This window comes from Dryobates pubescens, chromosome 30 (assembly GCF_014839835.1).
Source record: "Dryobates pubescens isolate bDryPub1 chromosome 30, bDryPub1.pri, whole genome shotgun sequence".
Classification (NCBI taxonomy): Eukaryota; Metazoa; Chordata; class Aves; order Piciformes; family Picidae; genus Dryobates; species Dryobates pubescens.
This window is the reverse complement of record NC_071641.1, coordinates 7,680,840-7,801,162: the sequence shown is the minus strand read 5'-3', so window position 1 is coordinate 7,801,162 and position 120,323 is coordinate 7,680,840. Positions and strand designations below refer to the sequence as shown.

At 48.6% G+C, this 120,323-nt stretch overlaps 3 protein-coding genes across 3 annotated transcripts; 1 reads left to right on the top strand and 2 right to left on the bottom strand.

Moving 5' to 3' along the window:
* Positions 1–5,475: 5,475 nt before the first annotated feature.
* On the bottom strand, positions 5,476–32,896 carry TSPAN15 (tetraspanin 15). The gene is made up of 8 exons (XM_009898778.2): positions 32,757–32,896; positions 25,430–25,615; positions 22,623–22,697; positions 19,652–19,747; positions 16,176–16,292; positions 9,646–9,693; positions 8,022–8,138; positions 5,476–6,097 (listed from the first exon to the last, which is right to left on the bottom strand). The coding sequence occupies exons 1-8, from the start codon at positions 32,850–32,852 to the stop codon at positions 5,945–5,947; spliced, it is 888 nt and encodes a 295-aa protein (XP_009897080.1). The 5' UTR covers positions 32,853–32,896; the 3' UTR covers positions 5,476–5,944.
* Positions 32,897–38,841: 5,945 nt separating this feature from the next.
* TACR2 (tachykinin receptor 2) lies at positions 38,842–48,137 on the top strand. Its single transcript, XM_009898797.2, has 4 exons — positions 38,842–39,245; positions 43,315–43,509; positions 47,313–47,469; positions 47,937–48,137. The coding sequence occupies exons 1-4, from the start codon at positions 38,842–38,844 to the stop codon at positions 48,135–48,137; spliced, it is 957 nt and encodes a 318-aa protein (XP_009897099.2).
* A 7,884-nt stretch (positions 48,138–56,021) lies between these two features.
* HK1 (hexokinase 1) lies at positions 56,022–101,632 on the bottom strand. The gene is made up of 18 exons (XM_054174773.1): positions 101,494–101,632; positions 94,161–94,323; positions 87,840–87,988; positions 82,202–82,321; positions 79,253–79,348; positions 76,590–76,689; positions 76,309–76,492; positions 75,658–75,813; positions 72,601–72,834; positions 69,891–70,195; positions 68,893–69,041; positions 68,681–68,800; positions 65,938–66,033; positions 64,892–64,991; positions 61,693–61,876; positions 58,496–58,651; positions 57,621–57,854; positions 56,022–56,446 (listed from the first exon to the last, which is right to left on the bottom strand). The coding sequence occupies exons 1-18, from the start codon at positions 101,554–101,556 to the stop codon at positions 56,302–56,304; spliced, it is 2,754 nt and encodes a 917-aa protein (XP_054030748.1). The 5' UTR covers positions 101,557–101,632; the 3' UTR covers positions 56,022–56,301.
* Positions 101,633–120,323: the final 18,691 nt, after the last annotated feature.

Sequence of the window (120,323 nt, the reverse complement as noted above, 5' to 3'; positions counted from 1 at the left end):
ACCCCCAAAGATGAAGATGTTGCCCTCTCTCCCCCTCCCTAGAAGAGCTGTAGACATCAAATAAGGATGCAAATCCAAAGCAGCTTCACATGCCACCAATGGGCTTGGCAGCAAGGCGATCTCTGTGGTCCAGTGGAGCCCAGAGGGTCCCAGGCAGCAGGAGCACAGAATGGTAGTTGTTGGAATGGCCCCTTGGAGAACATCTAATCCACCTAGCACCTGCACTCTGCAGTTGAACCCCCACCAGCTTACTTCTCACCAAAAGGCAATTCCTGAACCCACCTTTCAACAAGCAGCTTGTACAGAGAAGTCAGGAGCATAGGCAAATCCTGGTGAAGGAAAGGGTCTCAGGAACACTGCAGATGAGGACAGCAAAGCTGGGGAAGGGCCTGGAGAATAAACCTTATGAAGAACAACTGAAGGAGCTGGGGCCAATTAGTTTGAAGAAGAGGAGGCTGAGGGGAGACTTCATTGCTCTCTACAACTACCTGAAAGGATGTTGCAGAGGGGTTGGTGCTGGTCTCTCCTCACAGGTAATTAGTGATAGAACAAGAGGGAACAGCCTCAAGCTGCAGCTGGCCATTAGGAACATTTTTTTGTCATGGCAAGAGTGGTCAGGCACTGGAATGTGCTGCCCAGGAAGGTGGTGGAGTCACCAGCCCTGGATGTGGTTAAAGGTAGTTTGGATGTGGTGCTTGGGGATACGGTTCAGGGGTGAGCCTTGTAGAGTAGGGTTATTGGTTGGACTTGGTGATCCTGAGGGTCTTTTCCAGCCTGAATGTTTCTCTGTGAATACAAAGCTCTTAAGCATTTAAATGGTTTTGAGATCTTAAGCCCCAGTCAGGAGGAAATCAGCTCATTCCACCTCCACAGCTAGTTCTCCAGCAGCCATAGCTTGAGTGCCCCCTGCTAATAGGGGATTTCCATCTTTAGTTGGAGGTCAAAGCCCACGGGAGCTGTGCCTGCATGAGAGGGCTTCTTGGGGCAGGGCAGGGGACAGGCCATCAGGGAAACCAAGAGCTCTGGGGAGTTAGAGTCTGGAGAAGACTCAGTATCTGAGGGCTGGGAGTCAAGAGGGAGGGGACAGCCTCTGCTCACTTGCACCTTGTAATAAGACAAGGGGGTAATGGATAGAAACTGCAGCACAGGAGGTTCCACCTCAACATGAGGAGGAATTTCTTCACTGTGAGGGTCACAGAGCACTGGAACAGGCTGCCCAAAGAGGTTGTGGAGTCTCCTTCTCTGGAGACTTTCAAGACCCATCTAGATGCATTCCTGTGTGACCTGTGCTAGATTCTAGGGTTCTGCTCTGGCAGGGGGGGTGGACTCGATGATCTCCGGAGGTCCCTTCCAACCCCTAACATCCTGTGCAAGCTTGGCTGCTGTGCAGACACAGGGAGCAGAGATTTAGTGCCTTGTGACATGGCGAGCCCTCACCACCAGAGGGAGCGCTGCTCGGAGTTGCGCTAATTTTTACTGCGCCAGGTCTGGGCCCCTCAGTTGAGGATGTTGAGATGCTGGAACGTATCCATAGAAGGGCAACAAGGCTGGGGAGAGGTCTGGAGCACAGCCCTGTGAGGAGAGGCTGAGGGAGCTGGGGTTGCTTAGCCTGGAGAAGAGGAGGCTGAGGGGAGACCTTATTGCTGTCTACAACTCCCTGAAGGGAGGTTGCAGCCAGGTGGGGGTTGGTCTTTTCTCCTAGGCAACCAGCACCAGAACAAGAGGACACAGACTCAAGCTGTGCCAGGGGAGGTTTAGGCTGGATGTTAGGAAGAAATTCTTCACAGAAAGAGAGATTGGCCATTGGAATGTGCTGCCCAGGGAGGTGGTGGAGTCACCATCACTGGAGGTGTTTAAAAAGACTGAATGAGGCACTTGGTGCCATGGTTTAGTTGATTAGATGGTGTTGGGTGTGATAAGTTGGACTTGATGATCTTGAAGGTCTTCTCCAACCTGTTTGCATCTGTGATTCTGTAATTAAAGCTTTTTATCACGTCATAGAATCATTTTGGTTGGAAAAGACCCTTTAACATCCCCAAGCCCAACCATTATCTAACTCTAGCCTGATGCATTCTTAAGTAGTGATTTTTGTAGGTTTAAAGGCACAATTTAGTGAACACCAAATACCAGCAGGAGACACATGGATTTTTAACTGCTATCAACACATTTCCTAGCCAGAATTATCTGTGCTAACACTAAGTCATGCAGTATCTACCACTGTGCACGATGCTCCACCAGCTCACCAGTGTGTACCACCCCAAGTGCTGTGCCAAGACTCTGCCTGGATGGCCTGTAATGATTCAAAATACTGAGGGGGAAGGTTTTATTGCCAGCTGAATGGTGCATAACTCCCAGTGCAAAAGCCCCCTGTGTTGTGAGCAGCACAGTGACCCTGCTCCCTGAACCCAAGGGGACAGAGAGGGGTTAAATTGGATGTCACTGCCCAGTAGCTCAGCAGGCAGCACTGAGGAGTTGTAGCCCTTTAGTTTCCTTGCTGCTGAACAGGCAGCTGCTCCGTGCTGCCACCCCACACAACAGGCAGGATAGCTTTGGGATGCAGGCAGGAAGAAGGCAGAAAGGACCAGGAGGGTGACTTCTGCAGGCAGGGTGCAGAACAGCTGCCCAGCATCTGCAGAAGGCAGGGTGATCTGGGGCATGGGGAAAGAAGGAGCATAGAGAGAATGAGCCATGGGAAGCTCACAGCTGTCAAAGCACTTTAAATTACAGACAAAAAACCACCCCTGTAACAGTTCTGGGACTTTGCAGAGTTGCTTCAATCTTTCAAACACAGGGAAGGAGCATTTGTGAAAGCAGGTTTAAAGCTGCATCTGCAAGGAGTGGCCCAGTTGTGGCTGCTCCTGCCAAGGTGGCAAGGATTGAGTTAGGTGAGTGCTGTGCATCTGCTATTAAAATTTCCCATCAGCTGTCTGGAAAAGCCCAGATGAGCTCCACTAGCATGGCTACAGTGGTTTTCCCTTACAGCCAACCACAAAAACCAGCCCAGGACAACATTTTGAGTGTAAGCCTTTGCATGCTTCCAGCTGATTTGCTCGTGGACACAGGGCTGTGCATGTTTCAAAAGAAAATGCTGGCTGCAGGGTCAGTGGTGTGTGTGGAGCACCAGCCACAGCAGAGCCACAGGTCCACTAACACCACACCATATCCCCTCCAGACCTCGCTCCTGCAGGTACACTGCGCAGGATGGAGCCCATTCCTGCAGGGTCAATGGCTCAGGATGGAAACAGCTGCTTGTAAGCACACATACATCTTGTGCACACTACAAACCTGTTCAAAAATCAATCTGCTAAGAGGGCATGGCATGGCACACTGAGAAGAGCCAAGCTTCATGCTTAAATTTACCCTGCCACCGCGGTTTCCCCACCATCCCTCAGAGCTCAGGTGCTGCATCCCTCTCCTCCACCTACCTTCTGATTGCCATCATCTTTCCCTCCAGCCACCACAGGCCTGTGAAGCCAAGAGTTACATTTCCTCAGATCTGAGGGAATGGGAAGGGTGAACAGTATCTGAATCAATCCTTTATTAAACAAAGTCACACATGTAGTTCATGACTCTCCTCACCCCCCACAGGCCCTGCATGTGACAGAGAGCAGTGAGGGTGGCTGATAATTCAGTACAGACCATGAATTTCCTTGCTAAAGGAGAACTGCTCCCTAGTGTCTCCAAACACTCTCCCTGTTCCATTTTAAACCACCCAGATTTTAACCACACTTCCACTGTCATTTGTTTCTCCAGGTATCTTGCATTTCAAACTACAACATTTACAAGGCACTGCTATTGAAGGGGGAAAAAAAATTACCTTTGTCACCACAGAAAAATTAGCTTTGCCATTCCCACCTTCACAATGCCTCAGAGCCCTCCTGCCATCTCAAATCTATGCATTAGTTCCCTGTTGCTAAAGGCCAGGGCATGGCTCTGCCTCTGGTGATATTTCAGCATCTCGTGCTCTCAGCTCTCACCTTCCCAACCTTCTCTCCACAGGAAATCAGTTTCAGCTTCAACCTTCCTACCCTTCACCAGCAGTCAGCTTGGTCCTCCAAAGCTGCCTCCTGCCTTTTCCACTTCCTCTCTTCGTACACAAACTTACCCTTAAAAGGCACCTTAAGCTTTTTACCTTGCCAAAATACATTGTTCAGGCCAGAAACCAGGAAAGTGCAGGTGACAAGGATGTGGAGGGATTAAATATGCAACCATAAGCAGGACCCAACACTAGAGTGTGCTGTGTAGGAAATAACCTCACACTGCAGACCATGGGCTGTGGGATCTCTCCTTCTAGACACCATCAGAAACACTGAAGAACTGGATGGGTCTCTCTTTTTTTGGCTCCTGAGAACATATGAAGCCTCCTCAGAAATCCTGAGTGAAGGCAGAGAGCTAAGGAAGAAGTTTTAAAGAAAGTTTTGAAGTTTTGAGTTTTGAAGAAAGCAAAAAACACATCCAGGACAAAGAAATTAAAAGCAAAAGCAGGAGAAAAGCAGCAAGGAGAGAATAACATCAGGTACTCCTCTGGGTGGCTTAGTGGAGTGTCAAAGAAGAGAGTCACAAAGACAGGCTATATACCAAACCTGCTTTATTCTCATCCTGGATTCATCTTGAGCACCACAATAATCAGGTTTTGCATTTTGCCTGCAGGCCTGGGCTGGGGGCTGGAAAGGCTGCAGCAGAGAAATGCTGAGGACAAAGCCATGACGACAAAACCCCAGAGCTCTTGGTGACTTCCCAAGCACTGTCTCCAGCTCACTAAGAGATCCAAGCAAGGCACTCTGTCCAAGCATGTGGTCCTGACCAAAAGCCCAGGCAAATCAGCACCCCAGTCAGAACCACAGCTCGAGGCATTTCTACTTGTTGATTCAGCATTTGAGGGGCTAGGCTTAACTCAGCCAAGAAAACAGAAAGCCTCTTGAACATCTCTGTGGGGCTTGAAAACCAAACAAAACCGAACGACCGCAAACATAAACCACGAAAACCCAAACCCAACAACCCAAACAAAACCACAACCAAACCCAACCCAACCAGCCACAACCAAAACCCTTCTTGGTTTTACTTTGACAAGAATAAATTACCAAACCAACCAACCAAAACCCTTCTTGGTTTTATTTTGGTAAGAATACATTTTAGAAACATCTCAATGTAGAGAACTCAAAAAAAACCCAACCCTAAACCAAACCAAACCAAACCAAACCAAACCATCAATCTCTTAGTTAATTTACTAAAGAGGAGAAATACAGTACACACAAGACTCAGACATCCCCTAAGTCTATACAAAAGCCAGGCAGTAATAAATTGCATTAAGATAACAACCCCCCAAAAAAATCCATCAAGCATCACACCTGACTGATTGGACACTGGCACCTGCCCCATTGTTAGAAGGCACAAAAGACTGAGCACTGAAAGCATTCAGCATCACATCCATTACTGTCAGTAAATTCATCAAGATTAGCATTTAAACACCCCCCCCCCCCCCCCCAATTTACTATTAAACACATGTTTAATATTCACCAGTAAGAAATCTGGTTTGGAAGGAGTAAGAAAATCAAAGCTGGGAAGGACAATCACTGAAATAGGACATCCCAAGACAGAAAGGCTCCTTTGGAGAAATCTACCTTCCCATCTTCCCAGGGGAGTTTTCTGGGCTGTGCATCGCTCAGCAATCCCTCCCAGAAGATTCCATGCCCCACAAGCCCACCTTCCAGCAGCACCACGATACCACAGCAGCATCGGTGGCAGCGCAGAGGGAGCTCTCCTGCTGTGTCTTTGGCTGCAGACACACGGAGAGCAAGGAGACCACAGAGGTGTGGGCGTGCTGCTGACCCACCACCGGTCTGCTGGCCGATTCCTTACACCCCCAGTCTGTCACAGCCAGCACAAACCAGAACAGCTGGATTTGCCCCTTTTGTTTTTTCAGCCCTCTTTGAGGGTTCTGAAGTCACCCTGGGTAACACATGCAGCAGCCAGCTCCAGCAAAGTCAGGGGCAGATCTCTGCTCTGTCTCTTCAAAGAGTCTTTCGCTCAGCTTGTGCTCGGTGATGATATCTTCCACCCGGGTGATGTAAAGTAAGGACAGCAGCACTCCCAGGAACTGTGAAAGGAAGGGGCATCTCTGGTCAGAGGTCAGACACTGCTCATCTCAGTCAAGGTTCACAAATTCTCTGCACACACATTGGGTATGCAGCAGGAGTAGGGCAGTGACTGTGCCCCTGGACTCAGCACTGGTTAGGCCACACCTTGAGTCCTGTGTCCAGTTCTGGGCCCCTCAGTTTAGGAAAGATGTTGAGATGCTGGAAGGTGTCCAGAGAAGGGCAACAAAGCTGGGGAGGGGTTTGGAACACAGCCCTGTGAGGAGAGGCTGAGGGAGCTGGGGTTGCTTAGCCTGGAGAAGAGGAGGCTCTCTACAACTACCTGAAGAGAGGTGGTAGCCAGGTGGGGGTTGTTCTTCTCTCCCAGGCAACCAGCACCAGAACAAGAAGACACAGTCTCAGGCTGTGCCAGGGGAGGTTTAGGCTGGATGTTAGGAAGAAGTTCTTCCCAGAAAGAGAGATTGGCCATTGGAATGTGCTGCCCAGGGAGGTGGTGGAGTCACCATCACTGGAGGTGTTTAGGAAGAGACTGGATGGGGTGCTTGGTGCCATGGTCTAGTTGCTTAGATGGTGCTGGGTGATAGGTTGGACTCGATGATCTCAAAGGTCTTTTCCAACCTGGTTAATTCTATTCTATTTCTATTCTATTTTGTTCTACTCTACTCTATTCTACTCTATTCTATATTTTTGTATATGTTTATTACCTTTTATACTTAAGTTTGCATTTGTAAATAATAATTTCATTTTCCTTCCAAGTTGCTGTGTAGTGTGGTGTTTTACTCCTCAGGGTAAATTCCATGTTCTCTGTGTGTGGCAGTTTTAGGCTGTGCCTAGAAAGTTTTCCACAGACCTTGAGCAGAAATGTGATAAGACTGTAAATAAATTACCATTGGATGTAAAAGGGGATAGGATAGGATAGGATAGGATAGGATAGGATAGGATAGGATAGGATAGGATAGGATAGGATAGGATAGGATAGGAATAGGATAGGAATAGGATAGGATAGAAATAGGATAGGATAGAAATAGGAATAGGATAAGATAGGATAGGAATAGGGTAAGATAGGATAGGAATAGGATAGGATAGAAATAGAACAGAAATAGGATAGGATAGGATAGAAATAGGATAGGATAGGATAGGAATAGGAATAGGATAGGATAGGAATAGGATAGGATAGGATAGAAATAGGATAGGATAGAAATAGGATAGGATAGAAATAGGATAGGATAGGATAGAAATAGGAATAGGATAAGATAGGATAGGAATAGGATAAGATAGGATAGGAATAGGATAAGATAGGATAGGAATAGGATAGGAATAGGATAAGATAGGATAGGAATAGGATAGGATAGAAATAGAACAGAAATAGGATAGGATAGGATAGGACAGGACAGGACAGAACTAAGCAGGTTGGAAAAGACCTTCTAGATGATAAGGTCTAAATAATCCCATTGATCACCTATCTAACATAAAAGTCAGTTTGTATTAACTAACTTTCTCTCTTTTTGGCTTCCTTTGCTCTGGCAGATACTAAGTGGTGCTTCTGCTAGCTTGTTGACCTGGACTGCCTTCTTTGTTGTGGGCAAGTACTGCTAAGCTCTCTCTCTGCTTTCCTCCTGTTTTCCCTTGTCCCGTGTACAGGGCGGAAGTGCCGGGGAAGAGGAGGAAACTATTAGTAGCCCCCTGGTTTTGTCCAGGGGGGTTCTTGGTGCTGTTTATAGATTGTAAATCTATACACTACCGTGTATTTTGTACATACCCATTGCATTTCACGTTTCTAGACTGTAGTTTTGCTTGTAAAGACAGCTTCATTTGCTCCCATCTGAGCTGGTCTGGCGATTTTGACGTTGGGGGTAATGTCTGTAAACAGCTTGCAACCCACCACAGCGTGGTGTCAAACCACCACACACACTGGCCCCTTCTTACCTGGGGCAGCAATATGCCCAGCAGCACGCCAGCCATGATGCTGTAGTTGTCCAGAAACCAAATCAGCACAGCGTTGGTGCACCCGCGGACATAGATGACGTGCTGAACGCTCAGGCGCTGCAAAACAGCAGAGCAAAGGTTCCAGCAGGCAGCTGCTCTGCAGCAGGGGCACAGGGTAGCTCAAAATTCAAGGCATGCAAATTTACTCCTCCCTCCCACCTCTTTAGAATAGAATAGAATAAACCAGGTTGGAAGAGACCTTCAAGATCGTCGTGTCCAACCTATCATCCACTGAATGCAGCAGAGACCTCGTCACTGATTTTCCCCATCTGGTTTTTGTTTACAGTGTTCCACACCTGAACTTCTTCTTTAATTTTCTTCTAAACTCTTTGTTTGTTTGGGTTTTTTTGGGTTGTTTTTTTTGGCACTTGCTTTTCTCAAAGGAATTAAGCCAAGCCTCATGTTAGACCCCCCCCCCCTGGAAAATGCAGAAGCCTCTCTTCAGGTTTCACCTCTGCTTCCAAGTTGAAAGTAGAGCAGTGGAAAAACATAAATTGTGGGCCAAGTGCTTTGCCACAACCTGTAAAAAGGGCAGGAACAAGAGGATTTCAGCCTCAGCCCTGCAAGCTGTGCTGCACCCTGACCCCAGCCCATAATATAGAAAGCACTTGAGGCTGCAGAGAGTCGTGAGCAGATGAATGGGCTGAAGTTAAGCATATGCTGAAGTGCTCAGGGAGTTAGAGCCAGGCTGGAGCCTTTACCTGATTAAGCCAGAAATCAATGAACTCTGAATGAGGACAACTCATATGCAAAGACAACCGGTTGGTAATCCCCAAAACCAACAACTGAAGCTGCCATTGTGCACCAAGTGCCTCAAAGGAGCCTGGGGAGAGAGGCTTTTGCAGACCCAGCACCAGCACTCCAAGCTCTGTAGTGAAGAACTCACTGCAGATCCAATTACTGATTTCCCTTCTTAATGGCTGTGCAATTAGTGCCTTGAGCCACCAGCCTCTGCTTTGGAGTCATTGGGACTATTCCCAAGCCTGAAGAGGGAGGAGGGCCCATCCTGCTCCCAGAGGGATGAGAGGGCTGCCAACACAACCTGGGAAGTCCCACTCCTCTTCCAGGAATAACCATTACAGGCTTAAAACCAAAACAGCAGGGGTCCTTGCCCAGGGCAGGGGGGTTAGAACTAGATAATCCTTGAGGTCCCTTCCAACCCTAACAATTCTATGATTCTATAAAATACTCAGGAACAGCTACATTGGCCTTACCAAAACTGATTTTACTCAGTGAGAAACTTCAGCTTTTTAGTACTAAAAGCTTTCCCCAACTCAAGCCACTACTTAGAAAAGCCCAAAAGAAACTTTCTTTGCATTAATGATGAGCTTTGGGAAGATGTCCTTCATGCACATCAAAGGAGGAATGGTGGAAGGCCCAGAGAAGGGAAGATGCCACAATCAAACAAGATTTGTTCTTTAAATACACAAAAGGTATTCCAGATAAAATTGTTTCAATTGCTGATTTAATTGCCTGGCAGATTGAAGCATGCAGAAAACTGACCAGAACAATGCAGAGAAGCAGCACTCTTTGCCATGGCAAAGTGGCCACTGGTTTACTTTACCTCTTTGTCAATGGTTTTGTATCCACACATAGTGTTGATAATGCCTGTCTGGAAGGGAAACAACAAATATCAACTGAAGCAAAAGTAACAACCAAAATTATTTTGAGTCTCCCCAGGGATGGGGCCCCAGCCACCTCCCTGGCCAACCTGTTCCAGTGTTCCACCACTCTCATAATAAAGAACCTGTTCCTAACATCCAGTCTAAATGTGCTCTTCTCCAGCTTGAAGCCATTGCCCCTTGTCCCATCACTGCAGGCCCCTGCAAACAGTCTCTTCCCCATCCTTCCTGTAGGCCCCCCTCAGGTACTGGAAGGCTGCTATCAGGTTTCCCCAGAGCCTCCTCCTCTCCAGGCTGAACAACCCCAGCTCCCTCAGCCTGTCCTTGCAGCAGAGGTGCTCCAACCCCCTGATCATTTTCATGGCCCTCCTCTGGACCTGTTCCATCAGGTCCATGTCCTTCCTATATTGAGGGCTCCAGACCTGGATGCAGTAGAACCATAGAATCATAGAATCAATAAGGTTGGAAGAGTACTCCAAGTGAGGTCTGGCCAGAGCAGCTTATTCCAGTGGCCCCAAGATCAGCATTAGCTAGAGCTCTGCATGATCCCAGAGAAATCAGCACTGCCAATGTGTCATGACAGAAGATATTGGAACTGTTACCTGCCCAGCCACAGCGGTGTGGCATCAGAAACCAAAGCCAGCTATGACAGAGCTGTACAACCACAGCTGTTTCCACAGCTGGTTTTCATTGTAATGCATTTAGAACTGAACACAGCTTACTAAGGCAATCAGAAACCAGGCCATCACAATGGCAAATTAAAGCTTAGCAATACCTAAACCCCAAAGAACAGCCAATCCTAAGAACATTAATATTTTCTAAGGCAAAACTGGCTATATTTTTATATACCATTATATATATATGAATATAAAATTCATACATCAAAAAAAAGACTGGGTCCTTGCATTCATCCCAGATTACTCATGCATTTTCTCTAGGCATTTAATATGCCATGTGGGTCCCAAAGCTCTGCTTGACCTGGCAAATGGTTTAGGTTGGAAGGGACTTTAAAGATCATCTAGTTCCAACCACCCTGCCATGGGCAGGAACACCTTCTACCCAGACCAGGTTGCTTAAGAGCTCATGCAACCTGGCCTTGAACACCTTCAGGGAGGGGGCATCCACAACCTCTCTGGGCAACTTGTCCCACTGTCTCACCACTCTCACTGTAAAGAATTTGCTTGCTAATATCCAGCCTATATCTGCCCTCCTCAGGCTTAAAGCCATAAGCCCCTGCTCTAACACCACAAGCCCTTGTAAAAAGTGCCTTCCCAGTTTTCTGTAGGTCCCCTTCAGGTACTGGTAGGCCACAATAAGTTGTCTCTGAAGCCTTCTTTTCTCCAGACTGAACAGCCCCAATTCTGTCAGCCTGTCCCCACAGTGGAGGTCCTCCAGCCCTCTGATCAATCTTCGTGGCCAATGTAAAGCCCACCAGCATCCAAGAAAGCAACAAACAATGCCAGTGACATGGAAAAAAGTCAAAATACACAAATGAGGAAAATAAGGCAGAACAAACTCTACTGTTTTCATATATCCTCCCCTCAAAGTGAATAGATGATGTTGAAATGAGATTTCTAAACTCTGGTGGCCTCTGAGCAGCAGGCCTGGGGCTCCTCGGTCACCTCTCCAAGAAGGAAGAGGGATGTTTGCACCTGCTGCACACAAAGAGTGGCTGTCAATGGGTCCATGTCCTCAGGGATCAGTACTGGGACCAGTCTTGTTTAACATCTTTGTTGGTGACAAGGACAGTAGCACTGAGGCACCCTCAGCAAGCTCGCCGATCACACCAAGCTGTGTGGCGCAGCAGACACTCTGGAGGGAAGGGATCCATCCAGAGGGACCCTGACGGGCTAGAGAGTTGGCCCCATGACAACCAAGTGACCCTGCACTTGGACAACCCCAGGCACTGATACAGGCTGGGCAGTGACTGGCTTGTGAGCAGCCCTGAAGAAAAGGGCTTGGGGGTGCTGGTGGATGAGCAGCTCAACAGGAGCCAGCAGGGAGCACTTGCAGCCCAGAGAGCCAACCAGAGCCTGGGCTGCAGCAAGAGAAGTGTGGCCAGCAGGTTGAGAGAGGTGATTCTGCTCATCTACACTGCTCTCATGAGACCCCACCTGGAGTATTGCACCCAGTTCTGGAGCCCCTGGCACAGGAAGGATCTGGAGGTGCTGGAACATCTCCAGAGAAGGACCATGAGGATGATCAGAGGGCTGGAGCTCCTCTCCTGTGAGGACAAGGCTGTTCAGTTTGGAGAAGGCTCTGAGGAGACCTTACTGTGGCCTTCCCATATCTGAGGGGGACCTACAAGAAAGCTGGGGAGGGACTTTTTTGGGTGTCAGGTAGTGATAGAACTGGAATGGATCCGAGCTAGAGGATGGGGAGAATGGGGGAAATGGACCCAAGCTAGAGGAGGGGAGACTTAGATTAGATGTTAGGAAGAAGTTCTTCACCATGAGGGTGGAGAGGTAATGAAACAGGTTACCCAGGGATGTGGTGGAAGCCTCATCCCTGGATGTTTTTAATGCCAGGCTGGATGTGGCTCATGATCTAGTGGAAAGTGTCCCTGCCCATGGCAGGAGGGTTGGAACTAGATGATCCTTGAGGTCCCCTTCCCACCCTGACAACTCTGTGATTCTGTGAAAAGATGGAAGAAAGATGGATGTTAGAAAATGGCAGAAATAGCAGGGCTAGCTTTTTAAGCCCCCCAAAAGTTGGACTCTCACAAGGAACAAGGTTCAGCCTGTTCCTAAATAGAAGGCTGACTATGTTACAGGCCTGTTGGGAACATGTGAGGAGTATCCAACTGTCAACCACAGGTGACAAATACTCTTGGAAGTCCAAGTTTGCAGTACGAGGCTGAAGCAGCCTGATCTTGTGTCTGCTGCGAGTAACTTCAGGTTTACAAAACACTTCAGTGGCACAAGAAAATGCAGGCAACAGAGGTAAAGGCATTAGAAACTGAGGTTTCCAGGCATCTGGGGACTCATTTTTTATCTGCTGCACTAGTCCATGTCTACTTTGACTTGAAAACAGTCCCTTCAGAGTGCAGCCAGGATGAGCCTGGCTCGTGTTAGCACAAGGCTTCTTCAGAGGATCAGAATCCAACGTCCGGCATGAGCAGGAGTTTTCCATGACTACAAAGCAAGTGAGTAATCACCAACCCTATCTGCAGCCTTCTGGGACAGCACTCAGCCTGTATTTGGAAGCACTTGTCAAACACACCAGATTTATGCATCTGCTGGGTGGATTTTTTTTTTCCCTCTGAGGCAGGCAGCCACAGTGTTAGAGTCATCCTGCTGAGGCCATGTCTGTGACACCTGGATGTCACCAGGCACACAGATGGCATCCCAGGCTGGCAAAGCCACAAGGCCTACTGCACTGCAGCATCGTGCTGAACAGCCTGCCTACCTCAAGAAGAAGTTTGCCTGTTGTATTGGGGCATCTCCCCATCTTTCCATTAACTTCCCTGAGCTGAATACCTCCCAGGCTCCCGTTGGGATGCAAGGAGTCTCACCCTCACCACTCTAAGGTTGCCAGTGGAGTATAGATTCATAGAATGGTTTGGGGTGGAAGTGATTCCCAAAGGTCAGCTAGTCCAACCCCCCTGCAGTCAGCAGGGACATCATCCACTAGATCAAGTTGCTCAGAGCCCTTTTGAGCCTGACTTTGAGTATCTCCAAGGATGGGGCCTCAGCTACCTCCCTGGGCAAGCTGCTGCAGCATTCCACCGCTCTCACTGTAAAGAACTTGTTTTTAACAGCCATTCTAAATCTCTTCTCTAATTTCAAACCATTACCCCTTGTCCTGTCACTGCAGGCCTTTGTAAACAGTCCCTCTGCAGCCTTCTTGTAGGCCCACTTTGAGGTACTGGAAGGCTGCCATTACATCTCCCTGGAGCCTTCTCCTCTCCAGGCTGAACACCCCCAAGCTCCCTCAGCCTGTCCTCAGAGCAGAGGTGCTCCAGACCCCTGAATCATCCCCTGGACCCACTCCATCAGGTTCATGTCCCTCCTGTATTGAGGACTCCAGAGCTGGACCCAAAGCTCCAGGTGAGATCTCACCTACAGAGTGGCAGAATCACCTCCCTCAACCTGCTGGCCATGCTTCTTTTGATGCAGCCCAGGATGCCATTGGCCTTCTGGGCTGCAAGTGTACACTATTGGCTCATGTCCAGCTTCTCATCCAGCAGCACCCTCAAACCCTTTTGTGCAGGGCTGCTCTCAATTTCCTCATCCCCCAGCCTGTATTGATATGGAAGACTGCCTCAACCTAGGTGCAGAACCTTACACTTTGCCTTATTGATCCTCATGAGCACACAGAGGATATATTACTTGTTTTCCTCAGAGAAGTTTTTGTGTTAGTGCTTTCCTGCCCAACAGGCTGCATTTGAAATCCTCCACATGTCTGATTATTTGTGCCAGTAACCTGGAGTTAGTGGTCACTGACTGCTGCAGTACTTGCCTTCACACTACTGCTGTGTTTCATAGAACAGAAGAGAACAGAATCCTAGAATGGTTTGGGTTGCAAAGGATCTTAAACATCATCTAGTGCCAACCCTCCTGGCCATGGGCAGGGACATCTTCCACTAGACCAGGCTGCTCAAAGCCTCATCCAGCCTGGCCTTGATCACTTGCAGGGATGGAGCATTTCCATGCACATCACCTAACCTTTGAAAATTAAACCTCAACAGAGGAGTGAGAGCTACAGAAAACCAGGAGGTGTTTTGAATGACCACTAAAAAGCCATCTCTATCTTCTTTTACCATGAACTGAGGGCAAAACCCTGAGCAACTCTGCTCAGCACAGCTGTGAAGCAGCAGATGCTGCTATCACATACACAACTCTCTTACTCTCAAACACCTAAGGCTTAAAGCATAACTGTTTAGCTTTGGTTCCTGAGAACAACTCACCAGGACAGTGCCAGTTTCAACAGACTGTTTCTCATACACAGAACACATGCAAGGGCACATAACAGACACCTTCTTGGTATACAGGTCTCTCAGCAACACCTAGCAGGATTACTGACACAGATAACACTTTTGTTTTCCCTGTTTTAAATTGAACACCCATGCTTAAGGCAGACATTGGAAGGGCAGCACACAGCAGGCACCCCCAGGCTATCCATCTCGAGCTCTGCTGTGCCTGCTCTTACACATACTCTATTTCTCTGTCTTATCTTCAGAACAAAGACTAAAACCCAGTGAGGCAGGGACAACCCACAGTGGTTTTTGAGACCCCACCAGGAGCACTGCATCCAGTTTTGGTGCCCCCAGCATAAGAGGGACATCAAACTGCTGGAGTGGGTCCAGAGGAGGCTACAAAGATGATCAGAGGGCTGGAGAACCTCCTCTATGGGGACAGGCTGAGAGAGTTGGGGCTTTTCAGCCTGAAGAGAAGGCTCCAGGGAGATTTTAGAGCAGCCTTCCAGTACCTGAAGGGGACCTGCAAGAAGGCCAGGAAGGGACTTTTTACAAAGGCTTGTAGTGGTAAGACAAGAGGGAATGGCTTTAAGCCTGAGGAGGGCAGATTTAGACTGGATATTAGGAAGCAAATTCTTTACAGTGAGAGTGGTGAGACACTGGAACAAGTTGCCCAGGAAGATTGTGGCTGCCTCCTCCCTGGGGGTGTTCAAGGCCAGGTTGGATGAGGCCTTGAGCAACCTGGTCTAAGTGGAAGGTGTCCCTGCCCACGGCAGGGTGGTTGGAACTAGATGATCTTCAAGGTCCCTTCCAACCTAAACCATTCTATGAATCTATGAACAGTTCTTTATCAAACTCAGCATTACATCCACCCCTCAAATGAAAAGTGATGAAATTAAACAGTTAAAAATTATGTACAACTCATTTATATGGAACTCAATGCCTGCTCCTAGTGCTGTCAGCACCAGTTAATACCACTTCACCGGAGACTGAAGAACTGGCGTGGACTCCAGCTGATAGAGTCTCCTTTCAGAGAGGATTTTACATGACTTAGAGCAGAGCAGCAGCTTCAGTCTAGACCTGCACCCACAAGGATACACTGACCCTGAGGTCATTTGCCCACATTTCTGGACTTCTGCCCCATTTTTCTGGATGGCATGGTCACTCTGTTGAGTTTTCAATTCACACAGCAGCTGCTGCACATCACTCCAACCCCCACCCACAGAAGCAATTGGAGCCCAGCCTTCTTGGCCAAGCTGCAGCAGCAAACCCTGGGGAAAACACCAGCAAGACTTCATCCAGGCAAGCCATGAGGTTAGAGGAACTCACAAGATCTCTTCTGCTTTCTAAGACTAAGCAGACAGTAAAACAGACAACAGCCAGCACATCTAATTCATTATTTTATCATTGTCAAGCTGTCAAGTCTCACACATCCACACACCCTGATTTGGGGAGAGGCCCATTTTCCTTCACTTCTAGATTTCCTAATGTACCTTTTCAAGTCAACACCAATGCCCTGTCCAAGGGCAGTGATGCCAAGATGTCAGGACTGACCTTATTTGAGACACAGCAGGTGTAGGGCACTCCACATGCCAGTGGTCCTGGTGCTGCACAGTTGTGGTACACATTCTGTGACCAGTCTCTGTAATCTTCCCCTCCACAGCACTTAAACTGGGAAAAGCAAAAAGAAAACAAACACAAATGGCAAAGGAATGAAATAACTGTTATCTTCACAGAAGCTCTTCTAGGAAATAGAAAACAAAGGGAGAATAAAACAATCTTAAGAGCACTGAGCTACTTAGAACAAGAGGACACAGTCTCAAGCTGTGCCAGGGGAGGTTTAGGCTGGAGGTGAGGAGAAAGTTCTTCCCAGAGAGAGTTGTTAGCCATTGGGATGTGCTGGCCAGGGAGGTGGTGGAGTCCCCATCCCTGGAGGTGTTCAAGAGGGGATTGGATGTGGCACTTGGTGCCATGGTTTAGTCGTGAGGTCTGTGGTGACAGGTTGGACTTGATGATCTTTGAGGTCTCTTCCAACCTTGGTAATTCTGTGGTACCCTTTTCTAGGACTGAAAAGAATTAAAACCACAGACAGTGTTCTCTCCATCACTCATCAAGCTACTACTCAGGGTGCCAGAGCAAAGCACTTGCTGCTAAGCTTCACTTCCCATCTTTTCTGAGTTGAAAATACTGTTACATCATTAAGCAGTGTTTTTAGATTCACTCCATCCTGAGCTGCAATATGCTTCTTCAGCTGTTTTTGTGGGGGTTTTTCTTTTGCTCTGTTCTGCTGCTTTGTTTGTTTGTTTGTTTGATTTGTTTTCAGGGGGGCTTTTTGTTTGGTATTTGTTTATTTGTTTAAGGATTGTGACCACATTTATAATTAAGCCTAAAAGACAAAAACCAAAGTGTTGCTGTAAGGCAGAAAAACAATGGAACCAAAACGTTTTTGGGTCCAATTCAGTAGAACTACAATCTGCCAAACAAATACTCTCAAGTTTTGCACTGATCTTCTAGAAACCTTCACTCTGTATCTTCAAAGAAGGGGAAAGGAGCAGTTTATTACAGTATCACAGTATCACTAAGGTTGGAAGAGACCTCAAGGACCTTCAAGGTCTGTTGGGACAGGTTGGACTTGATGATCCTTGGGGTCTCTTCCAACCTTAGTTATACTGTGATACTGTGAAGTCCAACCTGTCTCCACAGACCTCAGGACTAGACCATGGCACCAAGTGCCACATCCAATCCCCTCTTGAACACCTCCAGGGATGGGGACTCCACCACCTCCCTGGGCAGCACATTCCAACGGCTAACAACTCTCTCGGTGAAGAACTTTCTCCTCACCTCGAGTCTAAACCTCTCCTGGTGCAGCTTGAGACTGTGTCCCCTTGTTCTGGTGCTGGTTGCCTGGGAGAAGAGACCAACCCCTTCCTGGCTACAACCACCTTTCAGGTAGTTGTAGAGGGCAATGAAGTCACCTCTGAGCCTCCTCTTCTCCAGGCTAAACAATCCCCGCTCCCTCAGCCTCTCCTCACAGGGCTGTGCTCAAGGCCTCTCCCCAGCCTTGTTGCCCTTCTCTGGACACATTCAAGTGTCTTGATGTCCTTCCTAAACTGAGGGGCCCAGAACTGGACACAGGACTCAAGGTGTGGCCTAACCAGTGCTGAGTCCAGGGGCACAATGACTTCCCTGCTCCTGCTGGCCACACTGTTCCTGATACAGGCCAGGATGCCATTGGCCCTCTTGGCCACCTGGGCACACTGCTGGCTCATGTTTAGGCGGCCGTCAATCAGCACCCCCAGGTCCCTCTCTGTCACTGAAGTGTCTCTTTGCTGGACATGCACATCATTTTGGGCAGTGCATGGAAACTGTAAAGCATGATGAAGCCCAATGACAGCATTTCCTCGGGATGGTTCGCTCCTGGCAAGACTTTCCATGCTAGCTTTGTTTTTTCAGAGCAGGCTGCCATCTCCCTAACGATGTCACAGAACATGCAGAGCACTTCCTCAGACAATCTTGAGGGTTTATGATGTGGTTTTAATCATGATTTGGCAGGGTCACTGCCATCACATGGGCCCTGACGTCACGTTTCTGAACGTTTTCTGCTTCCACAGCCTCCGAGCGGCGTGGCACAGCTCTTCAGTAAGCCAATAAATGCTTCCACACACCAGCCTTGGAATAAATGAAAAAAAATAGAAGAAAGGCTGTGAGTCAGCTCTAAGTGCCATTAAGTAATGCTCAGCTGGGCTCCCTGCAATGTCTGACTTTTAATTGCAGGTATACATACTTCCACGGGCATTTCCTTTGAATAACCAGCCTGCCGCAGAGCTTGCCATGGGCCCTCCGCTGAAAATACAACAGCCCAGGTTCAAAGAGCCCAAGTGTCACCTAATTGCTCTCTAGCAGGTGCTTCCCATTAAGGAGATCATAGAATGGCTGGGGTTGGAAGGGACCCCAGGGATCATCTACTCCAACCTCCCTGCCATGGGCAGGGACACCTCTCAACTAGCCTCCGCTGCTCAAGGCCTCATCCAACCTGGCCTTGAACACCTCCAGAAAGGAAGCATTCATAACTTCCCTGGGCAACCTATTCCAGAGACTCACCACCCTGGTAGTGAAGAACTTCTTCCTAAAATCCAGTCTAAACCTACTCTCCCTCAGCTTCAAACCATTGCTGTACTGGGTTAGGAACTGGCTGGAGGCTGAGCCCAGAGAGTGGTGGTGAATGGTGCCACATCCAGCTGGCAGCCAGGCACTAGTGGTGTGCCCCAGGGATCAGTGCTGGGCCCCAGCCTGTTCAATATCTTTCTTGATGATCTGGATGAGGGGATTGAGTTCATCATCAGTAAATTTGCAGATGACACCAAGTTGGGAGCAGGAGTTGATCTGTTAGAGGGTAGAAGGGCTCTCCAGAGGGACCTTGCCAGGCTGGACAGATGGGCAGAGTCCAACAGGATGATATTCAACAAGTCCAAGTGCCAGGTGCTGCACTTTGGCCACAACAACCCCATGCAGTGCTGCAGGCTGGGGTCAGAGTGGCTGGAGAGCAGCCAGACAGAAAAGGACCTGGGGGTGCTGATTGACTCCCCAGCTTTGTTGCCCTTCTCTGGACACCTTCCAGCAAGTCAACCTCCTTCCTAACCTGAGGAGCCCAGAACTGGACACAGGACTCGAGGTACGGCCTAACCAGTGCAGTGTACAGGGGCAGAATGACCTCCCAGCTCCTGCTGGCCACACTGTTCCTGATGCAGGCCAGGATGCCATTGGCCCTCTTAGCTGCCTGGGCACACTGCAGGCTCATGTTCAGCCTACCATCAACCAGCACCCCCAGGTCCCTCTCTGCCTGGCCGCTCTCCAGCCACTCTGACCCCAGCCTGTAGCACTGCATGGGGTTGCTGTGGCCAGTGTGCAGAACCTGGCAGTTGGATGTGTTCAATCTCATGCCCTTGGACTCTGCCCATAAATTTGGTTTATCACATCACTCAGGCACTGAATTAGCCTCAGGGGGAAAAAAAAAAAACAAACCAACAAACCTGCTTCTGAACAGAATCCATGATGTTCTTGAAGTCTAAATCATCATAGTAATTCTCAATTCCTCTCCTAATGTTATCATTCAAAAAGTTGATTGTCTGGAAGGCAAAAACAAAAGGAGATTCACGGGTTAAACACACCAAAACCACATCAAACAGCAGGTTAAAGCAACAAGTGTAACTGATGAGCACAGAAGGAAAGGCTTTTGGTTTCTTTTAAAGAAAAAAAGAAAGCCAGCTAGCAATACATCACAGCACAGTCCTGAAGGGCCAGCCCATCCCTTCTCTTCAAAGGAAGCAGCCCCACTGCTGGGTTTGTGCTGGGAAGTGCTAACAGTGTGACATCTCTCCAGTGAGCTTTGCTGAGAGCCTGCAATCATCTCCCTGAGATGGTTCCATTATCCCCAGGCTGGATCCCTCCCAGCTGGCACTGAGAATCTCTTGTCAGCTTCTGTGTGACAGAGCAGCAGGTCTTGGCACTGTGGTCCACACCATGCCCTGGGTGACCAGAACTTTGTGTCTGTTGACCATCTGCCATGAATTTTATCTTCCATTAATTTTCTTTTCCACCATTTTCTTTTCCAAGGAATCTAGAGTTGCCAAAGAAAGAGCTTTAATCCATCTTAAACACACAAAATAAAGTGTATCTGTGTGCTTCACAGTGGTTGTTTTGAGCAGTATGGCAGTGGGGTAGTGACAGAGAAAAAAATTCTCTCTCCTCAGCTTGCCCTATTAGAAATTAAATCCACAAGATGGTTTTAAAGCTCAGAAGATGAGGCCAAAACCCCCAGCACAATCACAGCACAGCAAAACCAGGGACTAAGCATAACCAGAATGTAACAATTTTCCTTTCAATCCATCTGCCAAAATGCTCAAGGTTAAATCTCCCCAGGTCTGAAGGAAACCTGGAATACAACTACTCATTTTCTCTGCATTACTGATGGCAACAGTTCAAAACAGAACAGAACCATTACAGTGGTGAAGAGAAGTAAGAGAGGATTTTGCAGGACTATCCTAACTGGCCAAGAAGGAACAGCAGCAAACTTAGAGTCATAGAATGGCTTAGGTTGGAAGGGGCCTTAGAGATCATCTACTCCAACCTCCCTGCCATGGGCAGTGATGCCTTTCAACTAGACTCAGCTGCTTAAGGCCTCATCCAACCTGGTCTTGAACACCCCCAGGGAGGAGGCAGCCACAACCTCCCTGAGCAACCTATTCCAGACTCTTACCACCTTCATACTGAAGAACTTCTTCCCAAGACCCAGTTTAAACCTACTCTCCTTCACCTTCAAACCACTCCCCCTTATCCTATTGCTAGACATCCTTAGGAAAAGTCCCTCTCTAGCATTCTGGTAGGATGCTTTCAGGTATTGGAAGGCAGCTCTAAGGTCCTCCCAGAGTCTTCTCTTCTCCAGGCTGAACAACCCCATCTCCCTCAGCCTATCCTCATAGCAGAGGTGTTCCAGCCCTTGGACCATCCTTGTGGTCCTCCTCTGGGCTCACTCCAACAGCTCTGTGTCCCTATGGTAGGGACACCAGAACTGGATGCATTATTCGAGGTGGGGTCTCACCAGAGCAGAGTCAAGGGGCAGAATCAACTTTATTGACTAGCTGGCCACTGACAGCTCTCATGCCACCTGCATCAGCTTATTTACACTGGACAGATTTGAGAAGGAAATAGAGAAAGAAATGGGAAAAATCATTGAGACATGCAAAACAATTAAAGACAGATTATCACCCTAAGCCTTTACTACCTACTTCCTTCTCCTCCCTTTACCTCATAAAACAAGCAAAGAAACCCATCCCTGAGCATAGCTTGCCCTGCTCAGACAGGTAATACATGTGTCAAGACAACTCTGACAGCACACAAACCACACAGCAGGTTTTCTTTGTCCAAATGTCGAGAGCAACACTTCCTCACCCCCTCAGCAAATACCATCTTTGGCATTTACTTAATTTTCTGCCAGCCAAATTCTCTGCATGCTGTGCTGCCCACACTCCTACACCAGGCAGACTGGATGAGTCTGGTGCTCCCACCACAGTTCAGCATAACTGATGTGGGGCCAAGGCAACACCTACAGCACTGGCTAAGGATGGCTTCTAGAAACGACGACAACTCAGCACGAGTCCAGTTCAGGACTCTGGTCCAGCAGGGAGTAAAAAGAAAACACTGTCCAGAGAGAACACAACACCATTTCAAGATGACAATGACTTGCTAATGAAAAATACTGGGAGGGTTTTAAAGCTTGTTTTAATATATATATATCATATGTAGCATGAGGAAATGAGATTGGCAAGATCGGGTTGGGGAGAGAAGAGTCTTATTATTCAGCATCTCCTTTCAATGCTCATGTTTTGCCAGATTAGAAAGCAAGAAGTCCCAAGTCTAGAGATCTAGTACTTGCCATAATGAACACATGGATGTTGGGAAGCATTTCTAACAGGGAAAAAAAAAAAAGAAATTAAATGCTCTGCTGCCTTCTATTTAGTGAATTTTTGTATATGGTTATACCATGCTCATAAATGATGCAGTTTCCTACAGGAAATAGTTGTGTTGCTTATGGATGTGGGCTGGGAAGAGCTGTCTTTTAGATGAGGTGAAACATTTTTGCCACTAAAAATTAAGGAAGTCTCCAAATGCAACTGGAAACCTCCCAAATCAGCGATCTGACACCCAGAAGGCAAACAGAAGCAAGCGTTTGGCAATACATGAAGAGTTGGAAGCTCATTTTGCCTGTATTGCACATTCTTAGCTACCAGATTTTCTCCAAATTCTTTACTCTGGAATTCATCTTCAGAGTGGGTGGCCAGCTCCACCCACCCCTGAACCCTGGGAAAGTCTGGACCTGCCTTCAGACCTCCACCCATTACTGTGCAGGTGACAGCTGCAGCATCTTTCATTCACTCAGTAACACGGCTGTGACATTGTGGGCAGCGCTCTTGGGGGATCAAAATCTCAGTGCAAGCAGCTCACCTGGTTTCTGAAGATCAGGGCTACCACTCCACCAGTCAGCTCAATCAGCAAGCAGATACCAAGAATGTACATGAACTGCAGGAAAACAATTGCAAGTGAGTCCCTTAACCAGAACGAACCCCAGCTCCTCCTTCAGTCAGTGTCCTTAAGTCTGTGACGTTCAACTGGCTTTCTGCAGACAAGATGGCATTTTACTGAAAGATGGAGAATTGTGATTTTGTTCCTCTGAAACTGTTTGTGCAGCAAGAAAGCCTTTTTCTCCTCACTTGAGTCATTCTGGGTTTCACCCAACTGGCAAACACGTTGTTTTTTTTCTGCAGTGAATGGACTCAAACCCAACAGATGCATTTGTCATGCCAAGAAGCATCTCTCCATAACAGCATCCCAGAGAAGCACACTAATGGGCTGCTACAAGCTTACTACTTATCTGTTAGCTTTGGGTAAAACAGTGTTTTAAGATAATCCAAGCCATCTCACAGGATGTTAGGGGTTGCAAGGGACCTCTGGAGATCATCGAGTCCAACCCCCTTGCCAGAGCAGGACCATGGAATCTAGCATAGCTTGCACAGGAATGCACTCAGATGGGTCTTGGAAGTTTCCAGAGAAGGAGACTCCACAACCCCTCTGGGCAGCCTGTTCCAGGGCTCTGTGACCCTCACAGTGAAGAAATTCCTCCTCATGTTGAGGTGGAACCTCCTGTGCTGGAGTTTCTATCCATTACCCCTTGTCCTATCCCAGGGTGCAACTGAGCAGAGCCTGTCCCCTCCCTCTTCACACCCAGCCCTCAGATATTTATAGACACCTGTTAAATCCCTTCCCAGTCTTCTCTTCTCCGGAGTAAAAAGCCCCAGGTCTCTCAGCCTCTCCTCATAAGGCACATGCTCCAGTGTTAAATCCAAACTAGCATTGCCAGTGTTAAATCAAAGCAAAATCCCAGGCTTAGTAGCTCTTAGCGTGTTGCTTTACAGGAGGAAACTCTGCTGTACTGTACATTGCCCAGGCAGGCACAGAGGCTGCACAAAGGGCACCAGCAGGACCTACCATCCTCAGCAGGAAGAAAAATGGCATCTACTAGCTCTCCATTTACTCATTCCTGTGTGTACACACACACATGCTCACTCACACACCACCACCACATGTGCATCTGTGACTACTCATCAAAGCCCAGGCAAAATATGAATAATATGAAGAAATCCATAGCAACACCATGAGATAGCTGCAACATGCCAGTATCTGAAATCCCTTTTCCAACCCAAAGGATTCTGCAGGCATGAAAGATGGTAATTAGGTGAATTTAGGTCTGCTTCTTAGCCATGAACTTCATCAGGAGGAACGTTTCATGGTCTCCTATGGAAATGAGCTCTGAAAGATGGTTTAATTTCTGTGCTCTCAATACTCAGTGTCACAAACTCACTGGACAGGTATCTTCTCTCCTGATAAATTTGGAACAAGCCTGAGAAGCAGACACCAGAGACTTCCTTCATTTAAATACCCTACTGGATTTGCTAGCACAATGGGAACAGAACTTGGGAATAAGGTAAGGCCACCCCACCCCACTCAAGAGTGGGGGAAAAAAAAAGCCTAAGGTCTGACTCTGTAGAATTTCAGCATAATTTCAAAATCCACAGCTACTTCTTGCTTTGGCCTACAGAACATAACTTGTATTTAGTAATTCTTTAGACTGAGCTGTCCTGAAGGTGAAAATGATGGGTTTGTGCTTTATTTCTTGTTAGTCACATGCTCAATTTCCATCTGCAACCACAGCATTACACAGGAAGTTCTCAGAAATTTCTCCTGGGGACTGGGGAGAAAACCTCTCCCTATCTGTCCCACTTTCATCTCCCCCTTAGGGGCCTTCTCTCAAAGCCCTGCAGCGCCACAAAGCTGATATCACAACATACACCTCTCCATCTTCCCTGTCTTCCACTTCCCAGCCAAGGGCAGACAGACTTCAGCCACTGGCAGCCTGAGGGACATCAGCTTGAGCTGGGGCGTTTTTCTCTATCAGCTTCCACTGGGTTGAAACGAGAAGCGTTTAGAGAACCATCAGGGACCACAGCTCATCTCTGCACTTCATGTCCCATCAAGCAAGTTCACACAGCTTTAGGAAATCCCCTGTACCAACAGGGGAAGCTCTCCCTTTGGCCAAGGGGCAGCACTATTTCCTCTCCTCCAACACAAATCACCCCAGCAGGGCACGTGCCGATGGCAGGGGCAGACCAGCAAAAGAGCAGGCACTGTGGTGCCAGGCTGGTATGTCAACAGCTGAGTTTGCTCAAGATCCACACCAACTGATAATAATTCACATTCCTGGTTGTTTTCCACAAAGCCCTTAACTGCTGGAAAGCTGCTGTTCCCAGCACTGAGCTCTGACCCTGCCCAGTCCTGTCACTGGCAAGACAAAACACTGCTGCTCCCTGATGAAGGAGCATCCACAGATGTTGGGTTAGGGGGTCTGCTGCCATAAAGCAGTTTTAGATTTAACTACAGTTTACATTTAATTTAAATATATATATTTTTAATAGATATATTTTGGGTATATATATAAATATATAATTATTATTTGTTTGTATTTTTATATATGTATATCTATTTAAATAACATTACAAATACATATGTATTATATAAGGCATAAATGTATACCCCTATATATATAGTTACCTTGTGTAAATATAAATTTATGTTCAGTTTTACAAATACACATCTAGGAGAAGTTTTACTGCATATAGGGTGATGGGTTTGAGTTCAGATGCCACTGAAAAGCAAAAGCACCGAGTCTCAGGACTACGATAAACCCCAATACTTACTGCTTGCAGAAGGCACAAGTTGTCCCTCAAAGAAGCCAGAACACCCACAAAAGACACAAGGAACATGACAATACCCAAAAGTATCAAAATAATTGCTGGGGCTAGAAAAGCACTTTCTAGAGTTTTGTACTTCTGCCTTTCAACTTCTGCATAAATCCCAACAGCGAGGACGAGGGCTCCAATCACCTGAAAAAGAGAAGAGCCCAGATGTTACTCCCTCTGCCAGCACCCAGCCATGACATTTTGTGAACAACCCTGTGGCTACTCACTTCAGGATTAATTATAAACAATGAAACTCTCAAATCAGTTCAGATGAAAAAACAAACCAACCACCAAAACCACCCACCCCAGAACAACCCACCCCAAACCAACCCACCCCAGAACAACCCACCCCAGAACAACCCACCCCAAACCAACCCACCCCAAAACAACCCACCCCAAACCAACCCACCCCAAACCAACCCACCCCAAACCAACCCACCCACACCTCAAAGACTAAAGCAGAGGAAAGCAGAGTTAGAAAAATCAAACCCTGAGATTTGTATCTATGCCAAGCACAACACAAGTTCTAAACCAGCCTGCAACCCGCAGTCCCTTTCTGTCAGCTCCTGCTGTATTTAGGCTCAGTAAATATCAGAGAATTGAATCATAGAGTTGTTTGGGTTGGAGGAGATGCCAAGGATCATCTAGATCCAACCCCCCTGCCATGTGCAGGGACACCTCACACTAGATCAGGCTGCTCAGAGCCACATCCAACCTGGCCTTAAAAACCTCCAGGGATGAGGCTTCCACCACCTCCCTGGGCAACCTGTGCCAGGCTCTCACCACCCTCACGGTGAAGAATTTCTTCCTAACATCTAATCTGAATCTACCCATTTCTGCTTTTAGAATACACAGAATAAACCAGGCTGGAAGAGACCTTCAAGATCATCGTGTCCAACCCATCAACCAATCCAACACCACATAATCAACTAACCCATGGCACCAAGCACCCCATCAAGTCTTCTCCTGAACACCTCCAATGATGGCGACTCCACCACCTCCCCAGGCAGCACATTCCAATGGGCAATCACTCTCTCTGTGTAGAACTTCTTCCTAACATCCAACCTAAACTTCCCTGGCGCAGCCTGAGACTGTGTCCTCTTGTTCTGGTGCTGGCTGCCTGGGAGAAGAGACCAACATCCGCCTGTCTACAACCTCCCTTCAGGTAGTTGTAGAGAGCAATAAGGTCACCCCTGAGTCTCCTCCTCTCCAGGCTAAGCAACCCCAGCTCCCTCAGCCTCTCCTCATAGGGCTTGTGTTCCAAACCCCTCACCAACTTCATTGCCCTTCTCTGGACTTGTTCCAGCAAGCCAACCTCCTTCCTAACCTGAGGGGCCCAGAACTGGACACAGGACTCGAGGTGCGGCCTAACCAGTGCAGTGTACAGGGGCAGAATGACCTCCCTGCTGCTGCTGGCCACACGGTTCCTGATGCAGGCCAGGATGCCATTGGCCCTCTTGGCTGCCTGGGCACACTGCCAACTGTACACTTGGCCAAGTGTTTCCTACACCTCCATTCCTCCTGCCACTGGGGGAAATGCACCCATTTAAAACAAAACCAAGGCCTGCAAGCTGCAAAGGACACCCCACTCTACCAGCTAAAGCTGCCAAGTGAGGCAAGAAGCGATGCATTTCATGGAACGAAGGAAAAATGCTTGGATCAAAAGAATCATAGCAAAGCCAAAATCAATTGGTATTAATCCCACAGCATGCCTCAAGTTGGGTCAAAACATGCTGAATTTGAGAAAGAAAATAGCCTACAACACTTAATCATGAAAACTGCGATGGAAAAACTTCACTGCTGACTGCAACAGCCAGGCACAACCTCAGGGAAGAGACCAGGTTCAAATCAATCATTTTGGCAATCAGCATTCACCTTTTCTGACCCAACCTCTCAGCACTGACCCCGAGGCTGCTCCCTGCACAAGAGCAGCAAGTTCCTTCAATACAAGCTTTTGATCTCACGTGGTACATCCCAGGCAAAGGTCTAGGTGGATAAGGAGACCTTATGAAGCCTTCCAATATCTTAAGGGGGCCTACAAGAAAGCTGGGGAGGGACTTTTTAGGGTGTCAGGTAGTGATAGGACTGAAGGGTGGTTGTAGCCAGGTGGGGGTTGGTCTCTTCTCCCAGGCAACCAACACCAGAACAAGAGGACACAGTCTCAAGCTGCACCAGGGGAAGTTTAGGCTCGAAGTGAGGAGAAAGTTCTTCACTGAGAGAGTTGTTAGCCATTGGGATGTGCTGCCCAGGGAGGTGGTGGAGTCCCCATCCCTGGAGGTGTTCAAGAGGGGATTGGACGTGGCACTTGGTGCCATGGTTTAGTCATGAGGTCTGTGGTGACAGGTTGAGGTGACAGGTGATCTTTGAGGTCTTTTCCAGCCTTGGTGATTCTATGATTCTCCTGCAAGCTCTGAAACGCTGATAACAAGCTCAATACTTGCCTGGTAGATTATTTGCTTAGAAAACTAAAACAAAACCAAACCCCCAGAACCAACCAACCAAAACTCATACAAAAAAACTCCAAACCAAACAAACCCAAATAAACAACCCAACAACAACAAAAAATCAAAATACTGAACATAAACCACCAGCATTGTCTGAATTTTGGAAGTGTGTTGCTTCAAGACTGGAAAACTTGCTGAAATTACTTTCTTAGCCAGAGTTTTCTCATCAAAACTTTCCACTTCAAAGATTCAAAGGTGTCAGTGGGTAAAAATAAATCTGCTTTCCCACTTCAGGAGTTTAAAATATACAGATACATACAGAGATATTTATACATCACAGTATCACCAAGGTTGGAAGAGACCTCAAAGATCATCAAGTCCAACCTGTCACCACAGACCTCATGATTAGACCACACATACCTGCAGGTACCTTCATGCCCTTTCATCTCCATTTTGCTCACACACCCTCCAAGACCACTTCCAGCCTTTGAAGTGTACAAGAAACTTTGTTCCTGTCTTTTGTGTTCCCAAACCAGCCTAGCTAAAAAAGAACACCGCCACCAAAATTCCCCACCCCCATTACAGCTTTTGCTGCCCCAAGGACCACAGTAGCCAAATTCACATCCCAGGCAAATGAAAGGCTTGAACAGGAAGCTTCTTGCCATGCTGGGTTAGGAACTGGCTGGAGGGCCGAGCCCAGAGAGTGGTGGTGAATGGTGCCACAGTCAGCTGGCAGCCAGGCACCAGTGGCGTTCCCCAGGGATCAGTGCTGGGCCCCATCCTCTTTAACATCTTTATTGATGATCTGGATGAGGGCATTGAGTCAGTCATCAGCAAATTTGCAGATGACACCAAGTTAGGAGCAGATGTTGGTCAGTTAGAGGGTAGAAAGGCTCTGCAGAGGGACCTCAGCAGACTGGACAGATGGACGGAGTCCAATGGGATGGCATTCAACAAGTCCAAGTGCCAGGGGCTGCACTTTGGCCACAGCAACCCCAGGCAGAGCTACAGGCTAGGGTCAGAGAGGCTGGAGAGCTCCCAAACAGAAAGGGACCTGTGGGTGCTGATTGACAGCTGCCTAAACATGAGCCAGCAGGGTGCCCAGGTGGCCAAGAGGGCCAATGGCATCCTGGCCTGCATTAGGAATAGTGTGGTCAGCAGGAGCAGGGAAGTCATTGTGCCCCTGGACTCTGCATTGGTTAGGCCACACCTTGAGTCCTGTGTCCAGTTCTGGGCCCTCAGTTTAGGAAGGACATCGAGACACCTGAAGGTGTCCAGAGAAGGGCAACAAGGCTGGGGAGAGGCCTTGAGCACAGCCCTGTGAGGAGAGGCTGAGGGAGCTGGGATTGTTTAGCCTGGAGAAGAGGAGGCTCAGGGGAGACCTCATCGCTCTCTACAACTACCTGAAAGGTGGTTGTAGACAGGAAGGGGTTGGTCTCTTCTCCCAGGCACCCAGCACCAGAACAAGGGGACACAGTCTCAAGCTGCACCAGGGGAAGTTTAGAATCAAGGTGAGGAGAAAGTTCTTCACCAAGCGAGTCGTTCGTCATTGGAATGTGCTGCCCAGGGAGGTGGTGGAGTCCCCATCCCTGGAGGTGTTCAAGAGGGGATTGGATGTGGCACTTGGTGCCATGGTCCAGTCATGAGGTCTGTGGAGACAGGTTGGACTCAATGGTCCTCGAGGTCTCTTCCAACCTTAGTGATACTGTGACGCCTCTGCTCTCTTCTAGAAGTGCCTCAAGAATCCCGTGTCAGGATACCAGACGTTAAAACTGTGTCACCCCCCATGAAGAGGACTACAAAGTCCCCCTGTAATGAAACTGCCTTTAACAGTCCCAAATTAACTGTTCTGCAGACGGTTTGAGGCAGAGGGCACGTGCCTGCAGGGAGGCAGGAAGGCTTTGTGCTGCCTTCAGCAGCAGCAGCAGCAGCACCGCTCTGCCAGGGGAAAAGCATCAGCCAACAAACAAAAGCTCTGATCCTGTTTATAGATTAGAGACACATACATGTGCATTCCAAGCTTTACAAAGATTTTTGAAGCAGAGAAAACTGTTATGGGCAGGGAAAAGCACAGAATGAAAAATCCTCATTTCCCAAGAGCAGGATTTATGCTTTTATTATCTTTTATTTTTGTTTTAGCACCTAAGGGAAACCTTTCAAACCCTGAGTACGGTCAAACCAGCGTCAACACTTATTCACACCAAGCAGATGTCCTAACCTCACAACCATCCCACCCGTGTCCCTTCCTGTCACCAGGGGTGGAAATGCAGCTCGCACGTAGCGTCTGCGCTGTTTACATCCTGCAGCCTTCACAACAGCTCCCAGGCTGTTAGGCTGCAGGAAAAATCTGCGGGGCTCGACCGGTGTTAAGTGAGTGCTGACCAGCAAATGCCCAGGGACTTTCTCTGGGGCTTTTGCATGCACAGAAGTCGCAGTTCCAAAGACAAAGGAAAACCATTTCTTTGCAAGTAGCGGTTTTAACGCTGCCTTTACAGTGCTCAAAGTGCCCGCTCTTCTGATTAAAATCCCGCATGTTGCTTCAGCCAGGCAAGAAAACTCACATCGCTGCCTCGTTCGCCAGCAAAATTATTGCCTGAAAAGGTTCCAGTGATGACTGGCTTGTAAAATAAGCCCTGAGTGACATGGGCAGGCACAGCAGCGACGAGGCCTGGAGCAAACATCCCCTCCGGCACTCCCAGAGATGCCTTCATTTCCTCTCTGCCTTGGGATAAAGCTGATACTGAGTTCCTGGTGATTTTAAGCAATCCCAGGGACTCGAATCCGGGTGTTCATCACTCACCATTATCTCATTACCAGAGAAACAGCAACAGCAGGGAGGAAACCCAGTGGCCTCAGCGTCCCATACTGAGCCAAAGCCCCCCCAAAGCAGCCAAAGACGACGAAATCATCCAAAATTCAAGCAAGCCAACACTCTGCTGCCAAACTTCACTCCCATTTACACCAATCTAGAAATTAATTAAGTCAGCAAGAGGAATGCAGCTGGGAAAAGAACCAGACACTGATATTTAGTGGTAATGAGCTCTGCTTTGCTAAGCTAGAATAAAAGACAGTTCTGAGAGGGAAAGCCACGCGCTGCACCTCGCACAATGTGGCGTGTGTTTGGCCTGAAGACCAGGGACAGGCTGCTCAGCACCACCAAACGTCACCAAGCTCCCATCCTTCCCCTTCCCACAGCCCCTGTCAGGCCTGCCGCCCTCTCTCCCTCCCCAGGCAGAGCTGACAAACGGAAGCTCTTGGTTATAAACAAGGGCAGAGCGTTGAAAATCCACAGCAAGCGACTACAAAGAGCAAATCAAACCCTCAAGCTGCCTGAAAGAAGCTTTGTCCTCTGGGGACACAGAGAGAAACATTTCAGAAGGGTCCTTTTTCTGCTACCAGATTAGTATTTACATCCCACCAGCAAGGGGCCGTGCTGCCAACGGAAAATGCAGAGTAGACAACGTGCCTGGTTTTTCATCAAGGACAAACTACTATGTAGAAAGAGTCTGAAAAGTAATGCAACCAATGTCCCTTTGCTGAAAATCACAGCTGTGGAATAGCTGCTGTGGAGCAACGCAGGGAACACCAGCAGGCTAAACCCAAGGGGTTTCCTTCTTGGTTTGTCTGCTAAGGCAAAAGACTCAACCCGAGCTAGTCAAAGACGTCCCTGCCCACTGTGCGGGGCTTGGATAAGATGACCTCTGAGGGTCCCTTCCTAGCCCAGCGCATTCTATGACTCTGAATGGATATCCAGGATCCTGAAAAGTCTCTCTACACCCAAACACTTTGCATTTCCATTTCTGCTCACCCTTAAGTCATAGCTTTAATCAGACACCCACTATCAAGCCTGGTGGATCTAAACCTCCGAAACCTCTTCTCCCCCACAACACTCGCAACAGCTTCACGCTCCCGCCTTGCAAATACCGTGTTTACTGAGAGGGGAAACACAGCCCAGCAAAACAAGAGCTTAAACAGGATTAAACTCAAAGAGCCAGAAAGAAAGGCTGCCTAAGCACCTTGGACCTCAGCGCAGCCTGCAGCCAGCCCAAGCAAGCAGCACCACCCCAGTGTCTCAGAGCCTGAGGGGAAAAAAGCACCTTTAAAATCAGGGTCCTTACAAAGAGCCCAGGCACTCCTTCCAGCCTGGGGGTGCCCGGTTAGGGCGAAATCGCCACCTTTGAGAAGTCAGTGGGAACAGCCTGGCCCCACCATCTGGTGACAGCAGGTGGGTTTATACCTGGCTGCAGGCAGCCAGCGTGAAGTGCCTGCAAGTTTTAAAGCCAAGGCTGGGAAAAGGCGTTCTCCTACTGACTGGTGACTGGATCTGGAGGGCAAAGGCTTTATTTGCCCGGCTTACCTTGCCCCTAGGGGGAAAAAAAACACCATTTTAACAGCCGCCTAAATGATTTCTAGCGGCCAAACTTTCAGCCCTGCAAGTTCCCATCCGCCGAAACCAGTTTGTCGCTGCCTGGGGAAGGCCAAGCCGCTTACACCCACAGCCACAGGTGTGCCGGCCGCCGGCTCCGCAGCGGAAGCACTAATTACAGCCGAAACCTCGGGGCCCGGCGTGAGGGAGACACCCCGCAGCTCCCCGCGGGGGCCGGCATCAGGGAGACACCCCCTAGCTCCCCCCGGGGCCCGGCCTGGGGGAGACACCCCCTAGCTCCCCCCGGGGCCCGGCCCTGGGGAGACAACCCCCAGCTCGGCCCGGCCTGGGGCAGACACTCCGCAGGTCCCCCCCAGGGCCGCCTGAGGCGCAGCCCCCTTCGTTCCTCGGGCTTTGGGAGCGCTGCCGCCCCCCGCCCTCTCCCCCCACGCGTGGGCAGCCGCCCCCCGCTCACCCAGAAGGTGGTGGAGTAGGTGATGAGGGTGAGCTTGAGGCAGAGGTAGGAGAAGCGGCCGCAGTACCGCACTTGCTCCGCGTCCCCCGCCGCCATCCTCCCACTCCCGCAGCACCTGCTGCCGCCAGACCGCAGCCTGCCGCCGGCCCTGCCCTACCCTGCCCGCCCCTTTCCCGGCGGAGGGAGGGAGGGAAGGGAACGGCCGCCCTACCGGGCGGGCTCGTAGCTACCGCCTTCGCTTCCGGGAGCGGGAAGGGCTCGGGGATCGTCTCCTCGAGTGGGGAAAAGGACTTAACAGGAGGGGGCAAGCCCCAGAGCGCTGCCGGCCGCGGCTGCTGCTTTGTCCCGCAGCTGGGGCCGCCAGAAAAGAAGTGCATCTCCTCAGAGCCATCGAACGCTGCTGCCGGAGCCAGAGCAAGGCGGGCTCCCCACGAGCCCCATCCGCCTCTTCAGCCAGAAACACACCTGAGATGCAGCTGCCCGGCTGCTGGAGGGGGTTGGATTAAGCATCCGTAAACATCACAACCTCTTCTCCCAAGGAACAAGCGATAGGACAAGCAGAAAGGGCCTGAAGTTGCACCAGAGGAAGTTTAGGTTGAATATTACCAAAAAAATATAATCCTTTTCTGCAAGAGTGGCCAGACATTGGAAGAGGCTGCCTGGGGAGATGGTGGAGTCACTATCCCTAGAGATGTTAAAAAACAGTGTAAACCTGGCACTTGGTGACATGGTTTAATGGCCATGGTGGTGTTGGGTTGATGGTTGGACGCAATGGTCTTAGAGGTCTTTTCCAAACTTAATCATTCTGTGATCACAAAGCAGAATTCCTGCATTCTACAGCAGGGCAGCTCTGGAATGCCAGGGAATTCACCTTTTCATTATAGCCCCTAGGCAAAGAGGGGCCCATCCTGCAAGTATCACCACCAGTTCACCAGTGAACAGGCACAGTGCCTGACATTTTCTGTCGGTGTGGGGGTTTGCCCACGTCCAACAGCCAGGACAGTGGGGCAGTGTTGGGTTTCACACTGCCATCATGAACTGCAAACACCATTCATGCCTACGAGATGAAATAAGCCCTTTCAAGCTGGCAGTGCTGCACTCCTGTCCCACAAAGGATTCTATTTTCCTTCGGGAGAAAAAAAGTCTCATTCAAAGGGGCAGACAACAGTCACAGAGCTGGTTGATGCATCCTGGCCCAAAGCAGGGACAGACAGCATTGAAAATCAGCGTCTGGCATCAGAGAGGATGAAGTGCAGCAGTGTTTATTCTGAAGTTACCCGGTAGAGAGACTGGGAAACCTCCGAGCTGTGTATGTAAAGCTATATAAGTGCTCAGTCACGTATCATTTTGCTAGGCATGTACAATAAACCAGTAGTTGCTGCCCAAAGCATTTTTATAAAGCTTTAAAAACACCCCTGGATAATTCTGTTATTAAAAGTGCTGTTGCTTATGCATGCAGTGCTGAACTCTGCTGCTGGGGAACAAATAGTCCAGCCCAGGTCTTTGCCAGCAACATAACAACAGCTCATCACCTCTTACATTTCTGACAGTAAGACATAAACTAATGTCCAAAAGCATTCATCTCCTAACATATCCACCAGTTCAGTTTTGAGGCAAATTTGCAAATGCTCCTGACACTTACCAAGGGCTTGCAGGCTGGAAATCACATCATGTACCGTGTAAGCTCTGAGAATTAGAGGCTACCGCACGTTCTTCACATCTCAACGGGCACCGTTTGCATCCAAGCACATTCCTGTTTCTTATGCTTTTCCCTTGTTATGTATTTAACTAAACTAACAGTTTTGGTCTGACTCTCCTAAAGCCATACCTCCTTGTTTGTGCCCTGATTTCAGCAAACAAAATTTCAGGGCACAACCAGCTGGATGGGGAAGCCAATTAAAAGGACTGTTCATTTCCCTGTTGTTTTCACTCCAAACTGAGCCAGTACATCAAAACAGCTTCCTGTTATGAAACAAACTGAATAATCCTTTTCTTTGTCTGAACCCCAGACTTTGTCTAGACAATGAAATGGAAGGATTTCTGGCCACTATCAGTACAGCTTAGCAGCAAATGGTGGCTTAAAGCAAGATGAATTACCTGAGGTGCTGAGGGTCCTTCTTGGTTGCACTCTCTCCACCTCAGCCTGATGCAGCACAGAGCTTCTGTTTTTCAGCCAAGAGTTTGGCATCTCTGCCAGCATCCAGGCAGACCTTGCATTACAGCATCTGCTCCTGAGGCCATCCAATGGCTCAGGTAGTAGTGGTTTTGTTCATGTTAAGGATCAGTAACTTCCACATTTCCTCCCTCACCTCCAGGGCTACCAGGGTTGTTGTGAGCATGTACAAGGCATGGTAGGTCCTCTGGTCAGTCTTCAAAAGCTGTGGTCTGCAGGGCATTTGACCCAGGACTTTAAGAGGTCTGCAGGAACAAAAAGTGAGCCCTTCACCAAGGAGCTTCAAGAAAGACCCTCAGCTTTTCAGAACTACCTGTTTCATTTCTGCTGTTTTCTTCCAGTTCACACCTGGCTGATAAAGCTGCAGCCTGGTTCCATTTCCCACCCAAGGTGGATGCTTATGGCCCTCACATCCCATGCTCAGAGCTGTTCCCTGGACAAAAGCCCTTCCTCCCAAAGCAGATTCCAACATGATTAAAGCCTCTAGTGCCTGTATTACTTAGTATTATTGTTCCAAAACACAAAATGCACCTTATTCACCCTTCCTGACCTTGCAGACCCACATCTTTTGTTTGCATCTCTCAGCCTTTGCTCAGGCTGGCCTGGGACAGGTGACTCAGCACGGGAAGGTTTGGCCTTGAACAATCCTGCCCATAATAAAACGAACAGTAAACCCAGCCAACCCCAAACCCCCTGCTTTCAAATCATCCCTTTTCCTAGGGTAACTCCAAAACCATTGGAAGGGTAGGTTTTGCCCACAGTCCCAGGCAAGTGTGAGTTTCCTGAGGAATGTGGAGTAAAATTCCCTCCGGTTTGAAAGTCACAAGGCTGATAGCACAGGCTGCATTGCTGGCTGGGGTCCAGCATGATAACCTTGTCAATGCACAACCAGCAAATGAACAAAAGGTGTGGGTGTGGATAAATGAAAGCAAGTCCCTGATGACTTGTGTGATGAAACGTTGACCAATGGGTGGCTGCTTTCCGATTACCACCCCAGTAACAGATCAGAGACCAGGGAAGGTGGTTCACAAGGAGGATTGTAGGAAACATAGAATCACAGAATGGTCAGGTCCGGAAAGGACCTCCAAAGGTCATCCAGTCCAACCTCCCCACAGTCAGCAGGGACATCCTCAACTGGATCAGGATGCCCAGGGCCTTGTTGAGCCTCACCTTGAATATGTCCAGGGAAGGGACCTCAACCACCTCCCTGGGCAACCTGTTCCAGTGTTCACCACCATCATAGTAAAGAACTTGTTCCTAACAACCCATCTTAATATGCTCTTCTCCATCTTAAAGCCATTACCCCTTGTCCTGACACTACAGACCTTTGTAAACAGTCCCTCTGCAGCCTTCTTGTAGGCCCCCTTCAGGGACTGGAAAGGTGCTATTAGGTCTCCCTGGTGCCTCCTCTTCTCCAGGCTGAACAACCCCTGTTCCCTCAGCCTGTCCTCATAGCAGAGGTGCTCCAACCCCTTGATCATTCTCATGGCCCTCCTCTGGACCTGCTCCATCAGGTCCATGTCCTTCCTATATTAAGGGCTCCAGACCTGTAAACAGTACTCACCAGAGCAGAGTAACGTGGGCACCATCTTCAAGTGTCAACAGAGAGATGTCATGGTTTCAGCACTGAGACATCCAAAACTACAGTCCTTTCTCTAAGTGCTTGCTTATGTTCTGCTTTCTGTAACAAACACTTACAAAACACTTTAGCTGTGCTCTCAGCTAAACATACGGAGAGGTTTGCCTATATTCTCCTTGGAATTTGAAGAGATTTGAGCAAGCCAAAAGGAAAAGAAAAAATCAGAAGAACACTATTAGCTGTTGAATTCATAATGCAAATCATGAACAAGCCCTCCTGGACTGTGTAGTGAAAGTGGAAGCTTCATAAGCTCTTTAATGAAGTGTCAGTGGAAGACTTTCAAGAGGAGCCTGGAAGAGCTTTGTAATGCACATGAGAAGCTATGTACAAGTGTGGTTTTGCAGCTTCTGGGTAAGGCAATGAGTGGGCTTGCCTGCAGCGGGCTTACCTTCAGCTTACCTTCATGAGGAGAAGGAGATACTGCATGTAGTACTACAGGTAATCATCTTGATAAAACAACACTTGGATAATACTGACTCAGAGATGGGTTAATTGAAGGCTGCCTCCAGACGTTAATGAAGCAAGAAGAGGCCCTGGGGTGAGCTGGTGGAAAAAAAGGGATCCTGAACTGGTAAATACTGCCCTGTTATGGAAGAGCCTGGCACAGCTGCAGCTCCAGGAATTAGGGGAGCTGGAAAACCACTGCCATCGTTTTAATATCTGAAAACAAGTTTCAATACCTGGAACACTTCTAGCTTCCAGCAGAGCAGTCACAAGCCAGTGCCAAGTTCTCTTTGAAATCTCAACCTCGACGTGTTGCTTATGTTTATGTCACTTAGTGCTAAGCTGAGGGTGAGCAAGAGCACTATGTGCAGAGCAGAAGATGGGAGTCAGGGGTTCCTCTTTCCCACAAGGGCCAGACACTGCTCCTTGCATGCATGAGGGCAGCGCTTTTCTGCAGCACACACTGGGGAGGGGGATGCAGCAGCCCAGGGGAATGACCCTGGTTCAGCCCCTCACCATCGCATTGTGTGGGAAGCTTGGGAGTTAAGGCTCCTCTGAATGTTTCTATGCTAGAGAGCAGCCAGAGCAGAAGTTCTGGAGCTCTGGGTGAGATTCTGGGTGCCAACTTCTCACTGCACCTTTATTAGAAAACCCAGCTGAAGTCTGGCCCCACAAATGCCTCTCTCCTGGCACGATTCACCGGTGACCCTTCGAGCACCAAAAGGACACATAGCTGTAATTTAAGTAAACTGAATCATACCCAATCTACTAAGTATGGCTGCTCAGCTTATCTTCTATAATGTAAAATTTATTGCTATCATATAATATTCATATGAAATAAATCACACAAAGTCAAATGAATTAACAATGTGGATAAGCCTCCAAATTATCCTCTTGCAGAGAGCAAGACCACTGGGCTAAAATGACACTGAATATATTTTGTTTCTTTCTTGCTGTAAGAGCTTGCAGGAAGCTAGGAAAGGCCCTGGAAACAAAAGGACTGCAGGAATGGTAAACCTGGCAGAGTAGCTACTCTTGCATTTAAGCTTACAAAATCCTGCTATAACAGCATGTCCATTTCAGAGGTTATTTCAAAACAGAGAGGGGGGAAACTTTCAAGTACCACTTTGCCACATCTCATGTGATGTCAGATTGGATGTTTAGATTTTGCCTGCAAGAGGCTCCACCTCCTCCCCAAGCTGCCTTAAAAACTGTGGAGATTTTATCGAAGTACAGCTCCTGCCTTGCGCTTCACTGTTACACAGGCAAAGAAAACCAAGTGCAACCCCGTGCAGCACTTGGTCCTGCTGCAGAGGACTCAGATACCTGCTGCCTTAGAAAAACCAATGCCCTAAAGAAGAAGGATTTCCACTTGGATAGTTTTCTGGCTCGATACTCCCATTTATATTTTCTTTGTCCTAAAAATAATCTAAAGGAAGACATTGCATTGCCTGTCACTGAGTTGGAAAACACCTTCCTTCCCCTCCTCTCTCTTTTTTTTTTCCCCCCTTCCTTTTTTCTTTGTCTTTTTTTTTTTTTTCACTTCCAGAGGGGGAAAAAAAAGAAAAGCTGAAGGGGAAGAGCTGTTCTTAGCTTTTTGCTCTTCAAGTGGAGGTTAAAATGCCAGGCAAGAAGGAGGCCCTCAGTATCGTTCACCTCTTCCTGGAACTGCATTGCATCACTTGGAAAACAGGAGGAGAGGACATGAGACATCTCACCCTGTCGTCTTTCTAAGGCATGTGCATGGGGATTCATCACACCAGCACCTACCGCAACAAAATGAGCAGATGCTGGCAGGCTTTATTTTGCCCTTAGCCAAAGGCAAAGCCATGAGCACGTTTTCCACTTCAAATGCTAGCAACGCTTCACAGGCTGAGCCCCCGGAGGACAGCGGCAACTGGACGGCGGTAACGCAGTTCACCCAGCCGGGATGGCAGATTGCTTTGTGGGCTATCACCTATTCCTTCATCGTTGTCACCTCCATCGTCGGCAACGTCACCGTCATCTGGATTATCCTGGCCCACAGGAGAATGAGGACTGCTACCAATTACTTCATCGTCAACTTGGCTCTTTCGGATTTGCTGATGTCCACCTTCAACACCGTCTTCAACTTCATTTACGCCAGCCACAACGTCTGGTACTTTGGCGAGGAGTTCTGCAGGTTTCAGAACTGGTTCCCCATCACCGCCATGTTTGTGAGCATTTACTCCATGACAGCTGTGGCTGCAGAGAGGTAAGAGGTGAATGGAGAAGATAAGGTGTGTGTCTCCCTCCCCTCCCCCCCCCCAAAAATAATCAGTGCACACTAAGTTAATAAAAAAATTACTGCAATACTTTATGCAATTGTTCCCCCACCTAAACCATATCAGGCACCTTATCAGCAAAGTGGGAGGAGTACCAGGTAAATAGACTGTGGGGCTAGATACATGGCACGAAAGGACAGCTCCTCGGTCTTGTCCTTGGCCTGAGTCACGCCTGAATGTGTAACGAGTTGCTATATTATCACTCCTGTGATCTTGAGCGTTAATTGTTTCTCAGTCATTCCTGCACACCCCCTTTTTTGTAAGCCATGAGAAGGATCTCTCATTTGGACAGAGCTGGAATGATACAAATATGCTGCAGGATGCTGAGAGTGCCAGCATCCACACAATCCTGCTTGGGAGTTCAGCAAACCACCAGAAATAATGGGAATTGGATCAGCAGTGGCGGAGTCTTGCTCCAGTAGTTCAGAAGAATGACTTATTCCAAGAGGGAGGAAAGTAATTACAGTGATGTTGTTTGACTTCTGAGGTAATTTGGTCTTTTCCTAATACTCTTTTATATCTGCCAAGTCTCTTTTGCTCGAGCTGAAATTTGTGGAGTCTGACTGTGTTTACAGCTCATTGTTAAGTAGCGTGACGCTGTTTTTCTTTTTACTAGAAAGCAGCCAAAAGTCCCTGGGAATTTCCTCTCTTAATGGCTACAGCATGTAAAAGGAGGTGGCTGAGCTCCCTTCTAGGCTTTCTGCCCTCTTTCCCTTCACCCTTCCTATCTTCTCTCTCTGCTTCTTCCCCTCTGTGTGGCACTGGGAACATCTGTGTCTTTTTCATTCTGTGCCCCTGCCGTGATTTCGCGGCTAAGGTGTTTCCCCAGACCTAGCGTCCAGAACTACCTGGTGGCTCTTTATCAGGCCCTCCTGTTGACTTTGCAGTTTCCTTCAAGTTTCCTCCTTTCCTTATCAAGCGTGTGTATCCATGAAGGGCTTGGGCAGGGAGCCAGCGTCCCTCTGGAGCCATCCAGGAGCATTGCTCCGTGAGTCATCACGACTCCCGCCCCCGCTCACAGCTCAGTTCACCCCAGCACACCCAGGGAAGCACACGATAGACAATCCAAGCCAAACAGCTAGGAGGGGATAGGTGGCTTTGACCTGTGTGGGTAACACCTGCTGACACCCACACGAGAGCTGGGCACATGGTGCAGGTCAGGGCGGTGGCCCCTGTGGTTGCTGGAAGGATCACTAATAAGCACAGGGATGAGCAATGTCTTCATCAGCCTGCAGTTGTCCAGATGAAAGCAAATCCCTATCTAGAAGCAACAGCAGCTCAGTTTGAGACTCAAGTGCTCTTTTGCTGTTCCTGGCTTTAAATCAAGGGCTGTTGGTAACTGCTATTTCCTGCAAGTGGTCTGCCAAAGAATATTATTTTTACTTACATACATCCATCCCATGCCCTGTCCTTGTGCCTCCCTATTCTCCTTCCCTGGGGACTCTTGGTGAAAGCACCTATGCACCAAAACCCTCTCTCATCACATGGCACAGATCAGGAAGAAAACTTGGCTTCTCACTGCAAACCATATTTAGCTATTCTTTGCTTAACCTTAAAATAGATCCCGACACTGTCTCCTGGAAACTCACAGCTCTCATTTATTGTTATGAGAACTTGTGTCCACTTGGGCTCGGTTGTTTAACTTTGATCAAACAATGTCTTTTTGAAGGGGTTTCTTGTAAGGAAGGAGGTTAAGGAGTCACAGCTCTGTAAGTCAGCTTTTCCATGGAAAAGGCCCTGGTGATACTGCTCACCATTGGGTTTAGGGCCGCTCTGTTTCCCTGTTTCAAGCTGCTCTGCATAACCAAGCAGCTGTTTCTACCTCACACTTTCCGCAGCACTCCAGGCAGAAACTTTATCTATCAGCTCAAGTTTCACACTCCAGTTAGCAAAGTTTCCTAGGCCCTCTTCTGAAAGCGTACAGAAGTGTCCAAAATTCAGCTTGTTTTGTCTGCACAGGACAGGGACTGGAGGAAGGGTGCCAGGAGCGTGCTCCTGGCGTCCCAGGATGTCACAAGGAGTGGGGCACAGAGAGCTTGAGCAGCAGGGAGGCAAAGGCAGCTCTGCCACACAGCGAGAGCAGCCAGATCAGAGCAGATGTGGTAGCTCTCCCAGCTTGCAGGAGTTTGCCTGAAAGCACAGCTCACCTCCACCTAGAGCCCTTTGGAACCTGCAGCATGGGGCATTGTTTAGACCCAAGACTTACTGTCCACCAAGAGCCACAGGTTGGTCCAGTTTGGTCACTCCTGTGGGCAAACATCCTGGAGAATATTCACCACTTGATTCCTGCCTGACCAGATTTGAGCAGTGTATTTGAACCTAGGACAAGCTAAAGAAAAGCAAGGTCTCATGGCAATTTTACAGCTAAATAAGGCTCTGCAGCCATGCAGCTCTGGCTTACTTACTCTGCTGACTGTCCGTGCAGTCACTGTCTGTCCTGCAGCAGCGGCTGGGCAGAGTTCTCTCCCCATGCCCTGGCCAAGAAACAACACAGATTCTTGTCAGGTTTGCACGAGGAAAACTAGGAGGCAATTGGCATTTTCCACCCTATTTTGCCTTTGTGGCAACCACAACAAAGCACACAGCAAGCATGACAAGAAATGCATAATTGATTATCTACTCATTACACCACCACACATTTCTGCACAGGGAACTTAAAACCAGAGAGTGCTCTGGGCTTGCAAGTAATCTAATAGTCAGATGTGCCATGAGGGCTCTGAGCAGGTGTGGGACCAAAGGGCCAGCCTTTCCACTGCAAGCACGCCAGCATTTATGAGCAGAGGTGGATGGCACAGTGGGGAAAATCAGTGGGGAATAATCAGGGTAAAGGATACTTGAAAGTCCAGTCTGCTGTGGTGATGATACAGGGTGTCAGAGGAGATTAGGGGGTTAGGGTTTTTTTGGGTGGAAGAAGGAGAAAAGAGCACAGTATTAGACAGTGCATAACTCCAAAGCAACACGAACAGTCCACAGCCCAGAATTTCAAACCAACCAAACAATGCATTTCAACAATTAACTAGCAAAAAACCCCCCATAAAACAAAACAAATCAACACCCCCAAAACCCAACCAACCAAAACACACACACACAAACCCCAAACCAACAACAAACACCCAAGCAAACAAAAAACAACAGGAAGGGGGGGGGAATGGGGGAAGAGGAAGAAAAATGAGAAGAAAAAACTAAAACAAAAAACCAAAGTCAGGAGAATACTTCTGAAGATCAAAGATCTTCAGAGGTCCCTTCCAAGCCCTGACATCCTGTGACCATATGCAGAATACATAGATCATAGAATGGTCCAGGCCAGAAAGGACCTTCAAAGGTCATCCAGTCTGACCTCCCTACAGTCAGCAGGGACAATCCCCAACTAGATCAGGATGCTCAGGGCCTCATCCAGCCTCATCTTGAATATCTCCAGGGAAGGGACCTCAACCACCTCCCTGGGCAACCTGTTCCAGTGTTCTACCACCCTCATAGTGAAGAACAACTTCTTGATATCCAGACTAAATCTGCTCTTCTCTAGTTTGAAGCCATTGCCCCTTGTCCTGTCACCACAGGCCCTTGTAAACAGTTTCTCCCCATCCTTCCTGTAGGCCTCCCTCAAGTACTGGAAGGCTGCTATCCCCAGAACCTCCTCTTCTCCAGGCTGAACAAGCCCAGCTCCCTCAGCCTGTCCTTGTAACAGAGGTGCTCCAACCCCTGGACCCTCTCATAGCCCTCCTCTAGACCCTCTCCATCAGGTCTATGTCCTTGCTATATTGAGGGCTCCTCCTCACACCAGAAGCAACCATCCACATGGGTTTAATAAATTCTGCCCTGAGACTTGTAATCATTCTTTTCAGAAAGGATTTAGCTCCTTCTAAGTATTTATAGCCTTGAAATCTATCAAAGCATCTCCATAACTAAAGCTCACCCCGGGTGAGTTTTTTTCCCCCTCGCTCAGTTTGTCGTAGAGTTTACCAGCCCAACTGTAAAAGCATTTACCTATTCCTCTTGCAGGTACGTGGCAATAATCCATCCCTTCAAGCCCAGGCTGTCAGCTGGCAGCACCAGAGTGATCATAGGGATCATCTGGCTGGTGGCATTCGGGCTCGCCTTCCCGCAGTGCTTCTACGCCGAGATCATGACGGACAACGGGACGACCAAATGCATTGTTGTCTGGCCTGATGATGTTGGATCCAAGCACCAGCTCACGTAAGAGGAACAAGAAAACCTCCAATTCATGTCAAAGTTAGGAGGGCAATTCCTTTCATCTCCAAACTGGTGGTTACAGGAAGTGCTGGGAGAGGATGTGGAGGGGGGAACCATACAGCAGGGGAATATGGGACTGGAGTAGCCCATCTAAGCTCAGTTGAAGCTGGCTGTGAAAAAGCTGCCAGGTGAACATGGCCCAGGGTAAAGAAGGTTGATGCACCATCCTCCCCTGCTTTGAAAACAGATACAGAGTAAACAGAGCTCAGTGGATTTAAGAGAAACCAGCACAAAAAGTCTCTAGGGCTCTGGCCAGCCTGATCTAGTGTGGGGTGTCCCTGCCCATGGCAGGGGGGTTGGAACTAGATGATCCTTGTGGTCCCTTCCAACCCTGACTGATACTATGACACTAAAGAAGCAATAGCTTTTTGACTCCCAAGTATTTTGGATTTTCTCCCTCCAACCAGCAGGAAGAAACTGATTATCCTTAATGCTGAGAAGCCAGCTAAAAATTATGCTGGTTTGTGGGGGGCAAAAAAAGGCAACAACAACAACAACAAAAAAAACCAACAACAAAACAAAAGTCTGAGGAGCAGGTTTCAAACATCTTAAGGTTTTATAGAGTGACTTGTCTGGGCACACATCTGCACTCCCCAAAGCTCCTAACCCTCACAGCAATTTCCTCCTGCTTCACAGTCAGATTGTTCAGCCAAATGAAACAAGCCATGCCCCTCATTTTGGGGATGTGCTGTGATTAATCATTATTCAAAACACGTGGAACACAGAGCAGTTGGAGAGATTTATCAGGCACAACATATTTATATGGAGCAGTAATGGAAGGACTGTGGAAAAGGAACAAATTGATTAACAAGCTGGAAACAGTTTTTCTAACTAAACCCAAGTGATAAACTCCCTGACTCCATTCTTCACTGTGAGTGCTTTTGCCCAGCTCTGCATACCAGGGACATAGTCCCCTTTGTGGTCTTCATCTCTGGCAGACAGCTGGATGCCTCCTGTGGTTAGTTATAGCCAAATTAACTGGTTTTCACCCCAATATATGGCAGGTTCCAGGAGATCCATGTAAGCCTGGCCAAGCTCTGGTGTATTCAAGCCACTGGCAGTCAGTCATTCCCAGTCTCCAGAGTCAGAGAAGAGCAAAGAGTAAAAGGTTCTCATGTTGGGTGATGTTCCTCCCAGGGCTCCCTGGTTGTACTCCATGCTGGGGAACACAGTGAGCTAGGCTCCTGTCAGCTGAGAAGAAAGGATAGTAGACAACCACATACATAAAAGTCACTGCTGACTACTTCATTCAGATGAAAAGCATGAGGTTTATTTCTCCCACATCCACAGTTTGGGAAGGATTGAAACAAGAGATTCCCAGCATGCCAACAAAATCTCTGTGGGCTAGAAAGGCTGGTCCTGAACAGGGCAAGTAACAGGGCAGGCTCTTTCTGGGATCCTCAGCTGAAGAGAATCATAGAATCAGTGATTGGTTTGGGTTGGAAGGGACCTCCAAAGGTCATCTAGTCCAACCCCTTCTGCAGTAAGCAGGAGCATCCTCAACTAGGTCAGGTTTCCCAGAGCCTTTTTGAGCCTCACCTTGAATATCCCCAGGGATGGGGCCTCAACTACCTCCCTGGGCAACCTGTTCCAGCATTCCCTCATGGTAAAGAACTTGCTGAACCTGTGTTCAGTAGCTGCTGAACACACCACCTCCCTTTATTCACCAGCTCGCTCTGCCTGAACAGCTTCAGATTTGCAGGTTTCAGTGTCTCTCCTGGAAAGGAAACTGGAAGCAGCACTCCCCAGAAATCATCCTGAGCAATGGATCTGTTGGGACAGATGCCTGCAATACACACCATGGAGAAAAAGCCACGTGCAGCCCTTCATGGGCTAGTCCAAATACTGAGGGGAAAAAAACCTACTAAGAAACCCAAAGGAAACCAAAAAAAGAAATGGAGAACTGGGTTCCTGCATTGGCTGTGAGGTCTCCAAAACCTTCACAGTTGAGTAAAATCAGCCTTCCTGACTTCTAGACTTCAGAACAAAGGCAAATCCTTTTCTGCAGGCAAAATGGGTATAATTATGATTGACACAAATTTACAAACAACCCCAAAACAATGCACTACTGTGACTGCCAGTGCCTGAGAAATACTGGATATGAAGGGACTGAATTGGTAGAAGTTTAACCAAAATAAAGGATCTTAACCACAGAGAATTTTTTTTTCCCCCTGGTCATAGGTTAACTTTGTAGTAAAACTGCAAGATGAAAAGATTCTTTTTGCTATATGCTCAGGCTTAGGTTCCCATCCTCTCTTTCCCCTCCCAGGATGGAAACTCCAAAAGGGCTTTGCTGTGCTCTGCACATGGTGTTAGACTTTTGAAAGAGGTTCCACACAGAGGACAACAGGGCAAGGTGGGAAACAGGCAGGGACAAGCTTGCCATGTGTCACAAATGCAATGATAGGCAGTCCTTGCTCTGGTATTTGCAACTACCCCAAAGAGCAAATCCCCAACACCCATTTTGACAGCACTCTGCAAAGCTGGTGATCCTGCTTGCTAAGGGGGCAAATAACTCCAGAGCATTGTCACACTGAGAAAGACCATTTGCACCCAGCCTTTTGGGGTGACTGCCAGCAGCCTGTGCCAGAGCCCTCCTGCCTAAGCCTCATTTTCACACTGTTTATGTTAATCTGACAGCTGCTATAACTGAGTGAGCAGGTTGCTCCCTCCCCATAAATGGTGGTTGCTTAAAATAATCAACCCCCCAGGATGAGGGAGACAGCAGAAACTTGTGGGGTGACATGAAAAGCTAGGAAGGGACAAGCAGCTAAAACATGGCTGAAGGAGCTGCCAATGCTTTCAGCTGGAGCAGTAACCAAGGAGCCTGTTGGTGATCTATAGTTGTGCCTGCACACACAAACAAAACCAGCCAGCAGCTCATGGCACCAATGACTGCCACTGACTTTCTGCATGCTGGAAGCAGGCAGTGGTCCTTCCTTGCTATCTGCAGAGTCACCCCTGCTGACTTTGTGCATCCTGTTAGCTGCAAAGCTACATTTTGCAGTCTCTGATCCAGGTTTTTTACTGCTGCCAAATTAAGCTGTTGATGCTGTTGCATTCATCAGGTTACTCTGAGGGCTGAGGGAGCTGGGGTTGTTCAGTCTGGAGAAAAGGAGTACAAGCCCCTGAAGAGAGATTGGAGCAAGGAGGGGGCAGCCTCTTCTCCTTGGTGGCAAGTGACGGGACTAGAGGAAATGGTTACAGGCAGGGCCAGGGGAGGTTTAGGCTGGATATCAGGAAGTATTTCTTCACTGAAAGGGTTATCAGACATTGGAATAGTCTGCCCAGGGCAGTGGTGGAATCACCATCCCTGGAGGTGTTTAAGCAGCATTAAGTGAAAACTACTCTGTAGTTTTCAGAACTCTCCTTTTCCATTCCTGTGAGGCAAAGGTTTGTATTTGCACAGCCACGAGTCTCCAACCTCTCCCTTCCCTGACTGCAGTGGGATAACAAAGTTCATGGCTGAGCAGCACCATGAACTATAAATCCCCTGATAAAAGATAAATGATATCCCTCTGTCTGCAAAGAGCAGTGAATCCATTTCAGGGACTAAGCATCACAACACAAGAGAGAGGAGCTTTTGCTATTTACAGAAGTCACTGCAGTGATGTCTGTGGGCAGAGTTTCTGCTTCTTTCTGCCCTTTGGGTTGAAGTTAGTGGGAGCCAGACATGTGGCCAAAAGACAGCTGCTGAGAGACAGCCCTTCATTGATGATAAAAACATGTTTGCTCTTCTTTTCCAGGTATCACATTGCAGTGATCGTGTTGATTTATTTACTGCCCTTACTGGTGATGTTTGTTGCATACAGCATTATAGGAATTACTCTGTGGAGCAGTGCAGCTCCAGGCAACCACCTTAACAGAGTCTGCTATGAACACCAAGTTAATGCCAAAAAAAAGGTCAGAAGTGAAACTTAATTACCCTCAGCACACCAGCCCTGCTGGCTCCGATTCCAAATCACAGCTTTGATTTGATACCAAATCTGGTGGGATCAGGCTTGAAAGGTTGACAAAATATTTTGGGCCAGGGGTAAAGGGAAAAACTCTGGACAAGCTGGGTGGGGGGAGGGGTTGGTGTGTGTTTGGGGTGTTTCTCTGTAACAGCAGTTATCCCATTTCCCTACCACATCTCTCTGATACAGCAGTTCCTCTGCACAAGGTCCACTTGGTGCAGTGAGAAACTTGCTGTAACTCTCTCTGCTCCTGGTTTCCATCAGGGCTGGTTGCTTTCCCAGAGCTGCATACCACACTCTGTACTTTGGGAGGGCAAAAGAGACCCAAAACAGAAGCAGCACTTCCCCTTCCCCCAGCAAGCCCAGATGATCACCTAGAGGCCCAGGAATAACACACTGGGTTTGTTTTCCTAGTTTGTGAAGACCATGGTGGTAGTTGTGATCATTTTTGCTGTCTGCTGGCTGCCCTATCACATCTACTTCATCCTGGGGAGTTTCAAGGAAGACATCTACCAGCAGAAGTACATTCAGCAGGTTTATCTTGCAATTTTCCTCCTTGCCATGAGCTCAACGATGTACAACCCCATCATATACTGCTGTCTGAACCAAAGGTGAGTAGTGTGCACAGAGAGGATTAAAATCTCAGCCTGAGAAAGGACAGATCTCTGTGCACACAGAGAGAATTAACATCTCAGTCTGAAAAAGCACAGATCTCTGTGCATAGAGAGAATTAACATCTCAGCCTAAAAAAGCACAGATCTCCATGCACAGAGAGAATTAACATCTCAGCCTGGAAAAGGACAGATCTCTGGAGGTAAGAACTGTGGTTTTTCAGCTGCAGTCCATAGAGCAAGCAGAGAAGTTAATTTATACTCTGCCTAATCACGTGAGATTAGCCACACTCTGTGAGTGAGATTTTTAACTCAGCCCTTAAAGGTAAATTAAGAACAAAGCACTGGTAGCAGGACTATGATCAGCACAGCCACATTTGCACCTGTTTCCACACAATTTCCAATGAAGGAGAGAGGAATCTGTAACCCCTGGAGCACAGCTGCTGATCTAATGCTGGGCTGGCTCAGCTTCCCCTCTTCCTGGGCCACCACCACACTGTCAGCACAGCCCAGAGCCCCCCACGCAGGTACCCCCAGGGAGAGCAGGAGCAACTCCTGGGTGACTTGTTGAAAGTCCTGTCCCAGGCACGCTGCCAGGAGAGAGCAACTGGAGAGCACAACCCCGTGGTGCCAAGAGATGTCTCTCTTGCTCTGCGCTGAGAGCAGGCTGCTCTCGGGATGCTGCTGCGGCAGGAGCCGAGCGTGGGGAGCTGCTCTGGCTGCCCTGCGGATCTCCATGCCAAATCCTGCCCACTGATCTCGCTGCCAGACCTCTCCCTCACCACAGCTCTCTTCAGTCTAGCAGTGAGCTTTAAGGGGAACAGATGGTTGGTTATGGGCACACCTCCTCCAGCACCTCCAGTGTGGTCTCACTGGGACTCCACCAGCAGAACACTTAAATCCAGGGTGATGCTAGGAGGGTCACTCCTTGAGAGCCTTTCAAACAGCATCCTGCCCTTAAGCTCACCAATGAGACATTTTTGTAGCCCCCTCAGCCAAATCTACATTTAACATAAATTTCCCTTAGAAAGCAGGCAGCATCCTCCTTTAATTAGTCATATGTTGTTAAAAAGCTTCAGGTAGGTAAGGACACATTTTCCTCCAATGCTCTGCTTCTCACAACTGCTGTTATCAGCATGGTCAGCACCACCTACCAAGCACCTCAGACATCCTATGTCAGTGATCTTCTCTCTTCACTGAAAATGTAAGGAAATCTGATCAGCAATTCCTATTGCTCTCCCCTCCATGGTTTTACACAGTTAGCTCTTCACTCCTTTGATTCCAACACAAACTTGTCCATGGCTATTCAGAGGTCGAGCCAAGTCCATGGCTGTTCAGAGGTCAAGCCAAGTCCATGGCTATTCAGAGGCCGAGCCAAGTCCATGGCTATTCAGAGGCCGAGCCAAGTCCATGGCTATTCAGAGGCAGAGCCAAGTCCATGGCTATTCAGAGGTCGAGCCAAGTCCATGGCTATTCAGAGGCCGAGCCAAGTCCATGGCTATTCAGAGGCAGAGCCAAGTCCATGGCTATTCAGAGGTCGAGCCAAGTCCATGGCTATTCAGAGGCCGAGCCAAGTCCATGGCTATTCAGAGGCAGAGCCAAGTCCATGGCTATTCAGAGGCAGAGCCAAGTCCATGGCTATTCAGAGGTCGAGCCAAGTCCATGGCTATTCAGAGGCAGAGCCAAGTCCATGGCTATTCAGAGGCAGAGCCAAGTCCATGGCTATTCAGAGGTCGAGCCAAGTCCATGGCTATTCAGAGGCCGAGCCAAGTCCATGGCTATTCAGAGGCAGAGCCAAGTCCATGGCTATTCAGAGGCAGAGCCAAGTCCATGGCTATTCAGAGGTAGAGCCAAGTTCCTGCATTTGTTCTTTCTCTGTGCAATTAAAAAAAAACATTCCACCATTTAATTTCTTTCCTCACATGTACAGGTTTCGTTCTGGCTTCAAATTAGCCTTCTGGTGGTGTCCATGCATAAAAGCAACTGAGAAAGACAAACTCAGACTGATGTCCCCATCTCTTTACCAGGCGACCTACAGGAAGTCAAGAACCACAAGTTTCAGTGCAGAAACTCAACTGAATGGGAAAGAGAAGACCTTGTTTATCCTCACCAGGCAAACACTTTGATTTTCTCCTCCCATTTCTGGCTCTATCCTGATACACCATTCCAAGGCAGCAGACTGCAGCAGCCTGAGGCAGGTCTTTCTTTGTTTTTCTGGAGCAACTGTTTCCTATGGACTTCTTCAGATGCCATCAGCATTGAGAGCAGTCTGCTGATAATACTTACATCCATGTAGGTGCAAATATCACCCAGCTATGGAGGAGATTTCAGCCCTCCCTCACACCAACAACTGCGACACAGAATGCCTTGCCCATGAAGACAAAAAAAAGCAGCAAAGCAGACCTGAGGCAGTGCCTATCACTACAATATCAATTATTGTCTTCCAGATAGTGCCATCCTGCTTTCTGTTCCACCAAGACAGTTACATCTGGAAAAGAGGTCATGGAGCAGAAAGGCTGGATCAGTTTGGATGGACCCTTGGAGATGCACGGGCAGCTTAGTCCCATGGCTTCAGTGGCCCCAAGGCAGGCAAGACTATGGACCAAAGCTTGTTCATGACAAAGACAAATATCAACACACCAAGACTGAAGAGCCTGCTCTCAACAGTTTCTGAATTCTGGGATTTTCATGCCTGTGATTTCACCAGCATTCTCTGTCACCAGTTAAAAGTCAGAAACTGTTGTTTAAGATGGTGTCATTGCAGAGATTTCTATAACCTGATACCAAAAAATGATGTCATTTTCCAATTAAATGGTGCCCAGACGATTCTTCCAACTTCACATAGTTCATTGTGCTGCCTCATTTGCCAGTTGAGGCTCTCTGAAGAGTCAATAGCCAAGTGTGGGATGCTCACTGGCTTGATCAGAGCTCATAAATCCACACAAATCCATCTTCTTTACAGAATCATAGAATGTCAGAGATTGGAAAGGACCCCCAGAGAGCATCAGGTCCAACCCCCTTGCCAAAAGCAAGGATCACCTAAGGGTAGTCCACACAGGAATGCATCCAGGTGGGTTTTGAAAGTCTCCAGAGAAGGAGACTCCACAACCTCTCTGAGCAACCTGCTCCAGTGCTTAGTCACCCTCACTGTAAACACGTTTCTCCTCATGTTGAGGTAAAATCTTCCATGTTCAAGTTTATATGCATTGTTCCTTGTCTTATTACTGTGCACCACACAAAAGAGCTTGGCCACCTCCATTTGACACCTCAAATACTTACAGACATTGATCAGATCCCCTCTCAGTCTTCTCAAGACTAAACAGCCCTTAGGCTCTTCTTAGGCCTAACCACAATCTCACCCATTACTGTCTTTTCCCTGATACTCCCTTTATCTTCCCTTTCCAGACTTACCCTCTATTTTTCTCCTCATTGTTTCCTTCTGAGATATGAAAATAAAGGCTGAAATATGTCATCTTCAAAGCCTGAGCCATTATGTGCAGGCTTGCAAAACAGGAGAAGCTGAAATACAAACATTAGATAGAAGTAATAGAGCATTTAGTACTGGTGTGATAAGTAGCACCTCACAATCACCTTCACCTTCTGGATTTGTATGTAAGTATCACTGAGCCATACCTTAGCACACAAAAAAAGATCCAGCTATTTGAAGTATTTCCTCTTTGCTCTGTGAAACTGCAAAGTGATGTGAGGCTTAAATCCCCTGCTCTGTTTCAATGCAGGAAACAGCAGATGTATTTTCCTTTTTCCCCTTAATCTTCTTTGCCTCCTCGGCTGCTGTGGAGAACAACTACGTTAGGCAGAGGTCCAACAAACTTTTCTTGCTAACAGGACAATAGAGCACAAGGCTGTGTGCCCTTCTGAACAAAAATTCAGTATTTTAAGTCATTCCAGCAGGTGGTTTCTAGTCTAGATGTTATCCTGTCCAGCCCTCTAACTAGCCAACCTGCTCTTCCCGAGACTGCACCACTAGGGTGATGAAGGGCAAAGGGAGAGCACCAAGATGCATTTACAGCCAGCCACCCCAAGTCTTTCTTCTGAAGGGATTCAAAACCATTTGGGAGGGATGCTCCACAGGGCACACATCTCTGGGATGGGGCTAGCAGTTGCTCTGAGAAACCGAATCACAGAATGGCTTGAGTTGGGAGGCATCCAGTTCCAAGTCCCCTGCCATGGGCAGGGACACCTCTCACCAGATGAGGCTGCTCAAAGCCTGGTCTTAAAATACTTCCAGAGATGAGGTGTCCACCAGTTCTCCAGGCAACCTGTTCCAGTTTCTCACCAACCTGACAGTAAAGAGCTTCTTCCTAATGTCCAATCTAAATCTAGGTTGCTAAAGGACAAGTACACCCTGAGTTCTCCCTTTCATATGCATAAGATGTATCCCTCCCATGCCCTTTAAACACCACAGCTTTCTAATGCAGATCTTTTCAGATCAAATAGGCCTATGCTGAGCATCCCATCCTCCCCTCCATCTTCCATCCTTTCCCTAACAGCCAACCAGAGCCTATTTCAGATGCCCCAGTGTCACACTCACGCTGGCAGTGTCTCCCCTGTGCAGTTCCTGACAGCTCAGGGCATTTCTTTGTCTTGTTTGGGTGCAGAAAGCAGAGGCTGATTTCTTCAGGCTGCAGGTGAAACTCTCTGTGAGTCTGAAGGACTCACACTGCAGATCCTGAGAAGCTTCTTTAGCAACAGCAACAGTTAAGAAAGCAGAGATGCTCTGAGCCCTTGTGAGATGCTGGAAGAAAAGGCATGTCAAGGCAGATGACATTACTTCCTGTGACAGATGAGGTAACAGGAACACTGTGCCCCACAGCAAACACTTATTTCATATAAATACAGACATGACTCAACACCAGGCAGCAGTGAAACACCTCCAGGTCTGCCATAAACCCCTCGTCGTGCACCGAGCGGCGATAGACTCCCTGCAGCTAGCAAAGGAAACCAGCTGAAGAATCTCATTTTGATGGCAAAGGAACAAACAAAAAAGCACAGAACAGGGTTCAGAAGTTCAGAAACACTTTATTTTGCCTTCTGCTATTTTCTTAAGAAAACAAAACAAAAGTCTGCTTGTTTTAAAACCCATTCAAAAGGCTTCTGAGAGAATTCCCCCAGAGGAGCATGGAGTGGATGACATTACAACAGCGGTATGCAAATGGTCTTTTCCCCAGGAAATATAAGGTTTCTGTGTTCATACTGCAGTAATTACAGCTTAACAATTAGGAGGACTATGATTTTATTTGCCAAGCCTAAAAAGCTTTAAGTAAGACATCTCAGTCATTGCTTGGGTAACACCGGAGACATTTCTTCAGACAGTTATAGCCTTGTGATTCACATGGAACAGTTTCCTAGGGGTAAGAAGTAGCCTGGAAATGGAAACCCCACCAGGGCTCCCTTTGGAAAAGAACTGCCGTGCCTTGTGGAGCACATCACCTACGGTCCACGAGCAGGAAAAGCCGCGCTGTTAGAAACACAAACTCACTCCCTATTTGTTATGAGCTGGGTCCAATAAACAAAACGACCTATGCCAGCTTCTCCAAAATTCACAGTCACCCTGAGACCAAGTGTCACTTCCACTTCTCAATCATACTCAATCCTGCACTGAGCCTAGCCCTCAGGTGCTGAAGAGCTCCAAACCCAGGTCGTCAGGCACGGCTCACACCACCCCTCTAACAGCATTGCCGGCGGCAGGCGTAAGACTTGCAAATCTCCAAGCAATTAAAATGCAATGCGGGCCCTGTGCCCAAAAAGTTTCTCCTCCTCTTCTGTCTCCTGCTTGGGGTCATAGCTGCACACCAAGGGTGTCAGACTATCCAAGCTGTAACACAAAATGGGTTATTGGAGAAGCGCACACAGCTTCAGCGTATGCGAAAGAGGCTTCCATACAGAACTCCAAGAGGGGATGTGCAAACCTGTGGTGTCTGAGCACCTGACACCATGATTGCCAACGTTAACCCTATGCACACGGGGAGCTTACAGAGCCATCAGGCTTCTGTGGGGACACAACGGGGCTGCAACGGATCCATCACTGTGTAATCTGGCAAAGCCTCACATCATCACATTGGATTTGGTGCAGCGGGCTGAGGTTTTCCTGCGCCGCAGGCCCCCCGGGGCAGCAGGCAAACTGCACGCCCCAAAGATTTGGGCACTGTCAGCTCCGTGCCTCCGCTGAACTGCATTAGGCAAAATGAGGCGTGGGGGACCTGGGTGAAAGCCACACTGTTTGAATCTGCCCCCGAATGCCCGGGAACGAAAACACACACACACAAAATGCAGGCACCACTGGAATTAGGTTGCAGCTCTCCCTACACAATAGCTCTTCCTAAAGCACTAAAGCCACCGGCCACCAGCGCCTCTTCCAGAAAGAACCACTAAACACCAGTTGACGCACATCAAAAAAAAGTTTAATATTTTCACAAGGATCACGTAACACCAGTAACTGGAGCTACTGGTGTGCAAAGTAAAAAGACTCTCTACCTTTGCAAAACCAGTCAGGCATGCAATTTTTTCAGGTAGACACACACTTAAAGCTGCAACGACTGCTTGTGACTCACACGTTACGTTACGAACATTCACTCACAGTGCACCAAAATGCATATTGAAATGTTACCGATCGGGCAATCCAAATCTTAGGGGAGTGGAACGAGGACCAAGAGGAGTAGCCTGCAAATTTCCACCTACTTTCTGCAGGAGAAAGGCAGCAGGGAAAACCATGCAGGCAGCTCAAATTCATCTTTTCTTTTTTTTTTGGTAGGAGAGCAGGAATTAAGGACTTGCTGCGTGGTCTCCCTCTTTGCAGAAAGTGTTGCGATCTTCGCCTTCCTAACTGCTTCTCAATTTCAGTGATGCAACCGGTGTGCAGATATACTAATGGCATCGACTCGACAGAGGACAGGATACACCAAGTTTATGAATGATCTTTGTCGCTGCTTTAGGCCTTGGCATAAGCTGGGTCTGATTTTGGCTTTGTGGTTTGTTCGGTTTAACGCACCCAGGGCCTCAAAGGCAGGACCAAAATCAACCCCTCATATACTCCTTTCTCATCACAAGCTGCAGCTGAGTGTTTTGAGTGCCTGCTTGACAGTGTTAAAGGTTAAAGCTTTGTGAGGAATCAAACACCCACTTAAGGCGAGAGACGGAAGTACGCACATCCCAGTGACACGGTCGAGCTGCGCAGTCAGGAGAAGGGCAGCTGCAGCGCCCTGATCTACACTAACAAGAAGAGATGGAAAATGTTTCATTTTACTGTTTTTTGTAAGAACTCTTAAACAGAAGAATACAGCACAGCCCATGTAGGGACCATAAAACTACCAACTTCCCAGGCCTGGAGATTTGGATTACCCCAATCACCAACCACTTTAACTGTCCAGGGGTGTCTTGCTGAAACGTGACGGGGTTTTATTTTCCCACCCAGTAACACAGCACTACTCACAGAAGCAATGGGGAATGCCAGTGGGAACCAGATCTGTGGGACAAGGGCGTTCACTTTCACCATGACAAAAACAGGCATCAGAGGAAGCGAGCAAAGTCGCGCTGCCAAGTCCCACGACAGAGTTACGTGCGGGCAGGGCGCTGACACGCCCCGCAACGCTTTCACAACCGCTTTGGACGAAACCACGGCAGGTAGATTATGCAGGAGGGAACTGTTGTTTCCCCTCCACTAAAAGCATCAACAACCAGGTCTGGCGTGGTCAGCGTGGTGGTGGTGGCGCCTAACAGGGGATGCTGCCAAGGACAAGGTTGGTACGATGCAACGGTAGCTCTCAATGCACATCACTTGGGGGGCAATTTCATCTCAGACAACAACCGAGTTTTGACAGCTGCAGAAAGTAGAGACTGTTGGGTTGGTTTGGGGCTTTTTGTGGGTGGTTTTTTGTTTTTTTTTGTGGGGTTTTTTGTTGTTGACCTACAGATGGGGAAGGTACCAACAAGGTGAAGAAGAAACATGCAGATTGGGGTCCAGGAACAGGAGATATTATTAACAGCACACATTCTATCTTGTATCCTAGGTTTTTTTTATGTCATTAGTTGTATTCTGTTTTTCCCCGATAAAGCAGTGAGTTCTGGGTTTTTACCAGTTCTGACTACGCAGTCGCTGCTTTATGAGAAAGTGCTCACAAGACAGAATCGGGGGCCAGGGGTCGTGGAGTTCAGTTCTGCTCGGCATCGCGAAGCCTGCATCCCACCGCTGTGATGAGCGCTGCCCCTTTCCCGCTGCCGTCCTCCGACAGCAGGAAGGTCACGTCGCAGTTGGGTGCCAGCTCTTTGACAGTTTGGTGCATGATCCTTGAGAAGCTGGGAAAGGAAACAACGGCAGCAGGTGAGGGAGGTCCCACAGCATCTGCAGAGCTTAGCACGGTATAGGCCTTTTGCACTGCCTCCTGTTTCACTGGGATAAAAACTAAAATGCTGGTGGATTTGAAGTCTGGGAGCAGTGTGAGTTAAGCATTTGCATCCCACCCCTGTCTGTGTGGGGTTAAGCCAGATTGCTAGTACCACACCAAAAAGGAGCAAAAAAGACCACATATAGTCTCACAGTATCACTAAGGTTGGAAGAGACCTCAAAGATCATTGCGTCCAACCTGTCACCACAGACCTCATGACTAGACCATGGCACCAAGTGCCACATCCAATCCCATCTTGAACACCTCCAAGGATGGTGACTCCACCACCTCCCTGGGCAGCACATTCCAATGACAAATGACTCTCTCCGTGAAGAACTTTCTCTTCACCTCCAGCCTAAACTTCCCCTGGCACAGCTTGTGACTGTGTCCCCTTGTTCTGGTGCTGGTTGCTAGAGAGCAGAGACCAACCCCTTCCTGGCTACAACCACCTTTCAGGTAGCTGTAGAGAGCAAGAAGGTCTCCCCTGAGCCTCCTCTTGTCCAGGCTAAACAACCCCAGGTCCCTCAGCCTCTCCTCACAGGGCTGTGCTCAAGGCCTCTCCCCAGCCTTGTTGCCCTTCTCTGGACACGTTCAAGTGTCTCAACGTCCTTCCTAAACTGAGAGGCCCAGAACTTCCCACCCCCAGCCCTCAACACATACCAGAGATGGGCACTAGTTCTCTCCTCCTGCTACCAGTTCTTTCAGACTCTTGCCCTCACCTGCCATTGCTTTGCAGCAGCCAACCTCCTCTGTGCACTGAACAGAAACATCCTCCAAAGAAACACCAGCCAGTTCAGTGCTGCTCTGTCATTGCCTTTGCAGAGCCAAGAGATCCTTCTCTTGTTGTAGAGCTTCCAACACGTTCAGCAAGCTGCAGCCCCTGCAGTTTATTGTCACTGCCCCAAGAATACTTCACGAGTTCTTCTTGGTCCTCTCATTGCCCTTTAGAAAGCCCTGACCATCCCTAATTTAAGACATCTTTTCCCTGACTGCCTGAGAGACCAGTTTGGTGCATCAAGACAAAGGATGTACAGCAAAGAGCTACAGACAGCAGGCACACGACTGCTGAGGAGGTGAATACTTACTGTGGATGTAGTTTGTAGAGAGTCCCATCCACACCAACCGTTATCTCCAGGTGCTCTAATCCTCTGTTCTCCCTAATTTTATCTACAACAGCAGCCATTCCTGCACCACACAGCTGAGCTGCTCGCCTCGACACCGCCCCACACACGGTCTTGACAATGATGCTGTCATCGCAGGTGCTGTTGAGGCCCAGCTGCTGGAGGATGGCTCGCACCTGCAGCAAGGCTAACCTGTCACTGCAGAAGCAGAAGGGCACAGTGTGAGACCAAAGGTATCCTTCAGCCAAGTCACTGCCACAAACCCCACTGTGTTGATGGCTGCATCCATACCAGGCAGCAGGAGACCACAAGGGATGCAAATTCATTCATCCCAGCACCATGCTGCAGTGCAGCAAGGGAGGCTCCAAGCCCTTTTCTTTTCCTACCAAAGGGCACTTCAGGAAAATATTTTTAATGACCAGCTTGAGGTTTTTCCTCCCATAAAGAGTCAACAGGCTTTGAGATTACTTTAAAATACAGAGTCTGAGCAATAAAGACACAAAAATGTCCAGTAAGGAAGTGCTCATTCAGCTAATGTTCATTCAGTTCAATGACACACACAAGAGGCATGGGAAAATGGTCTGATTTCCAAGCAAGCAAATAAAATCATACAATAAGGGGATTCTTGACAGCCCTTCCTATAATTTAGCAGTGAGCATTGCTACAAATTCAGATGATGTTGTGAGGAGCCCCTCCGCACATGCACAGGCTCTTACTGAAACCAAAATTCTCTCTGGAGAACCAAGCAATGCTCCCCAGCTGTCCCTCCATCAGTGTCACATCAGGTAGGTGTTACCACACTCTTTCACTCTCAACAGCCTCCTGTGCAGTGCTCTTACCTCTCAATCTGAGAAAGGAACTTGGTTTCAAAGATATGCCTGGTCTTGAGTGTCTCTGAAATCTGGCCTCTGAACAGGAAGCCCCGCTTGGTGAAGTCGATCAAAATGTTGCGGACTATCTCCCCCAGGTACATCCCACTGATCATTTTCTCATACCTGCAGCGAAAGAGAGCGGCCACAGCTCAGAGGGAGGCTGCTCACCTTTGCAGTGGCAGCATCACAGCTGTGTTATCACCCAGGTGTCCTGCCCAAGCACATTGGAGGCATGAGCCACGCAACCTGATTTATACAGAATGGCAATTTACTAGGAAAGAATAGGCAGGAAAAAGCATGAAGACTGAGTGGGAAGCCTTGGGAGCCAACTTGTGTCCAGATCTGGAGCCCTCAATACAGGAATGACATGGACCTGATGGGAGCTGGTCCAGAGGAAGGCCATGAAAATTATCAGGAGGCTGGAACACCTCTACTACAAGAACAGTCTGAGGGAGCTGGGGTTGTTCAGCCTGGAGAAGAGAAGGCTCCAGGGAGACCTAATAGCAGCTTTCCAGTACCTGAAAGGGGGCCTACAAGATGGAGAGAGACTGTTTACAAAGGCCTGCAGTGATAGGACAAGGAGTGATGGTTTGAAATGAGAGGAGATTTTAGACTGGATGTTAGGAACAAGTTGTTTACCATGAGGGTGACTGAGCACTGGAACAGGCTGCCCAGAGAGGTGGTTGAGGCCCCATCCCTGGAGATACTCAAGGTGAGGCTCAACAAGGCTCTGGAAAACCTGATCTAGTTGAGGATGTCACTGCTGACTGCAGGGGGCTTGGACTAGATGACCTTTGGAGGTCCCTTCCTACCTGGGTTATTCTATGATCTACAAACACTTCATCTATTCCTCACTACCATGTTCTCCCAGGCAGGCTGCTGTTAAAGACCACTGGCACTTTGCCCAGATGGAAGAAACAAAAACTTGTTGCCTGAGAGCAGAATGGTGCCCAGATGAAAGCCAAACTCGGCATGCACCCTTGCAAGGACCCCAGAGAAAACTTGTCTCCACGGCACAGCAGTTGGGAGCCCTCCTGAAGCATAGCTGAAACCTTCAACAGAAAAAGCTCAGTGGCTCCCTGCAGCAGAATTGCAGGTTAACTACAGGGTGCAGTGCTTTTAAGGGAGTCCTGTGCTGCAGAACCCTGTTGAGAGGTAAAAGCTGTGAAAAGGTATGTCCAACATGTACACAGGATCACTGACCTGAAGACCAGCAAGCTAGGATTGATTTATGCTTTTCAGTTAATTCCAGCACCTGGTTTCCAGTAGGGAACCAGTAGCCTAAATATCACAAGGAGTCATCCTTCCTGGAGGTGTTCAAGAAACATGTAGACATGGCACTCTGGGACATGGTTTAATGGCCATGGTGGTGTTGGGTCAATGGTCGGCCTCAATGATCTTAGAGCTCTTTTCCAACTGAAATAATTCTATGTTTCTAGGAACCAAGTTGTCTTGAAAATCTCCTGCCCCCAGCTTTGCACAGAACTCAAACAGTTGCTGGCCTGCAAACAGGCTAGAGAGGGAATATCTTTCATCTGAAGACCTCTTCCCAGCACACAACAAGGAGCAGTCCAAGGGCAGCCCTGTGCTGAGGAGGGCAGAAGCCTGCTTTGCACCCCCTTCCAGCTTCATTCTGCTTTGAGTGGAGCGTTTTGGGGACTGTGAGCTGCATCCTTGCCAAGAAAAAGTGAACATTTTCCCACTTCCTGAGACGTGCATTCAGTGATGCAAGCTATCTCACCTCCTGAAGTCAAAAGCAGGGTTTTTGCCCTAGATGGAGAGGAGCCCAGCACACCATCCCACTGGAAGCACGCCAGACAGTTCATTTAATACTGTGAACTCTCTCAGGCTTGTACCCAGCAAGTGTTGTCCCTCTTGAGTGCCTAATTCTCTCTGAAATAAATGATTCCTCCTGGCAGTCTCTGCTACTGCCCTTGGCTGCTTATTCCACGCCAACGCTGCCTCTGTGTCAGGCTCACTCAGCATCTGCTTCTCTGGTCTATTTGAGCTGTTACTTTTAAAGAGCTTCCCAGGGGTCCTGCCAACTTGTCTGCATCCCCCAAGTTTTCAGGCAGATTTACTCTAGTCACAAAATCTTTTTAAAAGCTCCTGGCATCAGAGCATTGCTGCAGAGGAATTATGAAAACACATAGTCTGGGCATGCAGCATTTTCAGCCCGGTTTTATTGTTGTTGGGTACACCTCCTTCTCAGCCTTCATGAAGGGGGACAGGGAAGCATTTGCCCAAACAAGAACTGGACCCCTAAAAGGGGAAGAAGAAAGGCAAGCAGGTCCTCTAACATGACATACTTCATCCAGAGATATGCCTCAAACAAGAGCTGGCTGCAACTGCTTTACAACTGGCTACTTTACAGTGAGCAGCTCCAACCTCCGATCATGCTGGCTGGTGCAGGCTGAGGATTTCTAGAGGCAGAGAGTTCACCTAAAAAAGATTAGGCTGAGACCAAGACAAAAGAATGACAAGTCATTTTAACCCCCTCAGTACCACACAGGCTGAGGGAGCTGGGGTTGTTCAGCCTGGAGAAGAGGAGGCTAAGGGGAGACCTAATAGCAACCTGCCAGTACCTGAAGGGGGCTACAGGAAGGATGGAGAGAGACTGTTTACAAGGGCCTGCAGTGACAGGACAAGGGGCAATGGCTTCAAACTGGAGAAAGACAGATTTAGATTGGATATGAGGAAGAAGTTCTTCACTATGAGGGTGGTGGAACACTGGAACAGGTTGCCCAGGGAGGTGGTTGAGGTCCCTTCCCTGGAGGTATTCAAGAGGAGGTTGGACGAGGCCCTGGGCATCCTGATCTAGTTGGGGATGTCCCTGCTGACTGCAGGGAGGTCAGACTGGATGACCTTTGGGGGTCCCTTCTGGATTGGACCATTCTATGATTCTAAAAAGGGCCTTTGAAATCTCAAGACTTGAAGCTCTCACAAAAACCCTGCTGCAGTCCTACGGCAGAATATAGGCTGTGAAAGAAAAAGGCAGGCAGCAACCATGAACAGCACAGAAGAGAGAGAACACACAGGATGGCAAGGCTGCAGTCATTTTCCACTCAACCTCTCCCTTCTCTGACTGGGAGAAATACAGTTCTCTCCTAAAAGCATTCAGAGCAGGTTGGCTTATACTTAGCACTCCATTTATCCCACATTACCTTTGCTTTCCAGCATTTAGTGAGTAGTCATCAACTGCTTTGTCATATATTGTCCTGATGTCATCCAGGCAGCCGTTGTCCCCGAACGCTCCCCACTCGGTGTTCACACACATCCGGCCTTGATCACCATCCACCATCTCTATGTTCCTCATCTCTTCCATGTAGCAGGCATTGCTGCCAGTTCCTGAAAGGAGAAAATACTGACATTACTCCTTGTTTCATAGAACCATAGAACTGTTAGGATTGGAAGGGACCTCAGGGATCATCCAGTTCCAAGCCCCATGCCATGGGCAGGGACACCTCATGCTACATCAGGTTGCTCAGAGTCACATCCAGCCTGGCCTTAAAAACCTGCAGGGATGAGGCTTCCACCACCTCCCTGGGCAACCTGTTCCAGTGTCTCACCAGCCTCGTGGTGAAGAACTTCTTCCTAACATCCAATCTGAATCTACCCACTTCTAGTTTTGCTCCATTCCCCCTAGTCCTATCAGTACCTGACACCCTGAAAAGTCTCTCCCAGCTTTCTTTTAGCCCTCTTCAGATACTGGAAGGCCACAATAACATCTCCACAGAGCCTTCTCTTCTCCAAACTGAATAGCTCCAACTCTCTCAGCCTGTCTTTATAGAAGAGGTGCTCCAGCCCTCTGATCATCCTCGTGGCCCTTCTCTGGACACGTTCCAGCACCTCCATATCTTTCTTGTACTAGGGGCTCCAGAACAGTACTCCAGGTGTAGTCTCACCAGAGTGGAGCAGAGGGGGAGAATCACCTCCCTTGACCTGCTGGCTATGCTTGTCTTGATGCAGCCCAGGATGTGTTTGGCTTTCTGGACAAAACAACACTAGAACAAGCACAACGACTCCAACAAAACCTTCAGTGGGATCTTGGGTGTGCTTTTTCTGAATGATGAAGTCAAATCATCATTTGAAAGGTCACCAAAAAATACCCAACTCTTCAACAACCAAGTAATATTGCCATGGGGCACTGCTCAGGGTAGCAGGGTGAGAAAAAGCTCACCCAAGCCAGCTGGGCTGAGGGTCCTATCCTACAGGGAGGAGCAGCAGTGCAGCAGTTTTGGCTCACCAACGCTCACGTGCTTCTGAACTCAAACCCCTATCAAGCAACCAGCTGGATTTTGAAGCTAGGAATCCCCTTCCACCAAAGCCCACAGAATTAAGGGGAAAGTTTGCTGAATTGAAAGCTTCAGAAAGTTCTGAGGCATCAGGCAAAGAAAACCTCTGGGGCTTTGCCAGCTAATTGCAGGGTATTTTTCAGTTCTTGCTTGGTTTTGTTCTGATTCAAATGACTCAAATAGTTTCTCCAGCAGGAAGACCTGAAATGAAGCCATTTCTGATTCTGCTTAAAGGGGATCCTAAGGAGCATGGCAATTACCAAACACTCCATGTACTCACAGGCTTCAGGGAGAAAAGCTTTATTAGCAAAGAGAGACAGCTTTTATTGCTACCTGGAGGAAAAGTTTTCTTGAAGTTGCCTACCAAACTCTCACCTAGCTCTGCATGACAGATTCTGCACCAATTAGATCAGCAAGTCTGGTTTCCTTTGTGATTTTTTTTGCAGCACTACATCAATAAAGCCTGAGCAAAAATAGATCCTCCTAGAGGAGTACTCTGCTGCAGGAGAGCCGAATCACAGCACAAGGGTTGCAGCAGCGGTGGAAATCTGGGCCCACAAATCAAGTCCCAGGTTTGCAGGACCAAACCACACCAAATCCACACTGTCAGCACTGGTCAGCCTTCCAACACCAAGCCTCCTTGTCCAGAACGAGGTAAGGATCACAGGATGTTAGGGGTTGGAAGGGACCTCTGAAGATCATCAAGTCCAACCCCCCAGCCAGAGCAGGACATAGAATCAATAAGGGCTGCCTGAGTATGTGGATACCCAATTAAATACAGGCTGCTAGGCTGACAGGCTTTTAGATGATCTCCTGCTGCCAGCAGATGAAAAGCAGAGGCTTGGTCTCATTAGTGGCAGTTTCCAAAGTATTCAGCAGTGCAGACTGAAAGCATCAGTTCGACTAAGCAGGAGAGATGGCACTGGGCAGAGAGACAAGGCACCAGCATGATGTGAACTCGCCCTTGAAGGAATATTTTTCCCTGCCAAACAACAGCAGGGAAGTTCACCCACCTCCCTGCATTGGGGAGAGCAGGAGGACTGCCAGCTCATGCAGGCTTCCCACCAAGTGCTGTCAGTCTGGCCAAGACAGTTCAGGCAGGGCAGAGGGACTTGTCAGAGCCCCAGGCCTTTCACTCTCATTATGCCAGCAGTGCCCAGGCCACCTCTGACCTGCTGCTCTGCACAGGCAGGCTGGCTGAAGAGCCTATCTGGCAGAGCTGCAGCAGGCAGTGCTGAGAGGATGCTCTCAGCACCCCAAGGACAAGCTGTCCTTCCTGCAGGGAGCTCTGTCCCTGGAACACGCCTTCACCCAGGCTGCGCAGACATGGCTTCCAACCCACGCTCCACTGTGCTGACTCATCCTGGACATTTTCCAGCTGTTTGGAGGAGAAACTGGTGGTGTTTTGTTTTCCCACAAGCCACCTCTCAGCACTCTTAAAGCTTGCAGGTGGTTTGTTCCCTTCTCTCCCACTTAAAACTCCTTTCTCTGGAGAACTTTGGGAATTCTCACCACCCAGCACCTCAGACACCCCAAGTGTGGCATTTGCCAAGGCATCAGCAGTCACCTGTGCAATTATTTCAGCTGTCAGTCACTGCACTTTGTCCCTCAGAGCTTCCCATCACATGTCATTTGGGAGTTGTGGCTGTGCTTTACAAGTCTATTCTGAGACACCACACGCTCAAGGGCTACCTGAACATCCCAGCAGGGAGATTCTTATGAGCTGAACTAACACAACTCTGCTGCTGAAGCTGCCTGAACCTTACTTATGTTTGCTTGCTTCACAAGCAGCACAGTGCCTTTCCCAGATACACCAGACAGGATTTGTTCAGCATTACAGCCTGGGCTTATCTCAACTGATTGTGGACACAACTAAGCTGGCAGTTGAAGTTTGCTCTTAAATCTTTCATTCAGCTTGCTTCTGAAGGGACAGCTGCTAATCTCCAAATCCTTCCCTCCTGGGCACCCTAGCTATGTTAACCACAGGGATGTGTCCATGAGAATACAGGCAGATGTGTAGATAAACAAGAAAGTGCCAAATGGAAAAACAAGCAGCTCTGAGACATACCCACAATGAGTCCGATTTCACAGTTTGGGTCTTCATAGGCACAAGTCATCATTGTGCCCACTGTATCATTCACCACAGCCACCACATCCAAGTCAAACTCCTTTGGAAGACAGAAATACAGCAGTGAGAAAACTCTGGGGTTGGGGCAACCCCTCACACCAAAGGGGACAACCAAAGGAGCACATCTAAGGGGATGCTGTCAAAACACACAACTGAAAGTAGCAGCCTGATGTTACACAGGGAACAAATAGGAACTTAATCTACCAGCAGGTACCTAAGGCTCTTTCCCATTCTTTCTTCACAATAGACTGTTTCTTCAGAAATAAAGCACATTCCTAACTGTTCTCTCTGCCTCAGGCATACTTAAGTACAGACCTTGTATACAGACACATGGCAGAGCGCTATCTCCACTCTGTATTACAGCAGTGCAGTAGCAAATCCAGTAGCAAAGGTTTTTAAGGTTTCACCTGCTGACAAAAACTCTGCAGAATTAATGCTCTCCTCAGGCTATTTTTCTTCCCTTCCTAGAAAGCTTCAGCTAAGCTGCTTGAGGCTTTTTCAAGATCAAGGCTTGAGGAGGGGGAAAAGAAACCTGTCGTTAAGGGTGCACTGAGGTACATTCCTACAGTCCCTGTGTTGAAAACTGCTTTCTCCATGCTGGGGTGCAGTGGAAATTGTCACAGGGTTTGAAAGAAGCCTTAAAAGTGCTGCTGAATTTAGCACGTTAGAAGCTTCTGGGGAAAACAACAACAACAAACCACAAAGCAATGAAACAAAATCCCCAGTGTAGTTCATTTTAAGTAGCAATTTGTGTTTGGTGGTTGAAATCTCCCATTTCCACTGTGTACCCTCTAGACTGTCCTACATGGTGGTCAGGCAACATGTCAGCATCAGAGCCACCACTGCCACCCAGCCTCCTGTGGCAAGGCAAACACCTCCTGTGCAGGACTAGAGGCTAAAACTTGTGTCCTCCAGGCACACAAACCCTGAGACATGAGGCAGGAGGGTGAAGAAAACAAAGCAAACAAAATAACAACAAAGATCACCTCTCTTCGCTTAATTCCTTCTCTAAGCAAATACACTACGTCTTCTCCTTCGCAGTCTGTAGCTTTGAAGCCTTTTGTCCAGTTGAGAAGGATACCCTAAAAAGGAAGAAAAGAGATTATCAAGTTTCCTGGTGCACTAGATTGCCCCCCAAAGCCCTACAGCTCTCTAAGGGATGATCACTGCACATTTCTTCCTGATAATTCTCTGAGTCTGTGCAACTCTTCAGCCCATAAAAGCATAAAATCACAACACCTCTCACAGGTGACCACCATCCCAGCACATGGCCATGAATATTTATGGCCACTTGGTACCTGGACCCATAGGAGCCCTCAGCTCAAGGAAGAGGCTCTCCAGCTTCCACCAGCATGGGTGCTATTGTTTGCCGAACAACCTCTCTTCTCAGTCTCACTCAAAGGCTTCCCTGGGCTTGACCAAGCCTCCTATCACCAGCAAGATGAATGCATTTTAGAGCTGGACACTTGGAAAGCTGCTCTTATCATCACTGCTTATTTCCTCCTTCCTTAGATACAAAGCTTGAGGAGGGCAGATTTAGATTGGAGATGAGGAAGAAATTCTTTACAGGAAGGGTGGTAAGACACTGCACAGGTTGTCCAAGGAGGTTGTGGATGCCCCCAGACAGGTTGGATGAGGCCTTTAGCAAGCTGGTCTAGTGGAAGGTGTGCCTGCCCATGGCAGGGGGGTTGGAACTAGATGATCATTAAGGTCCCTTTCAACCCAACCCATTCTGTGAAACTGAATAGTCATCTTATTTTCAGTACAACTCAAATGTTATTTTGTGCACTTGACCTTTCAAATGCTTTACTGTGAAGCTATATAGAAGTGTCTCTATGAAAAGGAATCTCTCCTTCTATATGTGGAATTTGCATCTAAAGCTACTGGGGAAGCTTAGGCTGGAGGTGAGGAGAAAGTTCTTCCCAGAGAGAGTTGTTAGCCTTTGGAATGGGCTGCCCAGGGAGGTGGTGGAGTCACCATCCCTGGAGGTGTTCAAGAGGGGATTGGATGTTGCACTTGGTGCCATGGTTTAGTGGGCATGAGGTCCTGGGTGACAGGTTGGACTTGATGATCATAGAATCAACAAGGTTGGAAAAGACCTCAAGGTCTTCCCCAGCCTTGTTGCCCTTCTCTGGACACATTCAAGAGTCTCAACATCCTTCTTAAACTGAGGGGCCCAGAACTGGACACAGGACTCAAGGTGTGGCCTAACCAGTGCTGAGTCCAGGGGCAGAATGACTTCCCTGCTCCTGCTGGCCACACTATTCCTGATCCAGGCCAGGATGCCATTGGCCTTCTTGGCCACCTGGGCACACTGCTAGCTCATGTTCAGCCAGCTGTCAATCAGTATCCCCAGGTCCCTTTCTGCCTGGCTGCTCTCCAGCCACTCTGACCCCAGCCTGTAGCACTGCATGGGTTATTGTGGCCAAAGTGCAGCACCCGGCACTTGGACTTGTTGAATGCCATCATCTTTGAGGTCTTTTCCAACCTTATTGATTCTAATCATGCTTGGTCCACAAAGTTCCAGAGCAATTCAATAAACTTGAAAAAGTGTGACAGAAACAACAAGCTTAAAAAAACCACCCTGTGTCTATCTTCAATCCAAAGGGTTAAGTAGACAGGAAACAACAGCTGTACTGGTGTAGTTGGTGGAAGTATGTGGCAGTGAAGAAGTTAAATGTTAAAGTGACAAGAAAAAGGGTAAACTTGATGGGGACATGTTGCAGGCTACACTGTCACCATTAGAGTGTCATGAGTAGGCCCTGGCCCATCCACTCCATCCAGTGAGACAAGGTCAGCTGGGAAACAGGCGCGGGCGGCAGGGAAGGACTTTTGCTTACTGCTCACAAAAGCAGGGAAGTATCACAGCTCAGCAAGTTTATACAATTGAAAAACCACGATGCCTTAAAAAAGGGGGATCACCACCATGGGAAAATCACAGAATCACCAAGGTTGGAAGAGACCTCAAAGATCATCGAGTCCAACCCGTCACCACAGACCTGTAATACTCTTATCTGTAACAGCCGTACTGCCCTGGGTTGGCTGGAATAAAGCTAATTTTCTCCCTAACAGCACTGGTACAGCCCTGTGTTTTGGATTTGGATGTTGCTAAGCAGTGTTTATACTAAGTCAAGGACTTTTCAGCTTCTGAAACCGCCCTGCCAGAAGAGGCTGGGGGTGTACAAGGAGCTGGGAGGGGACACAGCAAGGACAGCTGACCCAAATGAACCAGAGGAGTACTCCGTACCGTATGATGTCATGCCCGGTATATAAACCAGGGAGAGCTGGCTGGTGGGGGCACCACAGCTCACAGATTGGCTTGGTCAGCAGGTGGTGAGCAATTGTTTTGTGCATCACTGCTTTTGTATATTCTGTTATTCTTATTGTCCCTTCCTTTTCTGTCCCATTAAACCGTCTTTATCTCAACCCGTGAGTTTAACCTTTGTTTTCTGATTCTCTGCCCCATCCCACTGCGGGGTGGGAGTGAGCAAGTGGCTGCATGGTGCTCAGTTGCTGCCAGGGGTTAAACCATGGCACACAGGCTGAGCAGCATTTGCATTATTACCTTTAAAGGAACTATTCATAGGAGCAGCTGTACTGGTCAGGGCCAGAGCATGAACCCTCCCCTCACACAACCTCCCTGTAAGTGTCACACAGTTGACACGAAGGCAGAGAAATCAGGCTTAGCATAAGCACAAAAGTAGATTCAACAGATACTAAGGAACTTACAGCATCCAGACTGGTCTGCTTGCAAGGGAAGGAAAACGTGAAGCCAAGAGGAAGACGTGCTCCTTTTATCCCCATGTAATCCAGGAAGTCAGAAATGCAGGTAACAATGTGATCAAACAGCTTCAAAGAGAAAAGGCAGGCATTTGAAGTTGTACGTGTTACATGGTCTACAGGAGGCATTTAAAAGGCCTGCAGAAGAGAAACACAGATACCTCTTCTCCTGTTCCCTGCATCACCTCTATGGGAATGGCATAGATCTTGTTGTGCATCTCAACTGTTCTCCTTTTACCGCTGCGGATTTTCACCAGCAAAACCCTAAAGTTTGTTCCTCCAAGGTCGAGCGCCAGAAAGTCTCCATTCTCTGTAAAAGAACGTGCGTGTGCATTTAAAGAACCACAAGCAACGTCTAAAAGACTGAGACAGTTGGGGCTATTCAGTTTGGAGAGGAAAAGGCTCTGAGGAGACTATACTGGGGCCTTCCATTATCTGAAGGAGGCCTACAAGAAAGCTGGGGAAGGACTTTTTAGGGTGTCAGGCAATGATAGGACTGGGGGGAATGGAGCAAAACTGGAAGTGGGTAGATTGAGATTGGATGTTAGGAAGAAGTTCATCACCATGAGGGTGGTGAGACACTGGAACAGGTTGCCCAGGGAGGTGGGCAAGTTTTTAAGGCCAGGCTGAATGTGGCTCTGAGCAACATGAGCTACTATGAGATGTCTCTGCCCATAGCAGGGAGGTTGGAACTGGATGACCCTTGAGGTCCCTTCCAACCCTGATGATTCTATGATTCAAGAGGATTTTAGATGCTGCTTTGATTATTCTAGCCTTTTCTGTGTTTGGTTTTGTTTTAAACATGGGAAAGAGGACTCACACACCTGTTCCCTGAAATGGAAAGAAAAAGAACTGCTCAGGTTGTGCAAAAAGGGTTTGGATGGGTCTGAGTTATGAGACCAGCTGTGTTTTTCCTCCCCAGGCCATGGCTTACTTGCACCCTGGGTAAGGATATGTGGTCAAGCTGCCAGCAACCAGCACAAGGGCAGTGCTGGCTGCCCTGTCCGGGGCTGAGATTTCCTCCTTTGTACAGCTCAGGACAGTTTCCAGCATTGCACCAGATCTGTCCACCCTCCACCAAACCCACACCTCACTGCTGGGAGCACGTTTTGGGCACCCTGCAGCCATGCCCTCACTCCAGCAAGGGCAGGCCCCTAACCTGTCCCGTCGGGCGTGCTGCGGACGAAAGTGGGCAGCATTTTCACTTTGGCAGTCTCGTGAGTCTTCTTCTTCAGCCCCGCTTCCATCTCTGCCCTCATCCTCTTCTTCACCTGCAGCAGCTGCTCGTGGGTGAGCTTGAACTCGGCCAGGGTCTCATCGATGAGGCGGTGCTGCTCCGACAGCCGGTAGGCCACGGCCGTCACCATGGCTGCTCCCTTCCCGCTGCCGCTCTCGGACAGCAGAAACCGCACCTCCGAGTCGGGCACCAGGCGCCGGGTGGTCTTGTGCAGGCGCCGGGCGTACCTGTGGGCAGGGGAGGCTGCAAGTCCACTCTCTGCATGCCACACACCTCTACCTTCCAAGGCCCCAAGAATTTATGCTGCTGACACAGGCCCACTGCAAGAGGAGTGAGGAGCCTCATCACAGCCAAACCAAGCAGGACAGCTGTCAGAGAAGAGCAGTTCTTCCCTATGGCCTCTTTCCTCCTGAACTGGTCAATGGCAGGCTGAACATGAGCCTGTAGTGTGCCCAGGCAGCCAGGAGGGCCAATGGTATCCTGGCCTGCATCAGGAAGAGTGTGGCCAGCAGGAGCAGGGAGGTCATTGTGCCCCTGGACTCAGCACTGGTTAGGCCACACCTTGAGTCCTGTGTCCAGTTCTGGGCTCCTCAGTTTAGGAAGGATGTTGACTTGCTGGAGGGTGTCCAGAGAAGGGCAACAAAGTTGGTGAGGGGTTTGGAACACAGCCCTATGAGGAGAGACTGAGGGAGCTGGGGTTGCTTAGCCTGGAGAAGAGGAGACTCAGGGGAGACCTTCTTGCTCTCTACAACTACCTTAAGGGAAGTTGTAGACAGGTGGAGGTTGGTCTCTTCTCCCAGGCAACCAGCACCAGAACAAGAGGACATAGTCTCAGGCTGCACCAGGGGAGGTTTAGGCTGGAGGTTACAAGGAAGTTCTACACAGAGAGAATGATTGCCCATTGGAATGGGCTGCCCAGGGAGGTGGTGGAGACACCATCATTGGAGGTGTTCAGGAGGAGACTTGATAGGGTGCTGGGTTGCATGGTTTAGCTGATTAGGTGGTGTTGGATAATAGGTTGGACACGATGATCTTGAAGTTCTCTTCCAAGCTGGTCTACTCTATTCTATTCTATTCTATCCTACTCTATTCTATTCCAGTCTATTCTAACTTCTAAGAGAAGCCAGGAAAAAGCAGGGGAAAGTATCAGAGCCTCATCCCCTGAACCTGATCCTAGATAAAAGAAACCTCCTGGTTCCAATGCTCTGAGCCCCTCTCCCAGGGTCATCAAGCTGTCCTGAACTCAGTGGTTGAGAAGGAGTGGGGAAACAGCTCAAAACCAAGAGCTGCCCACATGTGTTACCTTAACAGGAATGGGCTGCCCAGGAGGGTTGTGGAGTCTCCCTCTCTGGAGATATTCAAGACCTGCCTGGGTGAGTTCCTGTGTGATCTGGTATAGGTGATCCTGCTCTGGCAGCGGGGGTTGGACTGGATGATCTCTGGAGGTCCCTTCCAGCCCCTAATGTTCTGTGATTCTGTGAACACAGCCCAGACCTGTCCATGTGGGAAAGCTAGGCAAAGGAGCACTCCTGGAAACAGTTTTGTTTGCCAACATTCCATGGTTTTCTTCAACCAAGGAAAAGATTGCTTTCAGCAAAATGAAGAGACACTGAAAGTGAAACTTTAAACAGATCTCTCCTTTCAACATTTTCCTCATAAACAACACTCAGCCCTCCCAGCCAGCTCCAATGCCAAGGCATCTCCTGTACATGCTGTGCTTCTTGGTATGTACTTGTACCCACAGCTGAGACTGGAAACTGCTTACCTCCAGTTACTACTTAGTAAATACAACCCTTTTACCACAGCTACATAAACCACACCTGCCTGTTTGTTTCATTTCTTCATTCTGAGCTTGGAAACCCTCAGGCAGGTGCTGCTCTCCCAGCACACACAGGCCAGCAGCCACTCCCAAACACCCACACCATTAGGGCTTGGGCACTGGGGTTATTTTTAACACCAATACTCACACCAAACCCTGTTGCCAGGACCAGGTACACCCACAGCTGAAAAGCTCAACTTCTTCTCCGATTTCTACATAAATCTAAGCAGCTGTTTGATTATAAATCTAACTTTCAAGATGGGGAAACCCAAGACAAAGCCAGTTTTCAAAAGGTCACAAGAAGTGTAAGGCACCATTTTTTTCCTGGTTTCCCAGTGTATCTCCAGAAGAGACTACAACAAAAAAGGGTTCAGCACAGTTATTTTCAGAGCAACTGAGCTTAAATGGAAAAGGGAGATCAAGGTGAATTAACACAGGGCTCCTCAAAGCCCACCCCATGGGCACAAAGTAGTATTCTGTACAAAGAAACTCTTCTTCCAAGAGGTCTGTTGAAGTCCCTTCAGACCTCAAACCACCAAAGTTTTCACTGACATAGCAGTTTCCAGTCACTCAAGAGTTTTCCTTCTTTTCTCTATGGAGGCAGTGGTGGTTTAAAATCTCACCCTGCTTCTTCCCTTACAGACGTCTCTCCTGTCCACTAAGCTCCCCACCTCAGACCAAGCCCCTAGCCCTCACCTCACACCCAAACCACATGCCTGGGTGGCCATCCTGGGGTCACATGCTTGACCCTTTGCCAACCAAAGGCCACAGTAGGTGAGATGAGAACTAAGCAGCAAGAGCAGAGGGACTCACTGTGGATGCATCTTGTAGAGGGAGCCATCGACACCCACAGTGGTCCGGAGGCGGCCGACCCCTTTGTTGTCCCGCAGCTGGTTGAGGATGGCACCCAGGGTAGAGGCTACCAGGTTGGCTGAGCGGAAGGACACGATGGTGCAGACGTGCTGGACGGCGATGCAGTCCTCGTGAGATGGCTCCACCCCCAGGCGCGTCAGAATTTCTTTGGCTTTGTTCAAACCTTCTTTGCTCCTGCGAAGAGAGAGCAGCGAAGGCTCCTGCTTAGTGGGGGAGATACAAAATGCAGGGCTGAGGCACACCCAGTGATGGGTACCTGGGCCTGGGGTTTGAGAGAAAACTGAATCGTGGAATGTTTGGGGTTGGAAGGGACCTTTAAGGCCATGGAGTCCAACTCTACTGCACAGAGCAGGGATGTCTTCAACTAGAGCCGGTTGGCCAGAGCCATAGACAGCCTGACTTGCAGTGGTTCCAGGGATGGGCCGGCTACCACTTCTCCAGGCAACTTGTGCCAGTGTCTCACTGGCACTGATGATAAGAAGTGTCTTCCCTATAGATATAAACCTTTAAAACCATCACCCCTTGTCCGGTCACAACAGGACCTGCTAAAAAGTCTGTCCCCAGCTTTCTCATTGGCCTGCTGAAGCACTGAAAGGCCATAAGAAGGTCTCTCCAGAGGCTTCTCTCCTCCAGGCTGAACAACCCAAACTCTCCCAGCCTGTCCCCATAGCAGAGGGGTTCCAGCCTACAGATATTTTTGTGGCCTCCTCTGGACTTTTGGGGCATCTTGACTACAAAGCTTCATGAGGCTTATAAAATGCTTTAAGTAGGCTTTCATTCAGATAGCAACAGCTCTCTTAAGGCCTGGTGCAAACATGCCACCTACAAACCATGCAATTCTAGCTACTACAGCAGCCCCACTATGGGCAGGACTACTCCCATGGGTACCCAAAGAGCCTGCCCTCCTTCAAGTTCATTTCCCACAAGACCAGAGGTAAACCATGTCACTGAAAGTCTCTCCAGTCATTACTGTGCACAAGTTTCTCTCCAAAGCAGACCACATTTTGGTTGTACCAGATGATCAGACCAAATCTTGTAGCCAGTGAGCTTCCTGCACTCTGAAAGTGAATGCAGGAAGCACAGAACCAGGACCAGCCCCATCCTGTGGAGCTGGGACATCCCCCAGGAGCACAGCATTTGCCATAGCTTGGGGCTGCAATTGGTCCAGCAGCACCAGACCCAAAGCAGAACAGCAACCTCACGACAGCTCCTTCAGGGCATGCCCCTGAAAATTAGCAACTTCCAAACACTTTTACAGGCCTGGAGGAATTAAATGCATTTTCAACTGATGCTTTAACCTTCAAACACCTTCTCCCTGGAGCAAGAAGCACCAGCCCCAAATCCAGCACAGGCCTGAGTGTACACCCAACCCCACACTCGCTCACTCACACAGCCAAATATATCAAGTGAAAAACAAAACCCCAAGCAAAGGTTTTCTAAGTGATTCCATTCTAAACAGGTCTTTTTTTCACCCTTTTACAACCTCACTAAATTTCTGTTTCTTGCACTGCATTTTTCCTCACTGGCACCCAGCAAAACTTCTGGCAAAACTCATCCATGTCCAGCTCCCAGACAAAAGCACAAGGAGTATATCTTGTCAGTACTAACTGCAGCCCACACATCTTTTTAAGGACTCCTGCATCTTGCCAGCACAGGCTAGAAACTGGAAGCTGCACAGGGATGTGCCCCCTACTTATAACCAAACAAAGTGCTCTTCAGGAAGTGAGGTAGCATTTCAGGGCAAATTTTGCTCTTAACTGAATTCCTCTCTAACTGCATTTTTCTCAGCACTGTGCCCTGGTGGCCAAGAAGGCCAATGGGATCCTGGGGTGCATTAAGAGGAGTGTGTCCAGCAGATCCAGGGAGGTTCTCCTCTTCTTCTGCTCTGCCCTAGTGAGACCCCACCTGGAATACTGCATCCAGTTTTGGGCTCCCCAGTTCAAGAGGGACAGGGAGAATGTCAAATAGAGAGCTACCAGGATGATTAAGGGACTGGAGCACTGCCTGATGAGGAGAGGCTGAGAGACCTGGGGCTGTTTAGAATGGAGAAGACTGAGAGGGGATTTAAGACATGTTTATAAATATCTGAGGGCTGGGTGTCAAGAGGGAGGGGACAGGCTCTGCTTAGTTGCACCCTGTGACAGGACAAGAGGTAATGGATATAAACTACAGTACAGGAGGTTTCACCTCAACATGAGGAGGAACTTCTTCACTGTGAGGGTCGCAAAGCACTGGAGAACAGGCTGCCCAGAGAGGTTGTAGAGTCTTCTTCTCTGGAGACTTTCAAGACCCATCTGGATGTATTCCTGTGAGACCTGTGCTAGATTCTATGGTCCTGCTCTGGCAGGAGGGTTGGACTTGATGATCTCTGGAGGTCCCTTCCAACCCCTAACATCCTGTGATCCTGTGAAAAGCCAGCACAGTGACTACAGCACAAACTATCCTAGTGATGTGGATTTTGAAAGCTCCGGGGGGGTGAGGGGAGAGCCAGTAAGTATTGAGCAAAGGGGTGATGACACCATGAGAAACCAACTGGCACATAGCTCAGAGGTCACTGTGCAGCACCCAGCACTGCCTACAGGCCTGAATGCTCTGCCTTGTCACGCTTGTTTTCCTCCTGCCCAGCGGTCCCGTGGATACAGCAAGGAGCAACACAACTATTTGCTCAGAGGCACTAAGCCAAGTCACTCCCATGCTGAGCTGCAGGGTAGCAACTTGTGAGTTTTGTGAGCAGGGCAAGAGGTAGCACGGTGCATACCCTGTAGCTGCAGGGATTGGTAGGCTTTCAGAGTTCCTCCCAGCACAGAGAAAGAGAGAAATACCGGTGGGGAGGGCACAGACTGTCTGCTGGGGGTGCCCACATGCCAGCTCTGCACCTGTGCTGGAGGATGCCAGCCAACCCCAACACAATGTATCTCCCCACAAAGCAAAAAGACACTGGAAAATTAGCATTCAGAGTCACTGTGGAACTCAGGGTGAAAAGGGTGAGGTACTCACTTTTCTATGGCAGAAACGTGCTTTGTCTCAAACTTCCCTTTGGTGAGAAGCTCAGGGGTGATTCTTCCCTCAAAGAGCAGCCCCTCCTTGGCCATCTTCACCAGGATGAGCCTTACCAGCTCCCCCATGTACAGCCCACTGACCATCTTCTCAAACCTGCAGGAGAGGACAGAATCAGTCACCCATGCATGCACAGGCAGCGCTGGGAGGCAAAGCCCAGCTGTGCCACCACCCACCCACTGCAGCCTGCAATCTGCCTCTTTGCCTCAGCCCTGGGCATGGTCACAGAATCACAGAATCAGCCAGGTTGGAAGAGACCTCCAAGATCATCAAGTCCAGCCGATCACCCAACCCTAACTAATCAACGAGACTATGGCACTAAGTGCCTCACCCAGCCTTTTCCTGAACACCTCCAGGGACACTGACCCCACCACCTCCCTGGGCAGCCCATTCCAATGGGCAATCTCTCCTTCTGGGAAGAACTTCTTTCTAAGATCAAGTCTAAACTTCCCCCTGCACAGCCTGAGACTGTGTCCTCTTGTTCTGTTGCTGGCTCCCTGGGAGAAGAGACCAAATCCATAACCCAAGCGGAAGGAGAGCGCAGAGTAGAAAACAAAAGCAGTACAGGTCACAAACAACTGCCTCACTCACAGCTGCTTCCCAGGATTAAGGGATCCACGGTCAATCTCTCGATCAAACTCAGTCCTGATGTCCTCTAGGGAGCCATCATCTCCAAAGGCCCCCCACTCCGTGTTAATGCACATCCTGCCCTCGTCGCCTTCCACCAGGTCGATGTGCCGCATCTCCTCCATGTAACAGGCATTGGTGCCGGTGCCTTTAGGGAAAGGACATCAGAAGGTGCTAACCAAAGGGGCCAGGCAAAGGGAGAAAAGCCACATGTGAGCTGCTGCTGCAGCAGCAAGGTGTGTTACCAATGATCAAGCCAACTTCGCAGCGCTGGTCGTCAAAGCCGCAGGTCATCATTGTCCCCACGGTGTCGTTCACCACGGCCATGATGTCTGCGTCATAGTCCTGACGGAGGAACCAAACGTTAGTTGGACCATATGGCTTCTCTGCTAAAGTTTGCTTAGACCAACTGATTTCAGAAGGAACAGGAGACAAATAACTGGGTCTGAATACCACAGCTCATCTGTTCAAACATCACCTGTTCCATCTGCTGGTTCCCAATCCCACGTACCCGAGAAGACAGTGGGAGCAGACTAATGCACCAGGCAGCCCACAAAGCAGCAGCAGCCTCATTCTAGAAAGCAAGGAGCTGCTCTCACATAAACACCCTCAGACAAGAAAGAAAAAGGCTCTACACAAGGGAGGGAGCAGCTCTGCAGTTAAATATCATGGAGTAATTTGAAGCACCTTCTTGAGGAGTCAGACTGGAAAATCATAGAATGGCCTAGGTCGGAAGGGACCTTAGAGACCATCTGCTCCAACTTCCCCACCATGGGCAGGGACACCTCTCAACTAGGCCTCATCCAACCTGGCCTTGAACATGGCCAGGATGGGGCATCCACAGCCCACCTGAGCAACCTGTTCCAGAGTCTCACTACCCTCATACTGAAGAACTTCTTCCTAAGATCCAATCTAAGCCTACTCTCCCTCAGCTTCAAAACATTCCCCCTTGTCCTCCTGCTAGAAACCCTTACCAAAAGTCCCTCTGCAGCCTTCCTGTAGGATCCCTTCAGGTATTGGAAGGCAGCTCTAAGGTCCCCCCAGAGTCTTCTCCAGGCTGAATAACCCCAGCTCCCTCAGCCTATCCTCAGAGGACTCCAGCCCTTGGATTATCTTTGTGGCCCTCCTCTGGACTCACTCCAACAGCTCTGTGTCCTTTTCATTATGGGAAACCAGAACTGGCTGCAGTATTTGAGGTGGGGGTCTCACAAGAGTGGAGTAAAAGGGCAGAATCCCCTCTCTTGACCTGCTTCCCAAGTCGCAGATTTTCTCACAGAACTCACTCTAAAACATCTAGGAGTTTTATTTCCAGTGAAGAGTTTAGTACACAAATATCAGTGAATAATGCAATTAAATAAGCTGTCTACATGAGAAGCACTCATTCCTCTCCAGCTCCTTCAGTGTGTTATTCTACCTGATACCAGTCTGATAACAGTAACTGACTACAGTAATGCTGTTTGGTGACAGTAAAACTCAGGTTTGCTTAAGTGTCCACAACTGCCCAAACAGAGCAAATGCAGCACAGTTCCTGATTAATTTGGATGCTGAGTAATCACCATATCACCTGCTGCAAGCATCACAAACCCAAACCCATTCCATCTCATGCTCAGTGCCTTTTTTGTTTAAACTAGCAACGCAGTCACCTTCACCCTCCATAAAATCAGCAGTGAGTAACTGGCAGGGAGCCACCAAGGCTCACTGAGCCTGGAACCACACAGTCACAGAGTGTTAGGGTTGGAAGGGACCTCAAAATACCATCCAGTCCAAACTCCTGCCAGGATCACCTACACCAGATCAAACTGGAACACATCCAGGCAGGTTTTGAATGTCTCCAGAGAGGGAGACTCCACAACCCCCCCTGGGCAGCCTGCTCCAGTGTTCTCTCACCTTCACAGAGGAAAAAAAATTTCCCCATGTTTCCATGGAACTTCCTATGCCTCAACTTCACCCACTGCCCCCTGTCCTGTCACAGGGCATCACCAAGCAGAGCCTGGCTCCACCCTCTTGGCACTCACCCTTTACATAGTTATAAACATGAATGAGGTCACCCCTCAGCCACCTCCTCTCCAAGCTAAAGAGCCCTCAGCTCCCTCAGTCTTTCCTCATAAGGAAGATGTTACACTGCTTTAATCATCTTTGTGGCTCTGCACTGGACTCTCTCTAGCAGCTCCCTGTCTCTCTGGAACTGAGGGAGCCAGACTGGACACAATGTTCCAGATGAGGCCTCACCGGGGCAGAGTAGAGGGGGAGGAGAACCTCTCTCAACCTACTAACCACACCCCTTCTAATACACCCCCATTCTCTTCTGCTCTGCTCTCCTGCACCCAGGCAAGGCAGCTGCACAACTCAGCTGAGCCCAGGCCACGAGCAAGAGTTTCTCAGGAATGAGACATGTTGGTGTCCTTGAAAAGCTGCAGCACTGACACACAGCACTTTGTGGGTTTGGAGGGTGATAAAATTGCTGATGGTTGCCAGTGACAAACCACACCACAGTTAGCTCTGTTTTGTGCTCAGAGGAAAATCACAGCTTCCACACAGCAGCTCTGATGTTGCTCCATTTTCCCAGAAAATGGCAAACCCACACATGAGAAACTGGGTTATCAAATACTGGAACAGGGTGCCCAGGGAAGTGCTTGAATTGCCATCCCTGGATGCATTTAAAAGCTTTCCAGATGTGGCGCTCAAGGATGTGGTGTAGTAGCGGCCCTGGCAGGGTTACCTAATGGTTGGATCTGATGATCTTAAAGGCCTTTGCCAACCAGAGCGATTCTGTGGTCCTCATGCATGAATGCAGAGCTGCACCATCACTCAGATCACATGCTGAGGTGAGTGACACCAAGAGTGGTCCCTGGCAAAGACACACCAGAGTGCAGTGAGGCAGCTACAAAAAGAATGAAGGACAACTCACCCCACGTTTCTTGATGGCCTTGTTAAGCAGCCTCACAACGTCTGCTCCCTCCACTCCGCTGGCTTTGAACCGCTTTGTCCAGGTTATCAGAATACCCTGGGGCAAAACAAGAGAGCAATGTTCAACAGGGATGCCACTGAAAGACACCAACTGACCATTTTATTTTTCTCTCCCTCAGAACAACACTTTATACTTCGAACACATCTTCAGGTCTCTTTTCTTACCTGACCTAACCAACCCAACCCCAGACGACTGGCAGTCTTTGATTCTCCTCACAGTAAGCTAAAAGGTGGGAAATTGTTTTCCCCTCCCTTGCCAGAAAATGGTTTGCTTGCATTTTGCATTTTCAGCCTGCTCCTCTCCCTTTCACTCCTCGACAGTTTTTCTTGGAAAACCATTTAATCCTTTTGGGCCATGGAAATCGACTGCTTTCAGAAAAAGCTGACAGTGCAGGACTGAGAAAAGAGGAGGGATGTGATGTTTGTGCACCCAGGACTGGGCTGCAGCATGTTTGCTGCCTGAACTCCCCAGCTCCCGGCGCTTGTTTCACTGTCAGATCACGTCCGTGGGTTGAGACAAATGGGAACACTGGAAATGCAACAATGTTATGCCCCCAATTTACAGCACAGATCCAAAAGGAAATCATAGAATCATAGAATGATTTGGGTTGGAAGGGATCTCTGAAGGTCATTTAGTCCAACCTCCTCTGCAGTGAGCAGGGACATCCTCAACGAGATCAGGTTGCCCAGAGCCCCATAGAGCTTCATCTTGATTATCTCCAGGGATTGGGCCTCAACCATCTCCCTGGGCAACCTGTTCCAGTGTTCCACCACCCTCATGGTATGGAATTCCTTGTCTGCCAACTGCTGTAAATGACCCACAAATCCACCACTACATTTTCAATTTAGCTAATGCCTGTCTGATCCAGAGCACTCAGGATGTAAGTCAACAATAACAAAAGGAAGAAAAGAGTGCAGACAGCAGTCAACAGGAAAGATGTCTCAAACCAGCTCAGCTTTTCATATGCATCACAATATTCACATCTATCACAACAAGAGTCCACAAAGCTACAAACCAGAAAAGCTGAAGCCTAACAGGCACAAGCAGCCACTGCCCAGGTGTATGTTTGCCCATATCTCAGCTTCAAAACCAACTGCATGTCTTGTGCACATTGTCCTTCCAACTGGGCTAGCGACAGCAGACAGAAGGGTCAGGGCACCCCTTTCCAGACCTGGAGGCATCACTATCACTCCACCACAAACTCAGTTTGCTGAAGTTTTATCACTGTGCTGCTCTCATTAGCACCATTTAGAAACCCAGCAAAGCCCCGTGCTGCAGCACAGGGAAAGCAGGGTCAGTGCCCACTCTGTGGGCACAGCTTTAAATGGCCCATTGTCCCAGGCAAATTCAGGAGGCTGGTCAAACCACACTGGCAAAGAGCAGCTCCTCTCAGCCTGGCAGGACTTTTAGCTTTGCCAGCAAGGCATTGGCAGCAGGGAGGAGTCCTTGGAATGCAGTAAGGTTGAGTAGGACCCAACCATGCAGTGCCACCTTGTCGCCTTTGGAGAACTCAAGGACAACCCTGCCTCCTTCTGCTCACCAAGCACAGGAAATCAGCACCCAGGCAAGCACAGCCTCACAGAAGCAGCAATCCAGGAATAAATGTGGCCCACAGAATCCAGAGAAACAGATTTATCAGATGTCTGAAATATCACCAAAACTCTCAGAAAGAGAGGTGGGGTTTTTTGTTTGTTTTTTTAGTAAGAGACACTCTCCCTTGTCTCTTACTATTCTCCTCCACTCTGCCACTGCTCATCTCCAAGTCTCCACAGAGTGTTCCCCAAGCCATCCCACATGCTACCTGCCTGCCCCTGCCCCACATAAGCATGATTTCATCCCAGCTGGCTTGAGCAAACCAGCCCACAAACATGTACCATGCAGCTACATAACTTCCTCAAGGGCAACTCAGCTTCACAACCACATCCCCAGCATGACTCTGCTGCAGTCAGCGGCCTGAGCCTCACCATGCACCACAGCCAGACTGGAGAGCTGCACCAAAACCGATTCAGGACGAGGCAGCTCTCTGTTCTTAACTACACTCAGATCCTGAGTTAGTAAGCGCCCTTGATTTCCGCTTTCAGCATTGCTCAAGGCGTATGAAACGTAATCAAAAGCGTGTCTCACCTGGCCCTCCTCAGCACCAGCATCTGGGGAGCTGCTGCACCAGGCTAACCTAGAGACCTGCAAGCTAGAAGAGCAGGTCGTGCTTCAACAGTGCAGCCACTCGGCGCTGGGCCTGGATGTCACTTTCCTGCATTAATTTGCTACGCCGTCGCCATAGCGATGCTGCACCAGGAGCGATGCTGCACCAGGAGCGAGGCTGCACCAGGAGCGAGGCTGCACCAGGAGCGAGGCTGCACCAGGAGCGAGGCTGCCGAGCCGTTTGTGAGATAATGAGCAAAAGGAGGAATGTTTCGTGGCAGCCTTGTCAGGGGAATCTCACCACTCGCTTCACACAAGGTTATTTCCATCCCTTTGTGAAGCACGGCGCTTCCAGGTGCCCTGCCCGATCCCCCTCGGCTGGGTGCTCAGGAGGGAGACCCTCATCCCTCATCTGTGACGTTCAGGAAACCCTGAGCTGCCAGGCTGGGTTAACACCAGCTAAATCCCCATGGAGAGGTGAAAAAGGCTGCACAGGAGGCAGGAAAAACCACTGCTGTGTTTACATGGTAAACCATAACACTTGAAGAGCTCCTACAAAACATCAGATGCCTCCTTCGTCATCTGTTAATGCCAGGCTGAACGTAAACACAGACATTAAGTCTGACAGTGAAACACAGCATTCATTTACCCCCAAAATGAGACCTGCCCAGGACACTGCTTTCATGGCAGTGCTTTAATTACATCCCAGTTCTTTGGCACAGTAAGAACACTGTGACATCATCTTACCTCGTCCAGCTTGGATTGTCGACAGGGGAAAGAAAACGTAAACCCAACTGGCAGTTTCTTATCTTTGATTTGTTGTTTCTCCATGAAGTCTCCCAGGCACTCAGCAACATGATCAAAAAGCTGCAGGACAGAGGAAAGTGTGAAACCAACGGGATTAGAAACACAGTTTCAGGGAGAAAACGTCTCAAACTATGTATGAAAACTGCAGCTGGGCGAGGGGGAAATCTCTGCTCCGCAGTTTGAAAGCTATTTGAATGACAAAGCAACGAAACTGCTCTCTGGCAGTGTACAGTAACTCCTTTAAGGATAAATTATTAAGTGCACTCTCCTTTTACACTCACACAAAAATGCTTGTCCCGAAACAGGCATCATGTGGCTCTTGAGTCTGCCATAACCTTTCTACTTAACATCTGATGAGAACAAAAAAATGCTCTTTTAACCTTGCAGTAACAAGAAGGAGCAGCTCAAAAGAACGTGAGGAGCCAGTCCCACACCAGGTTGAGCACTTTACAGCTAACACAGAAAAGCTCAACATTTGCTTCACTCCAGCACTGCTGAGATCAGAGAAGCCAGTGCTTTGCAGGAGCCACCCAAAAGGACGTTCTCTCTCAAATCTATTCCTAAAGCACACAACAAACAGGGGATTTGTCCAAGTATTTCACATGTTCTGGGAAGCAACCCCAAATGGGAACATTTTGTGCATTGTTTTGCTAAGGCTGAACCATGCAGGCAGCCTGCACTAGGCTTGCAGCCACCAATTCCTACCTTGACAGCACCCTGTGACAATGACACCATGTGTGTCCACCAGCCAGGCCAGGAGTCAGGCATGCCAGGAAGCTTGTGGGCATGAAGACAAGGGATCTCTCTTTAATCAAGCTATCTGGAAAGCCCCTGGGGAAATTTGCAACACTCAAAGCCCAGGTAGCTTCCAACACTCAAAGCTCAATTCAAGCCCTGGCAACTGAAGCAACAAAACTACACATTTCTATCTACAAGAGTCCAGAAGTCAGAAGTGCCTTGGACAGACCCCTACCACAAACAGATGTCAAACTAACTATTAACAAGTCACCACTTGCCTCAGAAGGTAGATATTTTAACTCCTATTTTAACTCCCTGGGAAAACAAAACAAACAAAAAAAACCCCAAAATAAACCCCAAACAAACCCCAACCCTATCTGCAGCACTGGTGGGACTAGGTCAGGAGAACTGCCCAGAAGACTGGGGGGTAATTGGGAGGGAGTACAAAAGGCTATCTGTTGGTTGCAAGTAGCCTGAACAGCTTTATTAAGCACAATTACCAAAAAATATGAAGAGGAACATTTTGCTACTCAAAGCAGGTCAAGAAGTGTGTGTTACAGTTTAACAGAGGACCCTAAAGCCAGTCACAAAATGAGGTCAGATTTGATTAAACAGAAGTACAGTAGTTTTCCAGGGAAAATGTTGCCATTCATAGTCCTGGGCAAATCAAGGACATTTGCAGTGAAACAGCCTGGAAAAAGCTACCGACCCTGCTGCACCTCTGTAGGACTGCTTTCAACCCTGCTGATGAGAGAGAGAGGGGAAGCAGAGCTAGGAAAACAAAGAAGTACAGCTAAGTAATAAAGTATGCCAAGGTCTCCAGGAGGAGCAGAGGCGTATGGCTTTATTTACATCTCAAAGTATCTTGCTATACACTCAATCCCTACTAAACTTTCAGCTGCTCCCAGGATTACAGATGATAATCAAGGGCTAACCTCAAACCCCTCGGGAAGTCACAGAGCAGGAAGCAGAAATACTGACTGTGGATCTTGCCACACAAATCCCTCTCATGCAATGAGCCATGACTGCATAGGGAAGAGACAGGACCTGCTGTGCAAGTCCAGCTGAGAAGATGCCTCAGCATTCCCAGTGCACTCCAGAACGTCCATGCACCTGCTGGTGTTTGTCCATGCAGTCCTGGCATGACCTGCTGTGAGTTAGCATGCAGGCTTGCTGCAAGCAATGCTGCAGCAGTCAGTAGGGCTCTGGCAGGCAGTGGGATCCATGCCACAGCCTGCATAGGCAAACGCAAGTCCCTCAGCCACATTCTTGATGCTACAGCAGCAGTCTCTGGTCAGCAGTGCATGGGCTGACTGTGCTGCAGCTGATAACAAAGCACAGAGGAAGGCACTGCTCAAGAGGACATGTATCAATTTTGCTACACTTGGCACCAGTAAGATTTTTCCCTAAGGGGAGTCAAGGAAACATCTGTATGTGTCTGTGCCCAGACTGGCAGCCAAACCTTGCAAATGCCCCCTTGACAAGACAGCAGAAGCCATGTTACAAAGTACCTGCAGATTTCATCCAAGCAGGGCAAAGTGACTTAAGGATAAATCCAACTTCCTGCCAACCACATGTATGGAGCCAAACACTGCATCAAAGTCAGAGAGACAGAGTGGACAGCACAGCCAAGAGGAAAGGACCAGCCAGGTTTTATACCTTTATAGACCTGAATCAATATAACCATGAGATGCTGAGCAATATGATACCAGGCTTCATTACTTCCTCTGGCCATGAGGTTGCCTGCTCAGGTCAGGCTCCAAGAAATCTCCACAAGGATCCATTTGGTCAGCGGCCAGCAAACTTTGGCAAGCAGCTGGAGATCCGAGCTCAAGCTCAAGACCACAAACAGGGAAGATTTAAGAAGCAAATCCATAACCTACCCCCAGTGGCAGCAGGACAGAAACAAACACCACCAAAAGGAAGCTTCAGGCACGCTCCCATTTGCTGTGCTGACACCGAAGACAGGCTGCTTACAAATTTTAGACCTGTTATTACACTGCTGAAGTCAATGAGAGTTTTGCCCTTGACTCCTTGACAGGGAACTGTCTCTGACTGGCCAAGCTGTCAGCCTGTGCCTGAACAGATGGGCAAAAATAGAGGCTTGAATGCAATATCAAAATGTGCTCCTGAAGCATGAAGCCATAAATCACAATCCTTTCAATAAGCTGATTATGTATTAGGCTTTGAGAGTATAACTCATTGAAGTTAATGACACAGCTTGCTGAAAAACATCATCTTAGTAGCCTACCCGACGTGAGCAGTTCAGTCCAAGTATTCCACTAACCTGGCTCAGAGATTTCAGAGAACCTCAACCCTACACATCAGTCATAAGCACCAAATCATCACCTGCCCCTGCACCTCCTGGGCATCTGCCATGCCTCCTTGTGAACTCTCACAGCAAGTGTTTTAGTTGTGGCTGGATATTGTCATGGGACAACTTTGAACCTGGACGCAGCTCTGATGGTGATGCTTCCAGTTCTCCTCTTCTTTTGCTAGTACTGAAATATTGGGAGTAACTGTCCCTCTGAGGGTAAGTGGAAGCCTTGCTTGCCTCCCTCTCAGTCTAAAAACTATGACAAAGCTGATCAGTCTGAGCACCATGCTGCTGGTTCCCAGCAACCAAATGGCCTTTGGATATTTAACAAAGCCCTAGAAAGAATGTAGACTTGACATCTCCTTTTCTGGCTTCTCCTTCTCCACCAAGTCCCCCCTTAAGTCACCCTGCCTTGTCTCCCAGGAACGGACACTTGCCCCTTGGCTCTCCAGCTCTTGATACTCTTTCATGGACAAGCAATACCAAACCTGCTGAAAACTATCATATTAGTCCATACCTGCCTCAGGGCAGCCCACCCAACTTTCTTGCCTCCACCAGGCACAGGGAGCTCAGCTCAGCTCCCCTCCAAAAATCTGTTTCATAGCAAAGCCACTGCATGACCTTTTGGCCAGCTAACAAAGTAGTAACATTGGAAAAAGTCTTTACAAGGAAGGTATTTTATTGCTGTGGTTCAGATATCACAGCAATGCCTCTTACAAGCTTTGATTATCTTCTTACACTCACTGACAGTTACTGGATACTTATGTCAAAGGCATTACAGTGACTACAGAAAATCTATTAAGGGTAGAACTGTCTTTGTTTTTTTGCTCTCATGTTTATTCTTCTGAAACAAGCTCAAAGTTTCCTGCAGGTCTGATACTCCTAACACCACCTCCTTCTACCAAGAAATGTAAAAAAACTTGCTGTTTCCAACAATGAACACAACCTGGTTTGTCTTACACTGACACTGAGACAAATCTGTCAGTAAATTTTTCATTGTGATCCACTTCCTGACCATAAAAATAGAATAAATTCTTCCAAAGAACCTGATCTGAAATGTGAAGAGATGGATCCAAATATTTTCTACTCTTGGAACATGGAAGACTTGGGGGGGGAAAACAACACCAAAAAAACCCCCACTCTACCATTTATTTAGCATACAATAAGTTGAGGTTGTGCCAAAACATTCCCTCAGCTTCCTATCATTTTTCTCATGTATCACAGAATCAACCAGGTTGGAAGAGACCTCCAAGACCACCAAGTCCAACCAACCACCCAAACCCAACCAATCAACCAGACCATGGCACCAAGTGCCCCATGTACTTGTACTTCTCATGAATGCTGAGTTGCCCAGACTGCCAGGGCAGCTATGTGGCTGCCATGGGTATTTCTATCCCTCATCTAAAACTACAATTGCAGGGCTGGTCACACTCATTGCTTATAAAGACTAAGTTGTTTTCCTGCTGACCATCCCTGCTTGTGGAAAGAAACTTTACTATAGCAGTTGGAATTTTTACTTCTAGGCCATTTCCCACCCCCCATAACTCAGCCAAACATCTGCCACCCAATGACAGCACCACCCAGGTATGCTTTATCACACTAACTGCTGCTGCCTATTTGTTTTTGAGGTCTACAAAAAGCTATAGTTGAGTCTGTACACACTGCAGGTGCAACTCTTAAGATGCTAAGGCCATTTTGGTGGTGTTTTTCTAAATTGGCAGTGTGAGCTAACCTTTAGCAAGCTAACCCTTTAGCTAGGGTTGTTTAGTCATCAAAAGATGAGGCTAAAGGGAGACCTCATTGCCCTCTACAATTCCCTCAAAGGAGGCTGGAGTGAGGTGAGGGTTGGTCTCTTCTTGCATATTGGTAACAGGACAAAGATAAAATAGCCTCAGATAAAACAGCCTGTAGACAGGCAGAGGTTGGTCTCTTCTCCCAGGCAACCAGCACCAGAACAAGAGGACACAGTCTCAAGCTGCGCCAGGGGAGGTTTAGGCTGGAGGTTAGGAAGAAGTTCTACACAGAGAGAGTGATTGCCCATTGGAATGGGCTGCCCGGGGAGGTGGTGGAGTCACCATCATTGGAGGTGTTCAGAAGATTTGATAGGGTGCTTAGTTGCATGGTTTAGTTGATTAGGTGGTGTTGGATGATAGGTTGGACGCGATGATCTTGAAGGTCTCTTCTAACCTGGTTTATTCTAGTCTAGTCTAGTCTAGTCTATCCTATCCTATTCTATCCTAGTTGTGCCAGAGGAGGTTCAGGCTGGATATTAGGAAAAATTCCTTCACAGAAAGGGTTATCAAGCACTGGAACAGGCTGTCCAGAGAGGTGGTGGAATAGCCATCCCTGGAGGGATGTGACATGGGGATGCGGTGCTGAGAGACGCTGTTTAATGGCAGTAGCGTAGCAGTAGGGGTGGGACTGTGGCGAGCTCCAGGCGAGCGGTTGGACTTGATGATCTTGAAGGTCTCTTCCAACCTCAACAGTTCTGTGGTTCTATGATGATAAAGAAGAGGTGCTTACCCGAGTCCCACTGCCGTGCATGATATCTTCAGGGGTGTTATAAATTTCACTTTCCATTTGCACCGTTTGCTTCTTCTCATGCGACACCTTCACCCGCAGGATTCGGAAGTAAGAACCCCCAAGATCCAGTGCAATGAAATCTCCTTTCTCTACGTGGGAAACAAGGCAGCAGCGATTAGAAACTGTATGCAATGCAGACCTGAGAAACACCAAGCGCTTGTAACACACAGGGAAACATCTGGTGGCTACGCAGCGAGAAAGTCCTAACTGCAGCACGTCCATGTGAAGCACCAACCTTACTCCCTACAATTTAACATGAAATTGGTGCCACCAACCACCACTGACACATAGAACTGCAGAATCATCAGAGCTGGAAGGGACCTCAAGGATCATCCAGTTCCAACCCCCCTGCCATGGGCAGGGACACCTCACACCACATCAGGTTGCTCACAGCCACATCCAGCCTGGCCTTAAAAACTTCCAGGGATGAGGCTTCCACTTGGGCAACCTGTTCCAGTGTCTCACCACCCCCATGGTGAAGAATTTCTTCCTAACATCCCATCTGAATCTACCCACTTCCAGTTTTGCTCCATTCCTCCTAGTCCTATCACTACCTGACACCCTCAAAAGTCCCTCCCCAGTCTTCCTGTAGCCCCCCTTCAGATACTGAAAGACCACAGTAAGGTCTCCTCAGAGCCGTCTCCTCCCCAGACTGAACAACCCTAAGTCTCTCAGTCTGTCTCCATAGGAGAGAAGCTCCAGCCCCCAGATCATCCTTGTGGCCCTTCTTTGGACATGCTTCAGCATGTCTATCTCTTCCATGTAATAGGAGATCCAGAACTGGACACAGTACTCAAGGTGGGGGTCTCACCAGAGTGAAGTAGAGGGGGAGAATCACCTCCCTCAACCTGCTGGCCACGCTTCTTGTGATGCAGCCCAGGATACAATTTGCTTTCTGGGCTGTAGGTGCAAACTGATGGCTCTTATTGAGCTTCTCCTCCACCAGCACCCCCAAATCCCTTTCTTCACGTACATATACACATGTACAAGATACACATGTAACTGCAATGAGGCTTTATCCAAAAAGAAGGGACTCTCAGTGAACAGCCTGTACCTAGATCTCCATGAGGAAATGGGCAGAGAAAAGATCTCAGGAGAAAGCCAGAAAGTCATTGAAAACAGAGACAGTAAAAGGAAGGGAGGTCAGACCACTGAGAGCAGCCTTTTAGCTGTAAATGAGCCTCTGTCATTTTGGCAAATAACAGTGAATAGTGGTTAGACTGTGCACTGCCCTAAAATCAAAGTACACACAGATGTAGTTAAAGCAGGAACCACTTATTTCACCCCTGGAAGCTGAGATTCACTGCAAACTGCAGCGAGAGAACACAAGTCAGAGAAACAACAGCCTGAAAACTCACAGGGTGGCACCGCGCTGCCGCAAGAGATATTCAGAAGTTGGGATCCCTCGCACAGAGCTCCTAAATAACTTCCCAGGAGCCAAGGAAACAGTTAGGATACTTCCATCTCCCTCTGTGGTAGAGAGGGGGGTTTGGATCTCAAAGGTCTGAAGCCAAATCCACTCCCCTCTCCCCACCCCAGACTCTGGCAACAGAGATGCATGGTCAAGCTGAGGAGTGACACTTCCAGCACCTCCTGGAGAGCAAGGCAAATATACCTGACTGAACCCCTTGTGCTATCTCACCTTATCAAGGAGGGAGCAAACAAAGGCAACAATTATTAAGGTCTGCAAAAAGATAATATTTAGGGAAGCAGTGTGGACAGTTTGTCACACAGGAGTGCATGGCCAGACTGCAGTTAATCAGTGAGGCTCTTTGGAAGCATTTGTGTCTGCACATGGTATCCCCAGGCCCACTGAGGCAGCTCGGAGTGGGATGAAGCAAAGGTGAACAGTGTTTTCTCATCCTGGTTCCCTCATCAACCTTTCTGCCATCTCTGAAGAGCCCTATGCCATAGGCAGGACAAACTGCCTTGCCCACATCCTGCACTGCCAACACGTATTGCCAGTCTCATCCTGCAGCGCTCTTTGGCCTCTCCATCCTTCCTTCCAACTTCAAACTAGGACTTTGGGGAGGTCATTCTCAACATCACTGTATTTTCATTTCTGCTTAAATCCAAGACATCTTCCAGCTGGGAAGACTGGTACCTTCTGATCACAGAATCACCAAGGTTGGAAGAGACCTCAAAGATCATCAAGTCAAACATTTGTCACCTCAAACTTCAACTCAGCTCTCTGAGCCAACATTTGGTACACTATTTACCCACAAGGATTTCCTGCCCCAGCCTTGCTTCTGACATTGCCCTGCCCAATCTCAAATCAAAACTCCTAAAGCTTGGCTTCATGAACTGCTCCACCTCATCACTCCACACATCTCCAGGAACCCCCTCCCACTTGGCAAAGCTGATTAGCATTCCTTAGGGCAGGACCCCTATCAGGAACAGCCCAAGAGAGGCAAGGGCACTGCAAAAGCCCTTATGGCTTTCCAAGGTCCCAGTGTCCAGCAGCAAACACAAGACCCTCGTGCAAGAAGCCACAAAGACCAACAAGGTCCATGAAGATGAACATAGCAAAACAGCAGTGGGAGCCCACAATTCCTGACAATCCTCCTCATTTTACTGCGCTGCAACTTGCTGCTTCAGACACGGGCAAACTCTGAGTCTGCTGAGCTACAGATCTCACAGTGCTTCCCTACCTGCTTCTGAACAGCATGGCTTCAAAGATTGCTTTGCTCCTCTGCAAATGTCCTTTAACACATGGCTGCAGATGAAGTTCCTTTTATGGGGATCAGAATAACAAACTGAGCAACTCAGAATCCTCCCCACCGGAACAAGACCGGAAGCAAAACGTTTACCTCAAGTGTCTCATTAAGCCAAATACCCAAATAAGCTTTATCATATGAGCATCATTTGTCAAATGCAAGCCATTACCTTCAATAAATAATGGAAAAATCAACACTGGACCAGATGGGCCTTTTCCAAGCCTGAACACACCTCAAACAAATACTGCACTTCAGAAGTGTCTTCCCCAGCAGCAAATTATCAGATCACCGTGTTTGATTTCCAGCACCATCGAGCTCATGGCAAGGTAAAATTCACCAAGAGTTATCCCCTCCAGTTAAAAACAAAACAGAACTCTGAACTAGACTGTAAAGCAGTTTTCTTTCAATCTACTTCAGGAAATAAACCCAGGTAGCAGCATTTAAGCTATGCTTTATAACACCGAGGTGCAATCACAGCTGCTGTAAATTAATTAGGGAAGATCTGAGAGCATTTTGAATGCGCCTGAGATAACACTCTGGGCATTCTGGACAATAAAAAACATCACTAAAACCTTGTGGCTCTCAGAAATTAAACAACTCTGAATGAAGTGAAAAAAAATCCTGCTAACACCAACATCTCCAGAGTCGGCAAAATTACTACTCAAAAGCTCCTTGTACACAAGCAGAGATCTGAAAGCAAACAACAGTACTTTTCTGAACAGTCAGCTCTCATAATAATAATCAGACTCAGAGGAAAGAGCTTACAAGGCAGTAATTAGAGACAGGCCAGAGAAAAGGGCAGGCTTTCAGCCTCTGGCTTTTATGGAGGGACAGCTGAAGGCAGAAAGTGCTGTCAGCTGGGGGCTGAACCCACGCTTTGGGCACTGCAATGTGGACATATCCACAGGGGTGCCCCAGAGTCTTCTGGGGGAAGAGGGAAGGAGGCTCCACATCTGCCCTGGCTATACACATGTGACGGCTGAGCTGGACATGGCAGGCACATGCAGGTGAGTCAGGGAAAGAAATGCCATAGCACTCACCCACAGCAAATATTGCTCATAGCTGGGGCCAGAATATGGTTTTTCTGGGAAGTAACTAAATGGTTTTGCCCACATTCCTAACAGCTACCCAAAGGGACACTTGTAACCTGCACATACAGATTACCATCATGTTATACACAGGTTGTCTGGGGCAAAGCACTGCCTTGTTTCTAATCCACGCTGCAAAGACACTGCCCGTGACATGCCTGTGCTGGAGAGGCTGGCAGGAGCCAAACGGGCACAGGATCAAGAGCTGAGCACCCTGTGCACAACACACCAGGCTGTTTTTAATAGTAGGTGAGTAATATGTGATCTGAAACGAATGCCTCAACAAACAGACACGCTTACACTCCAGCAGGGCTACCCACTGCTCTGGCTCATGCTCAGCCCCAGCAGCATTCTGCAATCTCTCTCCTGGCTGGGCACAGATCCCTTTTCCCCTGTGCCATGCAGTATCACAAAGTCTCCCCAGTTTGTGCCATGCAGCAACCTGCAGAATCATTTGACTCGGTGCAGGCAGTGCAGATTTCTTCAGGTGCAGTGCCTGATGGAGCAGGGAACTGGAGACAGGTACTCAGTTGTACTCTGTACTCAGCTGAACTCAAACAGGTGTGAAAGAAAACACAAGGGTTTCAGAGCTAGTAGGAAGGCTGGAAGCCCTCAAGACACCTCACCTCCAAACCCTTAGAGCAATCCCTGTTCATGACCCAGCTGTGTGGCAACTTCTGGCTCTCTCAAGAGGCTGTGAATTTCAACACCACATTTCCAGGGCCAGCAGTGCTGAACTGGGGAAATTCAGGATTCAAGTTTGCTCTCCCTATGCTGTCTTTCTTTTTTTTTCTTTAACAGAAAATCACATTTCAAGTAAAAAGTTTAAGGTGGCAGAAAACAACAGCAGAGCAGATCTACCAAAGACTTACACCTGCCAGGCAGCACCAAGCAACACAAAGCACCAGGATTCATGTTCTTTTTTAACCAAGAAAATCTTGGGTTTAGCTCAAAGAAGGCCTTAAAACAGGTAACTGCATTAGGCAGTTCTTTAAACTATACAACTTCTGCACAGGGGGACATAATTTGTGGCAGGCACCAAACCACAGCTAACCAAATTCATGCTACATGAGGAGGAAATCCAGTGTTACAGCTAAATAATAAACACTTCAACATACTGTTTATATTTGTATACTCTACAGATAGTGTTGTTTTTTTTTAAACACTAACATAGATAATTTTGGTGTCAAGCACCAACACATCTTTTTTGTTTCTGCCTTTGTGGCAGTTTTATCAGATGCAGTGAGCACAGAAAAAGCATGGAAAAACCTCAGGTTACCAGAGCTTTGGAGCCACACACTGCAGCCTCCTTGAATTCTGCAAGTTTGCTCTAAGACAGAGTCTGCAAGAGGTAGTAACAAAAAGCAAAATGAATGCCAGGAACCTCAAATTCAGCATATATGAGTTTGGATTTCCACTGTGGGGAAAAAAAAAGGGGGGGGAGAAGAAGAGATGCTGAGTCAAACAGCAAAGGACTAAAAGCCACTCTATTTGTTATGACTCCAGATCACCAGCATGAATTGCAGAAATCAAAAAACTGCCTATATGAAGCTGGCAGACAAACCCTCAGCATGAGTGGAATAGAATAGAATAGAATAGAATAGAATAGAATAGAATAGACCAGACCAGACCAGACCAGACCAGAGCAGGTTGGAAGAGACCTTTGAGATCATCGAGTCCAACCTATCACTCAACACCATCTAATCAACTAAACCATGGCACCAAGCACCCTATCAAGTCCAATGATGGTGACTCCACCACCTCCCTGGGCAGCACATTCCAATGGGCAATCACTCTCTCTATGAAGAATTTCTTCCTAACATCCAGTCTAAACCTCCCCTGGTGCAGCCTGAGACTGTGTCCTCTTGTTCTGGTGCTGGTTGCCTGGGAGAAGAGACCAACCTCTGCCTGTCTACAACCTCCCTTCAGGTAGTTGTAGAGAGCAATAAGGTCACCCCTGAGTCTCCTCTTCTCCAGGCTAAGCAACCCCAGCTCCCTCAGTCTCTCCTCATAGGGCTTGTGTTCCAAGCCCCTCACCAACTTTTTTGCCCTTCTCTGCCCCAGAGCCTCCTCTTCTCCAGGCTAAGCAACCCCAGCTCCCTCAGCCTCTCCTCCCAGGGCTGTGCTCCAAACCCCTCCCCAGCTTTGTTGCCCTTCTCTGGACACGTTCCAGCATCTCAACATCTTTCCTAAAACTACTGACTGTCAGTGAACTGATCACTAAGGAGGGCCCTTCCATTGGCATCATCAAAATGGATTTGTCAGAGGCATCACAAAATCCTCCAGCATCTGTGGGAACAGACCTGCACACAGAGGGGAGGCTGTCTTCAAAATATTCTCTGGGCTCGCCAGAAACCGAATTGCTCTGGTTCGTGGCAGTGCTTTGGTGTGTTTTTAACAGGTTTCCCATGAAGCACAGCACATTCACTACAGAAAACCCACACTGAGCTCCTTACCTGACCCATCAGGAATGGACCTGACAAACGTAGGAAGCATCTTCACTGCAGCTGTTGGGTTGAAGTCCCTGGAGAGGCCGTTCTTCATCTCCCTCCGGAAGCGAGCCATGACGTCTATCAGCGTTTCGTCTGAGAGCCGCATGGCGTAAAGGTATTTATCAATCTGGGGAGAAAGTCAAACACCACCGTGGAGTGAGAGGCTGCCCTGAGGTGCGCAAGTGGGACTAGACCCCTCTTGAATTCCAAGAGCAGAGCCTAGCTCCAGCTTGACCCTGGGGCTCTGGGCAAGCTGACAACACAGCCACACACTGCTTGCCTTGGCTTTTGACTTGAAACCAAGGAAAATGTGCAAGTGCTAGGACCTATGTGAGCTGAAGCCCCCTCCATCCTACTGCCTTTCCAAGGCAAGTCCCAGTTTCACATCATTCTGCCTCCTGTTTTCCACACAAAACCATTCATCCACAACCTCACACCACCATCTCCAGCCCATCTCTCCACATCTCAGCTCTCCTCGCTGTCTGTGAGCTGAACTGGCTGAAGCTACAAATCTGTCTTTTGATATCTTGTCCCAGCTGAGGTGATGTGAAGATCACTGCAGTCCACAGAGGTGCTTTGTAGTTAAAAACCTTTCATTGGGAAGGTCTTGCCACAGTGCCTTCAGGGCTGTGTCCCAGGCTGAGAGATTATTTCTGGGCAGCAGATATTTTTCCCTATCCCACTCCAAAGCTATCACAGCCAGGAGGGTCAGGAGAGGTGGAACTTGGTTTTGGGCAGGTAGCATCTTCCTCCTCAAGACAAAACATCAAATTAAAAGTTGTAGATTTCTCCCTTGTGGCTTCCTAAGACAGGAACTTTCTTTACCTCCCTGGGGAAAAAAAAAAAAGGGGAGGTGGTTCCAAGTTTTCCCATAGTATTTCTTGCCCTAATTATTATACCCATCTTCATCATCAGGAAGAGTGAGACATGCTTTGATGCCTCAAAAACACAACTTGGCCTTGGGGTCTTATTGCTAAACACTCATGTCCCACCCCTTTTACCTCGGCTGCCAGTCCGCTCTTGCCTTGTTTCATTATCTTAGAAACTTGGTTCTACAAACAGCTCAGACTGAAGCCACACCTTTGGGATCACTTTTGCTTGCAGCTTAGGAGGACTGAGAAAATAAAACCCTGCCCATGCTTTTTGCTCCTTGGCTAAACTGGAAAAGCCACCTCATTTTAAATCCTTTGCCATCTCTGTGCCAAAGCTTCTGCGTCTCCTTCGCTTCTCTGGAGGCACGAGAGCAAGCTCAGCTCATCCCCCAGGTGGCATGAGGTCTTACAGGACCAATGCCATGATAAAACACCCCATGTGAAAGGTATGTACACGAGTGCTCCTTATACTGGGGACCTGGAGACAGGAAGGGATGAACAATGTCATTGGCAGAGGAAATGGAGACAATCAAAATGTAATTAAACCCTAAACTGACCCTGAAAACAGCTTCAACTTAATTGCTCCTGCAGAACGTACTTCTGCTGAACATTGTCAAGGTCTGCACTAAAGATAGTCTATCTCCTTGAGCCAGATGCCCTCCCACCATGACCAAGCATTTACACAGGCAGGGGAGGAAGGCATGGATGGATGGTGCTGCTGGGCACAGCCCCCTGGGCTGATCCTGAACTGCAGGGCTGGTGGGGGCAGGCAGGCCTAAACCATGGGGGCCACAGGCAGAGGCTGCACAAACTGTGAAGTGTTTGGTGCCGTTGCCTGCAGAAGAAGAGCGAAACAGTCATCAAATAGACACTGAGGAGAAGGTATAGTACAACAATATGAAATTATACTACACCTTTGCTCTGGGAAGTGATGATGCAGACACAGAGCTAAATGGCAGAAAAAAAGCTGAATCCAGGTTCTCTGCAACAGAGGAGCATCCCCACATCCTTGTGCCACCTGAATGGGGTGACAGCCCCCTCACAGCAACCACCACAGCCAGCCCCAGGTGTCATTTCAGACCAAGAACAAAAACCTAGAGAGGATGTGCCCTCTCTGCAGCCCCAGATGCTGTGAGGATGGATGCAGGGGCTGGTGTCAGGATGAGTGGGCAGGTCTCTCCCTCCACAGCAAATCCTGCTGTGGTTTTTTGTTCCATCAGAGGGTGTCAAGTCATGATGTCAGAGTATAAGGTTATCCCCTTTTAAAGGGACAGGAAAAAAACCCCTTCTTTTATCAAGGCTCAGCTCTCAGCAGCCCATGCTGCCTCTCAGAGGCCTGATTCCCCAAATCTCCCAGAGAAAGCCACACTAACACATCATTCACACAGTCAGACTTCACTCTGCAATCTAAACACCCCCCTACAAAGCCCTGCTGCCACATCCTCCTCCCAGAAAACAGAGCTGAAGGATTCCCCCCCGACCGAGAGCCCTGTTGCAAACGCAGGTTTTGGTGTTTGCAGAGTCAGGACCAGACAAACCTTCTGTTCTCCCCACCTCTGCGCCTGTGCTGCCCTCAGCATCCAGGGAAAACAGAAGGCAAGGCTCTTTTTCCTCCTGTGGAAACCCAGTGAGCGCTGTCAGCGCCCTTACATAATTGGGCTGGACCCTCCTGCACAGGGAGCATCACGGTCGCGTCACGTCGCATCGAGGCCATCTTCACCGCTGAGACTCACAGGGCAGGAGTGGGGGGAAGACAGGGTCTAAACCTCCCTTCAGAAGGAAAATCGTTCCTGTGTGCTACAGTTTCCAAAACTAAGGCAAAAATGCCCAGCATTTTTTTGTCTCCCGGGCAGGAATAGGGTTAGTCATGCTGGCAGCACGGCTCTCCTGTGCTGGCAGCACAGCAGCCCTCCGAGGGGAAAACCCTCAGCAAAGAGCCATAAATAACTTCGGGGGGGGGGGGAAGGAGTTTGCAGGGAGCTAGAGGCTGGATTATGGAGGTTTAATAACTCCCTACTGTGTCTGCAATAAAAGCCGATCAGAGAGCAAATCTCAGCCTTGACTGAGGGGAAGCTATGGGGGGAGCTGGCAAAGGACAGAGACAGGAGCCAGCTGGACCCACAGTCCCACCGAGGCTCCCGTGGGAGACGAGTGCCAGCCCTTCCTGTGGGATGGTGGAAAGCAACAGCAATTTCAGGCAGGCAGATGTGTGGGCAAGGAGCAAAAAAAAAAACCCCACTCCTTTATTTAGCTGCCATCTCAGAGCCATCCCTCCAGGAAGGGCATCTTCTCAGACAGTCACTACGGGAGCCCTACAAGAGCTCAATCCCTTCCCCTCCCCTCCCCCCCCACCTCATTTTGCTTAAAAAAACCCAACCCCAAAACAAACAAACAAACAAACAAATCCACCCAAACCAACCAGACAGAATCTGGGAGAAATCTTTTTAAAATAGGATTTCACAATCTGAACCACATGCACATCATTTTTTCTTGGCCACATAGGAAAGATGGGGTGGGGGGGTGGGGGTTTTATGCTTGGGCATAAGAAGTTTCTGAAAAATCCAGTCATGGCAGCAGCCTCCACGGGAAGTTGTGAATAGTTGTGAGTGCATAATGGAACAGGCAGCACTCAGGGGCATTCCTTAAATGCATGCCTCACTCCCTGGACACTGACAACAGTCAATGGCATCCAAGAAGAGAGCACTCCCACAACCATTTCAGTAACCACCAGCACCCATTTTACTGACACAAGCCTTTGCGCCAAAAGCTCTGGCCACATGAACCCCTTTTCTGCAGAGCGAGTCATGCTCCACACTCCTTTCAGCTTCAGGAAGATCCATCAGGAGCTAGGGCTTGTTAAAACAAGTAGTTTAGACACCCTGGAACTGTTTGTGTTTACTTGTGATTTATCAGATTGGTTCCTCAAAAGCCTTTATACTGGGCAGGTCAGCACTACAAGGCTTTTCCTTTTTTGATGCCACTTGCCACATTTTACATCCCATCCCAATCTTTTCAAGGTCATGAGGCTCTCACATGTTACTCTGGGCTTGCAAAAGCTGTTTTATTCTGTCCTCAGGTAACACAGCAAGAAGGTATTGTTCCTTTGACAGAGAGAAACCAGGCAACACCTAAAGGCTCCCTTTGCTGGGGCCAGCTCCTGCAGGTACAAACCTGCTGAAAACAAAAGGTACTGAAAGGTAGTTTTACAACAGCTCTCCTGCACACAGGCCAGTGCCACTGATGCCAGGGAAGCTCCATGATGCCCATACCCCTGAGGATGGGAGTCAGCCTCTTAAAGAAATCCAGGCTTCAGTGTGGGTTGTGCAAAGTCCTCTTGTCACAGGGAGGATGCTGAGCTCCTGCTACTGCCCCAGAGGATCACAAACACTCAAGGAACAGACGCTTTTAAAACCAGCTGGATAATTATCCTGCCTGGAGTGAAACCACGTGTGTGTTTTCATACAGTGCAGGGTATCATAGTCTTAATCTTAGGGCATCTATCTTAGTTTTCAGAAGAGGAGACTGAGGGGAGACCTCATCACCCCCTACAACTACCTCAAAGGAGGCTGGAGCAAGGTGGGGGTCAGTGTTACATGCAATGGGTGACAGCACAAGAGGAAACAGCTTCAAGTTGTGCCAAGAGAGGTTCAGGTTGGATAATTAGAAAAATTCCTTCACCAGAAGGGTTCTCAGGCACTGGAGCAGGCTGCCCAGGGAAGTGGTGGAGCCACCATCTCTGGAGGTATTTAAAGCACACGTGAATCTGGTGCTGAGGGACATGGTTTGGTGGAAGTAGTGGTGGGATTGTGAGCTCTAGGCAAGCAGTTGGACTTGATGATCATGATCTCGAAGGTCTCTTCCAACCTCAAGGGTTCTATGGTTCTGTGATTACACATCACCAGCTCACTTCTGCACAGCAGGGTCACCTGTGCATGTGCTCCACCTGTGGCTTCACTGAAAAATGTCCTCTTGTATGTGCTGCGCAGCCACACTGCTGCCAGGACGTGATGGACAACCCACACCTTCAGCACTGCACATCCACCTTGCCTACTTCTGCTTGCCCTGACTCTTCTTGAAAAATGTTCCAATGACTGCAAAATTTGGGAAAAAAATTTACTCCCAGGCCTAAGGGGGTGTTCAAAATCCACCAAAATCAGTAAGGAACCACCAGTTCTTAGATCCTATCCTGAAGACCTGAAGCCACCAGCCCCATCTGTACCCACCACAGTCTTCCTGCCACAATGAGCGTTAGAGCCATGCAGGGATGAGAACCAGAAAAAAACAAGAGGAGTTCATGCAAGGGAAGAAGGATGCTCTGCCTTGGTGTGGTGCACACACCCTTTCCCAAACACCTTAGTGGTACTCTTAACCCCTCCACAGCAGCATCCTCAAGGTGACCTGCCACTTGTGCCTCCAAATGCCAAGCTGCTCACTGCCATGGGCCAGTGAGGCAGAGGAGCACCTGCTGTGGCCAGGAGGTCCATGAACCTGAGCTGGGGCAACGCCTTGGTCAGCAGCCCCTGGCTGCAAGCACGTACCAGCTGAAAGTGCTGCTGTTCCGGAAGCAGAGAGCAGAGGGAGGGCCCTGCAACGAAGCCATGCAGGCACGTATTCCCATAAACGGCACGCTGGGATGGAGCACAAACCCCTTTGCCCTGCAGGGAACCAGGCAGTGGAGGCCACCAGCCTCCCAGTGGCCTCGGGGCAGCAGAGCAGTGGGGCAAAGCTTCTTGACTGCGGCAGAAACCCTCCCTGAAGGGCTGCCAAAAGTGAGTGGGCCCAATATCCGTTCCAAAGGGATATAAACAGGAAAAGATGTCTGACATCCTCCAAAAGCAGTAGCCTGGCTTTAGTTTCTTTTCCATTCAACTTAATTTGGTGTTTTTTTAATTTTTCAGACAAAACCAGACTGCTCTATAAGAACACTTCACAGCTCCCTGGCCAGACGAGGAGCTGTGCTGGCAGACAATAGCAGCCTCATGGTGCCAAAGCAGCCTGCAATAAATAACCCCCGGTAACACCACAGCGTTCCTCCCAATGCCTGCATGCTTCCACCACTGTGCCTTCCCTTCTCAGCCTTCCTGCTGCTCCTCAGCCAGCCCAGCACCCTTGTGCTTATCTTGGGTTTCTAAATATAACAGGCAGAGCCAGACAGAGAAGGCCTTACCCAGGCAAGCATGCCTGGCGCCAGCAACAGCACTTACAAATCTGCCGGGAAAGGGGAAATAAGGGGGCTGGGGGAAAGGAAGATCCATGTACATGGGGCCAGAAGGTGCAGAAAGGTAGAAGCTGTATGCAGCCTTCAGTTCCTCATGAGAACGGCTGGACAGAAATGCAGACTTAAAAGCCATGGAAAGAAATGTGCTGTCTCAAGTTTTATCCAACAGAGGAGTGGGAACGAGTGAGGCAGGGTGGAGTGGGGCAGGATGGGTCACCCACACACAGGAACCAAGGTCTGTCCTCTGGTACAGCCAAAAGCCCAAAGGGAACAGGTGCTCTCCTCCCACCAGCACAAGCCCCGAGACCACTACAAGTCAGCCCCGCTAAAGTTGTCCCTGAGCTTCACCAAAGTATTTTAAGGATGCCCTCAACAGGCTCTCAGCCATGTGCCTAGGTGGGTCACACAGCACGGCCGGAGGAGGTGGCAGTGGGGAAGCCTCTGCTTCCTGACGTCAGCACTGCTCTGTCACAGGGCTCAGGGCAATTATTTTCCCAGTTTGCGTCCTCACAACCTCAGACCCAGGCTCTCTGCTCCCTGCAGCTCTGCAATATGCTCAATCCGAACCGAACTGCCATGTTCTCATTTACCCCTGCTCTGCGCCCCTTCCCTGGGGCAGTGCTGGATCCCGGGGCTATGCCCACGATGCGACAGCAGCCACCAAACACTGAAGAGAAAAGAAGCCAACAGAAAGACTTCTTCTTTTTAAGCACAACTGACAACCACTTCCTGCAGTGACACAACTCCAAAACTGCCAGCTCTTCGCCTTCGTCACCCCCGTGCCGGGGTGACAGATACCCACAGGCACCCTGGGGAAGAAGCGAACCTCCCCTCTGCGGGGACGCTGGTGCCTGGAAGCCCGTCAGGACCACCAGCATCCTCATGGCCTGAGCCCCCTACCCGCTGCTGGGCTTCGCCGAGCTCCGTTTCTGCGGCCTGAGCCGCGGCAGGCCGCTGGGCATCACCCACGCCCGGCAGCCTCCACACCCCGCACCGGGGATGCTCCGGCGGGGTCGCCTGCTCGGCCTTAAAAAGGGGTTTAGTCCCCTTTTCCCCCACAGCTGGGTCGTTGTGGGGACAAAGCAATAAAACCAGGATGAAAGGAGGGGGGATGGGGCCGGGGCGGGGGGGACACCAACGAAAAAAAAAGGCGATTTGGCCTGAGGAAAGGGGGAGTCGCGGCCCACCCCATGGGGGTCCATCTTACCTTTTTGACCTGATCCTCCTTCAGCTCCGTGAAGTAGTAGGCCAGGAGCTGGGCGGCGATCATCCTGCCGGCTGCAGCGGGCGGCTCCGCGCACGCAGCGATGCAGCGCCCGGGGATGGCCGCGCCGCGCCACCGCCGCAGCACCGCCCCTTCCTCCTCCTCCTGCCCCAGGCCGGCCCGGCACCGCCCGCGGCACCGCTCCCACTGCTCTTCATCCCTCCCGGTATTGTTTCTGGCGGACCGAGCGCGGAGTGTTGGGGGGGCAACAGCCTGCTGGACTCCAAAAGGGCGTTTTACAGCAGCCTTGGAGAGAGGCCGCTGCCCCTGTGGGAGGGGAAGAGCAAACTGCAGACAGATACCCAAACAAACCTAACGCAAATGTGTTGTCAGAAGAGCCCTCAGAAGCCTGTGAGAAAAGAGCAAAGCTGCGGGAATCTCCATTAACTCTGAGCATGTCCTGCCCAGGTGCAGCGATGCCTCCTCCAGAGCCAGCAGGACCCAGCCTGGCCCCCCAAAAAAAATCACATCATCACTTCGGCCGTTGTATTTTCGGGGATCCCACTTCAAATACGCTGTCAGACAGGACCTCTCCTCCGCGTGCATGCTGCCCACATTTCTGCCACGCTGGGCTGCATTCCCCAGCACCCCAAGGAGGTGTGAAGCCTTCACCCACCACTGTGAAGCTTCTGAGGATTCTGTGTTCCTGGAGCGGGTCCAGAAAAGGGCAACAATGCTGGTGAAGGGTCTGGAGAACAAGTCTTGTGAGGAGTGGCTGAGGCAACTGGGGAGACCAACTCCATCTCTACAATGCCCTGAAAGTGTTGCAGCTAAGTAGGGGTCAGTGTCTTCTCCCTAATAACTTATGATAGCACAAGAGGAATTGGCATCAAGTTGCGCCAGGGGAGGTTTAGGTTGGATATTAGAATAAAATTCTCCACTGAAATAGTTCTTAAGCACTGGAACAGCTTCCCCAAGCTGCTGGTTGAATCCTCATCCCTGGAAGATGTTTCAAAGACAGAGATGTGGTTCTGAGGGCATAGTTTAGCACCAGGCTTGGTGGAGTAAGAAAGTGGTTTGACTCGATCTTGAAAGTCTTTTCCAACTGAAACAGTTCCGTGAATCTATGAGCAAAGCGACACAATGTCCCTCAGAAAGCCAAAAGCCAAACACAGCTGCCAAGGTGACACAGGTTTCTGCCTGTGCCGTGTCTGTCCTTGGGGACAGGAGCACACACCCATGCAAACAGTGATGATGCCGGAGGCGTGATTTGCATAGAGATTGTCTGCCAAAGTCCAAGTGATTAAAAACCTGCTTCTTCAGTTTCCGGCTTCCTTTTCAGTGCTACTTTAATTAAATGGTTGCACTGGCCAAAAAATCAAGAGCTGCTCTGGCAGCCACATCCCTCTTTAGGCTGCCCTAGCGGCTGCAGGCAGGGTGGGCAGGATTTCCTCCTCCACCTCATGGCGTTAGCTTTAAGCTCGTTCTCGGCGAGACTTCGAGCAGTTTCACTGCCGTGCGTGAGTTAGCGCTGCTCGTTTGTTTGGCACACACCAACGAGCAGGCACGCCAGCATCGCCCTGCCACCAGCCGCAGTTGGAGCCCCTGGGTGGCACCGCGGCGCGGGGATGAGCAGCGTCGTCCGAAGAGCGTCCAGCAGCTGCACCCAATCCCTTGCACAGGCTGGCTGAGCTCTCATTCTGATGTAATTCACTGTTCAGCCACGCTCCTCCTCTTCTGACGGTTAGAACCTATCTTTAATTCCCAGCCCAGGCTTGCTCCTGTTTTCAATCCATCTGTCAGCTGCTAATCCTCGTCTTTCAGCTGCAATTGCTCTCCTCACTCTCTGCTGTTTGGTTTCTATAAATACAAGGGAAAGTAACCATATACGTCCTCAGCTTTTGCTTTCTGCTAGGTATGACAAACCCAGCTCCTTTTTGGTCTCCTTTCCCTGAAAAGCCCAGGCTGCTTTAGCAGCTCTTTTCCATACTGGCTCCAGCCTGAATTAATTTCTATCTTTCACAGCAGCTAGAGCTGGATAAGTTATTCCAGAGAAGGCCAAAATCCCTGCACTGATGTACACAGTTCTCCTACTGCATACACATCATCAACTCCCTTTCTATTAAGAACCACAAACCCTGAGGCTCCTGAGCTTAACTAGGACACCAACATTCCCTACATGACATCAGCCACTGCTCCCAGGGAATGGCAAACCATGCCTAAAAACATCCTTGTTCCTGATTCCCCAGCATGGGCAATGGACTCCTGGTTGTCAGAGATGTCCTCATCCAAAAGTTGCCTTACAGCAGCCCAGATCAAAATTCAGAAGCAAAAAATCTCTTTCTGCACATGTGCATTTACATTGGCCTTTTGTTCCTGTAGGAACACAGCCTGGCACTGCTCGATGCCCACAGGCTCTGCCTTACTGGAGCTCCCTCTACACAAGGTTTACAAGTCCTACTCTCTACCCCCTCCAGCTCAGACACTTAAGCACTACCTAAATACACAATACTCCCCTCAGTTACCTTGCTGCAGGAATGTTTGCTCAGTTAAAATACTTGGACACAAGCTCAAGTTGTTTCCAACTTACCTTTGATCAAAGGAAAGCAATTCAGACCATCCCCTGTGGCTCTCAAGGAATTTGAATCAGCCAGCTAAACCTCTGGGAAGCCCTAAATATTCAAAGTGGTTGCAAATACAAATGGTCTTCTCTTTAACATGTCACCTGCCTTAAGGTCATGCAAGAGGAAGGCAAGTTTCTTTTCTTCATCTGCCAGAATCATGATTTAGAAGTGAATTGAAAGTGTCACAAATCATTCAGGTGGTTTTTATCTCCACTGACCACTGGTGCTACAGCATGTTCCAAAACTCATCAGGAACAACTTAAAGGAATTTCCTTTAAGCTACAGAAAGGAGTAAGTTCAGCACATCACTACTCTGAAGCCCTCTTGGTGCAATGAAAATAAGCCCCAAACACACTACAGAATCCCAGATAAATCAAAGCACAAAAGTCTACACTTAAGCAGGAGGTGGTTCATATGACAAAGTCAGAAGCAGTCAAGGAATGGTTAAAGAAGTGCTGCAAATAATTTGGTTTGTCTTCAGCTGCTGAGCATGGCATTCAGAAAAAAACAACACCACTAAGTAACTCTACAACCTAAAAGCCATTAGAGAAGAAGCAACAGCCCATCCAAGGCAAAACAGCTGCCACGTTTAAACATTTAGTATCTTTAAAACACTCCTTGCAAGGATAAGTAAGAGTGCACCACCAGCTTTGATGCTGTAGCCAGTGCTGGGATGAATAAGCTTTCCTCCTACCAGAAAGCTGGAAGGGCAGCTAAATATCCTCATGGACAGCCAAACCATTTGCAAGCTCTCTCTGCATTGCCAGGCCAGTAGCAGGCACATGGGCATCATTTTTGGAGGGCCAGAGAAGAGCCATGCATAGGCTGCCTGGCACAACCAACCAGCTCTGCATCACTGCAGGAGGAAGCTGCCTCTGCGGGCCTCTCATATCTCCTTGCCATGCCATGCAGCTCTGGGTTTTCCCTTCTGCTTTACTGGAAAAGATCAATTCAGCAGCTAATTAATTACTAGTGCCTAATGCATGCTGCCAGGCATCCAGCAGGCTATTTTGAAAGCCACCATCCTTTAAGACAAATGACAGGGTGACACCTGATGACTTGCAGCTATTTTGATTGTGCTCTAATCTTATTGTCCAGGTTTAGCTGCACTGAAGTGTTTCAGCTGACTGAAGAAATTCAGTGCATCAGTTCTCCTGAGTGCATTTTTTCTCCCTGCTTTGCCTAGTCCTTCATTAACTGTGTGCTGCTCTGTACAAGTTTGTGTTCAGATTGGGCTCCCATACAATGAGGGGATTTTGGTTTCAATCACAGCCATCACATGGTTTTGTTGACCTCACCTGCTAAATGCTTTCTATTTTTGTAAGGAAACCACGAGGGTTTAGTTGTGTTCTAAGGGCCTGGAAAATGATCCATCCACTTTTATCCACACTGCATTTTCCTTCCACAGTACTTAACACAGAGGGACAGAAAGAATCTTAGAATGGTTTGGTTTGAAAGGCACCTCCTAAGGTCATCTACTTCAAACACCCTGCAGTGAGCAGGGACATCCTCCACTAGATCTGGTTGCTCAGAGCTTTGTTAAGCCTGACCCTTGAGTATCTCTAGGGATGAGGCCTCAGCTGCCTCCCTGGGCAACCTGTTCCAGTGCTCCATCACCCTCATGGTGCAGAACTTGTTCCTAACATCCAATCCAAATCCACTCTTCTCTAGCACCATCTCTGAGAAACAGTAAGTTTCCAGTCCACGACTGCCTCTGGCTGACAAGGGAATTTTTAAGCAGCTTTTGGAGCTCCCACTCCTGTTCAGCCTGCTCTAGTCAAACTCGCTTTAGCAGCTGGGTTGGACTAGATGATCTCGAGAGGTTCCTTCCAACCCCCACCACTCTGTGATTGCAGGGTAAGAAACTGTTTGCACAGAACAAATCAATGTACATTTGTGCTAAACTTGGTGCAGAAGCTACAAAGAAAAATCTTACAGCAGCAGAGATATTGATTCGATGAGCGATTCAGCCAAATGAGGTTAAATGCATCCTGCAATTTCACCTTGCCTGGAGGCACAGCAAGCAGGCTCTAACCACACAGCCAGCCAGGATGCTCCAGCTCATGTTTCCCCTGTGAAGGAACAAGATTAGCCAGGAATGCCTCGAGGGGACCTCATTCCATGCCCAGCAAAGGCCACGCCGCATGCGGACGGAGCAGCACGCACTTATGAAGTGGGTTTTTTGTGCTCCCGGTACAGGACAGCAGGAGGAGATTTCCAACAGAGGAACTCTTCCCCTGGGAATCGTGGAGCCAGGCAAGCTCAGCACGTCTCACCAAGCTAATAGTCCCAGCCAGGAAAGCGCTGCAGACTTTGCATGCGCTCAAGACACCGGCATAGCTTGAAGCCAGGGATTGTGTGAGACCGCCAGGCACTGCTCCAGCCAGAGTGCTCAGAGAGAAGATGGCCACCTCTGACCCCAGGGAAGCAGGACCTCCCCTTCTCCAGCCCTCTGCTGACAAAGGCTGAGGACTGCCAGTGGTAACTGCTAGCTAACAGCTGGGTTTTCTTTTTAATCTATAATGTGGTTTAATATTTATTTTATACACACACATGACATACAACCACAGCTATTCTCATGTATTATCACTATTATAATTTAGCATTAAACTCAAATCATTGTATAGAAAAGCAAACAGCATTCTGAATGCCTGGCAGCATACCCAGACTGTTGGGCAGTGTCACCACCACTCACACACCGCAATTGTCACATGCCACAGCAGCTGGCAAGGGCACAGCGCACACACAGGTCTGTGCCCAGCCCCTATGCTGTCCCCATCAGGTTCCCCAGGGAGGGAACAGGGTACAGAGTCTCTGTGATGTTGGGGATAATGCAAGAAGTCACCCCATGTCCTTTGTCCTCCACTTCTCCAGAGGGCTGCCACAAGCCCCAGTCATGTTTCAGGGGGATTCAGCCCTGTTTTGTAGAAGCTGCTTCAGGGGGAGGGCCAGCTATGTGTTTTAATAAAGACCCTTTGGAAGGAGTTTAGCACCATGCACTGGGCTGAGCACTTGAGGGCCAAATGACACCACACAGGGCTGTGGCTTCCCAGGCTTAAATCCCAATGACCTTCAGAGAGGAGGCAGGTTTTTTCTGTCAGCTGTGCACTACTCGGCTAAGGATCACAAACAGCCATGGCTGCACTGTGGCTGTGGTGTGAGGAGAGTGGAGAAAAGAAGCAAATCCAGCAAAGGAAGAGTGTTGTCTACTCTTTCACATGTGAACAGAGACTCCTGGCATAGATGGAGATGCTCCTTGTCTCAGTCCTTCACACCTGGGCATCATACAGTTGTGTTTGCTTTTATGTCTTTAAAGTGGTTGCTCTCTTACAGCATCAGAGGGATGCAGAGAATGTGACCCCTACACAAACAAGAGTTGTAAACCAGAAAGCAGATAGACACCAGCCCCGAACCCACAGCTTATGACAAAGCCCCATTATTTGAGAGGCCTAGCCAATGATTTTTTTAAACCTCTTAGTGATGGCAAGCTTCATTACACACCAGGCAAATCCAATTACTCCATCTTTAGTTAATTGATACATCCAAAACCTACGACTGCACGAGCTACACCACAAAGGACTTCTCTGCTCAGCTCCTCACGTTCATGCAGAAGAGGGGAAGGAGCTCCCAGGAGTCCCACCACCACAGAACAGCCTCTAGCAAAGCTATTCTGTGCAGCTGAGGAAGCTTCTAGGGATTCTAAGTTCTTTAGTGGTTTCTTGTGCAGTGTTTTAAGAAAGAAAAAACCCAAAGCACAGGAGAGGGCACTAAAAGCAGCACAACTAAGGTGTCAAGTTCAGGGAGGACAGAGAACTGCTTAAAAGAGTCCAGTGCAAAGCCACAAAAATGATTAGGGGAGTGGGACATCTCCCTTTTGAGGGGAGACTGAGGGAACTGGGGCTCTTTAGCTTGGAGAAGAGGAGACTGAGGGATGACCTCATTAATGTTTATATATATATATATGTGAAGGGTGAGTGCCAAGACGACAGGGCCAGGTTCTGCTCAGTGGTGCCCAATGACAGGACAAGGGGCAATGGGTGGAAGTTGAGGCATAGGAAGTTCCATGTGAACATGAGGAAGAATTTTTTTTTCCCCTGTGAGGACGACAGAACACTGGAACAGGCTGCCCAGGAGGATTGTGGAGTCTCTCTCTGGAGATATTCAAAACCCACCTGGATGTGTTGCAGTTTGATCCAGTATAGGTGATCCTGATTTGGCAGGCGGGGGGTTGGACTGGATGATCTTTTGAGGTCCCTTCCAGCCCCTGACATTCTGTGATTCTGTGACTTGCAGGGAGGATGAGCAGCACTGTTTGCATCACAAATCACAGAATTGTTAGGGTTGGATCACCTAGTTCCACCCCCCCCTGCCATGGGCAGGGACTCTTTCCACTAGATCAGGCTGCCCAGCATGCAAGCCTCCCCTGATGGCCAGAGGTGAAGTGGAATGAGTCGAGGTGTTTCTCCATAAACCCAGAAAAGAACCTGCTCTCTGGTACTTCATAATGTTTAAAAGCAACTCAAAACCCCAAACACTGTCCTAGGATGGACTCCTTCCCCATGGCAGGGTATCTGACTGCGCCAACATGTGGCAGCTATGGCAAAGGGGCACCTTTCACACAGCATGCTCTCTCCCTTGTGCTACAGGCATCCCCAAAAGCAGCATGAGGACTAACTCAAAGAGATAGCTCCCTTTTGCTGTGGGGCTGGTGGATAAAGCAGGCAAATAATTCCCAAAATACTTTTGTCACCCAGCAGAGAAAGCAAAGTCACTGCTGTGCTAAAATGCTTAGTGGATGATTACAGGCATCTCCCCCTGCCCAGAGACGAGTCCTCATGGAGATGGCATGGCTGCATCAGTGCTAGCTCTGAGGGGTGCAGGTGTAAGCCTGTGTCCACAGACATTGCTAGTAGCCATACTGCCATTACCCACCCAGCCCCACCAAGGAAGTGTGGTTAAAGCAGTATCAAGTTAACAGTAAGCAGTCAATGCAGAACAGGAGAATCACAGAATGTTAGGGGTTGGAAAGGACCTCCAGAGATCACTGAGTTCAAGCCCCCAGCCAATGCAGGATCAACTAGAGCAGCCTGCACTGGAGCACGTCCAGGCAGGTTTTGAAAGCCTCTAGAGAAGGAGACCCCACTACCTCTCTGCATTCCTGCCCACGCAAGATACTGGGTCATATATGTTGCAATGCAAGTTACAATGAATTGAGCCAAGAGTATTTCCATGGCACTGTGCTTTCCAAAAGAGATCCAGCCTGTTCACATCCCTGGGCACTTTGCATACAAGTCCACTCTGCTCTTCCCTCACACACTAAAACTGAAATAAAAGTGTAAGCTATCCAAACTCAACCCTTTCTTTCCCCTTCTGTCCTGGATATTCCTCACAGCAACTTCTCTCTCCTCAGTGCTGGAATTCCAACTCATGTCACACCTCTGTAAAGGCAAGCAACAACTATCTCAGTTTCCTGCCTCAGCTTGGGGCCCTGCATTAGTTCAGCATTTTTTTTTCCACTGGGGGAGAACTGCTGCATCAAGCAACCCCTTTTCCTAGTGCTTTGGTAGTAGGCCATTATTGCAGACTATATACATACAAAGCAGGCAATGCACACATGCACATATTTATGTGCACACACCCCCATGTTTACATGCACACAGAAGAATACCAGTAGACCCAGTTTCTAAGGCAATAAAAGGGCAGTGGTGTTAAGGTGATGAACCTAATGTCAATGAGTTGCCCTTCACGACCAGGAGGTGCAGCATTCATTGCATTTCACAAAGCTTCTCTTGACTCCAGCAAACTGGGATGAGCACAAATGCAAATTTATGGCACTCTACCAAATCTTCAATACTAGAAAAAAAATGTTAGTAGAAGTTACACCAAGAAAAAAAAAAAAACAGGCAAAACACAGAATGCAAACTGGTTTGAAGTTTCAGAAGCCAAGGGATACGTTTAAAGTATTTGCAGCTGTTTGATTCGCATCTTGTCTCGGGAGAAGAGGCAGTTCAACACCAGTTAAAGGCTGGCTGTGTAACCAGCACTTCCCTTAAGTGAGGAGGAGGCAGATACAATTACTTAAATGAAGGAAAATACAACCTGATCTATTGTACTACACAGAGACAGCTTTCCTAAACCTGCCTTCAGCTCCTCACAGATCATAGAGCGCCTTCGCTGAAGCTTAGCTCTAACACCCCTACTGTGTGGGAAGACTTACAAAAAACAAGGCCCATCCTTTAACCTTGCTGGAAGCAGCTGGTCTCCAGCAAAGAGCTGGTGCCAGTACACTGGTATGCACCATCCCAAGAGCATGTGAACAGCACAGTCCAAATCACTGTCTTTAAACTATATAGTACATCTTTGCCATGCCAGCAGTAAAATCATGATGAGGAGCTTGCACTTTCAGCATGGAGAACAGCACCTGCCCCTCTCTTTTGGCTATCCACTAGTACAAAACAAGGTGACACCTCTCAATCCAAGCTAAGAAGGCAGTTTCCATTAAGTATACACCTCTCTCCTTGATCCAGCATTTGATGACAGCCAAAAATCAGTTTGCATCACAAGTCCCAAACCCGCAGGGTCGCAGTCATTCGTTCCAGGATTGTGCTCCTTTTCCAGCAAGAACCAGTGTGAGAAAGACTCTCCTCCCAGGACAGGTTAATATCCTCACAGTACAGAGCTCTCCCCAGTGCCAAGCTAAACTCCCTCCCCTTCATCCCAGAAGGGGTGTGAAGCAGGCACTTACTTTGCACAGCGGGGAGCAGCAGTAGCCAGGCACATCCAGGGTGTTGGGCTCGGTCCGTGTGGCCATAGCAGGAGCACCTCTTGCCACGTCACATTGTCATCACAGGGGGCTGCCAACAAGAAAGGAAGCAGAACTGTAGGTTTTCACATCTCTGCAACCCCAGAATGCCTTTTAAAACCACACAGCCCATGGGCAGGTGCTCTCTTTAAAAAGCCATCCAGCAGCTGGGATACTGCAGATCATCATAGGATGGCCTAGGTTGGAAGGGACTTTAGAGATAACCTACTCCAGCCTTCCTGCCACAGGCAGGGACACCTCTCAACTAAACTCAGCTGCTCAAGGCCTCTTCCAGTCTGGCCTTCAACCCCCCCCAGGGAGGAGGCATCTGCAACTACTCTGGGCAGCCTATTCCAGAGTCTCACCACCCTCACACCGAAGAACTTCTTCCTCAGATCCAGTCCAAACCTACTCTTCCTCAGCTTAAAACAACCAAGCCTTGAAAAACCTAAGTGCTCACGTTAAAAGTTGGTACAGAAGGATGCTCACAAACGGTGGGCTTGCAGCCCAGCATCACCCAGGAACAACCACAGATTCTGAGCTGTTCTGTGAGAATTTGATGATAGATTTTCTTCTTTTTTTTTTTTTTTTTTTGGGACAAAGTCCAAATCTGTCTCAACAGAGACTGGAAGCAGATGCAAATGGCACCTCCAAGGAAAATTTTGGCTTCTGCAATTTCACAGGCTGCTGTCACAGAACATTTTAAGCTCAGGATCAGAAACCCAACCAAGCCAGCCCTGGCGCATCTAAACCACCTGTTTGGGGTCCTCCTCTCTCCCCACCCCAACACTCATCCCCTCACAGCACTCTAAGTTTCTCAGGTGCTTTTGGGTGCCTGTGCCCAGGGGCAGCAGTGGCAATAAGGGGTCTCTGTGCAGAGAGATAGGAGCTACCCTGAGCTGGATTCCTCTGCAGCCCTAAAGAAGACTGCAGTGGGACAAGCATCCATACTGGTGCCCACTGGTAACCCTTCTGCACAAGAAAAAAATGTTATTTTAATTTCACCTTTGTTCCTCACCCTTTTTTAATTAATTTTCCCCAAGTGAAGTCTGTTTTGCCTGTGATGATGACCACTGAGTGCTCTTCCATCTATGTCCCCCTAAACCAGCTTCTTCCTTCTTTCCCCCCCCCCCCATCCTGCTGAGGAGGAGACTGAGAGCAGCTGGGGTCATAGAATCATAGAATCAATAAGGCTGGAAAAGACCTCAGAGATCATCAAGTCCAACCTATTGTCCAGCACCTCATGACTAACTAAACCATGGCACCAAGTGCCACATCCAATCCCCTCTTGAACACCTCCAGGGATGGTGACTCCACCACCTCCCTGGGCAGCACATCCCAATGGCTAACGACTCTCTCAGTGAAGAACTTTCTCCTCACCTCCAGCCTAAACTTCCCCTGGTGCAGCTTGAGACTGTGTCCTCTTGTTCTGGCGCTGGTTGCCTGGGAGAAGAGACCAACCCCCACCTGTCTACAACCTGGTTGGTGAGTGACAGGCAGGCAGCCAAGGTCAATCCACCAGATCAGGACAAATCCAAACCTAAACCTGATTCTGGACCCCTGTTTTCTTTGTCATATTTTCACACCCCCCCCCCCCCCCCCAAAACAGTAGAGGGAGAATAAACAATTTTCAAAACTTCATGTGTCAGAAAGAAAATTTATATTTTAATTAAAAAAGGTTCTTCATCCTTCTGAGCCATTCCTAGTGGTAAGCCTGAGAGTCTGGCTTCACAGCACAGCTACAAGAGATGGGTGATAGAGAATCACTTCTTTGTAAACCTAAATTGCCATCTCAGTGCTTTAAATGGGCAGCCCAGCTCTATGGACTTCCTGGTCAACAGCTCTGGCTCCGGATTTCAGCAGCAGTCACCAATACTTAGTGCAGCAATTTACCATCCACTTCTCCTTGTCTTGTCCTTCCTTCCCTGAGGAAGTTATCATTTTTGGCCAAGCAAAAGCATCCTCACAAAAGCTCAAGTATCTTAGGCCACCACAACTTGTCTCCTGATAGAGCCTTTGACAGCTACCATGAGTTCACCAGTCCTACCTGGGACCTGACCCAGCACTGACAGAGCCATGGTCTCGCTCAGGGGATCTCTGACCCCCCAGCAGGGTTACAAACATTTCTGTTCTGGCATTTGACACCGACACAAAGAAATGGTTTCATCACAACTTTTACCTGTAACCAAGCTTTGGACAGAGAATGGCAAGAAGAGCTTGTGGCTATCAGTCAACATTCCAGACCCAGAAATGCCCTCAGCTGTTTTATGATCTGCCCTTAGATACTACTAATTCAGGTCACCAGCATGAAGCTTCAGGGATGCAGGTAAGGTGTAGGTGAGGTCTCCTGCTTTTCAGTATCAGCCTGGTCGATCCCTCCCTTCCCCCTGCCCAGCAGTGTCTTTGCACGTGGTTTAACAGATGCTACCCAGGGTGGTGGGATGAGCACCCTCCTGGCATAGCTTTGTCAGCACCCCAAGTTACATGCAGCAATTTGTTTCGGTCTCCCTCTGCAGCACTGCACGTTCACAACAACAGGGTTCAACTTTGACTCCTTAAACCTTGACCAGAGCTGGGACAATAAATCCAAACAATTTCCAACTGCAAAAGAGGAATTTGCTGAAAAATAAAACTGAGTTTTTCACATACCCTTGGCTTTATCTGGAGAGCAGTCTGGACAGCAAGACACAGCCACCAGCACAAACAGGATCCCAAATATATTTAAAAGAGCAAAAGAGCCTCTCTGCAGCCGGATGACGATGCTGCTTCATTTGGATCTGCTTTCCAAACACTTACACAGCACCCCCTTCCAATCACAACATGCCACTTTGAAATGCCAGTACCACTTAGCTCCTGAGTCTATTAGACCATGAAGCAATAAACCCAGAGAAACGAAAATAACCCAGATACCTACTTTAGCACCCAGCTGAGTTGACAGGTGTTATCCCGAGGGCTCCGTGGCAAAAGCATCCTCAGAAATGCCATCCCTTGACCTCTGCACAAGAGGCGGCATGCAGCTGATCTCCAGAAACCGTGGGGGTCCTCCTAAGAGATGCTAATGTTAACTCCAGCCCTTTGTTTCTTTGCACTCAAGGTTTCTCCCCGTCAGCTTTCTGGCATTTGCCAGCGTGGTGCACGCTTTACTGGGCAGATATGGAGCTGCAAATTCCTTCATCCTTCTCTGTCCACAGCATTCTGCAGCTAAAGCGCTAGCCGGCCAGCAGATGAAAATGCCACTTACTGCTTATTCCTGCTGCAGTTCGTGGAATTAAAACCTCTTTGTTTGCAAGCTGTAAACAAACTCTTCTTAATCTTTCTATTAAAAAATGTCAATTATGCTCCCTAACAATGTCACTTCATTGTGATGAAAGAAGGCATTGCTACTGCTCTGATCATGATAACATATCAGCTGCTTTTAGAGTCAATTCCTTTTTGTGCAAAACTTAATGACCATGCAATTATTCACATTTCAGACTAACAGACCGGGCTTTAGACCTACAGCCCTGCTGCCTTGCTCTGCAAACACGACACTTGAAAGCAGCAGCAAAGTCTCCAGAGCAGAATTCCCGAGCTCAGAACACCTTTACCATTCGGGCTGGGGCCCAGCTTAAACTCAGCTGCTTCTCCAGAGAGCCAAGGAAGGAAAGGCGAATTCTCAGCACGCCTGTCCCAGGCCCGTGGCTGGCGTTTGGCTTCACTGGGAGCCATGTTTATGTCCAGCTTCCTGGTCCCCCTCTGGTTTCAGTGCATTTCCTGCAGAATCGCTGGCCACAGCAGATGTGCCCTTCAGGCATTTCAACTTTTTTTTTCTCTCTCATGCCAGTATTTATCTCATTTGTTTCCAGAATCAGCTGCAGCTCCCAAATCAGCGTCCGTAACTTTCCGCTTTGAGGCATTCAGGATGTGCCTGCTGGGAAAGCATCTTCCATGTTTACCTGCTCAGACCCTCACTGACTTTCCCTCCCTGCCCTTCCACCATCCATTTTCTCCTCCTGCAGGGAGCTCCCCTCTGTGACCAAGTTGTCCATCAGCAGCTGATCTGTTGCATTAACCGCTTACATTCCAGACAGGGCTCTCAGCATCCTAACCCGGCTTTACTTGCACCCTCACCCAGCTGCAGCCCCAGCATCTCAACTTACCCCATAAGGTGCCTTTTCCTCTCCACTTACCCTGTGCTAAACTCAGCCCCATGGTTCTTAGCCCTTCCACACCTCCCTGCTCTCCAGCTCTCTGTGGCAACAGAGGACAAGCTCTTCTGGCTCCCAGGAGAGGATGAAGCCTGCAACCATGAGGACAGCCCTCCACATTAGCCCTGCAGGCAGTGGTCCCAGTCCCAAAGCTGAACAGATGGTCCGACATCACTGTATGATTTCACACTGGCCAAGCTGCTCCTACAGGAACAGGGACTTCCCAGGTGCACAGAAACCTTTGGCAAGCTGAACATCCAAATAGCAAGCAGCAAATTAAGAACACCAAAAATAGCCCTCCAGAAAAGCACGTGGAATCAACACCACTGGTGGTTTCCAGAACTGAACCTTGGGTGTCTCCAAAACGCCAGGGGCTGGGAGCTACATCTCACCTCCAAGTCCAAAGAAAATAGACATCAGATAGGCAGCAACCCATTGCCTCCTTCCCCCTTTTATCCTGCCCACAGAACAATAAGAAATGAACTGCTTAACTCAGTTGCATCTTTAAGCAGACCTTGTAATTCCCTGCTTTTAATGTAGCACGTCTTGTGTCGCTGTCATCCCTCTTCTCCACTAATATGACTTACTTTAAAGTTGTTCTGATATGCAACAAGTTTCTGGGGGAAGCTGGGGCTGCTGATGTGCCATACTCCTCACACATCTATCACCTTGTCTCCAAACAGCCTTTATCCTTTCCAACAAAAAGAGAAAAGAAAACATCGTGGCAGTGAAAGAGTCTCAGTCTCCCTCTCTCTCTCTCTCTCTCTTTTCGTTTTAATATAGCATTTTTCTTTTGTTTTAATTTGTTTTTCTAGATGAAAATAATTTTATAATAATTATCTGATAGGCTTTTTGGGTTGATTCTGTGGGGGTGTTTTATAACCATTCAGGAAGGATCGAGGGTAAAAGAGACCTTCCCAGCAAGCTCCTGCTTGCTGAGGTTCCTCAGCATTCGAGTCTTCTGCTTCTGCACAGGGAACCCTCCAGCCTGGAGCCTTTTGTCCATTTTTCTATAGCCAATTCCTTGTGCCAGTGGCAAGGGTATTCTGGAGGAACTCATGGCCACCAGGTTTCTTACCACATCTGTTCTCTCTTGACAGCACACCACTTTCACGCTCTCTAGGAGCACCTGGGCAGCATGAGGCCCTTGGACAGAGTGCAGGTGAAGCACCTGAGGGACATTAAAAGCATGCAACAATATCAAAATCATTTTGGCATTTCCCCTCTGAGAGAGACATGACCCAGCATGTTTACAGCACCTTCAGTGTACACCTGCAATGGGATAGTATCACTAAGAAAGGGGAAAACATTCATTAAGCTTTTAGTGTTTTGATGTCTTGCTTTGCATAAGCTTTACAGAACGAATGCAAGGCTGAGACAAAGCAGACATCTGATTGCCCTTCCTACTCTCACTCCAACAGAACATCCCTATTCATACACAGGAATAAGGCTTCTGGGTTTTTTAATGGTGTGTGTGTACATATTACTTGACAAGTCTGAGAAATGACCTGGCTAAGCCCTTAATGATAGCCCAAGGCAGTGAAGGTCCTTTCTAGAGTAAGACTAAATTTATCTGTAGCTGGACCACTAAAACTCCCCCTCTCCCTCCCTCCCTCCCCACACACTGCTATGGTGACACTGCATCTGAGTGCCTCAAACAAAAGCCAGCTCACTTCACCAGGCACAAAGAAACAAATCACAGCAACACTTTTCACCTACATTTCAGCCTCAAACTCCTTTCCAATAATCTGCTAATCCTAGATGCTACTGACTTCCCAAGAAGAGAGATTATGCTAATCAGGATTTCTGAAGCACTTAGACATGACCCTATAGTTACTTTTGAACTTTGTCAGTGTGACAAAGCTGCTACTGCATTTCCTCTGGATTCTGAGTCAAGCACCAGTGCTGTCCAAACCTATAGCCACCAAAATGTCTCTCTAGCAGGCAAATGAACATATGTAGGATCATCTTCCTGGCAGAGGAGAAGGTAACTGCAACCATCTGAAAACTTTGGTACCTCCAGCCCAATAATACTTCTCTCACACCTGTGATTTAAAGACCTTTCAACCTTCCAAATCAAATGTAGGACCTAAATCTGAGCAAGGACGCTCATGTCTTCAAGCAGCATCAAAACAAAACCAGTAAATGCAAGAAGTACCTCACATGTGAACTGGAGGGGAGATCCAACAAACACAAGAGAACGAAGCATCACAAAGCTATCCAAAAAAGCAGTGGAAAAGCACATCTAAGATGTGAAACCAGAAGAATCTCATTTTATTTTAAGCTAACACCTTCATGTGAGGAATTGTAGTAGATACTGTGTTATATTTGATGGAAGGCCTCTACTTGAAGCTGGGGCTTCAAACCGAATCACCACGTAAAGATGCGCAAGGAAGGGGTTTGGTTCAGCAGCTTGGAGTCTATACCAGAGAGACTGCAATTTTGCAACAGTCCTTGTGCTTCCACAGGTTGAATTCCACCAGGAATATTGCATCCAGTTTGGGGCTCCCCAGATCAATAGGGACAGGGATCTGCTTGAGAGAGTCCAGTGGAGGGCTACCAGGATGATTAAGGGACTGGAGCACTGCCCTCTGAGGAGAGGCTGAGAGACCTGGGGCTGGTTAGTCTGGAGAAGACTGAGAGGGGATTTAATAAATGTTTATCAGTATCTGAGGGCTGGGTGTCAAGAGGGAAGGGACAGCCTCTGCTCACTTGCACCCTGTGATAGGACAAGGGGCAATGGATAGAAACTACATCACAGGAGGTTCCACCTCAACATGAGGACCTTCTTCACTGTGACGGTCATAGAGCACCAGAACAGGCTGCCCAGAGGGGTTGTGGAGTCTCCTTCTCTGGAGACTTTCCAGACCCATCTGGATGTGTTCCTCTGTGACCTGTGCTAGATTCTATAGTCCTGCTCTAGAAGGAGGGTTGGACTCAATGATCTTCAGAGGTCCCTTCCAACCCCCAGCATCCTGTGATCATGTTCTGATTTAGTTATGAGTCAGACGAAACATCAGTGTGTTTGTGAGATCCCTGGGGAGCTACAAGTGAAGTTTGTACCCCTGGTAAAATTCTGCAGTAACCAGGCCTTCCCTGGTGGAGGGCTACCCAGGCAGTCTTTGCTCGTTCCCTCTCAAGACAGCAGCAACCTTCCCACCATGGATGGCATCTCCTTGCCCAGCAGATGTGTATCAGAGCTGCGTGGGAGCTTCAGCCTGCAGCAAAGGCAAGAGCGTGCGCGTCCTGGGCCTTGGGGACCTTGACAAGAGCTGTAGGTCACTGAGCACTCTGTGAGCACTTTCAGGTTCATGTGATCAGATTCCACAACACCCACAGACTCACTGGAAAAAAAACTGCAGATGCAAAAGAAATATTATTGTGTGGGCTTAATCTGCTGCAGGAAAGGAGTAACTACAGCTGAGAGGTAAACCATCTCTGGATGAGCTTTTCCAGGGAAGACTGACAAAGAAAAATCAAAGCAACACAGGATTTATTTCTAAGTTTAAAACAGGGATCCATGCAAGGGGGTTGCTTTGTTTTGTTGCTGGCTCTGTTGTGCGGAACTAACTTTAGAATGGAAGTGCAGGAGGCACTCTGCACCATACTCACGAGGGCCATCCTGGGGCAAGTCCACATCACCTCAATCCAGGTGTACAGGGACAGGCTTCATCCACAGAGGCACTTTGGCAGGTCAGCAAAATCCACTTCCCAAAAAGGACCCAGAATACATAGGTGGCACAACATTTCAGAGTGCTGAAGGGGAGAAACAGCCAATGCAGAAGAGCTATCCTAGGCTACTCTAGGCCCAACCTAGCCCCAAGACCTGACGGGTTTTATTTCTATACCCAAATTTAACCTGGCTATCATCACGAGAAAAACATCTGTTCCAAATAACTCTGCCCCCTCCCCCAAGCTTTGGTTTCTGTAGCTCTGTAGAGTCTGAAATAGAAAGAAAAAGTAAAACATGAAGTTTCTTGACAAAAGGAGGAAAACATCACACATAACACAAGTTCACAGGTTGTCTTTTCCCAGCTGCTCAGCGTAGTGAGCTCGACACTGTGAGGAATTCCTTCAGAAGCAAAATCTATTTCCAAGTCCTCTGTTTTACCTGTTTGGTGACTCCAACACAGACACAGAGCTGTTGAAACCTTTCTTTGCAAAACCACAAAAGAAGAAAGGTCTGTAGCTTGAGGTTTTGATTTTGCCATTGCTCAATTTGAACCTGCCAGCCTTGCTGCAGATTATTCAGAGAATTGTTAGGGTTGGAAGGGACCTCAAGGATCATCTAGTTCCAACCCCCCTGCCACAGGCAGGGACTCCTCACACTAGACCAAGTTGCCCACAGCCACGTTCAGCCTAGCCTTAAAAACCTCCAGGCATGGGCTTCTACCACCTCCCTGGGCAATATGTTCCAGTGTCTCACCATTCTCTGCGTGGCAGTGCATGTGCTTAAAGCACATTTCTTGGCCCCACTTTCTGCTGCCAGCCTGAAAGGAAGCAAATACCCAAGAAGATTAAAGGAGATACAGAAATATTGGCAAACAGAGAATAGCAGTTTGCAGATTTGTGGCTTCACCTAGAGTACTGTGTCCAGCTCTGGAGCCCTCAACACAGGAAGGACATGGACCTGATGGAGAGGGTCCAGAGGAGAGCCACAAAAATGATCAGAGGGCTGGAGCATCTCTGCTACAAGGACAGGGTAAGGGACTGGGGTTGCTCAGCCTGAAGAAGAGAAGGCTCTGGGGAAACCTAATAGCAGCCTTCCAGTACCTGGAGGAGACCTACAAGAAGGCTGCAGAGGGACTGTTTACAAAGGCCTGCAGTGACAGGATGAGGGACAATAGTTTGAAATTAGAGAAGAGCAGATTTCGATTGGATGTTAGGAACAAGTTCTTTGCCATGAGGATGGGGGAACACTGGAACAGGTTGCTCAGGGAGGTAGTTGAGGCCCCATCCCTGGAGCTATTCAAGGTGAGGCTCAACAAGGCTCTGAGCAACCCGATCCAGTTGAGGATGTCCCTGCTCACTGCAGCAAGGTTGGACTAGGTGACCTTTGGAGATCCTTTCCAACCCAAACCCTTCTACCATTCTATGAAATCAGTTGAGGGATATTTGTCACACAAGGGCACGTGCTCTACCCACAAGCCAGCTCTGCTGCTGAGTATTGTTATAGACTGGTTTAGAGACAGCTCCCACTTGCCTGCATGTTCTTCCCAC

Excerpts from the sequence above, each read along its gene's own strand:
- TSPAN15 (XM_009898778.2), bottom strand. The coding sequence starts at position 32,852 with ATGGCGGCGGGGGACGCGGAGCAAGTGCGGTACTGCGGCCGCTTCTCC. Across the intron at positions 19,748-22,622 it reads CCCTGATCTTCAGAAACCAG|ACAATCAACTTTTTGAATGA; the intron begins GTGAGCTGCTTG and ends TTTGCCTTCCAG. Across the intron at positions 6,098-8,021 it reads TGGGCATATTGCTGCCCCAG|TTCCTGGGAGTGCTGCTGTC; the intron begins GTAAGAAGGGGC and ends TTCCTTTCACAG.
- HK1 (XM_054174773.1), bottom strand. The coding sequence starts at position 101,556 with ATGATCGCCGCCCAGCTCCTGGCCTACTACTTCACGGAGCTGAAGGAG. Across the intron at positions 66,034-68,680 it reads AGCAGACCAGTCTGGATGCT|GGTATCCTTCTCAACTGGAC; the intron begins GTAAGTTCCTTA and ends CTTCCTTTTTAG. Across the intron at positions 56,447-57,620 it reads CTCTACAAACTACATCCACA|CTTCTCAAGGATCATGCACC; the intron begins GTAAGTATTCAC and ends TTCCTTTCCCAG.
- TACR2 (XM_009898797.2), top strand. The coding sequence starts at position 38,842 with ATGAGCACGTTTTCCACTTCAAATGCTAGCAACGCTTCACAGGCTGAG. Across the intron at positions 43,510-47,312 it reads GGATCCAAGCACCAGCTCAC|GTATCACATTGCAGTGATCG; the intron begins GTAAGAGGAACA and ends CTTCTTTTCCAG. Across the intron at positions 47,470-47,936 it reads AAGTTAATGCCAAAAAAAAG|TTTGTGAAGACCATGGTGGT; the intron begins GTCAGAAGTGAA and ends TTGTTTTCCTAG.